Source organism: Strix aluco, chromosome 3 (assembly GCF_031877795.1).
Source record: "Strix aluco isolate bStrAlu1 chromosome 3, bStrAlu1.hap1, whole genome shotgun sequence".
In the NCBI taxonomy this organism is placed as follows: Eukaryota; Metazoa; Chordata; class Aves; order Strigiformes; family Strigidae; genus Strix; species Strix aluco.
In genome coordinates this window covers 50,603,823-50,734,883 of record NC_133933.1, presented here as the reverse complement: position 1 = coordinate 50,734,883, position 131,061 = coordinate 50,603,823, and the positions used below count along the sequence as shown (strand labels likewise).

Below are 131,061 nucleotides of genomic sequence, written 5' to 3'. Positions count from 1 at the left end.
AGGAAGGAGGGAGGCAGGAGGGGAGACAGGGAAGAAGGAAGCTTCCTCTCTCTCTTGCTTGAGTTGCCATGCCCAAACAAATCATAGCATAAAGGAGCCACATAACTTATGACATCCTGCCTCAGTGACCCAAATAATAACTAAGAAAACCTGTGGGTTTCCACCTCCTCCTCCTGACATGCTCATGATGACAGTGAGGAAATCTCTCAAAATGGGACTCAATTATTCTGAGTTCATCTCAAAATTTCTTCTGTGTTGTTGACTTGTTAGCTGGCTAATTGGAGTTCAGTGATATCCCAGGCAGCACAAAAGTAGCAAAACTGAAACTGAGATAACTGCCTGTATCTGATTCATCAGACTCTTACCCCAAATTCAGGGACTATCAACTTATTTCCATCAGGAGGGGAAACAGATGGTAGAATTGTTTATTTCTTTGGTAATGTGCTTATTATGACAAAGTACAAAAGCTTACCTTTTTTAAGACAAGAGGATTCAAACAACAGCATGATGTATTGTTTTATGGATTGAAATCTCCTTTAGCCAGTGGTCTGCCCAAAAGTGCCTGTTAAGCTTTTCATCAGGATTACATTACTCACAAGGAGGGCCATGAAAATGGTCATAGGGCTGGAACACCTCTCTCATGAAGAAAGGCTGAGGGAGTTGGGGTTTTTCAGCCTGGAGAAGAGAAAGCTCCAGGATACCTTATTTCAGCCTTTCAATATATAAAGGGGACTTATAAGGAAGATTGAGAGAGACCTTTTACCAAGGTCTGTAGTGACAAACAAGGAACAATGGTTTTAAACTGAAAGAGGGTTGATTTAGATTGGATATAAAGAATAAAATTTTTACAATGAGAGTGATGAGATACAGGAACACGTTGCCCAAGTTGTGGATGCCCCACCATTGGAAATGTTCAAGGTCAGGTTGGACAGGGCTTTGAGCAACTTGATCTAGAGAAGGATGTCCCTGCTCATGGCAGGAGGGTTGGAACTAGATGATCTTTAAAGGTCCCTTCTGACCCAAATCATTCTTTAGTTCTGTGGTTCTATGATGCTATGACTGTCCAGAAGATCACTGGTGTTGCTTTTTTTCATTCTGTATTGTTTCTTCAGCTTGTCTCACTCTGTAGGGCACATACCTCCCTGGAAGACTACCTAGTGAAACCCTTATGTGTTTATATTTCTCAGTGGTTTCACGTGTTTGTTTTCCATTGTGATCTGTATCTGTGTTTTGCTTGGAGATGGCATGGTTTCAGCCTCTTGGTTTCTTAAGGGAGCTCTATAGTTTCTTACAGTTATCCCAAAGAAAAGGTAACAGTTGTATGTTGCAAGTTCACTGAGGTTTAATCAAATCCACTATAAGAATGTGCTGTGAAAGAGCCAGGAAACACAAATTTTTCACCTTTCTCCTTTTTCTAATAGCTATCTGTTAGAGAAAGAGATGTCAGTTTAGGTGTCCCTTCACAGTAGGGATTATTCATTTTTAGCATTTGCATTGGTAGCCACTGGATGTCACTAATGGTTCACAGAAACATAGAAATCTGTGCACTTTTTCCAAACGGTAAAAAAAATGACTTAAAGAGCACAAGGTTTGAAGGAGAAGGATTTCTATGTGAAATTGGAGCAAATATCATCAGTGTGCAGTAAGCAGAGATCTGGTTGGGAATGCCAAGTTGTGTTGAACTTCATGGCTTTTTAGGTAGCAAACAGATCATCTGTTGTAAGACTCTGGGGAACAAAGCCTGCAAAGTTTCTTGCACAGCTCAGTTAGAGGCATGAGCATAACCAAGCTGGAAGAGAAACTCCGCATGGGAAAAATGTGAGTTGTGGCATATGTATAATGGATATTGCACATAAGTGTACACTCACACAGAATCCACCTAGTAACACCACAAGAGAGGAAATCATGAAAAAGGCTCAGATGTGACATTCTTGTATAAACCAGTTAAGAGGAAAAATACACATCTGAGGATTTTAATAAATGTATTTGAAGATGGCAAAGCATCTTCAGGCCAACACCACCATTTATGTGCCACTACTGTTGTGCCTTTTGCGCTGCAAGTCTCAAGAAGGCAGCATACCAAATGACTTAATGCTGCCATGATTTTTGCATTAAATTAGCAACCACTAGAATACCTGCTACAGATGTGTGTAGGACTTCCAGATTTCTGTTCAAGAAATCCTAGAGAGAGATTTCTATTTATGCAGTACATATGCCAGATATCAGACATAGCCCTGCTGCTTTGGATTTGCTCTGAATGTACAGATCAACTGTGCAGCCGCCATGCAAGGGACGGCTGTCTACTGCAGTGCAGGCAGATGTTTTGCTCAGGTCCACTGGCCTCAGACACATTCCCGTTGCCTGGAATGCCATGAATTTCCTGACATACCCAGTCGATCTGCTCGTGCACCACCAGCCATCTGCCATGGGCTGCCTGATTTCTAGAAATGCCAGAAAAATAGCCAGACTCTGCTCTTTCTTCTAGGATATAAACTGCAGGAAGGAAAAGAGGGCACGCCAGTCAAAAAATGAATCTATAAGCAAGCATACAGAGAGTGGAAGTAAAGGTACACTATAAATACAGTATAACCATTGCCATCTGGGGACTGGCCCACATGTTAAGGCAAGTTGCCCTTACACATGAACACATACTTGATCAAATTATCATTTTCTTCTTTGTTCTTTTGCTATCTCTGTTTTGAATACTGTTATTTTTTGCTTTGTCCACCATCAGTTCCTTCCATTTGCATTTTGAAGTTTCATCCTTGTTTCTAAGTTGTAGTCATGTTAATGTTTGTGTGTTCATTAAAGCCCAGACACAACTGAAGTGATAGTGGCAGTGGTATATGCAAGGTGTAAATTTTACGGTATGGGATACAAAAAAACCCCAGGCAGACTATAATGAGGTTCAGTGTACTAATCACCTTGGTATAACTCTTATGACTTCAGATGGATTATACTGATAGAACAAAAATTTAGTTTCTTAATATGTACAAAAAGACATGCTGAGCCATGAGGCAACATTGGTCAACGGGAGTCACATGTAAGAGAGACATCTGTGGTTTTAAGGGACTGATCATTCGTAGACAGCATACCTATAGCTCTCTTTTATCAGTGCTTGGGCCAAGGACAGATGCTTACAAGATGTGCTACCAGTTCCTTCATGGAACTGCATCCATTTCAACCTTGGAGAGCTGAAATTTAATCTCAGCTTTGACATTAAGTTCCTTCTTGATCGGCGACAATGTGCTTAGCCTTTACTTGACTCCATTCCTGTACATTTTTAAAAATGACTCTGCACAGCTAGAAACTTAGAGTGATATTTTTTTAAAAAATCCTAAACTCTATTTAAGTTAAGCTTACCCAAAGGTTCAGAAAAACCTGTCTTTTATGAGAAAGCTATATTTGATTGGAATTCATTTTGCCCCTTCCTACCAGGATGCTGTCAGGCTGCATCATTTTCTTCTGAGAAGAATTCTTAATCCTCATGCAGATGGGAAGTAACAATAAACACCATCTGCTGCAAATTAGGTTACTCTCTTAGCAACGAGTGAGATCAGGCTCCATCTCAGCCTCCCATTTTCTGTGCTGAAGTAACACTGACACTTCAGCCTGTAGCAGAGCAAGTGATCAGAAACAAAGTGGAAATGAGAAATGAAAAATCTTTCTTACTCCCTTCCTGGTGAGATCCTTCCCATCTCTGCCAAACCCACAATTTTATTCCTGCACTCCAAAGAGGCCAAGCTCTGCTCCTCACCCCATCTTCCTTCAGCTCCCAGCACCTCCTCGGGGAGTGGGAGCAGCATCATGAAACGCTGGCAACCTCTCATGGCTGCTAGGTGCTGGGAGCCAGCCCAAAAGTAAACAGGATCAGCAGGGGAGGACTATGTACCAGTTGAGAGGTGATTTAAAGCTGTCTGCTGCTGGCAGAGCTCACAAGGAAGAGAGCCAGCAAGGCACTCCATTGCTACCTGGCCTTCCCTGTCAGGCCCTGGCCCACGTCTGCCCCATGGGTGCTGTTTGCCTCCCCAGCCAGCCATCAGCCTTCTCCTCCCTGGCTCCACCCCAGGACTGCTCAATGATTAGAATCATAGAATCATAGAATCATAGACTGGTTTGGGTTGGAAGGGACCTTAAAGATCATCTAGTTCCAACCCCCCTGCCATGGGCAGGGACACCTTCCACTAGACCAGGTTGCTCAAAGCCCCATCCAACCTGGCCTGAACACTTCCAGGGAGGGGGCAGCCACAACTTCTCTGGGCAACCTGGTCCAGTGCCTCACCACCCTCACAGTAAAGAATTTCTTCCTTATATCTAATCTAAATTTACCCTCTTTCCATTTAAAACCATTACTCCTTGTCCTATCACTACACTCCCTGATAAAGAGTCCCTCCCCATCTTTCCTGTAGGGCCCCTTTAGGTACTGGAAGGTTGCTATAAAGTCTCCCTGGAGCCTGCTCTTCTCCAGGCTGAACAACCCCAACTCTCTCAGCCTGTCCTCAAAAGGGAGGTGCTCCAGCCCCCTGATCGTCTTCATGACCTCTTCTGGACCTGCTCGAGCAGGTCCATGTCCTTCGTATGCTGGGGGCTGCAGAGCTGGACACAGCACTGCAGGTGGGGCTCATGAGAGCAGAGTAGAGGGGCAGACTCATCTCCCTTGACCTGCTGGCCACACTTCTCTTGATGCAGCTCAGGATACATTTGGCTTTCTGGGCTGCGAGCACACATTGCTGGCTCATAGTCAGTTTTCCATCCACTACTGCTTCCAAGACATTCTCTGCAGGACTGCTCTCAATCCACTCTTTGCCCAGCCTGTATTTGTGCATGGGATCACCTCAACCCACATCCCAGACCTTGCACTTGGCTTTGTTAAACTTCATGAGGTTTGCACAGCCCCACCTCTCAAGCCTCTCCAGGTCCCTCTGGATGGATCCCTTCCCTCCAGCCTGTCGACCTCACCACACAGCTTGGTGTCATCGGCAAACTTGCTGAACATGCACTCCATCCCACTGTCCGTGTCACCAACAAAGATGTTAAACCCTGCTGGTCCCAGTAATGACCCCTGAGGAATGCCACTCGTCACTGCTCTCCACTCGGACATCGAGCCATTGACTGCAACTCTTTGAGAATGACTGTCCAGCCAGTTCCTTATTCACTGAATGGTCCATCCATCAAACCCATGTCTCCCCAATTTAGAGACAAGAGTGTTGCATGGGACAGTGTCAAATGCTTTGCACAAGTCCAGGTAGATGAGTCAATTGCTCTTCCTGTATCCACCAATGCTGTAATCCCTTCATAGAAGGCCCAAATTGGTCAGGCACAATTTCACAGAATCACAGAATCATCAAGGTTGGAAAAGACCTTGAAGATCATCTAGTCCAACCATTAACCTAACACTGACAGTTCCCAACTATACCACATCCCTAAGCAATATGTCAATGCGACTCTTAAACACCCCAGGGATGGGGACTCGACCACTTCCCTGGGCAGCCCATTCTAATGCCTAACAACCTGTTCTGTAAAGAAATGCTTCCTAATATCCAGTCTAAACCTTCCCTGGTGCAACTTGAGGCCATTCCCTCTTGTCCTATCGCTTGTTACTTGGTTAAAGAGACTCATCCCCAGCTCTCTGCAACCTCCCTTCAGGTAGTTGTAGAGGGCGATGAGGTCTCCCCTCAGCCTCCTCTTCTCCAGACTAAACAACCCCAGTTCCCTCAGCCGCTCCTCGTACGACATGTGCTCCAGACCCTTCACCAGCTTCGTTGCCCTTCTTGGGACACGTTCGAGTAATTCAATGTCCTTTTTGTAGTGAGGGGCCCAAAACTGAACACAGTAATCGAGGTGCGGCCTCACCAGTGCTGAGTACAGGGGTAAGATCACTTCCCTGTCCCTGCTGGCCACGCTATTTCTGATGCAAGCCAGGATGCCATTGACCTTCTTGGCCACCTGAGCACACTGCTGGCTCATGTTCAGCCAGCTGTCAATCAACACCCCCAGGTCCCTCTCTGACTGGCAGCTCTCCAGCCACTCCTCCCCAAGCCTGTAGCGCTGCTGGGGGTTGTTGTGGCCCAAGTGCAGCACCCGGCATTTGGCCTTATTGAAACTCCTACAGTTGGCCTCAGCCCATCGCTCCAGCCTGTCCAGGTCTCTCTGCAGAGCCTCCCTACCCTCGAGTAGATCAACACTCCCACCCAACTTGGTGTCATCTGCAAACTTACTGAGGGTGCACTCGATCCCCTCGTCTAGATCATCTATAAAGATGTTAAACAGGAGTGGCCCCAAAACCAAGCCCTGTGGGGCACCACTCATGACCAGCTAGCAACCAGATTTAACTCCATTCACCACCACTCTTTAGGCTTGGCCATCCAACCAGTTTTTTACCCAGCGAAACGCGTGCGATCATCTAAGCCTCGAGCAGCCAGTTTTGCCAGGAGAATGCTGTGGGAAACAGTGTCAAAGGCCTTACTAAAGTCAAGGTAGACAACATCCACAGCCTTTCCCTCATCCAATAAGCGGGTCGCCCTGTCGTAGAAGGAGATCAGGTTTGTCAAGCAGGACCTGCCTTTCATAAACCCTTGCTGACTGGGCCTGATCATCTGGTTGTCCTGCACATGTTGTATGATGGTACTTAGGATGGTCTGCTCCATGAGTTTTCCTGGGCACCGAAGGGCTTTGACCTTAGTGAAGCCATGTTGGCTGTCACCAATCACCTCCTTATTTTCCATGTGCCTTAGCATAGTTTCCAGGAGGATCCGCTCCATGACCTTGCAGGGCACAGAGGTGAGACTGACTGGCCTGTAGTTCCCCAGGTCTTCCTTTTTTCCACTTTTTAAAAAATGGGGGTTATTTTTTCCCCTTTTCCAGTCAGTGGGAACTTCACTGGACTGCCACAAATTCTCAAATATGATGGATAGTGGCTTGGCCACTTTATCTGCCGGTTCCCTCAGGACCCGTGGATGCATCTTATCAGGTCTGATGGACTTGGACACCTTCAGGTTCCTTACATGGTCTTAAACCTGATCTTCTCCTACAGTGGGCGGTTCTTCATTCCCCCAGTCTCTGCCTTTGTCTTTTGCGTCTTGAGCAGTGTGGCTGGAGCACTTGCCGGTGAAGACTGAAGCAAAAAAATTGTTGAGTACCTCAGACTTCTCCATATCCTGGGTAACCAAGTCTCCCATTTCCTTATGGAGAGGACCCACATTTTCCCTAGTCTTCCTTTTATCACCGGCGTACCTATAGAAGCTTTTCTTGTTGCCCTTGATGTCCCTGGCCAGATTTAATTCTATCAGGGCTTTGGCCTTCCTAACCTGATCCCTGGCTGCTTGGACAATTTCTCTGTATTCTTCCCAGGCTGTCTGTCCTTGCTTCCACCCTCTGTAGGCTTCCTTTTTGTGTTACAACATGTCAAGTTGTTTAGGACAGCAGTGTCTGAGCAGACACTTGTCATTAACTTAACATGGCATCTTTCCATGCAAAGCTCTCGGGTGCTGCGACAAGGTGATTTTAAAAGAGAATGGTCTGTTTTTTCCATTATTTTATATGGTGCCTGATTGGCACTTTCTGTTGCTAATGCCCACAAGGTCTTGACCTGGTTCAGGCAGCTGTTAATTCAAGTGCTGTGCAGATCACAGATTCATATGCACAGATGATAGAAATTCACAGTCTTCAGAAGTCATTTAAAACGTCTTTCTGATGCAGCTATATAGGGAGATGTTATCTTTGCCCTGAAATCACCAAAAATACACTTGCAGATAAAGGACTTTAATTTGACTCACTGCCAGGAGAAAGATCTCTCTACTCTTTATTCAAATATTTGTGAAAAAATGTGCACATGTTGACAGTTTCAAGAACTCCTCATAGAAATACTGTATGTGTCATTCCTTTTTTGTATTTGTCACACTACGGTTTCCAGTTAACATGCCAGTAGGTGAGCGTTGGCATGGTTAGTCACCGAGAACCAACCTTTTTAATCTGCTCATAGAATTTTACTGGCTTTGTATTGGATTTGTTAAATTAACACATGTGACGCTCCATAAGTTGTGAGAGTCAGCTAATTGCAATGAGCCGTATAGAGTATTCAATACTTCTAGGATATGCTGCATGCTACTGAGTGTGTACACATGTGCTAATCAGCTGATGCTTCCAAGAAGTGTAGGATTTATGGACACATGCGCTAAACCATCCACACGTTCATGTGTTGGTCCTGCAGGTCAAGCACTGTACATCTGATCTATTGATGCTCTGAGGAAATATCGCAGCTTTCCAGACATACAATAGCTTGGTTGGTGTTAGTGAGAAATGATGCCAGCTGCCCAGAAATCATAGGTGAATGTGAAAGATCCTCTCATTCTGCTCAGGCAGAATTTTAAATGGAAAGAGACCATAGCTGAGACATATGGTAACCCAAACTACACATAAAATGCAGGCTGTGAGTCACTGTCATTGTCTAATGCTGTACAGTTAGAGCTAGGAAAAAAACAAGGCTATAATCTGCAATCTTCATTCTGTCCTTAGGCTGGCTCTTTCAGATTATCACTTAGGCTACTAATTAACTTACACATGGCAATAAATGATCAGACATGAGCTCATATTTTCTGTTGATTCCACCATTTTCTGCTTGTCCTTTGCTGTCTAAACTTAATGAATGGCTCTTGTCAGGACACTTGTGCAGCCAAGTGCCTTTGTTAAAAAAAGTTCCCCCTGACCTCATCTACAGTATAGAAAGATATTGTAATTGTGGATGAAATTTTCAATCAACTAGTTTTATGGTGCTTTTGGTTTAGATAGTTTATAAGACTTCAAAGGGGCCTCATATTTGAAAGCCATGCTTGAAGCTTCTTAGGAATGGATCACATTAAACATCTGAAAAGCAAGGCAGGCAAAATCATGAGTCACTTATTAAAAAAGTAAAACATATCTGTACTTTACCAGTGATACAATTATGTGCATTATGTTAAGAAAGCTCTTTTTATTAAAAAGAATTTTTAGCATGCACCCTCCTGAGATATAAGCAAAGAAATTAGCAATAGAAATTACCTGTTTAGTCATTAAGTCCATCCCTTCACAGCAGGATAATTGCTGTGCAATAAAGAACACAAATAGCTCAAATAAGCTTAAATTTCTCATGGAGAAGGCTGAAGGCAAGATATGACTTCTTTATATAGATTAAAAGGACTTGCCTTGATGAAGTGGTCAGCGTTCGTTATAAAAAGAAAGAATCATTGTGCCAAGAAGACAGTGCCCAGCCTGACCCAGTTTCTGAAAAGCAAAAACTGTGGTTTCATCTCTTCTGCTCTCTTTGAGTATATGGTTCCTGTGAGATATGAGAAAGATGTGCTATTGGAGACTGATTAGAAACAGGCGTGCTAAATACCATTTGCTGTGAAGAACTTCTCCCACTTCTCCCTTACTGATCAGAGTTATTTGCCATTCTTCACTTTCTGAGCAAATGTGTTGTCCTATTCTGTAAATCTTGCATGAGTGCCATTGGATATGTGGTGTACTCTGCCGGCATTCCCCACACCCATGTTAAATGTAAAGGTGGAGGGCAGGGTGCAGGGTTTCACACACATTACCCATGGCCCTCTCTGCTAAACCAGTGGAGCCGGCTACCTCTGAGTCACCCCACTGTGGGGGAACCACCAGTGTGGGGGAGACATTTGTATCAGATGCTGATAGTGCTCCCACACATGCTGCTTGCTGGTAATTTTTATTGTAAGTCTCACAATACATCACTTGTTTCCTTGAGTTCCTATTTCACTTTTCTTCGCCATAGCCAAATGGCAGAATGGACAACAGTTGTTTTTCAGTCTTGAATGAATCCTTGGGAGCATGTAAGGGGGAACCAGGTATACACATTTGATGGACAATTGTAGAAGTTAGGAACACTTCTCAGCTGAGACCAGAGCTTCACACCTCCCAGATATGGGGTACAGCCCAGAGTTGGGCTGACAGGTGTTTTTGAGAGTGCTCTCTGGTTTGCTCTCTTTAAAAGGTTGTGGCACTGAGGAAGCCCTGGAGCATACTGAGCACTACTTTACATTTTAGCGTATTTGCATCTCAGCTAAGGAGATCAAAAGAGCAAAAACAGAGGAAGAAAGATAATGAAGGAGCCAGAGTGGTCTGAACTTACCCAGTAAACCTATATACAGGTGCTGCTAAGATGCCCAAGAGTGCTGTGTGAAGCATTTGAAGTAAAGAAACCACAGGAAATGAACCTGGAAGAGTTACAGGACATCTGGAAATGCTGAAGAAAGAGGATTGAACTCAAGGAAAGGGATAGCTCCTGTCTGAATCACAGGAGAGGCTCATGAGGAAAACAATAAGGCTGTAATACTCTTAAGCCTTTCTGAAGCCCACCTTCTAAGTTGTTGCCTTCAAAATTCTTGGCAGTGCTGAGTCACCTTGTACTCTGCGATGACTATTTCACTTGCTGTTCACAGCTTGATTACACTTGACCAGGTACCTCTAGATCTATCTCCATTGCCTGATTGGTTTTGTATCCATCTGAAGTTTCATAAGCTACATTTTGCATCACTATAGTAAGTCATTCCCAACTGGGTATGCTGCCATCCACAACAACAACATTGTTTGAAAAAGAGAGAAAAGATCCTGTGAGAATTTTCAAGGCTGAGGTGCATTTTGAGTAGATATAAATAGACTAAAGCAATCATCACACCTGCTTCTCTTTTCTAACAGTCCCACAGATCACAGGCTCTAAGTGTCACACTCAACAAGGACAGGAGAATACAGAAGAAAGAAAGGAGTACTGCTGGCAGTGTAAAAAATACAAAGTTCAAATTTATTTCTGGCTCACAGGCCCTAAACCATGACTATTTTGTGCAAGTTGTGAGTTCAACCGTGAAAGCACTTTGGGTCACCTTGCTACCAATATAACTCACTGCTGTTTTCTCTCATTGTCTCATAAAGTATGGCAGGTGACGTTTCAGTTCTGCTTTACTGTTCCAGCTCTCTGCCATTCTGCAACATCCCTTTCCTAAAATGTTTTCTCCAGTCCCCTCTGTAAATGAAAAATGTTTCCAATTCAGCTTTTGGGTTTTTTTTTAAAGATGATAGCAGTTGCTACAGAAAGTCAGACTGACAGCTTAGCTGGCCCCACATTCTGTCTTTGATGGTGTCTAAAAAACCAAGGATATTTATTGAATCCCCGAAAGATACTCTACTGAAATCTCTCCCTAGCTAATACTTAAAAGGACTCAGATGCCTCAAAGCAAATTAACAACCTGAGATGTCAAAAACATCTCTTCTTATCCCAAACAGTGATTGCAATGTCCCCATTAATGAAAAAAAAGACCAAGATTTAGGCTTACAGTTAGATTCAGCTTCAGGCATAAATACTCCAGTGACTGCCTTGTAACCATGTGCTTATAATGACCTTGCCATGTACCACCCTGCCCAATCCTGCATCGTATCAAGCCACACCTCTGCAGCAACTGCTGATGTGGAGGCTTTAATTCAAGATAATTGAAGGCCTCTTTAAAGACAGCTTGATGTGCACTGTGGTACAAGAAAGTAGTGATGCTGGAGCAACAGATGTGTTCTTGTGGAAGGTGGTGTGTTTGCAGCTCCCAGATCTCTTCTACAGCACCCTGTGCAAAGGCTAAGCCAGTGTTAGGACCAGCACTGCCCTGTAAAAGCACTGGTGAGGCTTGGGAAGCAGGGTACTGTATGGGGTGAGGCACTGGAGGTGAGCAGAGAGAACATGTGAGAGGTGGAAAGGAAGAAGACAGCCATGGGATGGGCTCACACTACATCAGGGAATGTAGAAGTGCTTAATTTAGAACTTAGATCCCTGAAGCTGAGTTTGGCGAGTGGCCCAGTCTTTTTTTCAAGCCAGTCATTACAGCACACATTCACTCCTCACCAGAGAAGGAGGAGAATTTTCTTCACAACATCTGAGCTGACAGGACCAGCTGGAAGCAGAGTGGAAAAGGGAAGGGGGACTTTGAACTAGTCTTCAACTGGCCTGGTTGATGGCAATAATTTAATTTGTTCCTTCAGCTCAGAGGCTCTGCAGAGAGCAGTGTCTCATCAGCATCCCAATTTGTGTTTATGACCCTAGGGCAGAAATCTGTGCTGTATTTTTTGCATTGACCTCTTAGATTTAATTTTTTGTAAAACTTTTTTTTTTTTTTTTAAGAGAGGGCAGAGGAAATTCCATGTGCTCTAACAACATTTGCTGTTTGTTATCCTCCATCTCATTCAGATTACGGCTTGCAGCTTCTGCGCACTGGGGAAGTCTGCATAATAGTTTCAGTTCACTAGTTAACAGTAATTATTTTTTCCAGACTCTCTTTTGATGTAAGTTGAATAGCTTGGCCTCTAAGAGATGTAATTAGTGATTCCTGCAGTTTGCTATGGAGTGGGGCAATTGCATCATTAAATTCAAGATAAGTCTTAACTTGGTGTTTCAGGCACTCATATAATATGTTATGCAACAAGGGAATAAAAGCTGCGCGATCCTGCTCATAAGAACTTTGCCCCAGTTATTTCTGCCTCTCCATAGCTTTAATACAGAGAAAGAAAACACCTATTTAACACTGCAGATGAAGGGATATCAGCTGCCCAGATAGCATCAGCTGGCATATCCTTGGCTTGTGTGACATGGGATGAAGCGCTGCAGCTTCCTCTGCTTCCTTCACCCTTTTGGCTGTGTAGCTAACAGAGTCTGGATATACTATATGGAGCAGCAAAGACGAGAAGCGATACTAACTCAAGAGAAACAAAAAAACCAGTCCCAACGTATTTGGAAGGAATTGTGTCTGGGGAAGTCAGGTCAATCATTCAAGAGCATTATCATTTACTGTTTTCTCTCAGTTTGTTTGTTCTCTTCTGTGGAAACCCAGTTACTGTACTTGAATTTTTTTTAGCATTTACTGCCAGTGGATCTGAAAACTCCTAATATTATTTAAGCCTCATCTCACTCCTGTAAAGTAATCATGATGTTATTAGTAGGAATATCTATTCCTTACCTCATAGGGAAACCAAGGCACAGAAATTGTAATGTTATGTGTGAATGGCTGTACATAGAATAAGTGGTGGAGTGAAGAACTGATTCCTAGTATCATACAGCTTTGTCACTTCCTTACCTTCCAATTTTACCCCAGTAACAAAATAATTCAGAAAAAAAAAATCACAGGGAAAAAAATAGAATTTTATTTAGTAATACTGAAATCTACTGTTTGAAATATTATTTACTATTTTCATTTTATTCAGCCCCCTTCTTTGCAGATAACTCAGGTTGATTTTAAGGTAACGATTCCTGAAGTTTACATATAATCTCCTCAAAAACATCCCTGCTTTGAGACTGTCCTTTCCTCAAAGTCATTTGGCAACCCTGTGACGAGGCAGTATTGTACCTTCATACAGAAATCCTAACACTGCTGCGATGATTGATAGGACACTGCCACATAGGAGACAGGAGCACGGTTTTAACAAATTGCAGTCCTGTCTTAGGATCAGAACTGCATGACACTCAAAAGAGGTGGCAACTACACCAAAACTCAGCACTTTTATTTCTGTCTCCCCTGCCCCGAAAGCTAATACATAGCTGGATGGGTATCTCCAGTATTTCTTATCAAACCATCAGTTGTTCAAACCACACAAAACACATGGAGTCATTCTTTGACTATTCTCTGAGGTGCACCAACATACATACCTCAATTCTACAGCTGTAAGACAGTTTTGCTAGGGTTAATGCCTTGTTCCTCTGGCATTATCAGAAAGCAGAGAGAGAGGTGAATAGAAATGTTCTCTTCTTTCATTATGTTGCCTTTCCCCACTTATTTTTGTGTAGTGTATCTCTTGCCTAAATACATATTCTGAAATTCCCCAATTGTTTCTTTTTCCCCCCTCTCTTTATCTGTTTTCCAACAGTTTTCGTTCCCTTTTCTCTCCACTCTCCCATTCCAATTCTTCACTTTAAGACTCCTAGAAGAATATCCCAGATATCCCAATGGATCCTGTGAATAATTGGCCAGATTTAAAATCCATTTTAACTAAGGGTAATCTCTCCATTTCAGCTATAGACAAAAATAGCATAACAAGAACTGGAGTTTGGCATATCTGGTGTCTTCTTCCAAAGTACAGATCACACATTGGAATTTGGCAGCTCTGTCCCATATGTTGTTTTTTAACTTTGCAGAGATACAGTCCATTAGTAGGCCTTGTGCATGTTTCCCCATTTCTGAATTAGCCAGAGCTCTTCTAATTTTAACACCCAGATTCTCTCATAAACATGTCTTATTACAGCAGTATCAGTATGTCCTTGAAGATAATATCCATTGCATTTTTGGCTTTCTTGGACAAGCTATGTCTTGCCTAAAACCTGGAATCAATTTTTGAAGATATGCTTTTACACTCAATTAATTTGTTTATCATATCTCATGTATCAGGCATTTAATTCCTCCTTCTTGCTGTGGCCAAGAGCAAGAGAAACATATCATTCGTCTAAAACTTGCTACCACAGGGATCAAGCCCAACTTCTTAGGATGATTTATGGGATATGCATGGCTGCACTCAGGTGACTGATCCTGTTTCTTTTCCCCACCACTGCCTTTCTCATTGATGGATGCACATTCTTGGGATCTGTGATGTGAGAAGGACTGGTCATTATATCTCTTCCCAACTTTGGTTCACATGATCCTTCTCATCTCTGGATGAAAATCTCTGATTAAGCTGAGAGCTGAAGCTGTCCTAGTGACATATGTGAAGAGCAGCTCCCTTGCATTCCCAGGAAGCTCGGCTACCAATAAATGTTAATTAGTTCATTAGCATCCTCATTAGTGTCTGACAGCATGTGATTAAGTTGCATAGCACACAATGGGGAAGCCAGTCAACAAGCTAGGAGGAACTAAAGTCACTCTGAAGAAGGCTGCCAGCAACACAGATTTGGAGGATACTGCTCTACAGTGTCCACACAAGTCACAATGACTTCTGCGGGAGTGAAAGGGAACGTAGGTCCCACCATATGTGAGGGAACATGAGATGAGTGCAGCATTGCTTGCTTTGGAAAGGTTGACTGGGTTGCTCTCTTCTTTCTCAATCTCTTCTTTCACAACATCCCTTAAAAACACAGACCTCTTATTGATTCCCAACATGAGGCAGTTCCATGGAGAGCACTGTCCATCTGTGGATGATAAAGGCCATAGCCCACCTCTGACCTTTGCCTTTCTCCTCTCCTTAAGCTAAGGCTTAAGGACTTGCAGCTCTGAGCAGAGTAGTGAGGCACGGATGCAGATAGGTGTTCAGCAGAGCTGGCCCACAGCAGAGTTGGCACAAGAAGAGTGTCACAGACAATGGAAGCGTGACTGCTCTGCTGTTTTGGTGTTTTCGGCCCCGTGGCTGTTGTAAGCTGTCATACTACCCTAGGATCACCCAGCACAGGTTTCTATGTTCTTATAAAGGCTTCTTTCTGTAAAATAACTGGATATAAAGTTTTCTGAAAGCACAGCTGTGGGGATTATTCATCCATTCATTGCTAATGCAGCACTTTCTTACACCTGTATCTTTCATTGCATTAGCATAATTTTGTTACTACAAGAAGTCACTACCTAGCACTATTTCTTCTATTTTTTGTTCTTTTTAATGTGATGAACTGTATTGCTGATGGAAAAACTGTGTCTCGTTATCTATGGTACAGATTCTGTGCATTAGCTATCAGCCATTACAGGTGGATCCTTGACCACCAGACTAGAAAAGAGTCTGAACTTCTTTCTTTTTCACAGAGAGGGAAAGGTGTATGATTGTTTGTCTTATAGCTCCTCTGTTTCCTAGTACCCACAAGGCTCCTCTCCTTGGATGGGAAGTGGGCAGGAGCATCACTTTTGTGTGTGCAGGCGGTTCTGCCTTAAACAGATGCTCCATACCCAGGACTCAGCAGTGAAGATATGCAGAGGTTGCAGGTAACATTAGCACTGGCTGGACAGAGCTTGCTTGCACAGGCACTTACACCAGCCATGCTCTGCCCTGCCTAGTTGATTAATCCCTCACAAATCCACCAGGAAAAAGAGCTCAATAAATACCTGAACCCCCATTCTGGTTGTCACCATCTCCCACTTCTTCTCAAAGCCAGAGGGCATCACATTCCAGGTCAATGCACATGTAGGCCCAAATCCAAAGGGTGGCATGCCCAAATCCAGAGCTGCAGTTCTTTGGTGTCCCTTTAGGACAATACAGCTGTTAAAAACACCTCCTCCACAATAGCTACAGATTGTTTTGTAGAAGTTATTTTACAATCACCTAGGGAAATAATTTCTCCATTCATTGACTATTGCAATGACTTTGCAGTTTGTGAGAAGCCTGGGCCTTACTGATTTGAATGATTCGTTAAAGTATCCTCAGCTCTTAATTTTTAATAAAGTGGCTTAAGAAAGTTCTAGTAACTATGTTATAGACATTTTTTTTCCCAGTGTGGCTGTCCTGGTTCAGCTAGGATAGGATTAAGTTTCCCCAGCAGTGGGGGGAAGCTCTAGCTGGGTTATTCAATACCATGCTGATGTCACCTCCGGGCGCCCAAGCGCGGGACAGTCGGTGAACGTGTGTGTTGTGCGATCTCTCTGCTCTCGCTGCTGTATCGGTAGATATCTTGCTGTTCATTGTTATTACTGTTATTGTTATTGTTGTTGTTTGCTGTGTTGCTGTTGCACTGTTGTATTAAACCTCTCCTTATCTCAGATCGGGGCTTTGTATTTCACTCCCTTTGTGGGGGAGGGGCAGCGGCCGCGTGGTCTCAGACCCCGGCAGGGACTAAACCGCCACAGTGGCTTAGGCACTATTTTTCCTGCAGTTTTCTTACTCTGATGAGGAGCATAGATCATCAGTTGTATAGTACTGTACTAGGGATACATCCTTCAAAAATGTGAGAAATAAGCCAATTACTGTAGCAATTATTTTGGATAGCCAAAGAAAGCTGCCTTCACATGCCAAGCTTAGCTATCTTGACAAGTCATTAATATTATGTTGGCAAAACCCTTCTTCTTCTTTTTAATCTCTTTTTTTTAATTCAGCGTCCCCACTGATTTTACAGAAGACTAATACTGGACTAATACAACCAGTTACACAGAGGAAACAATAAAAAGGAGAAGAAACATGAAAGAGCATATTGTGGCAGGGACTGAGTTCCTATCACTGCCTGTAAGTAAGGCTGCCTGACACTTCCCAGATAAGACTGCTTTCTGCTGACTATAATTATATAACTCTTTAGCTGTTCAGGATGAAACTTGCCTTGCTGGGTGCCTGCCGAAGAGAGATTTTTTTTTTTTTTTTTTTTTTTAATGCCAACTAAATACTCAGTGACAGAAGAGAAACCCTGGGGAAGCTTTCCCTGATGTTCACCATCTGGGACAGTAAATTCCTCAATGGCATCCTATGAATCAGGACTGTCCGGAAAAGCCTCTTTAACGGTTTATGATATATGTGGCTATTGGCATAAGCAAATAGAAAAGCTTCCTGCTTCTCTAACCTAAGTAGCAATGCCCTGCCTTGGAAACCTCAGCCTCATTCAGTGACCTACCCATTTTTAAGAGAGCACTCTTTCTGTGATGGGATGCAATAACTCTGTTTTGCAAGGTAGTGCAGTATATCAGATCTATTTTTCTGAAACTAAGAAAAGCAAAGGTGAGAAGCTTTGCCACTAATGAGGAGAGACTAAACCTCAATATGTATTTTCACCCTTGCAAGAGACAGCTGTGGTCAATGTTGGGAGCTGCAAGTGTGGTAGCATGTCTTTTCATGTTAGCTTTGCAAGGTGACTGTTCCTTTGTGCTTCAAGACCAGTGCTCCAAAAGTGCTTTCTGACTTCACCTGTTGATGGCTCAGATCCCATCTCTCCTATGTAGAAGGATGAATTGTGTAAAAACTGTCACTCTACCCTGAACCTCTCCATCCCTTTCTTCAGCCATCACCCCCATGTATACTCCCATTCATTGAGGTTCATGTTCATCCTTAAGTTCATCCATACCCACTTTTGGTTCATTGTGAAGGATGGATCCTTCCTGTTGCTGTAAACACTGCCCACACCCCTTAGCTTCAGGTCCCTCTGCGGAAAGCAAACAACAACAATACTTGCCCCAGGGATCTATGATTTGTGACCTGCTTTGGCAGGGTTACTTCAGCTCTGCAACATATGACAGACCCAGACCTCATTTCTAGTGAATGGAGAGTGGCCAATGGACCAGTCTGAGGCATGCAACACAGAGATCAGCCACAGTGCCCCTAGGGACTGGTCATTACTTCTCTGAAGTGTTTATGGGTTATGTTATATAAGTGTATAAAGAACACACTGCCTTTGGAAGAGACACTCACATCTCAATTTTATTAAAAACTAAGGAAATTAGTCATGACACAAACGAACTCACTAAAGCACTGCTTTTTCTAAGCATGACTTCTGAAGCTAAAGAGAAGCTGCGCTTCTTTTTTTCATTCTCAAGGAATTCTTCTGCAACAATTGGAATTAAAAAACATCAGGTTTGTCCTTGTATGATGTAGAAAACATTTCCTTTTTGGGTTCTGATATCCTGGTCAAAATCATATTTTTAATATGACATACAGTGGTGAAACTTGGCTTGTATGCATACTATTGCCAGTTCTACCAAATCAGCTAAGTAAAGCTAAAAATCAGTGAGTCATAGCTGGATTCAGAATGCTGGTCTATAAATACACCCTGAGCTGAAATTTCTGTTACTGATAGGAATGGTAAGAGTTGCCAGATTTTTAATGATTTTGTAGTTTTTGCCTTCAAATCTTGATTTAATACTGAACTTTGAGACATAAAACCTTTGAAATAGATGGCTTAAAAATACTCATCTGTTCCTTTGATTATCTGAATTTGCACGTCACCTACTTTTGCATTTTCTTAGAATATTTTTTATTATTGGGTGCTTAGAAACCTCATCAATTTCCAAGCTTCTGGTAGCATTCCTTCCAGAAAAAAAGTTGTGGCTTCTTAACTCTTTGGGTGAATGGAAGTGAATTGAATGTTGTTTTTATAAGAGGGTAGTTGACAAAATGTCCAGATTTTGCAGTACTTTAGAGAGATTGTTCATAGTGTTTCAGTAGCAAAGGGGAAGATTAACTTTTCCATCTGACTTGACGTACCCCACCATTCAAAGTCTCATTTCATGATATTTCACTGTACCCTTTCAAAACATGCTGTACCAGATAGATAGCTTTGGAAAGTAGAGTCAATACCTTCACACAGACAGTTCCTCTCATCGGATTAAAGACTTGAATGCCTGATGCTGTGACTAACACTTCCCACTTTATGTCCTGAAATGCAGCATCCTGTTTGGATCATTTCTTGCTTCCTTTTTCTTCCCCTCGTAGTTATGTAAACAGCTTTTGGCCTGTATCTTATGGTGGTTTTGGCTTGTTACATTCAGAGCATGTCCGTGGCAATAAATACATGTAGTTCATATTTCCTTCTGTTGCAGTCTGCTTTCTACACCTGACACAAAGCCTGACCTATGAGCAAAATCATCATTGTGTGTGCTCTATTTTTCCTCCACAAGAAGTTGTTATTGTTCCTCATAATAACTAATCTCAATCACATCCATCATGTGACTTGTTTATTTAATGTCCTTCAGTTTATTTATAGGTCATTTGAAATCATCATCAGCTTTTCCCTCATGCAGCAGAATATTCAATCATGGAAGCTGGTTCACAAAATTGCCCTGAGCAGGATGGCTTGAACAGGTGCTTATGTTAACCCTGTGTCCAAATATCTGGGCAACACAAGATTTTCCTTGGATGGTTCTGCACTGGAAATGCACTTTCTACACTTTCAAACATTATGCTTTCTTTGGTGGCTGTCTTGATTGCACATTGGAAGTACCTGAGCTGGACATTTTGTTTACTTCATTCAATGTATAAAGGCACTTTTGGTCAACACTTTCTGTGTAGCCTTTTCTCCTTAATTGCAAGAGGATGCCCATACTGAGTCAGAACAAAGACTCCTCTAACTCAGGATTGTGTCTCCAATACTGGCCAATACAGATACATAGAAGAAATTAAGAGAAAGGGCAAATATAAAACAATGTTTATTCTATTTCTTGATGCCTCAGCTGTTGAGGCATCAACAGCTGGAGGTTTTTGGACCAGGAGGTTTTCTTCACCTCAAAGACTTAACTGGAGAATGTTTGAAATGATCCTTGGTTGACTTCTGCATTAGGGAATATGTCTAGCAGGTTTTTTAACCCATTCATGCTTTAGTCTCCTCAACACCTGTGCCAAAGTGTTCCATGGTTTAACTACCTGCTGTGTGAAAAAGCACTTTTTTTAAAAATTTATATTTGCTGCCGGCTATTTTGTTTCAGTGCTCTTTCATTCTTTCAATATGAGAAGCAGTGAAGATCTGTTGTCCTTTTCCAAACCATTATCATTTCATAAACCTTAATCATATTTTTCCCCAGTCATCTCTTTTCCAAGTTAAAAGGCTCTAAGCTATTTCCATAGCTTTGAACAGACTTATTTCCTTTGTCCATATCTTTTCTGAAAAAAAAAAGAAAATTTTTTTCTCTGAAAAACTGTGGACACACATGGTATTTATCTAATCAATGATGGTTTCTATTTGTGATTCCCATTCTTTTTTTTCCGATGTCAATAGCTAAATTAGAGCCCGTTTACTTTTATGTACACTTAGAAATGTTTTTCCTGTATGTGATACAATGATTTTAACCTTATGTTTCATCTGCCATTTTATCTTGCAGCTATTCAGCATTGTGAAATCACTTGGTCACTTTTTGCAGTCAGCTTTAGAACTGATTTTACTAAACCACTTTTTATCATCACAAAAACTTTGTCACCTATGCATGCACCTCCTTTTCCATGCATCTGTAACTGTTTCACAAGTCCCAGCACATAACCTTTGGGATTCTTGGTGGTAACTTCCCTTCATTATGAAAAGTGACAGTTTGTTCCTATCCTCTTTCCCCTATGTCATAAGCACATTTTGATGACAAGAGCTCCTTCTTTTCCATGTCATGATAACTATATTCCTTTAAGAGCTTCCTGTGAGAGCTTACTGAAAGCTTAGAAAGGAGCCCTGGAGCAGGGGTGACCTCTGAGAGCTGGGGATTCAGATTACAGCACCAAAGCATCTGGGTCAGCCAGAGGGAGCTAAAGCTGCTGAAGGTCATGACAAAACAGCTGGAGAAAATATTAAGGAGACTTAAAATTAGGTCTGACTGGAAGAAAACAGGTTGGAGATGCTAAATGATGAGCCCATATCAGGTCTTGCTCAGAAAGCTAATTCAGATTAAGCCATGCATGTGAATGCAAACAATTATATTAAAACCATGTCACAGGAAAAGGATTAGATGACTTCAGGGAGAGCCTGTATGTCTTATTCTTATTTGACTGTCAGTTTAAATCCAGATCAGGGCTGTGTTGCTCCAGACTTATTAGCATCTTGTGGCTCACCCGAGTACAGTATGAATCTCTATTTGCAAGTGCTGGTCATTCAAATGAGGACAGCACAGAATTTCCTCTGGATGTCTGCTCCGTCCCTGGGCCAGTTCTCACGACCAAGCCTGTTAGTGTGTACAGATGGCACTTTGTCCTAAAATACCATATTAGAAACTGTTCCTCTTTGGGTGGCAATTATTTCAGAGGGGGAATAGCTCTTCAGAGAGATAGTGGAGGTGGGTATCTTAGTTTGTCCCACAATAAGTATTGAGGAGTCAGAACCCAAAGCTGATTTTCTCATCAGTCTGTTAGTGATGAAGGGTGCCAGCAAAGAAACCAAAGACTGACTGGGTAGGAGGAAAAACCTCATTCCCAGACCACCAGCAAATCCATTTCCAATGGGCTTGTACTGATGACTGAAGACACACAATTTTTGGTTGGTGAGATTTTTCACTCAGGCTCTTCTGTTTTCTCTTTATGCCACTGCTTACCTCTGACCCAGCTGATTTATACATGTTACGTCACTTTGAGAGAGAGGCTCAAAACTGGTTTTGGAAAATATTTGGAGTTGCCTCTTCATTCCCCAGCCCTGGCTTTTTGGATGTGCTGCATACCCAATCCATCTTTGTAAGGGTACATGGAGCCTGCTGCCATCAAATTGTCCTTCTCAGTAATAAAATTGTGGTATTTAATCAAATGTAGTTATTCCCCAGACTTCCATTAACTCAAACTGCTCCTTCTGCAGTGTTAATATATATTTTAAAAAGGCAAGGAAACAAAAATACCACATGATCTATTTGAAGCAAAGTAATGTCTGACAAGGAACTTGAGTTATAAAAAAATACATGTTTTAGCTGACTGAGACAGGGCTTTAACCACATATCAGAAAATTCCTTTAATGTGTGTTGTTATGTGACCAACAGAATTATAGGGAAAAGACCTAGCATTTCTTTGTATAGTCGTCTCATGTTTCATCACAGAAATGCATCTGGTTCATCACTGAAGGGATGTTTTTGCTGCATGAAAAGATAGAGTTCATTATGATATGTTGCTGTGCTGTGCTCTGCTAGCGGTGACTTTTGTTATGCCATGCACACAGCCAAAAACTCTTTCAGTTTAGATTACTTTAAATTTCAGATAACAAAGAAAAAAGAAAATTTCCATGTCAGAGATAGTACAGTGTGTGTATGTGTCTTTTCTTCTCAGAGTATTATGAACTCCCAGAGGATTATTAGCTTGAAAAGTTAGACACATAGAGCCATGAATCTCAGAAGTTGTCTTCACTGCCTGTGTCTAAATTAACATTTCAATTTGAACAAGTAGTGATGTTTTTAAGAGAATTCTGTGATTGTCTCCACTTATGACCTGTTGCTTTGGTTCACCAAGTGGCATCCATGCACAGGAACTGGATTTGCTTGAGAGAAAATGAAGCAGGAAGCTCTGCTACAGTTGTGCGCAAAATGCCCTCACATTCTTACTGGGAAACATAAAAGTCTGGAACAGTTATTGGTCCTTGGGACAGCTTTGAACCACAGGCACATAGGACCATTGAGTCCAAGAGTCCATTGAGTAACGGTAGTTCAAAGTAAACCTTCTGACTTGGGTATATTGTAGACAGAGGAGCCTCATCTGCTCTGCTCCAATCAGCCCAACTTAGTTGCTCATGCAGACAGCTGCTGCGTACCCCAGTCCACAGTCAGCAGTACTGCAGAATGGGCAAAACCAGACCTCTTCCAAAGATAAATTACCTCTGTCTAACTAAGACTTCATGGCGTGGATGGGAGGAGCAGCCCATGGATGCCTCACTGTGTGGCAGGGCACTGCCTTGCTTACTGACTGGAGATCAAATAGATCATCCTCAAAGTTCAGGGAACAAGTTGTGCTCTGGTCCATATACCTGCTTCCCATGTGGAGTCAGGTTGGTTAAAAACTGAGTTTCCAGTGAAAAAAGATTTTCGGTAATAAGACATACTTTCAGCTGAAGGTGCTCTATTTCCAAGCAAAACATTTGTCTAGAACATTTTTGTCCCCAAATTTCCAGTCTCTTAAAAAGACCTTCAAAAACCTCCTTGCCATCTTCTCTGCCTTTAACCCAATGCATTTGCTGATCAGTTTTCATTGGGAACTTGATGGCTGAAGCTGAAGACACCCATTTTGGGAATACCCTTCCACTCCCACCCATTGCCCCTTCACTCACCCTTTCCAGGTAAAAAAGAAAAAAATAATAGCTTTGTGTTTGGGTGGGTGTGGGTGGGTGTGAGTTAGTGGAGTAGGTGGAAGGTGAGAGAGGCAAACTGACAAGAGTTTGGATGTTTGAAACAGTGGGTAACCAAGGGAATATTTAAAGGGGAAAAAATAAACGTGAGTTGAAATGTTTGAAAAAAAGGGCAGAGAAAAGCAAAAAATGCTAGAACTGAGAGAGAAAAGGGGCAAAGGAAAATCAATGTTCAGACAGAAGGAAAGAATAAAACTGTAGGGAAAAATAACAAAAGGGGTGAAAGCCTAGAAGAACAGTGTTAAAAAACCGTCAGTATTTTCATGACGAGAAAGCAATTTGGTTTTACGCATTAATGAATGAAGTTGGCTGTGGTGCCAATTAGTTTCTGAGGGCTTACAACTTGTCCTCATTTTTCACTGCACTTTTCCTCTTGTCTCAGCTGCAGTTTCATTTCATGAGCACAGCTGTAATTCTCTTTTCTCTTACTGGAGTTCTGGGAGCCATGACCTGCCATGTCACCAGCATCTCACTGAACATGCATGGAAAGCTGCGGGGGCTGTCGAAAGCAGGACAGATGGCAGCTGTCTTTAGACAGGGCTTCTTCAGCAACCATGCACGTTCCTCAGCATAAAAACCAAACTGGTCAGGGTCCAGCTTCATCTTTGCAACTGCTGACAGGTTCTCAAATGGCATTATTGCAATTCGAGGCTTCAGAAATTATTAATTTGGGGGATTGTTTGTTCTTGCTGTCTAGCCCTTTAAGGCGGAGACGTACTGTTTTTCAGAGGAGTTGATGTGCTTTCGGTAGCATTTTAAAATTCTGGGAAAGGCATAATTTTGCACTGAAAGTTACGGACTTTTTAAGATGAATTTCAACTGAACTCGATTCAGACACTTGAGCACTCTGTATTTCCTAGAGGTCGCTCAGAGGAGAGGTCTTCCTAAAGCCACAGGATGCTGTGCAGAAGGACAACAGGAGCAGCAGTTCTGAAATAATTTTTTGGCATAAGGAATAAAAATAAAGTTTCAACCACGGAAAGGAGAAACCTCTCACATTTCCAGCTGCATGGAGCATAACAGCCCATTTCCAGAGCTCCCTGAAAGAAAGTGGTGAGATTTATTTTTATTCTGCATGTGCCACAGTGCTGTCTCTCAGCCCTCCTTTTAATCTAAAAGCAAGGTACCCTATGACTAATTTGTTTAGCATCAAAATACTCCTTAATTCCTATTGCATTCATCAAAATTTGTGGTGGAAGAGCAGCACAAAACGTTTCATTAAAATAAAATAATAATTGAATAAAAATAAGTTTCCTTGTGCATGAATACTCCAGTAAGAAACTTTATGGAGAGCATTTTCATTAACAACAACAATAATAAGAGTAATAGTAATAATAATAATAATGATGGCAAAAGAAAGAAGAAATACATTTTGCATTTATACAAAGGAATAATTTCTCTAGAAATTTGCTTCCAAAAGTGATATTCTTCCAGTCCAGAGATGTGCATTTACCATGTTACATACATATCTAATTAAATCTAGGCAGCAATACTCTAATTTCAGATATCTTCTATTTTTAATAAACTGTACAAGAATAATATCCATCTGACAATAGCATGAAGATCTTTCAGGGGCAGGCTTTATTAATCTTTTTTCCTGCCAATGAGCACTTAGTTACATGGGGATTCCTGCCTAAATGAATGTGAGAATATTGTGGAACTTCTGCATCTCCATAGATACAACTTTTAGATATAGTGCTTAACTTTGGGAAGAAATCTTATCAATGCTGTCTAACCGAAGGGGATGGCTGACCAAGACATTTGTAAGTCACATATCCAGATTTGTAAACAATGTCTGAAATGGAGATTTTAAAGTCACCTGCTATTGGTTTTCATCCAATTTTGGGGTGTGCATGGTAAACATGTCTGTTAATCTAGCCCTTGTATTGACTCCAGCAACCAACATAGAATGCATTCTGCTTATCAATAATGAAATGCTTTCCCTTGCATTACTGGAAAACTGCCATGTAGTATCAGATTTGGATGGTATAATCATGAGTCTATATTTTCCCTCTGACTTTGAGCCCCTCAGAGTTCCTTTAATGACTCAAGCGGTTGATATATGTTACAGGTTCTGTGCTCCTTAATTTAAATTTTTATTATTATTATATTATTACCTACTGTTCTTCCTTCTTCAGTGTGTTCCCTCATTGGCAAGAGGAATGAATGGATGTGGCAGGTTTAACAGAAAACTTCTGAAGTCCATGCTTATAGAATTATTTACATCTCTGTTCACTCCCTATTATCCTTGGATTTTTTAGATTCAGGGAAGGTAAAAGATTAACCATTATGTTGATTGCTAAAAAGAACAATAACATCAAAATCCTTTGATTATTTTTATCGTGTAGTAAATTCTTATATTTTGATCATTTTTCAGTGTAAGTCAAATTCTGCTCAAAACTAACTGCCAATTTCTTTTTAGATTGTAACTGTGCAGGTATTACACTGGGTTTTTTTTTTTGATTCTGGAGAAGTTTAGATACCTGCCTTTACCTTCATTGATTTGCCTCTGGCATTTCTGTTACTTATCTCAGCAGAATTATTGACTTAAACTAAGTCAACCACAACAAACATATGCAAAGCTACACCCACACACCCACAATTTCTGCCTGGCATCATGCATGAATGACAAATGCTCTTTTGCCTATTTATGCCAATCACCTATATTCTTCTTCAATTTGAAGGCTGTCATCATTTGTCCTTTAATCAGGTAACTCTAACACCTCTACATTGCTGCAGCAACAATTTAAACAAGCACATTTGCCCATCAGTGTTCATACTCACTTTGAGTGGGCACTTGTGCTCAGGTGGAGATGTGAGTGGGTATAAGTCTCAGAGGATTTTTCTGGTAGCAGTTCTTCTATGTGAGTCAGATTCTACATAGGCCTTGAGAACATAGATTGAAAGCCCCTCCTCTAACTCAATTCTATACATTTTCTCTACATTTCCAGCCTACAGCTGTAGGCAGGCATCAGCAGCGTCTGCAGAGGATGTCATGACTCCAAATGATGCAAAGGAAAGGGCATTTGAAAGTCAGCAAACTATCTCTCAAGAGAGGACTCAAATTTTTTGGCATCCACTCATCAGGACCTACAAAGGACCTGCAAATGAATATTAGATATTAATTTTAAAAACTAGCTCAAAATTTGCCCCAAATATCTGTTCCTTAACCATGCTTGCATGCTTTCTTTTGAAACATGCCTGGTGAGCAAAAGGAAATCTAATGAAAATAATGATTTTGCCTTTTCATTTGACTAGCCCATTACCTGTGTTCAAGACTGGGGACTGTTCACCACCTGAATTTTGTTGCTTGAAGCCATCTTGATTTTGTGTTCAAAAAGCATTTTCAGATGTAGTGAAGAAGCACTTTTCCTGCAATGAACACTCTTCTCTCTGTGCTACTTTCTTGTTTTCTTCGCAGTGATTTTTCCTTTTTTTCAGGGACAAACAGCATTTAGTGCTGAGCATTACCATAATGTTTTCTAAAAGCACTTTCCATGATTGAAGACACCGCTGCTGGATTCCTCACAGACCCGCTTGGTAGCCTTGCAACAAGCTAAAAAAATAAAAAGTAGGGTAATGAGAGAAATCTGCAAACTGACATAATTCCCCACGTTAATAAATATTTCAAGTCATCCCACTAATGCTACGATTTTCTAAGAATACCCAGAACCTTTCATTAATGACCTCTGCTAATGCCTTTTCCTGGCTAGAGTCGTTCCTCTCAGTCACACTAATAGCAACATGACAGACAGGCCAGTAATGGCATCCTGGGGGCCGCAGCCACCACAGCCCAGATGAGGCCTTATGCCGGGGAAAGCGAGCTGGGGGAAGCCATGCCATTCCCCTTATGATGGCCAAGGAGTTGCCGTCAGCGGGGGATGCCTCTGCCGGGATCAGTTGGCAAAGAAGGGGTGCCCATGGGAGAACTGGGATGATGCAAAGAAAGGGAGAGGTAGCGCAGCCCATGAGCTGCTTTGAATTATGTGGGGGGATGAGGTTGCCCATAGCTGCTTCAGCAACAGAGAAACTTTGTCCCCACATTAGTTGCTGCACCCAGGAATGTCACAGAACATTTTTACCATAGTATTTACTTTTGATGTTAATATTTCTGAAGCAATATCTCCTACAAGTGCAAGGAACTAGGAGCAACTGTTATTTGTGTAACAAAGGTAAAAAAGAATCTGGATTTTGGTAATTATCACTCATTCATGATTTCAGTCTCTATATACAAAAAAGTGAATTCTGAACTCTTCCCATGGAACATTTCTGATGCATTTTTCTAGTATCTGTTGAAAATGTAGGTATGCTTCTACCCCCATGGAGGCCACTGAGGAGTAGAAACTGTCATCACCTGACACTCATCTGGAGGAAAACGCTGCTGCTCTGTCGGACATGCTGGGACATGTTCATGTGGACCAGAGGGGAAGGAAAAGGCTGAGGGTTGAAACAGCACCCTGAAAGGTCTGTGCCGGTCACTGAGGCTGGCAGAGGACCCTGTGGGAGGGCCTTTAACTCTTTAGGAGCTCACTCTGCCACCAGCACAGAACTCACTGCCGGACCCAGCCTCTTCTGTGCACCCCGGAACACAACTCACCAGCGTTTCTTTTGGAAGTTCCTTGCCCAATTTTCAATAGCAAACTTGCCAGGGGAGACTTTGGGGTCACCACTGACATCGGGATTAACAGCTCTGCCAACAAACACTCATTACGTCAGCCATTCCCCAAACTACTGTTCCCCCAAGAGGGGCTCTTGTGCACTGTATTGCCCACATGTGGCCATTACAGGAGGGTTCTGGTTCTTTACTGCGCTTGAGCTGATCCCAAGCATAAGTTGTACTAGGTGAGGAGACTGATGGGAAGAAACAGCGATCTCTGAATCCTTGCTTGCAGCAGAAATGTCTAAACTGCCTGTGTATGCAGAAGACAAACATGACACTGCTCCTAACATTTTCCAGCACTATCTCTGTCATGCAGGAAATTATTGACAAACAGCTCCAGGTTATGCAAAACAAATGCACCTGGTGTGCACCTTGTGCTGTAATGCCTTTCATCTTCACCATATCAGTATCTTTTCAGACAGATGCCAAACAGTTGTTGCAGGGGTGTTTTTTCAAAGAGGCTTCTGGTGTGAACATCTTTTCTTGGTTCTCCAAATGAAAAAACACAGATCTATAACTCAGCATGATCAGTTTCCTTCCCCAACTTACAGTCCTCAAAATAGCTCAGAAGCAAAGAATTTATAAAATCTAGTAGACTGAGTTTTTCCTCCATGTTCTCCTTAAACATGCGGAGTTAAGGAAGAAACTGAAGGAGCAAAGTTTAATCAAAAGTAATGCAATACAACAGCTGCTTTTGACAGAGATGTCAGATATGCCTAACATCAAGCCAAGGTGAAACCAGCTTTGCCTCTGTGTTGCATCTTGAAGGGAGGAAGATATTTCTAATCTTAAACTGATTGAAGGACATCTTTTTATTCTGATTCTATGCTGAATGGTGCTTTAACACGTATTTTGGGTATAGACAGAACAATGGCCAACTACAGCAAACAATAAGGAACATTAAGGGTGAGCAATCAGAAACGCAGAGCTCACAAAATAGTGGGCCACATCTGCAGCTGATAAAATTAATTTAATTGTAACCCAAGGACAACACTGGTCCATTTGCTTACAGGATATGTCCAACACTCTTTCCCACACATTCTCGAGCAAGGCACTAGAGAGTATCACAGACTACCACTTCCATTGTGGCTTTGACTTAATACTTAATAGTATGCAACATGTGTACCTCTCAGGGACATCAACAAAGAAGTCAATACAGGAAAAGTTCTGGTGAGTGAGTTTCATATGTTCCACTTTCAGATATATAATCTGACAAAAATGCTCCTGTAAAACCCACTGAAGTGCTAAATGAAAGTAATTTTCTTCTTGATTTTGAGATCAAAAATATTAATTGTTTTTCTTTAAATACTGCCCTTGATGAAGATTATGTTACCCTGAAGCAGCCTTAATCTGGAGATTTTATAAAACATTGAGCTATTGCAGTCCCTCCACTGGGTGAACTCTAAATGTTTCATAAATGTTCATAAACTAACCTCAGCACTTACCCAAGGAATAGAAAAATCATGTTGCTTTTCTGGTTTTACAAACAAGGATGTGCCAGAGCCAGTGGGAGGGACCAACTCTGGTTGTGATTCCTGACTGCCGCCATCTCCTCCAGAGGCCGGTTTCCTTACTGGAACTTACATGTCTTCCTTCATGCTGCCGTGAACACAGGGGCATTTTGCACAAAAAAGGGAATCACCTTCACATCTAGCATTTCACAGAGCAGTGTGCATGATCAGTCCAAATTTGGATCAACCTAAAACCATAAACAAACAGCTCTTCACAAATAGGAATGTTTCCACTGAAAAATACATGTATTTTCAAAAAGCTGATCTAATTCTCCTCCAAGTAGATTTAATGTTTTATCTCTTATAAGACATATTTGGACTCACCAAGTAGAAAAAAGCAAGTTCTTTTCTATCCGCTGCTGAGTAATTAATACATCTAATTTCTAAATTGATATCTCTTAAATTACATATAGCTGAAAGACTCAGATGGCCAAAGAAATTCTGTTTAAGCTTAAAAAAAAGTCAAATTGGGCTGAGACTGAGAAATCAGATTTCAAAACCCCCCAAAATTAGCTGATCAAAATTGTGTTTGCTTGCATTAAATAAGAAAAATACTTTTCTAACATATAACAGAGTTCCTTAGAGAGTTTTTTATCACTCAAAATTTATGCATTTAGGAAAAGAACTACATGGAAGTAAACCCTCCTAAAGAGTTCTCAGGCCAAATTTACTCTTGGTCAAAGATGATACAACTCTTTTGAATCAATGAGTTACAGTGGATGAAACCTGTGATGCATTTGGCCCTTTGAATGAAGCTTTGGACCATCAAGGTAGTTTTCAGCAAGCTGGTTTCCTATGGAATGATGCTGATTCATTCAAGCTGAAACGGCCTGCAGGAAAGTGCCAGTTCTGGTAATTTTTTTACCATCAAAATTTTTCAAAAGTGATTAAAAGAAGTTTCAACATAACTAATTTTCTAATTTCAGCATATTTCCATTGTGTTTAGAGGGTTTCCCTATGTTGAAACACAAGCCATGGTTTGAATAAGATAATTGTGGGTGGAAATGTTTCAAAGTTTTTGAAACAAAAAAAAATGACACAAATTAAGTTTCTTTCTTAATTTAGTCAGAAAAAAAGCCAAAATACCAGGATTTCACCTCTTGGTCTATAGAAAAATGGAAATTTTTATTTGCTTTGTTTTTCCTAAGAAAAGTTTGGGTGAATACATCTAGTACATGAGTTAACCAGAAACAACAGTTTCAAAACACTGACTAATATATTCATTTGTACTTTTTTTTTTCCCAAAAGAACCTGATTAAGTTGTGAAAGAAACCAATGTGTTACAGTTCAGTACCATAAGGAAACTACAGATGGTGAATCAAGCCCATGAGAGACTCTTTAACAGAAAGGAATGGTCCTGTAGCTTATAAAGACACAATAAAGGTCTAAGAATTCCAGTGTGAATTCTATAGGCTGTTCTCAATCCTCCAGCAAAAATTAGCACCTTGGAAATTTCTGCAGTTGAAAGCTTCAAGACCAGTCTCACGTTCTACTACCAAATATTAGCATCTGTGGTTGTACTGTATAGTACCTCCAACAGACCTCTCACTGACTAAACATGACCCATTAATAACAAGTTATTTTTTAAGTTGACATGCATACTCATATTGGCAATTAGAAGATCAGTTTGTGTTATTCAACTGTCTTCTGTTCCAAGGTAGCATCAGGTCACTTCCACCCCCTCACACGCATTGGCATGTTAAACCCCCCAAGAACTGGTTATCATAGTTTGCATCTGTCTTCTAGAAGCAAAGGGTGGCCTGCAGTGTGTTTTTCCATCATTGTTTGTTGGTTTATCATCTCTTGGTCCTGAGAACACTGGCTTGAAAATACAGACAGATATATGCCAGGCATATATGACAGTCACATATATGTTTCTGCTATGGCCCACAAGGCTGTATTCTCTTGGTTTAAAAATTAATTTTAGTCACAACTGAGCAACCCCACTAGCATTGCAGAGGTAAGAAAGGCATAACCAAGACTAAGTTTGTCTCCATTTGTAACTGCCCCTCTCACCCTGGTACCTTATGCTACTGTATTTTATATATTTGTTTATTTGTATTCTCAGCATCTTTAACAAACAATGCCTGCATTCAACTGTTTGTCTTGTTAGAAACAGCAAGATGGCAAACAGACATAACATGAGGCCAAGCCTGCAAGTGAAAAGGCCTTGCCTCTTCCTGAAGGACCTCGATCCAGCCCCAGTATCCTGTTAAGCCTACTGATCCGTGATCTCCTACCTGGGTTACAATATGAACCTTCCACGGTGGCCTTATGCCAAGGCTTGATTTGGTTTCCTGAGAGTACAGGTATTTCCCCACCTCCCTGGACTGTCCTCAGCTAGATGATAATCATTGCTTGTGCACTGACAACGCAGTGACAAAATGGCCTCTTGACTCCCTCCCTTTCCTTTCTATAATTTGTTACTGTCCTTGTCTGTTTAGCGATGCGTTTTATCATGGAAGCTGATTCATTCGAGCTTAATAATGCAGCCAAGCGGCTTTCTGGCATTATCCCAGAATAATCACTATAATTCCTTCTGTTTCCAATATAGGTCAGGTTATGCCTGATTCAATAAAATATCATTTTTAAGTAAGCATCATTCATCTTAGGGTGTATTAGTCTGTTTCATTTTGGTAATTGGTCTCTATCATTTTTGTTTGCTTTTTCAGATTTTCCTTGCTCTTTAACTCTCTAATCACACGATGGATTATTAAAAAGTTGAATCCCTGTTAAATAAGGTGACCGTATACAGCAATTTCTTCACAGTTCAATTTCCATTCTTTCAGGCTTCAGTATTCATGCTGTCTTTGAGTTGAGCAAAGAAATGAGGAGTTCTAATTTTCAATTACAGGCATAGAAAAGAAGAGGAAAGAAAGGGTCTAGTTGCAGTCAAATCTGAAGCTGAATAGGAGTGGAAGTAATTTTAAAAATAACTGGACTAACTGAGAAGGTTTAGGGAGTCCAGGGACTGGAAAACTGGTATTTTCTTGTTCAGCATAGGATAACTTTTAGAATGTGAAAAACATCACTGATATTGAAGAGGGAGAGAGATAACTGTAGGTGTATGGGATTATACTTCTCTTTATTATTAGATGTGTCTGAGCTCAGACTCCAAAATGACAGACGTGCAAGTCAAAGAGATCAGTAATCAACAAATTAAGAAGAAATACTAATAGCTTTTGTGATTATAAGTGGTTTCAGCCTAAAAGGGTCCTCTCTGCCACATGCAGAGACACCTCAGCAGATGAGGGTCCTAAATGTAAAGATTTACATTCAGAAGAAGCAGTTTTTCAGAAAATTCCCAACATCCATGGAAAGGATACATGATAAGAGTTAACCAGAACTTCATTTTCTTTTGGTATGTAGTACAAAGTTGTAAAAAGAGGTTGTATTTTGTATCAAAATGAAATTTAATTTAAAAAATAAAAACTTAAATTCAGAATTTAGGTTAATTTAAATGTTAAATACTTTATTCTGATTCTACTGAAACACATCAATAGTGTTAAAACATTGTAAAATATAAATATATTTAGTACACGTTCTGATAAATATAACATTCTATGTAGCATAATATTAATATTTTAATATGAGTTAAAATTCAGTATATGAAAACAATGCAATCTGAACGGAATTATCAATACAAGACAAAACCAAGCTATTTATGGCTGTTGCCTATTGAACATGTGAAAGAAATTGGCATATTTCTGTGACATTTTTAGAGGGAAATCACATTTTTAGGGAAAATGGGTATATAGATGTCTTTTCAACTAACTGTGTTTCCGGCAAGCATTTTTAAGTAACACTGCTCACTGATGACAGTTGAGAGTTTAGCTTATACCATGAAAACAAATTAATACTGAAAGTAATTGCCAGCAATTATTATATATTATTTATTCTTACTTGTATGCCTGGTGCTCTTGCAGCTCCATAGACCCAGCAGAAGGGGTGGTGCCTTCCCAGGAGAGCAGCTGGAAGATTTTGATCTACGACAACCTTCCTACTCCTTCAAATAAAGTAAATGTAGAGCAGAGGTCTCCCTCCTTCTTGCGTTATGCAGAGAAACAGCGGCGCACCCTGCCTGTTTTAAAAGTCTCAAACCAAATTACCATTAAGAGGTGTGTGAAAAAAGAAGAAAAATGAACACATCATGTGCACTTTGCAGCTAAACCTTTGTGCTGTTGAGAGGGCTGGATGCACTGCAGCTGCGGGACCAAGGCCATCTGAGTGGCACCAAACCCACCACAAACACAGAGGGAGAACTTAGGTCAGGCAGTTTTTTATATATGTATATGCATATGCACATATAGGACATTGATATTTGTGCTTGGGGAAACAAGCTGATAGTAGTTGGAAGAATAGTCTCAGCAGGCCAGTCACTCCATAATTATATCTTGTACCTGCCTCTCATCCTGGGCACCATCTCTGGTTAGGTGGATTCCCAATGAGGAGGGAGTGTGTGCACATGAGGAGCTCAGCCCAGCAAGCAGAGGGAAAGCCAAAGGTGGGATGGTGAAAGGAACACCCAATCTTGTGGCTGTACACCGCTCTGCTGCCATAATTATGCCCACTGAGAGCAGGGTGGCTGCTCAGTACAGAGGCATTTTAGCCAAGTTCTGGTTGGCTCTCAGCATCTCTTCTTCAGATCAACAGAAGGGACAGGACTCATCTGGGTGATCTGGGGCTCTCCAAGGCACTGCTGTGCCCCAGAACCATGTGCTTGGCTGAGGGAGCGCAGTTTGGTGGGACTGATTTCTGGGGAGCAGTGAAACCCTACAGATGTATAGAACGAAGTGTACAAGAGGAGTGTATGCTACCCTGGCTGGGGGGGAGCAAGCAGGAGCTGGCATCTCATGTCCCCTTCCCTCTGTCCCCTTCCTCCTCTCTTTACAAGCCAAGGCTGTTTACCGACATCTTACATGAGAGGAGCAGAGTCCTTCTCATGAGCCCTAGGAATATCTAGGGCATTAGAAAGGGTGGTCAAACACAATCACTCTCCTGAGCCACCACTTTTTGCCTGTGTGTCTCTGTATCTGAAAAATAACTCAGCTTGTCTGCACGGCTAGCAAGCCTGAGGATCAGAGCTCTTCCTCCCTTCCCATGCTCCTCATGCAGCTCCTGCCTGCCTGCTCTGCACTTCTATCAACAGCTAAAGAGGGAGGGCATGGGGTGGCAGTGAGGGGCTCAAGAAAGAGTGCGGACAGAGCAAAGAAGTCATACAAAAAAATAGGGGTGGATATTTCTGAGCATTAATGATCTGATCCAGCTCTTGCACAGGAGTCTCCCCATGGTTTTCTGTTCTTATTTACAGGTATTTCTGACAGGAAAGGAAACAAAGGGTAGATGATGATATAAGACAAGTGAAGAGCTTTAAACTCTTACACTTCTTCACAAAGAGCAGAGAGAATGCACTTTTTCCTTAGGACAGGATGTGTAAAATCACTGGGAGTGGTTGTTTCGGACTGAAGACAATGTAGCAAATGCAGGCTGTCTCAGCTCAGCCACCTGTTTGAGTCGCTCCTGCTCTAAGACAGCTTTTGCCTTTTTTTCAGGTAAGATTTATCAGGCTAAGAAGGGGCCATCTGTTTCTAGAGTGGATCACCTCTTCCTTTTCGGGTACGGCAAGGAGACTAAGGTAGGACAAGTCTCGCGTTATGCAGCTGTCTCTGTGCTTGATCCTGTCCCTCTGAGCACATGGACACCTGGACAAAGTGTCTGTAGCTTTTCCTTCAAGTTGCAAACCTTGCCCTTTTGGCTTTGCTGTTGGGCAGCAGGCTGCCAGCATCACCGAGCTGGTGCAGAATATGGAGGCTGCCTGGGAGCCTTTGGCATCTGTTCTTCAGGACTTGCACCAGATGAGAAACCTTAAGTAGTATTTGTAATCCCAGGGACCTATCAGTTAGCAATTGTAATCCTAGGGCAGACTGCTTCTCTAACTCTGCCCTCAAATACCCAGATTATAATTCTCACCATTCTATTTAGCCAAATAAACCTAATAAGACTGTGGGTTCAGAGGCCAGAAACTTTTGTGTTCATTTCTACACTATAAATGTGGAATCACTGCTCAAAGTTTCTCCAGACTTCATCCCGTCCCCTAACATCCAAAAAGGCTGTCCACAGTACATTGATCATTGCAACAAAATGGATAAGAAAAATATTTTAAATTAATGAATTGTTAGACTGTCACAGATTATTCACCCTGGTTTAATTCCATTTCCTTCAGTGACTAACATCAGTAATCATTTGGCCCATACCTTTTGGATCTGTGAGTTAAATAGCTATTAAATTCCATACATGAAGTCAGACCTGTCAGTGTGCCTAATAAAATTAATACAACTCTTGTCTGATTTGACATTTTTTCCTGGGCTGGTCTAGAAGACACTTTTACCACACTGAAGAGCAATTGAAGATGATGTGATCTCTTACACTGATTAAGTCTTTGACATGACTTCTTGAGAGATCTACTCTTTTGAAGATAATAACTGTTTTATTTAAGAGTGCCGTGATTTCCAAGTGCATCTGTGTGGGAAAAAAAAAAAAGGGAAATTCATCTCTGTCAGGTACGGCAGCTAGGGTTGTGAGTTCCTGAACCAGCAGTCACTAGCTTTTAGTTACCTTAGAGGATGACTGAAATCAGAATATGAGAAGAGGTTGCTGTGCAAGAGGTGATTTTAAAAGTAGTCAAAGCATGATTCAAATAACAAGTGAAGTGGAAACAGCTGTCTTAAGGAAAAGAAAACCTTGAACTTCAGACTTTCCCTAGCATTTTATTTTATGCACTCCAATTCATGGAGGCCCAAGAGACTTCATAATTTTTCCAGGGTTTTTGCTCGTGTAGTGGAGCTTCAGTAAGTGGCAACAGCTTCTTATTCTGGACACAGTCTGACCCCAGGCACTGGAGGAGATGGAGGCAGATTTTCTTCTGCTGTTTCACTGCCATTTATAATAGTGCATGTGACTAGTGCTCCAAGGAATCAAAAAGTTTGTCTGCGACATCAGTTAAACATGGCTAGCCTGGTTTCCAGATCAGACTTATCCAGCACTGATTGGCCTGAAGGTGTCCCCTCTGGCAGGGTGACAGGGCATTCCAAACGGGAAGCAGAAATACCCAGGCTTGCTGGATGCTTTAGCCTGTACCCAACATCTCTTTTGAGTGGACTGGCTGGTCTCAGCACTGCCAGAGCTGAGCACATGCCAGCCCAGTCCACCCATCCTGAGTGGAATTCTGCTGAAGCCTGAGGAGAAGCTCCCAACCATGGCCAGCCGTGGCCAGCCACATGGACTGCTACACTGGTGCAGTGCTAGTGTTTCTCAGCGCTTAGGGACAAGAAGATCCACCAAATTGTCTTTGTTGTTCTCACCAGAGGAAGAGAGAAAATTGCAGCAAGGCACAATAGGTTTTTCTCTTCTAAGATTTTCTGTCTCTGGTGCCTGGGGGACACCACCAGAGGACTATAAGGGCCATTCATTATCTCTGTGCTAGACCTCTAGTGAAGTAATGGGACAAGTCAGATACTCTCCAAGCCCTGGGGAAACCTGCTATAATTCTGCATCATTTCTGGATAACAGCATGGTGTTTGCTTGTGTTTGGAAGAAGCTGCCTTTTTCCACTCTGACCTTTTTATATAAAGGGACAGAATAAACCAGTTTCCAAAGATGCTATTGCTATCTGGATTTCTTCAATGCTGGCTTCTTTCCCCCATCTAAGTCTACTTTAATATGCTTTTTAAATCTGTTAATGAGTACATTCATCACAATTCTCAAATATTTTTTTTTGTAATTCACTGACTTGTCTATTCTGGAAATCACCATGTTACACTAAACAATTCTTTCAAAGCAAAGATTTTAATTTTAAAACAAAGATTTTACAGCAAAGTCCATTTTTCTTCAGGCTTTCCAGATTTATTTTTTTTCCTTAGACTTCAAAGTAACCAAGAGTTATTAACTGAAGCCAAATCAATTAGTCAGATAAAAATAATAAATGAGGAAAAATCAGATTTATAACTAAATAGGGAGAAACTGTCTGGTCTCTATCCTGTTCCTAGTCTAGTAACACTTTTTACTAGAGTAATCGGGAGAAAAACAGGTTAATTTAGCCATTTAGACATTCATGGGGTCAACAGAGAAGTATAAAAATCAGTTTGATTGATTGTCATCTCCTTGCAAGGGACTGAAACGATTAAGCTATTCAGATAGTATAAAGCCAACATATGTGCACCATAACCCCCTAGGTGCAATAAAGAGTAATACTGCTTGGAGCACATGAATTTTCACATGAAATATTCTAAGACAGAACTGCTGGAAGCCACTTAAAGCAATAATGGGTGTAAATTCATATGTAATTCATTAACAGAGGCAATATATTACATGTGAAGAACCTTACTGTCACTAAATGTGTGGAAAATTTTAATCAAAATAATTATTTTCATTTATTCATTTCATCTTTTCACAATTTAAAAAATATCAGGAAGGGAACTTGGAACTAGTCTTCTAGTTTTTATTGTTAGTGGTACTGTGTGCTTAGTACAGGCAACAATGCAATAATCGAAATGAGGCTGTTTACCCTACCAGCTGCTGACATTCAACCCTTGCTTCCCCTGTCGACTTAAACTGCACCTGGGCTCCTCTGACAAGTGCTCCCTGGTGCAGTTGTGTGCTGAATAGCCACATCATTTCTCCTCTCATCTTTCCATCTCCTCCTTCAGACGCCACTGAAATGCCATCATTTTCACAATTGCGGCATCTTTGATTATTTTCTGTCCTCACCAGGAATTACACTAAATGCTGTTATTCCTCATTGATAATGTCTACTTCATTCAAATATGAAAGGAGAGGTTGTATGGTCCAGATCTTGGTCATCTCTTACCTCTCACGCTGCAAATTGCTTCTCTGTAGCTTCCTCTCATCAAGCTACCTGTTCTTTCTGAAGATGGGCCGAGGAAAAAAAAGTCTGTATCATTTATCTTCATATGAATTTTTGTATCCTTGTTTCCTTTTCCACACTTTTGTCTCTATTTTTGCATTAGATTAAAGCACCTCAGTTCTGAAGGTCTGCATCTCATTATGTTCTAATCAGCAACTATTATTCATGAAATAAAAATTGGATTTTTTTCTGGATAATTCTTGAAAGCATCAGTTCAATATTCAGCATCCATGAAAAAGGAAAATAGAAGGCTAAAAACTAGTAAGAAAGGAGTGGAAAATAGAATAGAAAACATCAATAGGTCATTGCCAAAGTTTGCAATGCATTCACACCTTGAAAACTTCATGCAGTTTTGATTAATCAATCTTTAAAAGGATACAGTAAAACTTGAAAATGTACAAAAAATATAAAGTCATATAAAAATAAAATATAAATAATATATATATATAAAAATGAACACCACAGAGAAAATTAATGAAGAATAGTTATTGACTGTTTCTCACAATGCAAGAACTGAGGGACATCAAATGAAATGATCAGGTGGAAGGTTAAAAACAAAGGAAATACTTCACAAGCTGTTCTTAAATTGTGGGGTTCATTGCCACAACATGCTGCAAAGGGTGTTGAGAAAGTTGCAAGTACAAGTCTGCTCAAAAAGCAATTAGAAAAATGATTGGAAATAGAGCCTACCAAGGCCATTAGACAGAGAGACGTAGTTACATCCATCTCTGAAGGTTCCTAAGCAGATGAGAGCTCAAGGCTGGAGGTTAACCATGGCAGCATGACAGCTCTGTCTCGTTAGGCTTTTCCTCTAAGCTTCTGGTACTGGTGCTTGACAGAGAGAGCATGTAGGCAAAAGAGACCATTGATTTGCCCCAGCATTATCATTCTTATTTTCTTTCCTTTGCTCTTGCTGGGACCCTTTGTCTTTTGGTCTTCACCTCCGGCAGGTCACCTTTCCTACTGTAAACCTCCCATATCCTCCACCTCTTTCACAGGATTGTGAAATTCCTGGTTATTGAGTCATCCTGAAAACACATCATGATTTGTCTTATACCTTTAGTGTATATGTCATAACCTGAACTGAAACATCAACTGATTTTGGAAGGTGTCATCCTTTTTAACATTTGCAGATTGCTGAGAATGCCTTCAGGGATGAAGAAATGTCACTGTATCTTCCAGATTCATAATATCATGCCCAAATGTCACAGACTTTCTCGTGGTAGCAGAGATCAATAGGAAAACAGAAATAGGAGAAAGAAAGAAGAGATGGATGGGTGCACTCTGCATTCAGCATTGATCAAGGGAATGAGTTTTGCTTCTGACTTAATGCAGAAAAAGTTAAGGAGGTGCTGGAGACATCTGAAATCCTGCCCAGCAGAGTCTTCATGGAAAGGAGGCTCCATGACAGAGGGTTGCTTCCGATGGAGGACCCAATGTCGCCCATCTCCTGTCTTGTGACAGGATGTTCATGTGGCATCTGGGCATGGCATCTGGCACTCTCCATCAAGCAATCTGACACATACCCATCACCCAGTGACAGCACTGATCTCTTAATTAACATGATGGGCATACATCCAGTCACTCAGAGCTGGCTGTCACTGCTGGAACAACTCATCGAGCAGCCAGCTATCCGCTGTGTCTGAAGAGGCTTTTTGAAAGAACATGGCAGAGCCTTTGTGAAGTAAAAAGTGGCACAGGTAAGGTAGACCTTGTCAGTGTCTCACAGGATCCAGGCTGTGAGCCCAGTGAGCCTACATTTCTGTGTTGTTCCCCATGCCATGCACAAGGTGGAGGAGGGGAAAAACTGCAAACGCAAGCACTGACAAATAGGAGCTTCCTCAACATGATCAGCATATATCTTATGGCCAGATAAGGCTAAGAGGGCCAAATATTATTGAATCAGACAGTTACAGCCCCAAATCATCTGGCCTGACTTATTGATTGATCTCACTTAGTACTTGCCGCAAACACATATCCTCATGAACAAGCAATCATTCATTGACATGGCAAATGATAAATATAGGATATTTATGTGATGAAGGAGTAGCCAGAATTTCTGTAAAACATGAGTACATTTTTGGCAATTATATAAATTCAGGTATACACCCTTGTTCCTGAAGAAGTGCACATATATGGTCAGCTATTTTGTCAGTAGCCTTTAGTTATTATTTTCTCTCAGCGGACTCAATGTCTCTTTACTTAAACCAGCAGACAAAAGGTGCCCAGTACTGAACAGATCTATTTAACAAGCTTTGCAAGATAAATCTTGCAGAATATATATTTGGAAATACATTTCCAAGACAGCTAAATGCTCAGGTTTTTCTTTTAGCTTTCAGTGTGCCTTTGTGTATTTCAATATCAAGGAGATTTATGGGATTTGAGCTCACTGAACTAGGAGAAAGGGACAGCGTTACAACCAACAGCTGATGATTTGACCTCTGCTCATCTTTGTAGAGTCTCTGCTTGGAAAAAGGAGTTGAAATTAAACAAAGCTGACTTAAAAGTATAAATCCAGCTGCATTCATCATACAGTACATTAAGGCTGTGAAATGACTGAACATTCAAAAATAACTCTAATAAGTGTCCTTGGAAAATAATTGTATCAAATTATTAATCTACACTAAATAAATTGGTTTGGCTTGTACTGCAGCTGCCTGCAGCAAATGTCTATTCTACTAAGAAGTTCAAGACTCCAGAGAAATGCAATTTACATACCAATCTTTAAGTACTGCTAAGACTAATTGTCTTTGGGAGGGGGGTATAATTCTGGCAGTATGCTCCTGAGGTACCACCTTGCTAGTAGGTGTTGAAGATGTTGAAGATGTCCAGGATGCAAAAGCTGCTGAGTAGTTTTCCTGGAGAAGACAGAGGTCAGAGAAGACATCTAGTAGCAGTAACTGAGGATGGGAAGAAATCATGAACTAGATTTTGCCTTCTCTCTGGAAGGCAATGACATGGGTTATGCAGGAAAACATGAGAAAACAGAAGCCCAGGAAGGGCACATGCAAATTTACCCAAGGATGGAGAAAGGAGAAAAGCTAAAGGGACTTTAGGTTAACAGCATATCCATGACATTTTTTTGGTGGCCCAGTGGCTATTCAGTCCATACTTGTGAGAAAGCTGTGGAAGTTATTACACAGTACGGCTTGTGAAGGAAGGCTGTCTACAGAGCATCATGATTGCCCCTCTTTAATGGGTAAGGAATTGTAGTCAGAAGAGAATGTTTACTCTGTAGTTGTAGCAGTCACTAATAAGGATGACCAGGGTCAAAATCAAGCCACACAACCTGTTTTTAAGAGTAATGACTACAAATCAAAAAAAAAACAAACCACAAGATGTTTTTATGTCAGTTAAGTCAGTTAAACATAATGTACTGATTCCTCATTGCTCCCCAAATAGATACCAGGCAGTGATATTAATTTGTACTTTCTTTTCTGTATTTTGAGCATGGAGGGGAAGAGAATTTGGAAAAAAAACCAGTGAGCCACTGTGAGAAAAGACTCCTAAAGGCAAAAATGAAACCAGGGGAACCTTACAAGGAAGATGAAGTCCATGAACCTATGCTCAGTTAAATCAGTGACAAAAACCCTTACTGGTCCTGATGAGATCAGGGAGACCGATTCAGGGCTGTGTGTAGGGGGAAATGCAGGGAACCAGTGTGTCCTCAGCCTACAGACTGCAAAGGAAGCTCTCATCTGTGGCAGCAGGCTTCCCAGAGGAACACACAACAGTTGTATAAAGTGGGGAAGATGAAGAAAGATGCAGATGTTGTGTAAATCAGGAGAGTAAAGTCATATTTCTATGTGTAATTTGTGTAATCTCCAGGGATTAATTTTACCCAGAAAGAGCTTTGAAAAGGCAGGTGACCCAAGTGAGGAAAAGTAAGTGGGCACTGCAGTGAACAAATGAACGGTCTGACAGCAAGCAGATAGAATATTTTGTGTAATATCTGTTTTAAGCTTCAATAACTAAACTGGCATTCAGAAGGGTTTATCTTCTTTCTTTTTTACTAGACTCTCTGTGTTACAGAGTAACTTTGAAGGACTAATAGTTAAGTATCTGACAAATATCAATGTCACTCCAGAATTTAGTGGAGACCCAGTGCCTTTACCCACGGTTTCTCATTTACTTCATGAAATTAAGCAGACTAGGACATGACACATGAAGCACTGTCATGTTTACAGTGGTAGCTGAATTTCCATGAACATTCTGCTGCTTTCAGCATACATAGCTTTGCCAAAAAAAAATCTCAGCAAAGCAGTGCTCACCTAGCAGGAATTTTTTTTAAAAAAGAACAAACATGAAAATGTTGTGTTTTCTTTGTCCCTTTTTTGAGAAAGCAGACAACAGAGAAGGCTGATAGCCTGATGTCAGTGAAGGTGCTTGCTCAAATCCAGGCCTGATCTTTGTAGAGTTCTGGTAGCTAGTTGATGTTCTGACTGAAACACAGTGGTGATACTCCAGACAAACTACAACTCGAGTGGCTGACCAGTGACAGAATGAGTACAAAGACTGAAGTAGATCCCTACAAGCAGTCTCTGCCAGTTTACGAAGAGTAATCCCCAAGCAAAGACACTATGAAATATTCCAACGTCTGAGGACAGGACTAGTCTGCCACGAAATCCCAGTGAGCGGCAAGTAGCTCCATACCATGAGACAATGCACTGCAATAAACTGAGATACAACAAGAAACGGTGGCTTTATATTTCATATTTTGGATTTAATCCGTAGGTTGGTACTGTCAGAAAGAAGACACTGTGTCACAAACTGTTCATAAACAAGAAACTGTTTGTAAGGAGGATGTCTCAAACAACTCGAGTGGGATGCCCTGTGGGGGAGAAGTGAAGCGAGCTCTGCAGAGGTGGGGCAGTGGGCTGTTTCTCTCCCCCTCCCTCCTGTTGTTGCCCAGAGACAGAACTTGCCTAACTGCGCAGGTACAAGCCAGAGAAAATGAGAACCTTCTGGAACAACCTACTGCACATGCATAAGAAAGACAATAAAGGCAATAACACCACGTGTGTCTTTGTTGACGCACCACCTACGGACCGAGCTGGCTACTCTGCGACGATGTGGGATCCAAGGGTGGTGATCTCCCCTTTTCCTCTCCCCTCCTCCTCTCTTTTCTCTTTCCTCTTTCTGCTCTCTCTTACATATATTCATGTGTATAAGTTTTGTAGGAGTTGAATTGCGATGGGTTGACATTGACAGGTCTTATTACCAAAGTGCAATAAGATTCGTTCTCTGGACGGTTATCAGTTGATTGTTGCCAAATTGCCTCCATTCATTCACTAAAGTGGTCAGTTAATAAAATCACCAGCACAAATGTTCCTCTGAGTCGTTGTGGTGACTTGGCCTGCCCTGCCGCTCTGCTAAGCAGAGACTAGCTCTTCACAGAATCACAGAGTCTTCTAGGTTGGGAAAGACCTTGAAGATCATCCAGTCCAACCATTGACCTAACACTGACAGTTCCCAACTACACCATATCCCTCAGCGCTAAGTCAACTCTACTCTTAAACACCTCCAGGGATGGGGACTCCACCACTTCCCTGGGCAGCCCATTCCAACGCCTAACAACCCGTTCTGTAAAGAAATGCTTCCTAATATCCAGTCTAAACCTTTCCTGGCGCAACTTGAGGCCATTACCTCTTGTCCTGTCACTTGTCACTTGGTTAAAGAGACTCATCCCCAGCTCTCTGCAACCTCCCTTCAGGTAGTTGTAGAGGGCGATGAGGTCTCCCCTCAGCCTCCTCTCCTCCAGACTAAACAACCCCAGTTCCCTCAGCCGCTCCTCTTACGACATGTGCTCCAGACCCTTCACCAGCTTCGTTGCCCTTCTTTGGACACGCTCGAGTAATTCAATGTCCTTTTTGTAGTGAGGGGCCCAAAACTGAACACAGTAATCGAGGTGCGGCCTCACCAGTGCCGAGTACAGGGGTAAGATCACTTCCCTGTCCCTGCTGGCCACGCTATTTCTGATGCAAGCCAGGATGCCATTGGCCTTCTTGGCCACCTGGGCACACTGCTGGCTCATGTTCAGCCAGCTGTCAATCAACACCCCCAGGTCCCTCTCTGACTGGCAGCTCTCCAGCCACTCCTCCCCAAGCCTGTAGCGCTGCTGGGGGTTGTTGTGGCCCAAGTGCAGCACCCGGCATTTGGCCTTATTGAAACTCCTACAGTTGGCCTTAGCCCATCGCTCCAGCCTGTCCAGGTCTCTCTGCAGAGCCTCCCTACCCTCGAGCAGATCAACTCTCCCACCCAACTTGGTGTCATCTGCAAACTTACCGAGGGTGCACTCAATCTCCTCGTCTAGATCATCAATAAAGATGTTAAACAAGAGTGTCCCCAAAACTGAGCCCTGGGGGACACCACTCGTGACCGGCCGCCAACCAGATTTAACTCCATTCACCACAACTCTTTGGGCCCGGCCATCCAGCCAGTTTTTTACCCAGCCAAGCGTGTGCCCATCCAAGCCGCGAGTAGTCAGTTTCGTCAGGAGAATGTTGTGGGAAACGGTGTCAAAGGCCTTACTGAAGTCAAGGTAAACAACATCCACAGCCTTTCCCCTCATCCAGCAGCACACAGGCTCTCGGGGAATTCAAAAGATTCACCCCCCTCATAACACCACGTGGGACCAGACACGCTGCAATAGCTGGGGCATTGCCAGCAGCTCTTTGCAATGGTGATTCATTCAGTGATCCACCCTGTAGCAATGATACGGCATACATGGAAAAGCGGTGTTCTGGCTTTAGTTAGCTGCAGCTGGTCACCAGCATTGCTTTAATGCCTCTCAGACTACATCATCTCCCTGCAAAATAGGATCAGAGTAGGATTCCATCACATAAGAATGTTTTCACGTTTTCTTAAGATAGTCGGATCAGGCTTTTTAAAGAAAATGTTAAGCTTCTCTTGAAATGTAATCAACCCAACACACAACAAGGTCACCAAACTGTGAAAAAGAAAGAGAGTTTGTTAGGGCATACCCATGTGAATGAAAGTAACAGGAATTAACCAAATTATCTAAGCTATACAAAAGCAAACAAACAAAGGGAAAACATAAATCTGACGTAAAAAATTATTTGTATTATTTTTTCATTGTAAAATCATTTTCAGCATCATATAGAGGGAACTTCTAAAAATGCACTTCAGTTAATAGTTTTCTCCATCTCGCATACCAAGAAGTCTGATTTTTATCTTGACAATGCTCTTTGGAAATGTTCCTCTTTTGACTACTGACTGCATGCAAAAACTGGCATGCAAATAAACCATTTCTGACAGAGGATCACAAACATTTTTTCCAGATGTCTTTTAAATATCCTATTTCTAACAACATTACCAGCTATTTAGAGACTACAGCTTCTGGAATTGGTAGCTTCCAGTGGTGCATCTCAGAATAGAAATTCAGAGTGTGCCAAGCCAGCAGTCACTGATGTGCCCTGAAAGGACTGTTTGATGGGCCAAATCCTGAGAGCTGGGAAGTGTTTCTGTGTTTCATTCACTGCTGCAGATGTCCAATTACCCTCAAGAGCAAAGCCCACTTATTTTGTGATGGTTGAACTTTCAGCCTTTGCTTGGAAAAATAAATTATCTCCTATAGGGTAACAGATGTCAAACAGAAGGTATTTTTGAGATTAACAATTTTTTAAAAATGAAAATAGTCTCTCTCACTTTCTTCTTCCCTGTCTCCTCACACACTTTCAATATTACTCCCTTTTATGATCACATTTTGACTTCTGAAAGACTTCTTTTGCAGGAGCTAATTGGGAACTGGATTCTCTCGTGACTGTACTGATGGAACAGAGTGGGTAAACTCTCTGAATTTAATGGTGACTAACAGCCATCTGCCATATTTTGTGACTAACATTATTCCATTTTTGTGGGAAGATGTGATTCCATTTCAGATCCTTAAGCAATTCAAATCACCCTATACAGAAGATATTTTGCCTTTTCAGCCTCCTTTTTTTTCTCTGGAGAGAAGCTACACCCCCTAAAAAATGTGATCAAGGAGGCTGCTTTTGACCAAAACGTAAATGAATTTGTTTGGTGTCTGATGAAATGCAACCGAGTGTCAGTCTGAACTTACTCTGCTAACCTGTACTGCTTTGTAAGGACTACCCATTTCAATACGATTATAATTGTCTGACAAGTTACTAGCACAAAAAAAAAGAGGTAATCTCTTATGAGAAGGTTTGGCATAGGTTGTTGATGGCTTAGAGCCTATTTTGATAACACTAATCAATGCATTTGGCAACTGCCAGATGGGATACTGCATTTCCTGGTGGCTTCAAAAGGCGTTTTAGAAAAAGATGCTAAAAACCAGAATGCATTTCAGTATAGAAAAGGAAAGTGGTGTTAGATGGCAAGGATAAACAACTTGAGGAACTGGTCTGGGGCATTGTGGCTTTTCTACCCACTTACGGGCTATGTTTTTTGTCTCCAAGAAAAGGTTAGTGTATCTTTAGGGTCACTTTTCAATTGTATCTTATATTTTTATTATTACTCTAAAGTTTAATGTTTTATTACTGATATTGGTAAAGTAATTATTAACTAATCATTAATTATTAAATATTTATAATATTATAAATATTAATGTTTGTACTTCTGTGTTAGAAAGGTAAATTTTCAAGCCCATACACAAAAAGAATAAGCAAGTTCTGCAGATGAAGAACCCTGCAGTTTGAGCTGCAATGGGAAGAATAGATGCTGGTGTAGTCTGTAGAGCAAATAGCCAGAATATGACTGTACCCATGCACTCAGGCGGGCAGGCAGGCACCTGACTCGGCAGCTGAAGCATGCCTCTAGGAAGGTCTCAAGAATGTGAACTTGGAAATACGCAGACTGGTGGTGATAAAGCAAGGACAGCCATGGCAAAGCAAATGCTATGCAAGACAGAAAACAAGGAGCCAACCTGGATGGGATCCTGTTCTCTAGTCACCTACCTCCTTCATGTGTAGCCACAACATAGCTTTCTCTGAAAAAGGTTTTATATTTGACAGAGATAACAAACAAACAGGATAAGACCTGAAATTATAATTTACAGCAAATGGGGTTATAGATGGTAGAAATACAGGTATGTTTGAATGTGTTATTTGCATAGTAAAGAGTGAACGTGTTATCACAGACCTGACTGTGAGTTGCAGGTCCTGAGGAGCAAAGTTCCTATCACTAGTTTTGGGCATCATGCCCTGCAAACATAATGATCCTGTAGTGTGTTTTAATAGAACTAACTAGCTAAACAAAGAGCCTCCAGATGCTACCACACTTCCAGTCCCAGGGACTTTCTAGGCTTCAGTCCCTTGTTGATCAAAAGCTGAACATGATTTATACTGTGGGGGACACAGGCTGTTGTAGAGCATTGGCTTAATGACTGCAGCCTTTAACAGCGCTCCCATGAGGCTCTGCCTTACTGGATCAGGTCTTACTGTGAAGTGTGTGCATGGGATCAGCCCTTCAAAAAGTGCATTACAAAACTACATGATTTTCAATGGAAAAATAAGTGCAGCATTAGAGCACTCTGATTTTTAAGAGACAGCATAGCTCTCTGCTTCTGACCTACTGATATAGCTTCTGCTCCATGCACACATCAGAGAGCAAGACAGGGCTTTTGCAGACTGTTGCAGCATACTCTACACACCCTCCATAAATTATTGATGAAACAGCTAATCTTCTATGCATGCATGAGCAACACACCTTATCTTTCTCTTTGGAGCTTAGGTGACACTTGTTCATAATATAGCTTTTGCTAAAAATGTACCGTGCGTGCACAAAACATGGTTTTCAAAAGCCCTTAAGCCAAGTAAATCAAGCGTTCATCACTGAAACACTCAAATTTCTCTGCTAAATTTTAAATTTCAGCCCACACCTGTTTCAGCATGAGAAGTGTCAAAAATCACCTCTCCCTTTTATATTATGAGAAAAACATATTTGTTCCCTTTCTCTCACTTGAGAACAGCAACTTACTTTTTTCCTTGAGCTTTGAGTTAACCTCATATCTGGGCAATCTGAAATATCAATCCAAGAAATAGAGGGTTCAAACACTACGAAGAAGCTGAAAACCAGAAAGCAAAAGGGAATATCTACATAAGTGTTTTATTGTTGCTATCATTCCATATGTTGCACATACCTGATGAGTTTAAAAGAAAAAAGCCCCACCTGTCATCAATGTTACTTCCAACAGGAGAATTGTAGGGAGGAGGAGAAAGAGCTTCACAATTCCCTGCATGGAGCAAGTACATTACGCAGAGCACTACAGTGGCAAATCAAGCCTTACAGAGCTGCTTTTCCCCATGCCATGCAGCCAGGCATGTAACAGAAGCCTTACTGCAGAGCATGGAGACCAATGTAACATGACTGGCTGTGGTTGTGTAAGTTTCTTCCCTGCGAAGTAAGGACATCGCATGGTGATGTGCTGAGAAACAGCCTGATCTATGATCTCTCCCAGGGCTGGGGCAGCTCCTCTCTGCCTCTTAGGGGCTTGGGAGGAAACCATACACTGGCTCCAGGTCAGGGCTGTTTTCAGTCCTGATGAAGCCTTTTTGCCAAGTTTTTCTGTTCACCTGAGGCAGGGCAATAATGGAAGAGGGAACTGGAGCCTATTGACCTCACGCTGGATGAACAAATCGACTCTGACTCTACAGACTCCTTTTAGGAGGGCATTAAGATGTAAGACAGTTTGAAATTCAGTTTCTGGGCTGCACTTGCAGAACAGGGGATTAGAAAAGAATAATTTTGTAACCTGATTAAATATTATTCCATCTCGATGTATTTGTGCTGTGAAAGGACCAGGCACACACCAGGGCTTAGGTCTACAAACTCTGTGAAATCAATAGGAAGTGAGGAACCTTAGGTAGGAGGTAGAAATGTCAATATTCTGTTGGATCTAGGCCAAAGTTTGACAGTGTAAAGTACTGTGCAAAGATGGCACAAGACCCTTCCTCAAAGAGCTTGATGTCTAACTATGAAGAGTAAGTTACTGAGAAGTGAGAAATACAGGACTTCCCACTACAGGCACAAGGCCTCACTTTTCTTAACCTACCAAGTTTAAACCCCACCATATTACATGTAGGTTTAGCAGACCTGCTCGAACTAGCCTATAATCCTTTTCTTGTAGCACGTGTCTCCAGCGAGAGATTGCCACCTCCTGAAATACATGGGAGAGCAGTACATGAAAAAACTTGACACATTTCTAGCTATCTTTAAACACTGTAAAGGGAAGTGGTTAGAGGAGGAGAGTTATAAACCTGTGATTTGCCATCTTCCAGTGGTTCAGTTTCTCAGCCAGAGTCCTTCAGACAGCCCGCAGTCAAGTTATGGGAGCTACAGAGCCACCGAAGCAGGCAAATGTGGAACTGAAGTGGCCTTCCTCAGCAACCTAACTGAGAAACGAAACAAGGGCCCAATCCCACTCCCAGAAGAGACCACGCTGATCCAGGCATTGGAATTATGATACCTTTGGCTGCAATGGAAGCAGAATGAGGTTTGAAACTGTGCAAAGTGAATACAAATTACTATCTGACCACTAGTGCTGACACTGCCCAGTGTGCTTGGCTATGCATGATGTGATCTAACACGCATCTTCCTCAAAATATTTTATCACTTGGTTGAAAGATAATTTAAGGAATCAGCCACTGGCAGTTGGCCATCAGGTCTGCAAGGGAAATGTTATAGCCTTTAATGACCTCTTGCACAGGATAAGAGGCTCAGGCCTAACATAGTCAACCTTGAAGGTTGTCAGGGTCAGAAGTAGCATACAGAAGGCACCACTGCTGTTGCAATAAAACCAGAAAACTTCAAAGAAAAAAAACCCAAACATTTTCTCTGTAGGCAAATTAAAAGTGAATCCACAGGTTGCCATAGATACAAAAGTCTGTTTACTCTAGTAGTGTTTTCTAGCAGCTAAACACAAGTGATTAAGGAGAAAACACAGCTATGTTTATAATGTTCCATTAGGTTTACATAATTAGCTCTTTCAACTGCAAACCACCACAGGTAACCTTTTTCTCAACTGCTCATAAAAACCCAGCGGGCTGATGAGACCATTTTTAGAACCACCTGTCCTATCTCTGCCTCTCCACAATCACTTGGGTTCAAATGACTACTAGCATGGCATACACAGCAATTTTCACAATCAAGAACCTTCATTTTGGGTTACGGTAATCCAACTGTCAGTTTGTATGGCTGATCTGAGAGGAACACATGAACAGCTACATCTTAGACCATAAGGCAAGCCAAAACCCTAAGCACACAGCCCTCTGTGGGAGTCTGTATAGCCCTGTCTCAGAAAAGTGATCTTCTCTTCCCATGCATGCATGAGAGACTAAAGCAGTCTTTCTGCTTGTGGGACAGACAGAAGAGTGACTTGTCTTTGTATAGACTGGGCTGAAAGAGGGGAAATTTCCACCAACAAAAGGTATGTATGGCAGGAGACTCCATCATTAAAACGTCATGTTGAATTGGTAAGTGCAAGTGTCAGTCCTGCCTCTCTCCATTGGTGCAGTGGTCTCCTCTCAGAGCTCTTGTGTTCAGTATTCTCTTCAAAAAAGGAAAGCTGAAGTCTTGACATCTGGCATGCCATTAGCAGGGAAGGTCCTGGCAGTGTGCCTCAGCCAGCTCTGTGATGGCAGCCTGTTTTTGGAGTGAAGCGTGCAAGAGTTGGAAGAAATTGTCTTTCTTCCCACTTTCTGCCCAGCTAGAGAAGGCTGGGTTTCTTCAGTCTCTGGACTGTTCCCATTAATACTTTTACTGGGAGCCCATTCTGATAAACCTTCTTTTTCTGTCCTGGTCTTCAGAGCAGTCCTTCCTGCTGCTGTTTTTTACTGAAAAATAGCAAATTTAAAGACATTTGAGTGTCCATGGACATTTTCAAAGAACTGAGGTGAATTCTACATCACATGGATCGAGCCACAAATTAAAAGTTTATTTTGATGTCTCTAGTACAAAGAACCTGTCAGCATCTTTAAAGTGGTTTTTTTCAGTCTTAAAAATCATTATGTGAGAAGGTCATCACAGGGCATCACTATTTTTTGTTTCATGGGAACTGCATATAAAACAGACATTTGTAAAGAAAAATCTGTTGTTTTCTACATGCCAACCCAGCAAACTGGATTCATGAGGTTCAAGCTGGTCGCTCATTATTACCAACAAGAAAAAATCTGCAAGTCCAGTTATGCCTTCCTGTCAGAGTATTCCGGGTATTCAGAGTGGCATGGATGCAATTAAAAGGATAGCTTGGCATATAGAGCTATGATTTCTGGTGACCAGTGAGATGAAATGAACTCAGTGTGATGCTCAAGTTACAGGCTAAGTTGGCAGTAAAAAAATTTTAAAAATCCATTTGTATATAAACGTACTAATTTTTTAATATAATCAATAAGACACTTATGAGATTTTTTCAAGGTAGAAATACAGCTTAAATCTCACCCCTCAAATAACACTGGGCTTTTCTGTTAGCTGAAGGACGCACAGGAGATGGATTCTTTTCTCTGGATTTGGCTGTATGCACTACACAGAACTTTAAAGTTTTAATGAAGTCATTGCAATTTAAAAATATCTGAATAGAACATAAGATTGGTCTTTTAAATACCTACACAGTCCAGCTTTTATCATATTCCAGGTTGTGCCAGAGTCCTTTAGAATCATCAGAAGGACATTAATCTTTGTTTTTTAAAGACAGAAACATTTGGTATTATAACATTTGCAAAATTTGTAGCACTAACAGATCTTCAGATTAACCTACACTGAAAGTTTGCATCAAAAAATGCAAATAATATGCCCCACCAGTTGCATACAATCAATCCACAGAATCCGATTACTGTTTATTTTGAAAGCAGTGCTGTGAAAGGGTAGGCTCCATAGCTGCTATCGCTGTCGGCGAGAAGGGAGGCAGTGACTGTCTTCTTAATGAGTGTTTGTACAGTAAGCAGCACAGTAGGATGCCAATAGTAATAATAATAAACCTTGATCAGAGATTTCAAACATTCCTGTAACATCAGAGAGACTGTTCTGACTGCTGCACAACCAGGGGCTTCAGCTGCTGTATGAAATCCTTAGGTTACTACAGGGATATTTCTGAATCATGTTTAACTAACCCAGTCAGGGCATGGGTATTTTCACTTTCATTGTTTTTCTTGTGCCACCACATTGCTTTTAAATCAGTGTCAATGTTGGAAGAGTGGTTACTTCACACCATACTCACCCAAGAAGCCAAACCACACACCACAGATGCTCAGCCCCCCAACCTGCAGCGTGCTCAGTGCTGGATCCAGCGATGGGCAGGAGCACGCATGTCACCCCACACTCGTGCAAAGCCCCCCCAGAGCCTGAGCCCGTGGTGCCCAGGTGCCTGGTGCCCCGCAGCCCTGTGCGCCAGCAACCTTCCCTGCTTTGCTTCAAGGGCCGCCCCAGCGCTGGAGCTCTGTGCCCTGTTTTGGGGCAGCGACACCAGGGCCCCGACCGCCATGTATGTCCCTGCTCACACTCCCCGGCCTGCGCGAAGCCACAATGTGCTGGTGCGGCCCCGGCCACACCGTCGAGGCCCTGACCCACCGGGGACCTACCCAGCGCCTTTCTCCTCCCTGGGGAGGCCGCGGCTGCGGGAGGCCCTGCAGCCAGACCCCGCCGGTGGCTTCGTGCCCGCGGGAGCCCTTCACACCCCTCCCCGCACACCGGGCGCTCCTGCCAGGCCTGCAGGCAGCGAGGCCGGCGCTCCTGCCTCTGCCCTGCCTGGCTCCAGCACCGCGGGCGGGCGGACAGCTCCGCTGGGGCCGGGGCCGGGGCCGGGGCCGGGGCCGGGGCCGGGGCCGGGGCCGGGGCCGGGGCCGGGGCCGGGGCCGGGGCCGGGCGCGGCGCAGGGACCCCCCTTCCGGCGGCGGCGCGCAGCGGCGGCCCCGGCACAGCCGGCGCTGTGGTTTTAAATGGGCGGAGCGGCGGGCGGCGGCGGGGCGGGCGGGGGGCGGGCGGCGGCGGCCCGCGGCGCCCATATAACCCCACCTCCCGGGCGCGGACTGCCGCGGTAATTGGCTGGATGTGGTACTTGGAGATGTTGAGCTGGCTCCTTCCCCCCATGTCCCTGCACACACACAGGGGCGGGTGGTGCGGGCGGGAGCGGGAGGCAGGGCTCAGCCCCGGCGGTGGCGGCGGGGCTCCCCCCACTCCCTGCCTGCCCGCCGCCGTGCCCGAGCCGCTCCTGCTGCTGGGCTGCTGTCTGCGGCCGCAGGACCCGGCCGAGCCGGGCCGAGGGGAGCGCGGGCGGCTGCTGGCGGCGGCCGAGATGATGGCGGAGGGCGGCGGCGGGCCGGCGCGGAGGAAGGCGCTGTCGCTGCTGGAGGCGGCCCGCTCCCGCTACGAGAGCCTGCAGATCTCCGACGACGTCTTCGGGGAGTCGGGCCAGGACAGCAGCGGGAACCCCTTCTACAGCACCTCGGCCGACTCCCGCTCCGCCGCCTCTTCCCAGGACGAGGAGGACGACGAGGACGATGAGGGGCGCCCGGAGGGGCTGGGCCCGCGGGGCAGGGCGGCCCGGCGCCGCACCCCCAGGGCGGCGGCCACCCCGGCGGAGCGGCGGCGGCAGCGGCAGGGCGGCGGCGATGCCGTCCCGGGCGGCCCCGGCCCCATGGAGGAGGAGGAGGAGGAGGAAGCGGAGAAGGGGGGCTGGACCCGGTCGCTGCGAGACGTCCCACCCCCTCACTTCAAGGATGGCAGCGGTACGCGGGGGGCGGGCTGCCGGGGCAGGGGGCGGTGGGGCTGGGCGGCCCCTGGGAGCGGGGGTGCCCGCGGGGGGTGCCCAGCCCGTGCCCGGCCCCTGGCCTCGGGGAGGGGCTCAGGTGCCTTCTTCCCGGGAGCGGCCCTGCTGTCAGGCCGCGGGTGCCCAGCGCCGGGCGCGCTGGTGCGGGGAGCGCCCGGCCGAGGGGAGGCCGCGGGTGCTTAGTCACAGGCATCGCCTGCCCGGCGCTGCAGCCGTGCCCCGGGCGCCAGCAGCCCCGGGGATCCCCGCGGGAAGCCGAGGGGCTCTCCCCGGCGCGGGGTGCGCTGCGCGGGCCGCTGTTGGGCTGCGCTCTGGTGTGGCGGGGGGTTCCCCTCCCCGGTGGGGGAAGCCGCTGGTCCGGCGGTGCGGGCGCCCTGCCCAGCGCTCCCCTGCGCGGTGCACAAGGGCTCTGGGGCCGGGATTCCCTCTGGCTGCAAGGCTTCTGTGCAGCCGTCCCTGGCCTTTACCCTTCTTGCACGGCTCCCGGCCGCAGTGAATGCCAGGAGGGTGGTGACATGACATGACGTGACCTCCAGCAGCAGTGCACAGCACTGAGATCTCAGTGGACTGGCCTGTGTAGCCAGTTGCACCACTGGTTTGCCTAGGGAGCCATTATAACATATCTGCAGGCCTCAGCAACCGAGCTGTGTAGCAGCAAGGCTTTGCAAAAAAAGATTAATGGTTATGAAGAGCTAGGATGTGAAATAAAACATTTGCATCTCAGGACAGGATGTGATGATTGCTGTCAGCCTCAACCAAGCTGACAGTTTGCCTGTCTTAAGGTTGCTTGTCTTCGCTGTTTATTTTTGTAGTGTTTAATTCCTTCGTTTTGCTGTTAAAAGATAAATGCAGAAGAGTGCTGCTACACTTGGTGTAGTGTGCTGAAATTTGTGCAATGGGACAGACAGGAACCTCGGAGGAGGCAGCTTGGGATGGGGGAGTAAGGTGGAGCAAGCACTGGAGCCCAGAGAAAGTTCTGTCATGCTTCTGACAGGTGTGCAAAGAGAAGTTGCATCTACCTCTAGAAATAGCTAGACTCTGTAAAATGTTTAAAGATCAAGCTGATGTGCCTCTTTAAAGAAATCTGTAAGCTTTACTGATGATTCTTACTCAGACTACTATGAATACTCCCCCTGCTCTGCTCTTGTGAGACCCCATCTGCAGTGCTGTGTCCAGCTCTGGAGCCCCCAGCATAAGAAGGACATGGACCTGCTCGAGGGGGTCCAGGGGAGGCCACAAAGATGATCAGGGGGCTGGAGCACCCCCCTTTTGAGGACAGGCTGAGAGAGTTGGGGTTGTTCAGCCTGGGGAAGAAATGGCTGTAGGGAGACCTTATAGCGGCCTCCCAGTACCTCAAGTGGGCTACAGGAAATAAGTGGAGGGACTCTTCATCAGGGAGTGTAGTGATGGGGTGAGGGGTAACAGTTTTAAACGGAAAGAGGGTAAATTTAGATTAGATATAAGGAAGAAATTCTTTACTGTGAGGGCAAAGTGAGGCACTGGAACAGGTTGCCCAGAGAAGTTGTGGCTGCCCCCTCCCTGGCAGTGTTCAAGGCCAGGCTGGACGGGGCTTTGAGCAGCCTGGTCTAGTGGAAGGTGTCCCTGCCCATGGCAGGGGGGTTGGAACTAGATGATCTTTAAGGTCCCTTCCAACCCAAACCATTCTGTGATAAGCATATGTAAGATCAGGTTCTGGACCATAGGCTTCATGGTATGATGCTATTTCAGCATCAGTTATCACTTAATTTCTCTGCCTTTGCTGGCTTATTTCTTCATATCATTACTTTATAGTAATATCACTTTTAACATAGACAGACCTGGGATTAGTGTTTTAATGCTGATTTGCGAAAGAACTAAGTCGATGACCTATTAATTCACAGATTCAGATTCCCTTTGAAATAAAGGAGTCTGATTTAAGGTTGTCAGAATTAGATGCAGACGTCTCTTGGGGAAGCTGTATGGGTATTGCTGTGAATATTTCCTCCCAGTAATAGATAGAGGAGAGGTTGCTGCTGCCCTTTCATTCTGTTGATCATGATGATGATGATAGATGCTGCATAGCATGGTGATTTGGTTTGGCCGAAGTTCAGTTAGTGTCTTGATTTGATATGTGTGAAACATGTACCCTCTGTGATATTTTTATTTTGACTACTTAAATTCCAAGCTGTGGAAACTACTGCATTGTATATAACTAAGCTCTTACAGTTCTAGTTTGTAGATTGACTAGTTTTAGACCATGCATATATCATAATTGGAGTCGTGCTAAGCATACTTGTACTGGCACCATTGTCACTTCACTGGACACTGTTCTGACCCAAGAGTTCAGATCCATACCTACTGAGGAGAAGGTCTCCGCCGAGGTCAAGACAGCTGTCCGTTGCAGTGACAGCACATCTTTCAGTCACTAGTGGAGTACAAGCATGAAATGCAGGATCAGACACAGAGCACTAACAAAATTGTATTCTCAGTTCTGATGTGTTGGATGTAAGAATCCTTCTTCTTACAGGTTCTGAGCTTAAAAGGAAAAGATTTTCATGAGACTGAGATAAGTTTTACCTTTGGTTAGCACCAAAACTTCCAAGTGTGGACTTCTGGTCAGAATCTCAAGAGAAGAATCCTAGTGGCATGTACTTGACATCATCTGATGCCAGAAGACAAATGTCCTTGTGGACTGAAGTCTCATGAGCCTTCAGCTACGTCAATGCTGGAAATAAATCCTTGAATCAGACTAGGATCAAACCTAGTGTCAAGCTGTTCAGTTTGGGAGACTGCCTCTTCATGAAAGGGAATTGCAGAGGAGGAAAAGGTTTAAGTTACTTAATGAGAATGAGCTAAAGCTCCCAAGAAAAAAAAAAAGAGCCACTTATAAAACTCTCATGGTCTTTTTAACTACAAATAGAAGATAATACCACTTCCTTTTTTCCTTTTTGTCTTTTTGGTTTTTTGAGTAAATTACTTAATATTGCCTTTCCCTCCCCAGCCTCAATATTAAACTCAAGTCTTAAAGTATTGTATCCATCCCTAGAATTAGTTCTGAGCACAAACAGGCTAACTGATACTTCATCTCAAAAATACACTAGAGGCCCAAATGTGCTGGGGGCTGCTGGCAGTGTTAGATGGTTCAGAGTGTCCTCAATCTGGAGTCAATCACTGCATGTGTTCGTGGTGATGCTTGCCTTCCCGTGCGGCAGGGTCTGACAAGCTGGGAGAGGTCTGTATTGGCTTCTGTATCAGGAGAGAAGTGACCGGACGGCATCGCTACACAAGACTGTGCTGTTTGTGTCCCTGACTTTTGTTTTCTGCCCCTTCTTCAGGGATCTCCACTTACTGTTGTTCCTGTTCCATTTAATAAATATAGTGGGTGCTTCAACTCCTTGGGGGAAAAAAAAAAAAAACAAACATTAACAGATTTAGCTGACTTCCTTTGTGGAAATCCAAAATAGCTGTTAACTTTAACACAGAGGTTAGAACAGATGGCTTGCTGGCACTTTCTGTTATTTCCAGTTAAGCTATTCTGCAAAATCATTCTCTTTAGTTGCTGAGAAAAATCCCAACTGTATTGTGACGGCATCCATGATCAAATGTTAGTTTCAGGCATGTTTTGGCATCTCCATTCTCATTCTCTCCAAACCTTGCTGTGAAGGGGAAGCAGAATTGATTTGTTGGGAAGTAAACCTACAAACAGATATCCTTCTAGTAAAGGAGGTCTGACCTCTGCCCAAACTGTACTTAAATTCTGAATGGACAGATAGCTGGGGCTCCTCTGGCTTCCCTTCCTCTGAAGGCAGGACAGAGCTAGTTGTGGAAGTGCAGAAAGAGTAAGAGAACAAATTGCTGTGAGTATAGGGTAAGCATAATTGAAATGGAGAGACCGAGCAAGCAACTATTACTTCGCAACGCAACCCTTCATTTCTGGTCGCTCCTGCCTCAGACTTAATTGGTGTGTTCTTCCTTCCTTCAGGAGTGGGGTGGCTCTGGGTGGTGCTTTCCCTTGTTAGGTCAGTAATCTGGCCAGGAAATGTTCTGCAATAGGTAGAGGGACTATTGGTTCTGGTCTTTCTTCATGGAGGGCCTTAGAAGGTGCAAATATCCTGATGTTGCTGCAGCTTGCTGCTCCTGAATTGGGGTAGCTGGCGTTCTCTTCCTAGGGTCCAGTGCTTCCTATATCCATATAGTTCAGCAGCCAGAAAATTGGACCTCAGCTGTAAGAGCACTTCCTGTTCTTAGGGATGGTATTTTAGGGTGACAGTAATAGCAGGAAAGTCTGAGCAAAAGTTAATGCTGAAGTCCTTGAAGTTACAGCCGGTTGGTGCTACTGTTTTCTTAATTTTCTATTCCCTCCAAACCCTATTCTTAAGCCTAGACCCAAGGACAAAATGTTTAGAATGTTCATTGCTGAAAGAGTATAGCAGCTCATCTTCAAGCTGCATTTAGAGAGTGTAACTAGCTTTTTTTTGGATTTCCAGAGTATTTATCTGAAACACTAAATGTGCTGTAAGTTACCATCTTTGAAGAACACACTCCAGAAGAACAGCATGCTCTTAGGGAGAAGTTGCATAGACCGCATCTGGCAATCAGGCTCTCCTTGTCACCTTGAAGAGGTTTAAATGAGTATTTAAAGTAGTTTTAAATATTTTTTTTTTTTTTTAAATGAGACTGTTCTTTTCCAGAAACAGCAGGTTAAGGGAAACCGTCTTTGATACCATCATGGTTGCCACGTGCGAGATGGCCTTCTGCTCAAGGGAGGGTATGTTACCTGAGAGATGAAATGAGCCTGCATGTTCCGGTAAAGTCAAGGAAGCAAGGCACTGCTTTAAATTCCAGGTTGTGTCCACCCTCACAGTAAAAAAGGCTTTTCTTGTGTTTAATTACAAGTGTCTGTTTGCATGTCAGCTGATAAAACTTCACTCTTGGATTTTTTTTCAGAAGTGTTACTATTTTATGAATGTTAAATAAGGAAAATTAATTTAGTTCTTTCAAGTTAGTCTCCAGTGAATCATACAATACAATATATATTGATATAGCATGGAGTGGTTCATTTGACCTGTGTTCTAAATAGTTTTAGCAGAGCTAAACAATTCAGTTAAATAATCAAAGGAGAGGGAAGTGATACAAGTAAAGGGAGAAAGGCTTTTAGCTGTTATTTGAATGGATATAATGGTAACTGAACAGAGCTGTGGAAAGTCTTTGCAGGATGTAGGGGAAGATCCAATGCACATACTCTTCCCAAGAGTGTGGGCAGGCAAATGGGAAGGCAGCACTCCAGCAGCAGGCAACCTGGAGGAAGAGCTCTTGGGTCAGGCTGGGCCATAAAAGGCAGCTGTATACATGCCATCATCTAACAGTGGTGGTGATCTTGGTTCAAGTCCTGAATAGAATCTGAAAGCTTTAGTCTTATTAGATTGAGGTCAATACTTAAATATTCCAGAGGTGGAAGAAAAGCTATGAAAGCTACTTAGTCGCTTATGGCAGATTCTGCTTCAGAAATACCCAGGCCGAATTCTCTGACTGTAAGTGGATAAAGTGCCGCTGATGTGACTTGTTCCTGCTTATTTATGTCATCGGATAATTTAGCTGCTTTTGACTTGCATAACCATGGAAAATACTGGAAAAAAAATGCATATCTGTATAAACTGTTTTTGCATTCTAAGTAGAAATTACTTAAAATGATAGCATCACAACACTTCTAGGAAGATATGATAAATACGTCACAAAGGTATACACTACTACTTTGCAGAGCCTTTATAGGATGACTTAAAGGCTTTAAGTTTTGCTAAATAAGTGAATTATGCAAAGTCTTAATATCTCGTATGTCTTACAAAATCTAAATGTGCTTTTCAGATGGTTTTACTGGGTTTAGAGCACATTTTCTTGCTTCCATTGTCACTGAAGTGGAACAAGTGCACAACGTGACAGCCTTATTGATTCTAAAATTTAGTGCAACTTAGCTGTGTTCCCTTCCTTCTTTTGCCCATACCTCTGCTATTAAACATGCACTTCGGGAATAGCATAGTGTTGATAAACTACATGGAAAAAACTGTTCTCTGCTTTTATACAGAGTACCAGTTTTGGTTGGTACTTGAGACATGAAAGTCTATAAGCACTGCAGATCAAGGTCTTCTCCATAGACACTGTCTAACCTTTTACAGAGAAAAAGCATATTTACTCCTAGATCTGTTACTGTGTGAGTCTTTTCCCCTTGCAGCTATTGATGGGGTCATTTAAAAGAAGTAGATTAGTTCCTACAGCTACTCATGTCCTTTTGTCAACATCACAGGAACAGTACAGCAAATAACTTCCTTGTCTGAATACCTTTAAGTCAACCTGGAGAGGAAATCAGCCTCTCTGCTGAGTTTTATGAGGATGCTAATAGTGGAGTTGACTTGCTAATTCTGTATAGACTGCTAGGTCACAGGAAGCTGTCCTGGATGCCATAGACTTAAAAGAAGCTGGATATTTGTCTTAGGTGTGCTTGTTCATGTGTTTATGCTCAAGCTTCCAAAATTTTGAAGTAGATGGATTTAGCATTTTGGAAATAAAAGAGGTCAGTGGAATATAATCTCTCAAATACTTCAACCTTCCAAATACTGCCAAAAATTCGGCATGTTTTAGAAAACAGAACAGATGGACTCAAAAGGAATGTATGGCTAAGACAAATGCCTGAGAATACTAGCATTTGACATCTTGCTTCCTTGTGGCAAGACATCCTTTCTAGGAGCTTATCCAAGCTCCCACTTTATACTCCTTAAAGAACAGGATGTTAATCAGTCACTGGCTCTATCTGAAAATGAACGGACGCATAACTGAGTGGGTCTTTTGAAAACTAAGCGAGAGCTCCCTGATTGAGGGACTGCAGGGAAATAGGCTTGGAAGGCTCCTTAGCTTATTTTGGCTCTGTATAAATTATTCCTGGATTATCTCTTGATTTTCTGTGAAGACAACTGGTATTAGTGGCACATGATAGAAAGCATGCTTTCAGTTCTGCTTTCTTGGACAGCACGAGGGATTCACATGACCTGTATTGACAAACTATATTTGCCTTGAAGAAGGACAAAGAACAAAACCAAGCAACTTCTATTCAGCAAGCAACACAAAGCTGTAGCTGTGCAGTTGAAAACTGGGCAAACTGAAGTAGTCAAGGAGGCATACTGTAAGGATGCAAAAATCATATCAGACAGGGATACACAGGAGACAGAAGCAAAAAATATTGTGTATGTCTGTATGGATGGGGGGAATTAGCTGTGCGTTGGACAGGAAGACTGTTGGACTGAGATAAAAGATACAGCAAGCCCATCAGTGAGCACAAGTGGAAGTGTTATTTCTAGTGAAGAAAAAGCAGAAAAAAGACTTAAAGCAGCTGCTGTTATAACTGTGATTCATTTCTGATTACATATGGCAGAGAGGTGGGTGTGTATGAAAGATTAAATTGGAGCAAAAAATGAGAATATCTTTCTTTTTTTAAGTTACTTACGAAATTCACTGTTGTGGAAAGTCTGACTATTCAGTGCGTATAGTCATCTCTGCTTTTTCTGAAAGGTAGATGCTGGCTAACTTCCCGGTGGGTAGCACTTGTAGGTGTGCAGCGTGTAGCTGTGGGTGTGTGGCTATTCCCATTGATGTCACTGTGCTGTCTGCTGCTGGAGGGATGCACCCTGCTGATACAGGGCTTGGGCACTGGTAATCTTGTCAGTTCATGCCCAGGAAAACTACTTTGAAGAGGTTATATGTATCGAAACTCATACATGTATGCTCTTACGCATATGGCTTATGGCATTTGGGATGGGAATCTAGTTTTACTTGTTCTTCTCCGGTAAACGGAAAACAGTTCAACTGGACTGCAAGGCAGGAGGTGGCCAGCCTTCCCCAGAGGGCAGGGTGGTGGTTCGTAAACCTTCACTTGCTGCAGTGGCCTAGCAAAAGTGAACCAGCTTTGGTTTGGGGCAAGGGATTCCCAAAATGATCTTGAAAAATATTAAGATGCTCTTACATCTGTCATGCTGAATATGTTGCATTATGGATATAAATACATATGTGGATATAAATTCTTATTTAGCCTTTCAAAGGGCTTCTAGCTTGTTGGACTATATTTCTGAACAGGATCACTAAATGAGAAGACCTCCTTAAACTGAAGACTTTTCCTCATTTCTTGTCTGTCATGGTTATTCCTTACTTACAAACTGGTCCTGTTATGTAGTTATTGGTTGGTTTGAGATGAAATAAAATACAATGTCTGAAGGTTTATACTTGTGAGATCTGTGTTAATTCCCTCTTGTGATTGGCTTTGAGATTAAAAGAAATTAAGTGCTAAGATTTGGCGTGCCTTTGAGTGATCTGTAGCTGTATGTATAGTGCTAACTAACATTGCTGCAAGTAGTCTCAGCCCTTTCTTTTAAGGGTAAGGAGAGGAGGTGGCTTTAAGCATATCACGAATCTCCCCCATTGGGAAAAGAGTGATGGGTTTTGGAGTAAAAGGCATCCTGCTCTTTCCACCTGACGGGGTTGTGCTTGATAAATAAGGAATGACCCTCTCAAAAAGGGCCTTCATCTGCTTCTGTAGTACTGGGTAATGACTCACACTTAAACTGACATCAGAGATGGTCTAAAACAGCTTGTCAGACCTGTACAGCAGCCCCATGTCATTGTGCCCCGTGGGGTCTGCGGGCTCCCTGTGGGCTGGGTGCTATGGGGGCCTCCCCATGGGGGTCTGTCAGAGCAGGGCCTGTCAGCCAGAGCCCGTCCTACTGCCCCAGCCAGGGCAATTGCAGCCAAGGACACCGAGGCAGCCCTGGGGATGGACTGAGGCTGGTTCAGGATGTGGGCCCCTGGCTGGGCAGGGCTGTGGTGAGCCAGAGCCTGGCCCTGCTGGGGCAGGGGCTGACAGCCCTGGGGGCTGATGTACAGCCCTGGGCCAGGGGGCAGGGCAGGGACAGTCAGCCATGGTGGTGCCCCTGGGGCACTGGCAGCAGCTCCTTGAACAAACTCTTTGGCAAAAGCCATGACTTTCTGTAATGTCTTTTCCACAAAAAAAGGTGTTGAGCAGGAATTTGGCAGTGCTCGATTGGGCCGCTCTTCCAGCCCACTTTGCAATGGCTCTGGGCTCTCCTTACCCTGTCCCTACAGCTCAGGCTGTTGGTAGCCAGCCCTCCCGTCAGCCACAGAAAGCCTGGCTACTGCCACAGAGCAGCTGGGAGATAGCACTGTCTTCTCGTTACCTTTCTATTTCATAGGTGCCCCACAAGTTCTTTTTGGTTCAAATTACCTTTGGTGTTTATTTCTTATGTATGAAACAAGTTACCAGCTCGTGGTGGTTTTGGTGCCTGGAGCAGTTGTGCATAGTTAGGATCTATCTGAGCCTTGTGGAGGCCCACCACTATTGCTGTGTTCCCCGTCAGACTTGCCTCCCTGTTTTCTATACTGAATTGGAAGCAAATTCTTGAGGCAGAAACCACCTCTGCATTACTAGCTCAGAGTTTCACATTGTGCTTTGTGTTATGCTATATCTGTTGCAACAAACCTTGCAGAGATTAAAATGTATAGGGGGAGAAGCAGGCAGATGCAGAGACATTTGACTGAATAAATACCATCTAGTCCCTGTCAGGTATTCTCACTAAAATCGTCCTTACTGCAAATGTCTGTTTCTGTCTCCATTTGAATTCAATAAGGTCTGGCCCAGAATCTCCAAAAATGTGTTGCATAAAGATCTGGCAAAAGCTTAAATGTTCTGATGGAAGGATTTTTATTTTTTTTAATTTAATGAGAATTTGAAACCGCCTTCCTGACTGGAGGTGGACTACTGAATTTGTTTATTAAGCTTTTGGATAACATGAAGTTGGGAGTGACTCCACGTACACTGGAGGACAGGCTGAGAATCTGCAAGGTTCTTGACAGCCTGAAATAGTCTGGGGGGGAAAATGGCATGGTGCAAGAGAGAAATTCTTAGTGTGAAGGCAGCAGTGACTAACAGCAGAAGTGGAAAATGGAGGGGAAGGGGAAGAAGTGTTTAGGTGGAAAAGGAACTGGAGGTTGAAGCTGAACACCAGACAAATGTGACTCAGTGTCATGTTGTTATTAAAAGGCAAACATCCTCCCCAGATATTTAAACAGAGCGTACAAGACTTGCGATGAGACTGGCTTGCCATTTAGGAGAGTGAGTCTCAGTCACCAACCCAGGTGAGAAGCAAATAGTCAAATGAGAAGAGAAGGGACTGAGAAGCAGAAAATCTATTAACTGGACCCACTTTCTGTATTCTGTTTTTAAGCTAAGTGGCCATATGGATAAGTAAGGGCTATTATAGGAAAGGGAATTATCTGCTTTATTTGCTCTGAAAACTGAATGTAAGGACTAACAGATATAAGTTGAATTGATGGATAGTTAAATCAGACGTGATAGAAATTCTCAGAAGTGCAGTGCTGCAGAAGACATGAGGTGTGTCACTGGAAACCTAAGAACAAGTGGTGCTAACCCAGTATGTGTGCTGAACGAGGATAGAGGCCTGGACTTAAAGGACTTCCTGAGGTCCCTTTTAGCGCGCTTCTCCTTTTGGTTAAGATTGATTTAGATTGCTTAAGATAAATGCAAACACTCAGAAAGCTGCTTAGTGGCAAGTTGTATGTTGGAGTGCTATGCAGAAGGCTTGCTACTTGCATCTCCAGCATCAGCTTTGGGAGCAGGGAAAAAGCTGTACAGCTTGTGGGAAGGAGCTGTGTGCTCACAGAAGGTCTCCTGATCTGTTAAGATGAAACTTCCCTTTGCCCCAGTAAAGTGGTCCAGGCACACTTGACAGTTAGGGTATTGTTCTCATGCTCAATTCTATGATAATGTGTTGTGTGTCCATGAATCTTTTATCTCTGCTCAAATGACATTCTGAGCCACCTCCTGCGTGTTAAAAACACTAATCTGATGCCAGGGATCCCTGATAAAACACTGCCCAAATACTTGTGAGATTAGCAATGCTAATGGAGGCACTTAGTTACTGCACCATCCAGCGGTGCCTAGGTTTGTACTTGCCTTCTTTCATGACTCTCTTTGAGGTATGAAGAGCCTCCTTGCAGCTGAATCCCAACACAAATCTCTGTAGACCATGAGAATGGATGTGTGGAGGAAAATAAGCACAGGTCTGGAATAGGCCCAACTAAGTCACAGTCCAGATGCCTGCAATAACTGATGACCATGTAACAGATGTCCTGACAAGAAAGGACAACAGAATTCTACTTCATGTTTCTCCAGTTCATGGACTGGGTATCAGAAGGGTGTTTCTTCACTTCTTTGTGAGCATTGCAAAATTGTTTCATCTTGCAAAGAGGCACTTAGGTCTTCTCTTCCTGATATTTACATCAAGTATATTTTAAGAGATTTGCTGCCTTTTTCCCCCCCCCTAGGCTAAAAATGAGACAGTAACAGGTTTCTTCACAATCTTCCCTTGCAAGAATAAACCCCTACTTCTAGTAGTAGTAGTCTTTCACAGTTTAGGATCAACTCTTTGTTGGGAAATTGAACACGGTTCCAAGTAAGGTCTTATAGTTCCTTATTCAAAGGTACTAATATGTCACTATATTCACTACAGATAACTAAAAACCTGCCTAATGCTACCTAGAAAACCACTGGTTTAGAAGTCAGTTGTGCATCACTTTGTGCAAAATAAGAGATTGTCTTGGAGCAGATAATTAGAGAAAAAACTTTCATTACTGGTTTGCAAGATTTATTTTGGCCAACAAATCCAGCTACTATCTAGTAGGATGATCAGCCCAGCATTGCCCGTTAGTGTCTTGATCATACACTAGGTTCTAGTTCCATGTTATAGTAAAAAATGGAACAATCTCTTTCCCAAAGTCACCTGCCTTCATCCAGACAACTCCTCTCTCAGTCAAGGATCTGGGTAAAGAGGAGACATTCTTTTGCTTATCTCCATTGTTGCCAATAAACAAGTACCTAGCTAGAAACAGAACAGATAAATTCAGCTATCCTGTAAGTAATACCTTCGAAGCTTACCCGCTAAAAATGATTCTGAGGTGACCTGTCTATGATACAAATGCTTTGCATTTGTCTTGATGTCCTTGATTAGTCTTTCCTCCAAAATTTATTCAGTCTTTGAGGAGTATTGAGATCAGAGTAACAAGTTTAAAGTCACCAAGTCTTCTTATTTCTCTTTGAAAGTCTTTCTCAGTTTAACGTGTTACCTTGAACTTGGATTCACTCAGGTTCTTGTTATGGGGCTCCTAGTATTTGATGATTAGAAACAAAAAATATACTAAACTGCAAGATTTGGATTTTTTTATGCCTTTGACTCTGCCACAGGTATTGCAGCTTCTGGTGTCCTGTCCTCAGACTCATAAAACCTACTCTCCTATGAACTTCATGAGTTGCCTTGAAAATGAAGGCAAAATCTTTGCCCTGACAGCTGAAGTGCACCTAGTTTATAATGAATCTCTGTGTCCTGAGAATTACATTGGCCTCAATTCCTTCTTCTTCCCATTTTATTTGGTTAAAGAGCATTTTGGATCTTTCTGTACAAGGCACGGCTGTTTCTGGGTAAGAGGGGTGGGAGTATAGCCAGAAGTACCTAATCCTACAGTCCCACTAGACTGGGGTAAATACAAACCACGTTAAGCTTTGTTAAGTGCATATTATTGCACAAGCACCTACTTGCTTTTGGGTACAGGTGGTGGGTGTAAAATATTCAGTTCTGGATATTTTTGAATTGGTACTGTCAAAGTGGGTACGGAATTTGAAATGGACTTGACACTGTTAATGCTGCTGTTGAGATTGTACCAGTCTTTAACTCTTTTCTTTTTGGCTGTTGACTATCACTCCCTGAATTCAATGAAAAGAAAGTGAGAATTAGTTTCTTTCTAAAAGCAGCCATTTGTATTGTATGCTGAAGCAGAAACATTTGATAGCATGTTATGGGCAGATATTGCAGTTGAGTGAGTGAAATGTTAAAATACAAACCATGCCTTTTCTTCAGGTCTTTTGCTGGAAGGTTGACTCAAAAGGGGTCTGAGGGATTGACCTGGAGCAGCTTGACATCGAGCAGTGCACTACCAATTGTTCTAATGTCAGCTTTCTTCCTAAGATAAAAGGGAGATGGGATTCTTTCTTTTTAAGCTGAAATGGGCACCTAAAGGGAGAATGCTTCAGCACAGTACTTTAATCAGAAAAGGAGCAAGAAACAAGTATAACAAAAGCTGTTCAAAACTTTACTTTGAAGATTTCCATTTCTATTGAATCCTTTTAATCTGTACCGTAACCTTTTCCTAACCTGCTCTTCTTTGCTACAGCATTTAGTTTCTCTAATTGTATTTTGTTTCCTAGAATACTTTGCTGTTATAAAAATGAACGTTTCTCTTGTGTCTTAATATAGATCCTACCGATACTTCACATTTTAACATCATGTTCTTAGTCATTATGCGACATCTTTTTTTTTATTCTACTGGGCTCTGCTGGACACCATGTCTCCACTGTTTCTGTTAAAATTGCTGGTAGTCTGGGGCAGGGATTCATTGTTCAAATTTTGCTGCTTAGTAAGCCAGGCTTTTTGCAATTTTGCTCTGCCCCATGTGCCCAGGTCCATTGCAGTGGGAGGAGAAGGTAAAGGTCTTCCAGGTATTGAGTTCTCACCTACCTTATGCAAAAATAGCTGATGGGGGTGACAGCCTTTTGAATTGCCCTTGCTGAAAGATGCCTTGCCTGAGTTCAATCCTTATTAGACAGCATGTTTGTAGTGAGAAGAGCCTGTAGGCTCTAACAGCATCTCCTGTGATGAAAAAGCTAGTTGATGTTGAGAGGCAAAGCCGTGTGAAACCAGACTCTGCCTGTTCTTGGGTTCATAGTGTCATATAAGATGACAGCTGGTACTTCTAACATACCAAAGCAATGGCCAGATGCCCCTGACCACGCTGCTCACCCACATCCGCTACAGCGGATGATCCAGATCTGCTTGTGTGGGAGATGCAATATGTGAACAACTGTCACACCCACTACAACATCAAACTTAGCATTAAAAAGCTGGAAGGACTGCAGCGTGCAGCTCAACAAAATATGAGTTTCAGATCTAATAGGAGTGGTGCTTATCTATGGGTTTGGTTATCCCATGATTAATCAACCTTCTGTTTGGATGAAGGTTGCACCTCGGGGGTGTCAGCTGCCCCTGCACAGAGCTTTCTGTGAGCATTTTATTGGGACTGAGGTGTCAATGCATCTGTGCTCCTGCTGCCTAGTAGAAGAGACTAGTGGAAGTTTAGAGGCTAATGCACTGAGTAATGAGCCCAGTTCTTTGCAGCAAGCATTTAAGGAATATTCTCCCTTCTCCCTCGACTCTATTGGTGGGGATGAGGATTGGGTCTCCTATGTCTGGTTCTCCCCTCGTTTGCACAGTGTACTCTGGAGCCCCCTATCCCTCAGACACTGGTTCTAGAGGCAGGAGGATGTGGTGAACCAAGTGACAATTTCTATAAAGAAAACAAAATGTTATGTTTAAATTGTTTTGGTGTGGCCGATGCTTTTCTCTTCCTCTTTAAGACTAGCTGAACTCACTGTTCTGCATACTGGTAGAGCTTGAATGCTTCCTAAAGAAAGGAGACACAGATACATTTTATGTTTTGCTTTCTGTGACCACCGCTGACCACTGTGACAGCCATTGTTAATTGCCTTGTCTGTAATTTAGATGAGGGAGGAGAAAGTAGGCAAGCTTTTAAACTCAAGTAAAAATATTTTTTTTCCTAACCAGAGTCTTTAAGCGCCTCTTTTGCTGTATCTTCAAGGACTCTGTACTTTACTTCTCACTACTCATTCTTTTGTAGCTGTTCCTGGTTTTTTTTTAGATAGCATCACTTCATATTATAATACTTATACCAGTAAATCATTTGTTTGGAGCAATCCTGGGCTATAAGAAACATGTGTAATCTCACTTCAAAAACATGCACTTCACTGTAGTGTTGCACTGGTGCCTAAGAGTAATTTGATCACTGTGGTTTAAGGTTAAGTATCTGCCTCAAATGCTCTCTGCTGGACTGGAGCCTAAGAGACCCTAGAAGAAAGATTACTGTTGTCAGTTAACTTCCGAACTGTAGCCTCAAAAATTTCTTAAAAGAGATCGCTTTTGATGTTTACTGAAAGCACAACCTGTTTGCTTTGACTATACGATGAACTTAAATGCCCAACATTGTTACATACCTAAAATTCAATGGCAAGTTGTATGACTGGATTGCTCCCTAAACATAGCATTTAATTAGGTTTTAATAAGCATTTTATATACTTACAACAGTGTAGTACGTTTGGTATCAGATCTGAGTATAAGTGGTAGAAACTAACATTAAGACGCACAATGAAAAGGAAAAAGCCATGTTCATTGAAGAACACATCAGTTGCAATTTGATTGCCAAGGTTTGAGAAGAGTGACCAGAATCTATTGAGTGGTAGACCTAAGGCCCTGAAGGAAGGACAACAGGGGCTGCAGAGAGACTACAGAGCATTTTTATAGTAAAAAGACATTTCCCTCCTTTCCTACCACTATTGCAACCTCAGTCTTTCTTACAGGATTAATAATTTGCATGGCTGACTGCACAATGAGTGTGTGCTCTGGAAGCTTATTTCCACTAGAGAAAAACACAAGGCTGTTAAACATCCTTTTGATTTGTGAGTGATGCAAATTAAAACTCAAAGGTAAGTGTTGAGGGATGTTAATATAGTACATTATCCTTTGAATCGAGAGAAGCATATAAGTACATGCTTAAATAAATGCATATGTGGTACTACTTTAATGATACAGTACAGAATCATGCTAAAAGCAGAGTGACATGAAAACTGTTATACCAATGCAGAAGTACCTCTGACTGATACCACCACTCCCCTGTTCTTACAAAAAGAACAGTTTTCTAGGGGGACAAAGGGAAATTACTCCTTTTCAAAGCAAGCTGATTATCCTGGTATAAAACCTACAGGCAGATCAGCTGAAGCTTAGAGAATTGAGCACGCACTCAGTTCTCTGCTAAAGTGAGGGTGAACCGTGGCTGCTAGGCTGCTTTAGTCCTGAATGCAATTACTGAAGAACTCTAGGGCAGTTATTCCTCAAACATTTTTGATCATGCACCCTTATCAGTAGAAGTTTTTTGAGCAGGTACCCCCAGTCTGCATATATTTATTTATAAATTATATACATGCACTACTGTACTAATATACTATGTACATTATAAAATGTATGCAAAAATAGCAAAAAATGAGATAAAGATGAAATAAACATTATTTAAACTTTTTATCTTGTATTTGTTAACAGTACAAAAACTACTTTCTTCCAGCGCCCTCATGGATTGTCTTGTGCACTCCCTGGCAGTCCACACTGGAAACCATTGTGCTAGGGCCTGTGAAAGGATCATGATATGAAGTTCATATATGGCAAGCAGACAGTGCCTGGCAAGCAGGACTGTGGTCATCTGTGTCCAGCTCTGCCAGACTGCTTCAATCCAGGCCCAGAAAGAATTTCTGTAAAGTGGCTCGGTGCTCTCTGCCAGGAGTACTACCAGAGCCAGATCAAATATTTAGCTATGATGAAAAGCAGTATGTTTGCCTGCTTTCTCTGTCTTCTCTCTCCTCCCCAGATAAATAACATTCTAGCTTGCCTAGCAGGTTTGAAGTTTTGATCACACGAGGTTATAAAAACTTCAGGGACAGCCTTGCTAATAATCTGAAGGTTTTGTTTTTTTCCACTAAAACATGGATGGGGATTATAGCACTTAGGACCTAGTAGAATCTGGCCCTAAGGGAGGAATGTAATCAATTCTTGATGTGGAAGGGAAAATGCTACCTATTCAGGGCCGTTTACAGTTAGTGAGGAGGAAAGGAGCCGCATCACAGATGATGGGAGAAGCTGATGGGGTTGAATGCAACACAGCAGGTCTCTCTTAATTTTATTTTGAGGCAGTCAACATAAATAAAGAATGAATGGAGAGAAATGTTGCTCAAATGAGAGACCTTTGTGAACATAGCAAAAAGCAGCTGAGGAAGTGGAAGGACAATGCAAAGGAGCAAATCTGTCCATAATATAAAACCAGCTTTAGCAGTTAAGTCTGGAAGGCTTAGGAAGCAGGAGGCTCCCTGTGGAGATAGATATTCTTCTTCTGTGTTTGCCTTGCTATTCCTGCACACAGAGCCAAGAGAGCGGGGAGAGACTTAGCAATCAAAACTGGATTGGATACTCCTTTTCCTGGGGGATTCCATATTTAAAGAGCGCTTAAAAACCAAATCAGAAAATGAAAGGTTTGGAAACATGAGCATTCTTGACGCCAGAGCTTCAATGCTGTGATCCTGACTGGAGCAGCAGCATAGGCTGATCTCTCCCAGGGAGCAAGTTGACACTGGTGTTTCTGATAAATGAACACTGACTGAGGCAGCGTCTCAGTGAAGGCAGGAAGGGAGGTCTCAGCTTTCTAGATATAACACAGTGGTAAAGAGGCAGAGATGCCTCGATGTCAGTAGCGATAAAAGGAAGAAGAGTTTTGCCATGTGAGAGCAGTGACTTGCTTAAATAACCTTCAATTGTTTGTTGTTTAAGTGGAGTCTGAGAGGCATCTAGAGAATTGAGTTTTCCTTGTAGAAAATGTTGTGGTGCTAGATAAACACTGATGTGCTCTGTACAGATGCTGGGCACTTCCTTGCCAGCAGGGACAGGCCAAGGCAAGAAAGGGGCTTGCAACAGCAGCTCTGTGTGAGTTGTTTCATATCTGCTATGAAATTAAATTGATTTTGGTTGGCTGGCTAGCTGGGTTATACAGAAGAGTATATTTCTGCCTTTGCTCTTTTGCGGAAATGTGTACGTCACCTTTTTGGTGTTTTGTTTTTAAGCCCACAAAATTTGAATCCACACTTTTAAGATTCTGAATGCTTCTTCCATTCTGTTGAGCATGATTGAAGAGGGTGTAGATGCGGCATGCTCATGCCTGTGCATTGTAGGAAAAGAGGCAGGGAATAGAACTTTCAACACTTTCACATAACATTACACTGTCTTCAGAATGAAAGAAAAGTCTTCAGCAGCCGACCTTCTTCACTGGTAGTTATAACATTTTATCTGCATTTACCTGCTAATTGGTTATTCCTTGCCAAAAAGGATTTAATGGAAAAGTGATGTGTGAAAGTATGACTGTAGACATCAGTACTGTGTGAATTCACATGGGCTGGTGCTTGGGAGCAAGGGCAAGAAGTGGAACAGGAACCAGAGGGGGTTGGGACATCTAATTTTTCTTTTTGAGCAGCCACAGGCTGGCCAGGCACAGGTGCAGATCTTTATTCTGTAACTTACAACTGAATAACACACAGTTGGACGCACTCCTAACCAGTGCTGATCCAGCTGACCACCTGTTGTATCTGACAGCTAATCCTTGTCTCCAAACATGTATCCTCAGAAACCGCAGTTGTAGACTTGAAGAACTCATACTAACATAAGCCTCATCTCATCACTTAAGTGAAATGCCAAGAGGACAAGAAACACTGAGGTATGGCAGTATCTCAAAAACGCAGGCGGAAGGGTAGGGAAAGCGACAGAGAAGTGGAGCCTGGGGAAGTTCGGGGTCAGATAGCAGCAAGCAGCTGGGGAAGGCTGGGAATGTGCAGAACGGAGCAAAGGAAAAGAGGGCACAGGTCCCAGTGCCAACTTGAGACATGGATAAGCCAGGAGCACAGATGATATAATTAGCCTAAGGTAGCAGAGCATGTCAGGCACAGAGTAAAACATTCAGGGAGGCTGACTCTCAGTTCCTGAGCTCAGGAAGTATTTGCTCTGGCTTGGTGGGCAGGCAGTTTGGAAGGGAAGCACAGCTTCTGTCTTTGAGCAGCAGTCAAAATTCACAGCCTTTATTTAAATGGGAACTTTTTCAGTTACTTGTCACCGAGTAAAATACGCTTGTTCATTGTATCATGAAATCATAAGCCAGCCTGATATGAAAACAGCAGATGACATCTTTCCATTTTAAGAAAATCAATCTGTAAGTAGATAAGAGCATGCAGGACAGAACATGGGGCCAGGGTTTACACGGCAAAAAACATACTCAGAAACTTCCTTATTACTATCTTAGTAAAATATTACCTTAAGCATGCCACTGACGCTACCTATGGGTCTAATCAGGCACAGGCTTTTCTTCCAGACAGATTTTTTTCCAAATTGTGGAGGATTTAGCTCTGTTATAGTAATCCAAAGGTCTGTTCTGACCTACTGTGAAGTCTGTGAGCTTCTTCTGTAAGAGGAAGAATATAGCTAGGAAATGTGAAGTTCCAGTCACTGAGGTCTCAAGCTATAAATGTCCTAATGTGTGGTTACAGAATGGGAAGCTGTTATTTCTGTTGTGATAATGCCCAGAAGCCTCTGTAGGAATCCTTAATGTGAAGTGCTTGGCACTTTGCAAACAGAAGGACATGCTTTGCAGTGGTTGTTCCCATGTTACTGATTTAAATTTACATTCCAGGTGCATCCTGTATAATTATACCTGCAGATTCAATAAATTAATGTTTGGGCCAGGTTTTTGTAGAGCAGAAAGATTTATTGGCTTTATCTTCCACTCCACTACTTAATATGACCCAGATTTCATCACCAACAACCTCTTTTTTGTGAGCACACCATGAAGTTCTTTGAAAACCTGCTGTGTGAAATCTCTGTTGCTGCTAGGTCCAAAATGAGAAATACAAGCTGCTTCCTCCTTTTATAAGCTGAGGTATGTTCTTACAGTGATTAAATCCTATGAGGTCTTTCAGCTTTTATTGGTTTATATGTTGGCAGCCTCCAAGAAGCGTGGAGAAGATGACCTCCAAGCATAGCTGTGATCTGGTGTGATGGATGGCTACCAGTAAGCAGTGTCTGTCTGGTGACCTCAAATCTTTCCCCTGCCTGATTTCAGAGTACAGCATACTAAGACTGTGTTTGGGGACGTGGACTTTGGCTCCAAAGTAAAAAGCATCTCTCCTGAAAGGCTGTGGGGGAAGATGCATGATGCTCTTCTTTGCAAACCTAGTTCTGTGGCCTAGTTGCTGTTCTGCTTGCACCCTGGCAGCAGTGCAGCATGGCACAGGCTGTGGGGGGAGCTGGGTGCTGAGCAGTTACCCTGGCTGCACACAGTAGCTGGGCAGAGGTTGTGGGAGAGGTGCTGTGTTGCTGAGGGACTGCTGTTGGTGAGGATGAGCAGTGCTGTTCTGCTGAAGATCATGCTCTGACTTCACGCACTGTTTAGCTCCGAGTTGTGCTTCTGGCTCTTTCTCTGCAGATACAGCTCCCTGAAAGCCTTCCCTGGGGGTATAAGTGGTTTGTAAACATGTCTGTATCACCCTGGAGTTAACACAGACAGTACAAGTAATAAATCCGCCTTTTTGCACAGATGACTGCCTTTTTTTTTTTTTTTACATTTCATTGTTGAAGAAATGCTTTGGTTTCTTAAAACTGAGAAGTTGTGGGTTTTGAAGAGTTATTAGGAAGCCTAAGCAATTGGAGTGCTGTGGCGTGCGTCATGTATCCTGCAAGTGGTAAGAGGATTAGGGATGTTGATGTGCGTGGTATATAAAAGTCATTTATTGAACTTTCCAGCTGCTTGGCTATTTTGAGTTCAGATGTTCAGACAGCCTGTGGCACCAGTCACTTCTAAGGGCAGGCAGAACAAGGATGGGAAAATGCAGTCTAACAAGAGGGGCAGGAGTAAACGAGCAAAAAAAAAAAACCAGAAAGCACACAAAGTGGTACTGTGCCAGTGTAAAGAAGCCCTGGCCTTAGCAAGGACTGCAAATACATGACCTCCACTTACATCTTTGGTGTCCTAAGAAAATATTTATACTTTCATCTGCCCCTAAGCCTAATGCACCAGCAAGGAACATGTGGCTTGTAACTGCTTGTCCCAAGGTATTTGAGGGTTCTGGGAAGGAACATGGAGAATATAAAGTGGAGAAATAAGTTTAAAAGCAGCTGTGTAAATGCAGATGTATTATGATCTCAGATAGAGGTGGTGCAGCCTTCAAATGAGGGTGCCTGTGATTGAAGTGTTGATTTATTTTATTATTATGATCTCTGAAGTGATGAGAGCTCATTTGCCTCCTAGTCTGGGCTGATCACAACAGAGAAACCTTGTTTTACTGCGCAGTTTGTGAAGCTCACCTAGAAATGCATGTGCATACTTTCCTACAGAGAGCAGTAAAATCCGAGGAAGGCTGCTACAACCTAAAGGAAGCAGGTTTGGAAAAAGAGCCTGAATATCATCCCTATGCAGCATCTGGCACCAACCTCCTTGGGCAGATTCTGATTTTTGAGCTCTTCTAGCTGGGCTGCAGCAAGAGCACCCTGCTTATCGCCCTCTCCCAAGTGGGTGCAGCAGTAAGTGCTTAGTTCTGTTCATGGGAAGTAGCATCGAACACTTTGCGGACTCACGTGCTTACCCTAACAACTATTCTCTGTCTTTTGCAGGAAGAAGCTGTAGTTGCCAGGAAGCAATTGCAGAGACCAGTACTGTAGCTACCTTAGCTCCTTTGGGATGGGGACAGATCATTAGGAGGTTCTGTACTGAAATGAATGTTCTTGCATGAAAAGGTTGTCTCTAATGCTCTACTATATTCTTTCTTTTTTTTTTTTTTAAATAATTTTTGAACAAAGCTGAAAACCATTTTCTTATGAGACTTGCTCAAAACTTAAGAGGTTCATTTTTCAGTGTTGTATGTGTGTGTTGCATGTAAGTGCAGGAGTTGACGTGAAGGATTTCAGCATCTCATTAGCTGGGTCACTTGCTTATTGACTTTTATTTACAAAAGATAAATTAACTGTCCCAATGATTTGCCTGCAAAATTTACTAGGCTATTTTCCCTTCTTTAAACACAAAATCCCTCCCTTTGGATACAGGGTCCTGACATCCAATATTGCTAATGCTTATACAGGTAGATTTTTATTTTAAATTGCTGGAAAGGAGGAAGTTGCATGTAGGTAATGGTATTTGTGAACAGCGTGCACTAGAACAGACCAGGAGCCTGTGAAAGATGTGATAGTGGATTGCATCTGCAAGAGTTCCCAGTGCAGGGGTCCCCCCTGGGGACCATCCCAAAGCAGCCTTCTGGAATTTGGTTATGAGGGTCACCTTGCTGGAACGGAAGTTGTGCTGACATAAAACTATCCATGCTGCTTTGTAGAGTTATTTCCTAAATGTGCACAGCCGTGCTTACAGCCAGATGTGTAACTGCTCTGTGATCTACCAAAAGCTGTATTACAGACGATGTATGAAGTCGACATGTTGATGGTTGTCTCTAACCTGCTAGATATGCTCAGTGTCAGCTGGACTGCCAGGAGAAGCCAATCTGCTCTGATGGTTGAGTGCAGTAAAATGTTAATAGAAAATTGCAGTGGCAAAAGAAAGTGCAATGGACTATTGCCATGGAAGCTGCTGCAGCAGAAATTCCCCTGACGAGGGACAAGCATGTTCAGTCCCACAGCCAAATGATTAATGTGCAAAGGATTATGTAAGCTGATGCGATATGATACTGTTTCTGCACTGACTGCTGCTTTAAGGTGTTTGGCTTTTTAAAATTATTGTAACTATAAGACCTTTTTAAAAGCTTTTAAAATGTATTGTAACCATGTTGATAATAGTGTTTGGTAGGTTGTAAGATCTCATCACAGAAATGAAGTATATAATTAAAGGTGTCAACATTACATGCAGCAGGCTTTTTATTATTTCTGCTTCACTTGTTGCATCTTGAAGGCTTTGTAGCCTTAAAGCATGATCGTAAACACACAGAAATACTCTCTTAATTAAATATTTTTTGACTGTAGCTTAAATCTACACAAGCCACACTTCCATGGAACTGCCACAGCATCTCTCATGTGTTCTCATTCTCAGACAAATGCTGTTGGTGGCACAGCATACATTTGGTCGATGGGAAGGGTGTTAAGACTTGCCTTCTTGGTCCCCTGAAAATGCCTAGAAGTTTAACTGTTTTCATAGTGTCTTATCGCACATGGTAATCTGCTGAGTGGCAGCCAAAATTCTTTACCCTTGGCATTACAGTGTTGTTCTTGGTGCCCCACTGAAGTTCTTCATCTTTGCTGAGCTGAACTGCCAACTAGCGCACAGCAGCGTGGGGCAGAAGGAATGGGCAGGGCACCTTGGTCATCACCCCGGGCCTTGGTTGGCCACCGTCACATCGAGGGGGAAGACTGTCTTGTGTTGGGTGGGAACAGGTACATTACTTGTCCCTGACCTATGCCAGGTTGACATACTAGACTTGACTCTCAAGAGTTTTGCTGTAACGCTGAAGAAAGTTAGATGGGAATCTGGATCCAGTACACAGCAGGGAAACAAGATGAATTGCAGGAAGTTCTTTAGTTTACTAAATACTTGGCTAAATTTTACCATTTAGTTTAACTTCTACTCTTTGGTTTACTAAATAAGTTCTTTATTTAACTTGTCATAACTCAGACCTGTATGGTGTGGAGGCCAGGGACTGTTTTGACCAGAGTCAGCACGGAACACCTGTGCACTGGTTTTCAGTCCTTCTTCATTTATCCTTGGATTGCTTTTAGACCCAGCTCTTAATTCTCTGTGTGGATAGGAGTCAGACTGCAGTGTGTGGATCACTTTATTGCTGATGCTGTGAGGAAAAAATCCTTTTTAATGCTGGGGAGGGAAGAGAAAGTGCCCTTTCATGGAAGCTGTTTGGAACAATTTTTGTGACTACGGTTATTATGTGCAGGCATGGAGGCATTGTCAAAGGCTTACTTATAGAGGTTGGAAAAGTGCAGTCAGATCACACTTTGCCAAATAGTGTGAAACAAACTTAACTGAAATCAAATGTAGAGCAAAAGTGTGTGCTACTGATTCCCCAGGTAAGGGTGCAAAGTAAGTTTTTCAGGGAAGATGACCTAGTAAAAACTTACCCAGAAACATGGGCAGCTGAGAGAGCCCTTATGGTCTAAGAGAACCATCTTTGGAAGGACTATGTCCAGTTTCTTCTTTCTCACGTATAAAAGCCAATATAGTGTCTGTTTGGGAGTTGTTTGGTTTCTTTTAATTTCCTCCTCGTAGGCTGGCTCTGAGCTCCCAGCAACTCCACGGTACAGCTCATGTTTTGATCATTTATATAGCATTCTTGTGCTAGGCAGTCCTAAAGAAAACTAAGATTCTCTACCAATATAACAAATACAAACATCTGCTTGCCCTAAAATACTGGTCAGAATCACAGCTGGTATAAATTAGGATGACTCCTTTGACTTAACAAAGTGGAATTGTCACTGAAGCTTTGGTTGCTTTTTTTAAATGAAGATAAATGAAATACACGCAGCATAATAACCTACATTAAAGTCCTGGATACTTGCTGCCCAGTTCCTACAGGAGAGCAGTATCTGAAATAAACTGGAATAAACCGCAGAAGAGAACTGTTACATGCACTTACTTCAAGCTGTCTTGACAGGCTTGTCATAAGGCCATCAAACTGGCTGTGGCTTGAAAATTGTCTGATGTGCATTTCTTCCAGGCCATTAAGAATAGAGCTGATATGAAAACTGATTTTCTGGCAAGCTGGATAAGCTCCAGTGCTTCCAAAGCTTACGTGAGGGAACTTAGTGTGAAACCAAAATTCTGAAAAATCACACTTGGGAAATATTAAAACATTGTTTTTGATTTTGTTGCTATTTTTTCATCTCTTTGTATTGGTCTTTACTCATTGAGAAAGATGAAAAATTGTTTAAACTGCCTGTCATATTTCATCAATTGACATTTTCCATGAAAACATCATGATTTTTTTGATGAATGTGTATATTGTCTGACAGAAATCTTCCATCAGCATTTTTTGATGATCTCTAAATAAGACTCAAAAATCATGTTGTGTACTTTTGGAGAGGTAACTTCTCAGGAATATGAAACAATCTCTAATTGCTTGGACTTCGGAAGAAAGAATTAATTGGCTTTTCAGACTGGTTTTTGAAAGCTGTGCCATATGTCAGAGAAGCAAATACTTCCCAATTGCCAAAAAGCATCAGGTTCTGGATAGATTATTCTTAGGTATGTATCTGTATATAATACACCTAAATGTGCTATCCTCATGCATGACTGTGAATTGTTAGATTTTTGTGCAAAGTGGACAATAAAATGACTTCTGAATTCTTAAACTGATGCTTCTACCACTCCTATGCCTGATTCAGAAGTATTCCAGTCTGCCCAGTTGCTAATGAAGTTAAATTAATTTCAAAGTCAACCCTGGATTAGCTCTGTACAAGTTTGGTTTTCAAACCATGCAACTTGGATTAGCATACATATGGTAATATGTGGGTCTGTCAATGTGACGGGATATTTTATCATGAACCTCGGTTACATGTTGAATGAGAGCACTTAAGTCTTTTGCACAGCAGAGTAAAAGGAGAATTTTCTTCCACTGTGTTTTTTTCTTACACATCTGATTTATCCTGTCCAAAATGACAATGCTTTTGACCTCCTTAAGATTTGTATGTTACATTGTAAGCACTGATAGATTACAATAGGGTTTGAAACTTCCCATCTTTTATTCTGAGTCTGTGAAGTCTGAGCTGCTAAATAACAGGTTGATAATCAGAACAGGAAAAATGGAAAAGGTTATATTAACCTATTAAAAATGTGCTCAAATTACTTAGTCCTGCAAACCAGTTAAGTAAGTAAAAAGCAGTTAATTCACTTGGCGTTCTTATTTTTTTCCTAATTTGCTGCTCAGTAAGGAAGGCTACAAACCCTGGTGGGATTGGAGGCGGGGGAAGAATGTGAATGTGACCCATCCATGAGAGAAGACCAGAGATTGTAGGAGGACGTGCAGGGGCTGCCTGAAGGATGGTCACACAGAAGTTTCATGTGAACTTTTTCTTAAAACTTTCTGTTTTTTCTGCAATGTGTATGTTTTCTGGGAAGTTGAGCATGCAGCCTGCTCTCTCGCTAGGCATTGGACCCAGCAAGGCTGCTGCAGTTTGCCTTGAGCTGAGGTGAGCCAAAATGGGCTCTGCAATGTGCGCAGTCTGAGGGCGAGGTGCCAGCCTCTGCTCCACAATCGTATCTCCGGTATGGAAACACAAATGTCTTTCCATGCTTAGATTCTTCATTTATTTTGAGTCTATTCTTACAACTTAAATAGCTAGTGCTCTGGGGAAGACATTCCTTTGGAGTGCAAAACAGAAAATGGAACCAACCTGGTCAAAATAGGATCTAGTAGCAATAATGACTTGCAAGGTGACTGCTGCTGATTGCACATGCAAGTTTTTGCTGGTAGACAGAGTGAGAAACAAGAAGGAGAGTTTGCCTGTGCACGTTGTATTGTAACAGAGGAAGATTGTTATTTTCCATGTTCTGCAAAGTCATTTAAAGCAAGCCCAAACTGCTAGTGCTGGCGTGTGTGCTGCCCAGCCAGAGGTTACTCAGTAGAGCTCTGTCACTGCCCTGGGTGTGCACAGACCACTGGGTCTAGCTGCAGGTTTGGAAACTCCAAGAGTTCTTTTGTGCTCTGACTCTATACTTATACAGGAAATCCTGATTGTTTTTTAAAGCAAAAAACCCTGTGTAAATAAATACTTTCTCCATGCGCACACTTTAGGGCAGAGGAAAGAGAAAAATCTGAATTTTACATACATTCGTGATTGTATATTCATTCTGAGAATGGAAGACTAGGCAATGCCACTATTTTGTTTGACTGAGTAAAGCTTTGAAAGATAAACAGTGCATGTGTGGAACACTGAACTCTTTTCATACCAGTATTTTCTGGGTAAGTGCCATTTAAGTCAATGTAAAAATCCTTAAAAAGTACAAATTCACTATTTAAGTTTCTTATGCAATTGGCTTTATAGATGGGATATATTTGTGTACTTAGATAGAAAGTCATATTTAAATAATTTATTTTAGGCTAGTCATTAACTATGCAAAACCCAATTCATGTTAAAAATTCAGTTCTCTTCCTACAGAAATTCAATGTCACTCTTGTTTTATTGCATCTCAGTAAATTATGAATCAGTTGTGCTCACTTTGCCAATAAAGGCTGTTTTTTAAGACAATGAGATTATACAGGGGCTTTCAGAATTATATTTAGTCAACAATTAGGTTGATGTTTGAGTCAGAAAGTGATTCAGCTCACTTTTTTAGACCTGTGTGGGTTCTGCGTGGCCAGTGGGATACAAGTCTTGCATATTTATTTCAAGAAGGAGAGCAGATAGGAGACTCTGTGGCTGGAGCAGGACTGCTGGGTAAGAAAGGTAATCCAGTATACCTGGCAGTTTTCTATAATCACTTTTCAAGGTAAAGTTGTGCAGCTACTGAAAATTTAATTACATCAAAGTACCTTTTTGTGCTTCTGACTGCTCTTGACTTCTTAAAGATGGAGTCCATCACATACCTATTGTCCAAGTCCACCTGTCTCAAGACCAACATATTTCACTTCATAAGACTTAATGCTTTATAAATGCATCTTGTTTGCTGTAGGCAAGGTTTAAAATGTTACCCCCACTCCCAGCTTCTGCTTCTAAAGGCAAGAATTTTAAAACTAACTCTGTGCTCTACCTGGACGGTTTCCTGGGCACTGGAGTTGAATTCAATAGCTACTCAAGACTTCATGTATAACTAGGAATACACTCTGTGCAGTGTGTTATTAGAAAGCTGTATGTACTGTAGAATGCCAAAACTTGATTAAGTTGTGGGGAAGGAGGAAGTGATGTACTGTAAGTCATTCATACAGGATCATTTGTAGAGCATTTTGTCAGCTATAACAGTCTAGCAGGTGCTAGCAGAATATAAATCTCCTGATCAAAACAAGAGAACTCTTTGTCAAGAGTCTTTATTATTGCAATAGCAGTTAAGGTTAAGTAAGCGTATCTATTCTAGTCCCATAGTTTTCACTTGATGGTGAGAACCTTTTATAATTTAAGCTGAAAGTTTTTGCTTCATCCTTACCAGAACGTGGTTTGTATGGAGCTCTTTACTCTGGTCTTGCTATATAGAGGAGTGTGCTTTCAACGGAACTGTTTCACTTCCAATTTCTCAATCTCACAAATTGAAATTAGAAAGTCATCTTTAAATATGTGTTTTGTTCCTCACTGCACTTGGGGGGGGGGGGGGGGGGGGGGGCGGGGCAGGGGGGAATCCACTTGAATTGTTTTCTTTGGCATTCTTTGCAATCTGAAGGTTCACTGTTTCAGTGTCTTGGTGCTATTTTTGCTGTCCTTCTAATAGCTTGAGTTCACCAGAGTGCACCCAAACATTAAGGCTTAAGAGCAAGTCCAACCACAGTATTTCTGTAGTTCCTTGTAGTACTGTTTCATGCAAAATTTCTGCAAGCTATAGTTGTTGCTGCAACTAAGGATGTGAGCTAAGATACAGGGGTACTGGAGAATGGGGCCTGACCAACACGGTAGTGGATCTTTGCGGAGCCAGATTGTAGAATGGCAAATCTTGTGTTCTGATTCAGCTGGGAGAGCCAATACTGAAATCCAAGCAACCACATAGTGTAAGGAAGACTCACTCTTATTAGGCAGAACTACAGATGAGAAGCTGTGTGCCTCCAGCTTTTGATCAGGAAGAGTGTTGTTCAGACAGTCCCAAGACTGAAGGCTGTTAAACTAAGGCGCAGTAGTTATTGGATCCAACTCTTAGTTTGGGTTATAATCATGACACTACCTTTTGCACAGGGATGTTGAACTGCTCTTGAGAGTTTGTTGATGCTGCCACTCTCATGTGTATTGATTTTCACTGCTTCTGTGAGAGAATAGAGAATGTCCCTGTCTCCACAGTCCTTACCTGATGACTAAAAGCACTGGCATGGATGGGAGCATGAAAAACATTACTTTTAAAATTGAGCTTAATTATCTTATGGAAGGGATTAGAGGAGAGAGGATTAGTATCTACGTCCCTGGTATTGCAGGCTTGATGTCCCTAGTTCGGCTTAATGTGATCTGGTGTCTGACTGGATAACCTTGTTACACTGATACAGTGCTGCCAACCCGTAGAGCCTCCTTTTTTTTTTTCTTTTTTTTTTCCTCCCCTCTTCATATGGAATAGTTGAAACTGTCAGAGAAGGTGCAAGATGAGCGAAAAGCTAGAGTAATGACAGCATGGGACTGCAAGGCTTATTATGTTATGGGAGGAAGAGGACCAGCGTATGCATTGTAATGCTAAAAATATTCCCTGTGACATGGGACAGCAACACTAACCACATGGTGTCTTTGGCTTGTTCCAGTAACACGCTCTCTTGGGGATGTCAGAATGCAGGATAAGGCTTCAATGTGGTGGCAGAGACACAGACCTGAAAAGTGCATAGACATGATCTGCATGGCTCAGTGTGTGGAGCAGCAGCAGATTTGAAAGTCACACTATTAATGATAATGAACTGAGCAGGAATTGGAGGTGCAAAAGAAAAGGTGGGGTCAGGTTCTAGTGCCCAGGTATATCAGCTGGGTTGGGGGCAGCATGCTCTCTTTGGAGGGCTGGACACCATCCTTCTGGGCTGTTTTGAGGAAGGCACTGCTTTAACATGCATATGGACAAATAAAAGACTATCCAGAAAAAGGCCAAAACAGTTGCTGATGGTAAAAGGTACAGATAGTGTATAAGTGGAAAAATTAAATGCATGTTGCCTCACAGACCTGCATGCTACAAACTGAGTGTGCAGAGCAGAGGAAGAAACTATTTGGAGTGTGTTGTATTTGTATCATGTAGGAGGAAGACACAGAATACAGGGGGGAAGTTTTCTGACAAGATCTGTCAGACAGTGAGTATACTCTCAGAGGAATTAGCTGACATGCCATCACTTTGGCCTTGTTTTCCTGCTTTAGATTGTTGGTGTTGGACATGCCTGGTGCTGATCAGGAGTGAGTTTATCTTCCCTTCTTGCTTTTGTTCTAGGACCAACACGAAAAATGCCGCTGACTGCCAGTGCCATGGACTTTTTTCAACTCTTTGTCCCTGACAACGTACTAAAGAATATGGTTGTCCAGACCAACATGTATGCCAAGAAATACCAGGAGAGGTTTGGTAGTGATGATGCCTGGATTGACGTCACCCTGACGGAAATGAAGGCCTTCTTAGGCTACATGATATCAACCAGCATCCACCACTGTGAGTCTGTTCTCAGCATCTGGAGCAGCGGCTTCTACAGCAACAAGAGCATTGCACTTATCATGACACAGTCACGGTTTGAGAAGATCCTGAAGTACTTCCACATTGTGGCCTTCCGCTCGAGCCAGACGACGCATGGCCTCTACAAAATCCAGCCTTTTCTGGACTCTCTGCAGAACGGCTTTGACTCTGCTTTTAGACCTTCACAAGCCCAGGTGAGAGTTAACCCCTTGGCAGGGAACATCTAACCTACATGCTGTAGGCCAGGTCATCTCTCTATGACTGAAAGTGCAGAGCACAGCTGCCTGAAGAAAGAGCTGGGGCTTCACAGTGTGAAGCCATGCTGCAGTGTCTCCACAAAACATGAGAGAAAGCAGCACTTTCCTATGCAAGTGCTCAGCAGTGTCTGACATCTCTGCAGTGCAGGTACCTAGCATATTTCAATAGGAATGATGCTGTCTGAGCTGGGACCATTTGCTTTAATGCTCTAAACAAGCCTGGAGGCTTCTCCGTGAGGTTGGCACCACTATCCGGAGGATGGGAGGTTGCAGGCTGCTCCTGTGAGGGAGAGTGGAAAGGGCAGAGCTGGTGCAGCTGGGCTGGAGAGAAAACCTGTAGCTGCTCCTGCTACAGGCTGAGGGTTGGATGCAGGAGCTGAATTTGCTAGGAATGACCAGCCCTGACCCTAGCAGTAGGCGTTTGCCGTACGGTCCAGCAGCACAGCTACCTCCCCCTGACTGGGCAAAGGGAAAATAAGCAGGGGGACAGGTGCTTTTGCTCACTGTGGTTGTCAGCTGCCGTCAGCAGCACTGCCTGTGCCTTGTGCCAGTCCTGGTTTTTAATGATGAGTGATGCTTCTATGGAAAAATTTATTGATGTGTGGATTTGCAACCAAAGTGCCATTGAACTAGAAATACTTCTAGACTACCAGGAATAAAAGTAAACAGGACTCCAATGAATTTTCATTTCCAGATACAACTAGGGGTACAGCAGAATGCAATTCTGTAGGGAGACTGCTCCACAGACTGAGTAGATGGTGTAAGGAACTAAATATAGAAACTTATGTAGCTGGTGGTTGTCTGACTACAGCTGTACAGTTGAACAATTTTAATTTTTTTTAAAAGTGCAAAGAAATATTTTCTTAATATTTATCATACACTTTTTAAGCTTTGTTCCACTATAAATGATCTCCTTTTGGAGCTGTTGCTACTGGTCACGTTCAGAAGTGTGGAAAGAAAGAAAAATAAGCTTGAAATATGTTACTGCTTGAAATAACTTTTCAATCAACTCTGTGTTTTCAGAATACAAGATTTCACCTAGACATTTGGAAAGGGTGTTGTGTCTATCTTCCTCTTTTTCTTCCTCTTTCGCCTCTGAAACATTGCATTTTTGCCTACTACACAAAGTTAATGAAGACATAGATGCATCACATCCATTGAAGTGTGCCTAAAATAAATTGGGAGTGATTACTGGCTTTTTCTATTTTATAGACAATAAAAATCATACCTGTATAATTTAGGACAACACAGCTGTTTAAAAACCTGTTACAGTAGAGATGGGAGAAGGGAGGAGAGAGGAGTGTTCCCACTGAGCCATGCTAGCAAGGTGTGTTTCCATCAAGACAAAACAGACAGTGAGAGACATGGTATTGTTGGGACCGAGCTCTTATTAAGATATGAAATCTAATCCTTATGGCCACTGACTTCAATGGGCAGAAGATAAAGGCTTCAGAAATGTGATCACTGTGTCTAATGTAAATGCTTATAATGGTGTGCTGTGGGACATGCTGTGAGTACAAATCCATTAAAGGATAAAATCTGATTTGCATGTATACCCCTTCTCCCTTCCCCCTCTTGAGCAAGGTTTGAGAACTGAACTGACGAAATCATAGCATCCTATTTGCCGTGGCAAAACATCTAAATCTCCACAAGCAAAATGTATACTTGTGCTGAGCTTGGTAAGGAGATGCTGCTTTAAAAAAAAAAAAAGGAGGAAAGAAGTGACAGCCCAATTCTGTTGCTTCCCCCTCTACTTCTCTGTTCCCTTGTCAGTGTTTACGTCAGTGATGTCTATACAGCATATTTCAGTGGTATTGAGTGAAACAAAAAACACTAAAATACAGCTTCAAAAATAACTGTGAGAGAGAAAAAGGATTTGATCTGTTGTTAAAAATACTCTAGTGTAGCGCCAGTAGCCTAATGGGGGATGTTCCAGACCTCCTCCCGAAAGGACCCTTGTGCTTAACGTCCTCCTGGGTGCCATCAGGCAGGGCTGCACACTACCTGTCTCAAGAGACATGGACCCATCTGCTCAAAGCAACAGGAAAGACCTCTCCCTGGAAATTGCCTTGAGTGCAGATTAGCAGACTGCAGTAAACATCAGACCCAGAATGTCAGGCCCAGTGAGAAATAATAGAAATAATTAAAAATAATAGCCAAGTTGCACAGAAACAGAAGGAAAAGACAGAGGTAAAGACCCATTTAGATGGGGTTTTGGATATGCTGCCTCTGAAATTGTTTTGGGGAGAGGGGCCCGGGTTTCTGTAATCAGTGATACCTGGAATCCCAAGCTCAAAACGGATTTGTTGTTTAAGGTACACCTGTATCTTAAACATAAGACTTACAGTATCAGGATGGTTTGTGCCTGAGCCACGATCTATGCTCAGGCCTTAGGCTAACATCTTGTATGTGGCATGAAGCAGAGGAATGACTTGGGCTCCTTGCTGCTGAATGCAGCAAGGCTGTTTGGGCTGTAGGTAGACATTGCTGACTTTCTTCCTCTGGCAGTGTGGACTCACAGAATACAGGTTAGTGAGATGCCGTGTTTAACTCACCCCTATGGACAGAGCAGGCAGTCTGTGTCAGGTAGGCAGTGCAACATCTGCCTTGACAGTTACTTCTACAGATCTTATATTTTTATTTAGGAGAGATAGAAGAGATTCGTTAAGTGGAATTTCTGTCTCAGAGAATATTTAGGGTTTTTTTCTCATGTGTAACCCCCCCAGAAAATGTGCATGCAAAAATGATGCCAGAGTTCCTATGAAAGGAAACAGAGGGAGAGAGAGAACTATGCCAATATACCAAAACAAAGAAAACAGTCTAGTGAATTATAATTATTTTGCTAAATGTACTGAGCAAACAAAAGGAAATAATTACTCTCCAGTTTATGAAGGTACTGAAAGCCCAGAACATTATAATTGTGGATCAGCAGTGCTAGCTTCAATTTCTGAAGTAAAAAAAATGGTATTCTGACCTAGATTGGATAAGAATGACAGGAATATTCTCTGCATCCTATCCCTCCCCAGAATATTCTGTATAAATAACTGCAGCCTCTACCTGAGCAACGAGAGGTGGAGGTTTGGGTCAGTTCTTGCCATCAGTGTCGTCTCTTTGCTGCTGGGGTCCATATTGCTTTGTAGCTGTGCTACTGTTGATAAGTGGAAGCCTGAAGACAGGGAAGATGCCCAGTCTGAGCTCAGGAGGTATACTGCAACAAATTCAAGGGTACTCACCTGCAAAGGATATACACTGAACTCCAGAAAGCAGAGGAGCTCAGGAAAATAACATCACTGCTCACATATCCTTCTGTGCCTGCTGAGTATTAATATGCTTGTCAGTGGGATGTGACTAGACAGGATTGCTGCCTCTGTCTGCCCCTTACTGGTGTAGGAGAGGTCAGGAGCACAACTCTGGGCACTCTCCTCTTCCCTCTAGCTGCAAAGTGCTTTCTCGTTGGCATCTTGGAACCAAACATTTCTGCATCTGCCCAGTGAAATGTCAGCTGGGAACAGCCAGCTTAAGTCCTTATCTCAGGCAGCAATGATAAGAATATTGAGTAGCAAGGTAAATTTCTGATGTCCTGTAGCTCTTAGCTGGTTGATCCTCTGGTGAAGCCAGATTTTAGGGAGAGTTTGACAGCAGAAAATGAAACTTTATGGCTATTTTAATGGCAATGGAGTGCTGTAAGAACTGATTAATTTTTTTTCTTTAGAGAGAGTCGATTGAAGACTGAACAAATGGGCAGAGGAGCATGAAATAATGGCTCCACTGAAGGTGGGAGTTAACCTTTGAATGATAGCAGAGAGGATCAGTAAAATGTGGATAGGCCAAACAAGACTTTGAAAGTGAAGAGAGAGAATCTGTCTGATTTATTGGAGAAGAAGAGCTATCAGAACGAAATAAAGAAAAGTGCTGTGGCCAGTGTGATGGACTAGGAGAACAGCTTTCCAGCAGCAGTCTGTAAGGCAGGATTGCCTTATGTTGAGGCCAAAAGGAAAACCATTGCAGGATGACAGTGGGTTTGGATGAAAACTTGACTGGGTGGGTGGGTTGTTACTCTAAAATGAGTAACATTTTAGAGCTGTTATTCAGAAAGCATGGAAAATGCAGGCACTGCCTGGCTCAGAAGACCTTGCAAGGAGTTGTAGGTAAAGACTGACATTCAGATTCACTGGCCAGTGAGATCTGCAGCATGAGGAGAGGGATGTCTGCAATAACCAAAAAAAGGAGATAGTAAGGGGTTATCTTGATGGGAGGGAGATGCTTTCAAATGTAGCATAATAAAATCAGATCTGACAGCTAGATATGCAAGCAGAAATGTCAGATACTAGCAAAGAGTTTAGTTTAGACAGGAGGAGCTTTGGAGCAAAGAAGCAGAAACACAAGCTACTATTGCAGGAGCAATGGCTGGATCTGTGCATACAGATGCAGTTACCCAGGGGTCTCTGCAACTGGAGGGTGCCCACCAAAATCCAGAGACAAGGCAAACTGAGGCAGTTTCTCCAGGAGACAGGCTGGAAAGACAGCTGGTGGGGTGGCCATGGAGCTAAGAGAATATGAGCTGTCTCAAGGACATGTTTGTTCATTATCTAAGGCAATGGAGTCCAGGAAGCCCAAGTACAAAAGAGTTAGTAGCTCTGGGCTTTGCCTACAAGCCTATTTTGGGTGTTGTGAGAGCAGGAGGGATGGAACTGTGAAGTGGAAAGAGCTTTGGAGATGATCTAAAATGGAGAAGAAAGGCAGGCACTCCTGACAGTGGCTAGCTGTTCTGTTCAGTGAATGAAAGATGTGAGATGGAGCAATTGCTGGAGAGGCAAGACTCCAAGGTGGGACTCCAACACTTGAAATGCATGTACATATTGCAGGGGAAGCAAAGAGTGAAAGCTTGGCAAGAAGATTGAGCAGCGATGAGGATGGCTATGAAGAAGAGGGGGGGGAAAAAAAAGGCAATGGGATAGCTGTGGGGGAGTGAAGCAATTAGATGAGGAGCTTCTTAGACCTGAACAAAATTGGGGATTTGAGAGAAGAAAATGGAGACAATGAAGAAGTCCACATGATACCTTGCATCAAAGGAAGTCAGAATAGAAAGACGGGAGGGCTTGGGAAGTGAGTCAAAGATGGTAAAGAGGCGGCCAGGAATATGTGTAGGAGTCAATTAAGCCTGAAAGTAGATTTTTATCTAGGAAGATGAGAAGCAGGAAAGAATATGCCATGGGGACAGTAAGCTTACTACTGGAAAACTGGGTATTGCAGTGACAGCAAGAATGGAGAATGAGGAAGGAGCAAATACCACTTTTCTTGAGGATCTGGCAAAGAGATGAAGTTGAAATTACAGGAGGAGCAAGGAGACTGAGAATGGAGGAGGGTGAACAAACTAATAGGACTGGCCAGTGGCAATAGGGCTAACTTTTGTCATAAGAAAACCATGTCAGTGCAGAAACAACAGATTTGAAAACAAGATGGGGATCAGCTGTTCCAGAAGCAGGCACAGCCCATACAGTGCCTTGCTTGCAAAGGCCTTTACAGCTGTTGAAGCAGTGGTTGCATATGGCGAGGTGACAACACTTGTCTCCCCACCCTCTGGAGGAAGAAAGAAGAGCAAGCTCCAGGGTTTTCATTTCAGTTTCCCTGTCCACATTCCCTCGTTGCAGCAACAGCAAATCTTGCCCTACTCTTTTTCCATTTTCGTTCCCTCTTCCCAGCAGTTGGAACTGAAAGTAGGGACTTTGGTGGAGCATTAGTTGTCTTATGGAGAAATGGGAATGACTTAAACATTTGGGATGGGGGAAATGAGGGGAAGCCCTGGGCCCTAGAGGAAGGCAGGTCTGAGTGTGGACAGGGTGAAGGGGAAGATGGGGAGAGGTTTTCATTCAGATTTGCTTTCTAAATGTAAGGCTGACAGGCCTTACTGTGTCATAGAAGGCAGAAAGAGTGTGAAGGGTAAGCAGGATGCAGTAGAGTTGCTTTGAGGAGAGCTGATGCTGTGGTGCAGAGGAGAGAGCTGAGCTAATGACAGAGGGTAAAAAATGTCCTCAAGTGATGCTTATACAGCCTTTCTGCTGCTCTCCATCCTACGGTGAGGGAGATTATAACAGTTGAACCACACCACTCAGTGGAATCTGGCAGGTAAGAGGGCCTTTCCAGTAGCTCAGGAGTTCTTAACGGTGTATCCAACCCCATCCGAAGGGATATGGTCTTCCCTCTGCACAGAAGAGGCAGAAAGGCAAAAACAAATGGGGGCATGTTTAATATTTGCAAAATGCTGTCAGAATTTCCTGAGGTGGAAGTGTGAAATGCCCCAGGTGGCCTTCAGAAAGGAAGAGCAGTGTTTTGTGTGGACCTTGAGAGAGAAAGAGGCTTTTGTTTCAGTGGGGAAATGGGGCAGCTGCAGCTTTAAGAACAAATAGCTTTGTGTGCAGCTCTCCTTGCTCGCATCTGCATTTTGGTGTATAATTTGAACATTTCACAAGAGTGCTTTCAGATGGTCCTGTGAATGTTTTATGAGCCGTTAAGAAGTGGAGTGTGTATAAATGAAAGTGTGCAGCCACCACTGCCTGGGGAGGGCACGGGTGCCTATTTTGGGCTGACAGAGTGATGTTCAACAACCGTCTTGTATTCAGGAGACCAGCAGCTGCTCATCACTGATGTTTAACTGCTTACCCACCACATCTCTCCTATGAGCATCGCTCCCCGGTTTAATGCAGCTTTGTTCTTGTTTCTGCCACTGGCTGCATGCAGATGTGCACAAAAGTAGCACCCATGCAGATGTGGAAAGGTTTGGTGTGAGGGTGAGAGCCTCTGCATTGTGGATACCTGTATCTGAGTCTGTCTCCTGGAGTGGTAGTCACTGGAAAAGAATGGGCTCCTTTAGATCATAACTTTAGATCTGACTTATTTTACACGTCTTTAAAAGGGTGTGAATTACAGCCTGCTGGGTTTGCTTTCCCCTTGTGTACTAGGAGGGGAGCCGACAGTGACTTGCTCTGATTTAGATGTAGATGTCTGATTTTGGTTAGCATTCATCAGCTGAGACCTTTCAACAGAGACTTGCTAGACAACTCGCACACCATGCAGTCAGGGATGTGTATGTTCTGCACAGCTACCTGAGCTGCAAGGAGGTAGTAGTACTTTTCCGTAGGTGGGTTCTATAGTGTAAAACTTAATGACTTTGCCACAGAATTAATGGAAAGAAGTATAACAAAACAGCTATAAGGAACAGGGAACCACTTACGTCATCTGGATGCAGAATGCAGAAATTTCTTTGCTTTCACAGATTTTCATTACTTGTTCCAGTCTGCCTTGTCTTTTTCTATTTCTGCCTCTGGCCCTTTATCTTTCTGTCTCCTTTTGTCAAATTTTTCAGCTCCTGAGACAGGAGAGGCTTCCCTGAAGCTGCTGCCACTAGGAAAAATGTTTTCTGTCTCTTCACCACCTCCTTAAATGGAAGCAGAAAATATCTTTTTCTCTCTTAACTTCTCTCCCTCTTTGGTGTGTGTTTTCCTTTGCTGTAACCAAGGAATGTACCTTACAACATATTGTAGGGGATGTTTGGGTGGAAGACATTCTGCCAAACAAGATGAAGCTTGGAGAAGGAAGCTGTTAACAATCCCTCCTGCGCCCATTCCCCACCTCGTTTTGGAGGGATGTTAAACTCTAGCTGATAGTGAGAGTTAGAGGCTGCATTTTGGAGGAATGTTAAACTGTAGCTGATAGTGAGAAGTGAGAGCCATGCCTTGCAGTGTTTGAAAACCACTTGTAGAGCAGCCATCCACAATGGAGTATGCTTGGCCAGGCCTTGTTTTTTGTTGGATGGTAGCATTGAACAAAAGTGGGTTTGCTCCTTTATGAGGTGATGTGCACAAGCACAATGCAAGGATTGTTTTCCTTGGAAGAACCTAAAACACCATTTTCTTTCAGCAATCACGTACTTATCTGTTTCTTTCCCCTCTGCCTCTTTTCTTGCCAATTACAGGTACTACATGAGCCCCTGATTGACGAGGATCCTGTTTTCATTGCCACATGCACAGAGAGGGAACTGCGCAAGAGGAAAAAGAGGAAATTCAGTCTCTGGGTTCGGCAGTGCTCATCCACTGGTTTCATCTGCCAGGTGGGTTTTACCTTTTTTAGATGTCTTGATTCAGTTCCAGCAGGCCCTTGAATGTATTGCAGGACTAAAGATAACAGTCACTTCTTTTCATTGCCTTGCTGGGGGCTACAATCTGAATACAGCAGGCCTCTGACTCCTGCAGATACTAGATCTGATGGCCAGTGGCGACAAGTTCCTGATGCTCTGGTTGCTGTATGGTTTAACTGAGGGTGCCTGTCTCTAATACTGTCCATCTGGCTGCTGGCCCTAAGCTAATTAAATTGAAATAGAGTTAAAAGGTTTGTCTGCTTGTACATCCTAAGTTTATCTAGATGTCTAGGTACTGTGAATTCTGTCATTTTTAATGAGTCAGCTTCTCTCTCTAACACTGCATCTGTGAGAGCCAGCGGTGTCCAATAGTCTAAATCAGTATGGTATCAAGATGTCCATTTTTCTGTGAGAAACATATTAGCACAGTTTCCTATTACATCTCTTCACACCTCTACTTCTCTAACAAAGAAATAAAATCTGATGTGACTTCAAGGTGAGAAATGAACTTGAGTGAAAGATGTGTTAAAGCGTTTGGTTTTAGCGTTGTAAAGCATTGGGGACAACTTTTTAAATTCTCAGATTCCCCCATTGCTGATGAATTTTGAGAGCTCTTGAAAAATCCAGCTGTCTATTTTGATACCTAAAGATGAGGGGACGGATATTTTCTGATATTTCTTTTTCCCAAGAACTTCTGTGAAAATGGTGCCCTGCATGTTCCAGAGCAACAATTCGGGGGTGCAGGTAGGATGTGCATGCTGCCTGCTCAGGCTGAATGCATGTCAGAACTTCAGGGCCTGTGAAGTTGCTGCAGTTGAACATTCGTTCACAGTAAAATTTGATCCGTGAATCACCACGACTGTTTGAGTAGCTATGCAAGAGAAGAGGCTCGCTGGGAACAGGGGTTTGCATTTTCAGCAGCACTATTCACTCTATGGAGAAAATTAGGATCATACATCTTCCATCCAGGTTTTAAAGCAGTTGTTTTGTCCAATACAAAACAGATTCACCTTGTGAAGCATCCTTGGAAGATTCCGCTCTCAAGGCATTTAGAAAGCCATATGCTACACAGAGGCAGTGTCCTTCATCTCCAAGGTCAACTCCACCAGTCCCACACGCAGCTTATTACTGAAGCATAATGGGTACAGTGAGCACGAAGTTTGCTGATCTCTCTTGTGGTGCTCCCCCCAGCCAACTGCCGCCAAACTAATAAGTCTTCAGACATGCCAGAGGTTTCAGATTCTGAGCTGTAATTACGTTGCACCTCCCGTCCTGTCCATTGAGAGAGTAAACTAATGGAATGTCAAATTAAACAATAGGTGCTCAGCACCACCCTAATCCTCCTGCTCCCTTAATGAATTAGATACGCTTGACTTGCATCTGTATGACGTCCAGGATCATCTTACCAGCCGCCTTCTATTTTCATTCCATGACTTGGCTGAAATTATCATCATGCTGAAATGACTGGGTGAGAGGGACTTTAGGGAAGGGTGGAAAAAAAATATACAGGAACATGAACATTCATGCTAAAACGGAAAAACCTAGTCTGGAGAGGATGGGGATCTTCAACTATGGCATGCTTGAAATGGTGCATTCAGTTATGTGTCACACTTGCAAGGGATCTTGCAGAATCCAAAGCACTTATTTGGTGGTTGGTTGGTTTGTTTACTGTATTAAAACAGAGGTGTTTTTTTTCCTGTGTTTAACATATGGAGAGAATTGATCTAAACAAGAAGGAAATCCAATGTTTTCCCCTTTCATGTGCACACCTTCCCCTCCATCTCTTGTGAAACTGCTATCATGAAGGAAAGACTTGTTGCCTGATAGTTAAGGACTATCACCTGTCTGCTGCCAGAAAAACCTTACGCACCCACTTGGAAATATGCAGAAATTCTGTAATACTGTCTGGATGAATTCCCTCCCTCCCTCCCTCATTGTTTCCACATTATGACATCGAGGTCGATTTATTCGGGATAAAATATGACTGTAAACACTTCATAAATCAGGCTAATTCAGTTTCAAAAGTCTGAATAATATGTATCTATAAAAAGGGGAGGCAGCCCAGGCAGAAGAGGGAAGTGAGCTACATATGACTGACTGGCTTTCAGGAATGGAAGGAACCTCAAGAGGTCTGTGATGCTCCTGGACAAAAGCAAGGACCTCTAAACCTGAATCATGAGCTTGATGTTAAAAAATCTCCATTTGAGGACATCCCAGTTTTCCCAGTGATCTGCTTTTGCTACAGTGAAAAGGGTTGGTTGATTTGTTTTCGTAATGTAAAACTGATACCAGTGTTTTGAAGCCACGTGCTGAGCTACTCTGTGGACAGCTCCTGGTTGGCAGCTCACAGGGCAGTTGCTAATGTTAGGAGTTTTAGCTGTTTGACTCCCCGGATTCCTCTGCTTGTTCTCATGAACAAAAACTGAATAATTTTTTGAGGCGTGAGTAAATAGTTCTGTTTGATGGCTCATCATTTGCTTTTTTAAGCAAATGGTGTTTGGTTAAAAAAACAGCCCAATAAGCCATTCGTGGAACAGAAGTGGGATAAAAACTAAATATTGTTTGTGGATATAAGGAGGTGCATAGGCTTATATATGCATAATATAAACAATGTATATATAGTAGACTACTGTTCTGCCTTCTGTAATACAGATAACCTGACTCTGCCCTGACAGTTAAGTCTCTCTCTTAAGATGGATGCACAATTTTAGATCATATCTCTGCTTCGGAATTTCTCAAGCAAAGCATCTTGTTGCAGTGAATAGCTTTCTTGCTGAGTATCTTTTCACGGTCAGCTGGCCAAGTGGGAACATGCAGGAAGGACACATCATTCAAACAAAGTAAATATATGTCTGCAGCAGCTGGGAATGAACAAAACCTTTCAGAGGGTTAGAAGGGCCCCAGGAGAGCTGACTCTGGCAAAGTAAGCAGCAAAACTGCACTGATACTGTTGCCTTTTTCACCCATCCTTGATGCTGGACATCAAGGTGGCAGCAGCTGCTGCTGCAAGAGAGGGCTTGGGCCTTGTTGTTTCTTTCTTTCTAATTCAATGAGAACAGCAAACTTGGTTTGCAGGATCTCAGGTGTCCCTCTCTGCTCTGTCTTCTCTTTGCTTTTCTCATTTCTCTCCAATATATTTCCCTACGTACATGTTACCACTAAGACACTTTTCAAACCAATATTTTAATATCTTGATTGCAGTTTAAATGATCACAGTAGCTTAAAAGTGTTTCTTTCTTAAGAGTATTTTCTGAGTAAGTCTTCCTATTTAAATCAAAACTCTATGTCAGGTTTTATTTCTTTTTTTTCTCAAAAAGTCTGGAACACTTGCTTGTAAAAGATGTTCATAAGACTCTCTTTCATTTTAGATATAGCAACAGAGCTCATCAAAAACTGCTGAGTTCCCAAATATCTGATCAGGGCAAGTTATTTTGTCCTGGTAGGACACATAATGCTCTCTCTTTCCTTTTCTTGTGTGGCTCATAAGAAATGAGCGTGGTCCTGAGTAACTGTTACTAAGTGATGCCTAGTCCTTCTGTAGCTCCTCCTCTACAAGAAGGTTTTCTGGTCATTTTGCAGAAGGAGAAGGAAGCACAAGAAGCTGGACCCATGCACTGAACCCCACGGGGAGTCAGACAGAACAAGTTATTCCCATGGTGCTTTGTCCTGAACCACAGGCCCATGGCCCAAACATAACCCTAAAGACAGTCCCTGACCCAAAGAGCCATCAATCAACAAAATGGAAGGCAGTATGTAGATGGTTGAGAGCACTACAAAGGGACGGTCAGGCAATATTAATCACTATGATAGGCGGTAATGGAATTAGCTCATCAACCTAATTATTTGCTTAAAAAAACCTGTGATATCATGGTAGACAACAGATGACTTTATGGATGTGTGTATCTTTTCCTATTCCTTGGGATGAAATTTGTTCTCTGAGGCTATTCTGGACACTCTTCCCTTCCCACACACCCTCCCCACCCCCAACTGTATGGGCTCTGCACTTGCTTTTATTTACTGGCAGAAAATTCTTGCAAGAATGCATTTCATTTTCACTAATATCCCTGTGAAACATGTCGCTTGCTTAGATTTATGAAGTGCTTTAGATTCTTGTACTGGGACTGAATTTGAGTTTCCACCTTCTACTGCTTACCCTGAAGAAGTGGTGTGTCAGACCAGATTAAGGAAAAGGTCTGTGTCTGCAGCTTGAGTCTTCCCACGTTACTGAATGATCAGCAACTTGCACTTATAGTGGTATTTAAAGAGTGCAACCTGGATCAGGATAGCCCCTGCATGAGAGGGTAAGAAATGTCTCTCTCCCTGAAGATCAGCAGTCTCAGTGAAGGGAGATGTCTGAGGTCCCTCCACAGATCAGTGGCAGAGCTCTCAGTTGCAGCAAAAACCCCCAAACAATGTAAACATCATGCTTTTATAGTAAATGCTGTAGTTCATTCTTGATTTCAAATGGGTTAAGTACAGTCAGCTCGAATACTTCCCATAACCCTGTTGATTTTACAGAGTAAGAGCTTAAAACTGAGATGGTGCCCCAAAGAATTTATAATTTCACAATACACCACATAAGTGCATTCAGTCACTGGAAAAGGGAAGGGTAAATAAGCCTGGAGTGAGTTTTGTTTTCAAGGTCAGTGTTGCAGGAGAGTTAGCCATCTGTGGATTTGTTTAATAAAGCTGTTCAGAAACGTTGGTGTTTCAGCCCGTTTAAATTCTGTTTAGAGATTAGTCTGAGCCCTTGGGTTTCTTTCAACAGGGCCCTGATAATTTCTCTGATGCTGGAACAGTTGCATCTGGAACACACAGATGTAGCAGCTGCTTTGAGGAGGTTCTCAAGGTCAGGCTTTGGCTAGGAGGGGATCCCAGGAAATCTGATCACCTTCATTTGTCAGTCACTGGTGGCTGGAAAATCCTATCTGCTTTCTTCCTCTGGCTCCACCAGGCTCTGGCTTTTTAATGCATGTGGTTCTGTATTGTCAGCATCTGAGAATCTCAGATCTCAATTAAAAGTCAATTATCCTCTTGCTCACCAGTATTAAGTGGGAAGGTAGTTTTGCAGATGTGTGATGGGCCAGCCCCATTCATTTCTGTGGAGTTTACAATCTTACCGTGTTTCTAGATGAATGGGAAAAACAAACATCCTAATGTGACCTAATAGAAACATCTCTCTCAGAGTTTACATGAAGTCCTAGTGTCTATTTTCAGGTGGGAATGAAGATTATTTTTTAGTTCCCGTCTGTGGTGCTTGGAGTTTCTGATGATAAAACCACTTGTGCAGTTGTCTCCTTCTTGTAGCTTTTCTCACTTAGCACAACTCTGCCTGGTGTAGGAGGCTAAAAGCACCAGAGCCTCCTCTCTTCCTCACTTAATAGTCTTGCCATAGGCGTGCTCCTCGCGGATCCATGATTTTATGATTCTATTCTGTGAAAGGTATTGAAAAGCAAAAGGAAAGAGCTTTGCAGAGGTTAGCAGTGATTTCCAACCAGGCAGGAGAAGGGCAGCATGGAAAGAAGCAAACGTGGCATTGTTTGGCATCAGGGGTTGGATGCCTGGTTTCTCAGGGCAAACGCGGACAGGAATCAGTATACTGAAAAGGTATAGGAAGAACTCAATAGGAAGGTCCAAACTGCAAAGGCCTGACTCCATTTTCCAGCCCCACTTCCATTTCGTGCTGCAAAGAAGAGGGAACTGGCAGAAGGCTGAGGTGGTTGAAGCAAAGGGTTAAGCAAGGGGTCTCTGTGGCAAAGCACTGTCTGGATGTCAAGATACATTTAAGCAAGGTGACAGTAAAGAAGGATGACTGCAGAAATTGGGAGGAGAGACAGGCAGTTCTTGGGTATTTGAAAGAATAGGAAATGCTTTATCGTGGAGGTGTTACAGATAATAAGTCTTCCTGATGTAGATGTGGCTGGCCTGGGAGAAGCTGCAGAGAGAAATCTCTGGTGATTCACAGGTTGCTGGTCCACCATACAGGTGTATGTAAGATGTTGTAATGTCCTCAGTGATAAAGAAATCACATGGAAGAGGGATATCACAGAAAGGAAAACAAAGAGCTTTATTTTTAAGCCATATTGGGCTTGCATTGTCAACTCTACCAGCATCTTTCTATCAGTCTTACAAAGATCTTGCTAGAAGATTTGAAGAATGTGCAAGAAAAACAGATTTTCAGTCCTCAGCATAAAGATGTTATCTGGATCTGTGTGTTAATGCAGGTTGAAGTGATTCAAAATAAGAAGCAGAAGGAGAATAGAGGGAGACCAAGGAAAGAGCTTTGTAGGGAACCCCAAGAGCTAGCTAGGAACAGAACGGGAAGGCTGCGTGTCCCTTGCATGCATTTTCAAAGTAGCATTTAGATGAGTAGGAAGAGAATTAAGAGAGGCTCAAATAAAAAGATCCGGTCTCAGTAAGAGCACCATCAGTGGTGCCAACAGCTGCTGAGGAAGAGCTAGACCTAAGAGCTGGCTGGGAAAATGGCATTAAAGAAGCGGGGAGTATGGGCTGCAGAAGGTTTGGGGTGAGACTGAAGGGGAGGGTGTCCCAACAATGGTGGTAATGATAACAGTTAGAGATGAGGTTTAGGATACGAGGAGAAGACAGTGAGGCAAGATCTAGAGTGGTGCTAGGAATGAACAGTTGAGTATTTGGCTGTGAAGTCTATAGAAAACGAAGTTATGTTTTTGATAGCTATTTAGCATCCAAAAACTATGACATGTTCTTTGTTCTCTTGCTTTTATAACAGTGTCATCTAAAAACTTGGCTTCTGTTGTTGTTTAGGGTCTGTCCTTGTGAGGTATTTTGCACAATGTAGTCCTCAAAATTTTCCTCCTGTTTATTAATATCCTGCCCTTTTTTTTCTTCCAAATGTCATCTATTTTATTTAAGAATTGTACCCTGGGATGCTTCAATTATGTATGAATATGGAGTATTTGGGATATGATATTCACAAGTGCTTTCAATTTTCTATCTGGGCTTTGAATATGAGCCCAGTCACCAATATTTTAGTTTCTAGGATGCTCTTAAATGTGCAGTTAAGATGCAGCTTTTGTTCCTAAGCGCTTGGGTTTTTACCTTGTTTCTAGCGAGACCTTAAAAATCTTCCACGTGAATTTTCCATAGAGTAAATTGCTAGCACAGAGCAAAGAAATTCCTGTTGGCTTGTAGCACAGATGCCTACTCTGAGATCTTCCTTCCTCTGATATCACTCTCTCTAGCAGTCTATGTAGCTGAACATACTTGGTTTGAGTTTCTGAATGGCAGGTGATTGACTTGCCTCTCATCTGTCAGCATGTGAAATCTCCTGCTCAGAAATGTGATGTCTTTTCTGATTGCCTCTGTGTAGGCAAACGGTCTTTCCAGAACAGTTTGCACTGTTTTTCTTGTTTTGGAAGAGCTCAGCACAGTCTTCACCTGTACCCTGTCACTCGGGCATTCAGGTGTATTGATTGATACCTACTTTTGTGTTTGTGATGGGAGGAGGCAGAAGCAGTTGTAGGTGGAAGGAAAGATGAGCCAGAGACTGTGAAGGTCTTTTCTTACTGTCAGGCTTTCAAAGGGAAGAGACTGTAGGCTGAAGAGAGGAGGGTTTGAGGGATGAGTTATACAGTGTGAGGAGAGCTGGTATTGTGCACACAGGATTAAAACATGTTGAATTGAAAGCATCTGCAGCAGTAGGGCTGCAGTAGATAGAGAGATGGCAGAATTGAACGTGTAGCTGTCTGATAAGAAATAAATAATAGAGGGATGACTAGAGAAAGCTCCATTTCGGTTCCAGCACTACCGGATAAAGAGCTTCAGCCTGTAGTTGTCTCCTAAGACAGATGATGTCACACATTATCTCATTTGGTGTTGTAGATCGAATGGATCAGTAGCCACTAGGAAAAAGATACTCAGTAAAAGTGATCTCTGCAGATATTCAAGAAGCATTGCTTTGACTGTCACCCACAGAAGCAGAGGATGTTGCTGCTGACATCTCCATCTATTGTCCCGCAGCAGTTGTTGAGCCTGTACTTCTGACAATCTTTTGCTGTTGAAGCATATGGAAAGGGCACAAAGTTCTAATGGTGTCACAGGACAAACCAGAAGCTCTGGTGAATGGTTTAACAAACATTTGGGGGGAGCAGCTTCTGACTGTGACTGTGAAGGTCTTGCAGCCAATTTCTGGCAATTCTGTGCTTTTTCTGCAGACTGCTGACTGTTAAATACCACTTCTAATGCATTACAGAATGGGGGGGAATGCTTCAGGCTTCAGTAGGCAGGATCTTAATGATTTGAGGTAGAATGCAATAAGCTAGATGAGAGGACAGGGAGAGAGAAAATAAAGGCCATATGGGATCGTAGGCACTTGCAAGGATATTTGAAGCTATGCCTTTGCCAGTTGTCTGTACCCAGCTGCTGTTTCACAGCAGCCTTAATGCCTTCCAACATTATGCTGCCATCACCCATCTTTCCAATAGAGCTGAGCATGATAAAGCTTTGAATGATGCTTCTCCAAAACAAGAAAAATCATGCCAAGAACAAAAGCTGTGCTTGGATGGGCAAGGAAATGCCCAAGGAGAAAAAAGAGAGATATATTTAACATTGGAGGAGGAGAGAAGGAAGGTTGAGCAGTGGGTATGGATGTTTGAGTAAGGGGTACTGGTGAGGTGAACAGAGCAAGAGGGAATGGGAATCACAAGGTGGCCATTACAAGGACCCTCGAGATAGAGGGAAGCACAGTGGGAGGATGCCAGGTGCACAGCGAACACTGCTAACACAACCTATGGAGTATGTAGCATCCTAGTAGGAAAATAGTGATATCTCAGTAGACGGTTGCATGGTGGGCATGCACTTTAAAGTAGCTGCTTGCAGACCCAAACCAGCCCATGGTGAGGGACCAACTGGCTCACCGGCAGACTGTCATATCTCTGGAGGGATACTCTACAGGGAACACGAAATGAACATGGAGCAGGAGAGACTCTTGGTTGGCTGAGTCTTACTGCAGTAGGGGAGGGGAAAGTGTAGGACACTCTCCTAGACTTAGAGACTCCTGCTTTGTTTTCAGCTCAACTGCTAATCCAAGGTCAAAACTAATCTGTCTGCGTCTTTTGTCTCCAATGCCTTGTCTGTAGATTCTAAGGGCTTGATGTGTGGTCTCTGTGCTGGCATGCTAGTAACCTAATCTTAATTTTGGTGTCAATAATCATGAAATACCTTTGCTGTAAATTTGGAACAATCTGCCCTTTGTATGCATTCCACTATTAAGCTGCTCTCTTGAGCCCTGATTAATAACCTAAATGACTTACTGTAATTAGCTAGTCCTCAGCCTTAGCATTGGGGAAAGCACAAATTTGACAGCTTCCGGAAGTGAGTGGAGCTTGGTCAGCGACTCTACAAACATTCCTGCCTTTGTCCTCATCTGGAAACAGTTTCAATCAAATAAGGGAATTTTTTTTTTTTTTTAAGATAAATAATGTATATTTAAGACTTCCTTTTAGTATGTGCTGCACTTGTTTTTAGAATTAGCATGCATTCGTCCTTGCACCAGCTTTGTTCTTTAGCACACCAATTACTTCAAAATACAGATTAAGTTTCATTTCTCAAAGATTTCATACCTAACACACTCCTTTGGGGTCTGTTCCACGATGCATGAATTACTAGGGAATATTGCATTAATATGTCTAGAATACCAGTGTTGGGAAATACACCAGCTAAAATAGGGAGAAGCTGTTTAATTGAATTTCATTCCCCTCTAAGATCATTGAGATATAAATTATTGGGAGCACTACTGCAACCATGCAAGCATTTTTGTTCTATGAGCATTATATTGAACTTTCCTTTATGAAGGAGTGTCTTGATAAGAGAAACAGATGCATATACAGGAAAGCAGTGCTGCATATTCTGGATGGTTGAGGTCTCAAACAAGTTTAACAAAAGCTCGTTGTGGATACATAAGGAAACAAGGCAAAATTCCTTTTCCTTGCCCCTGAATACTGAGCAAGTTTCTCTGATGGGTAAAATTTTCTGGAATTCCTAAAAGATTTGAGTATTTCAGAGCCAAAGTCACAAAGGCAGGCCTGGGCAAATTTTTCAGAAAATTTGCATTTGTGGGTTTTTTGGTTTTGTTTTTTTTTTTTTTAAATCTTTCCAAGTTCCATGGTGTTACAGTACTGATTGAGTGACTGAGCACAGTGTTTGCTGCTTCTCATTTCTCTTTCCAGCAAGTTATTTCTGCTGACTTTTAGAACAAGGTGAAGGTTGGATATCAAGCTGATTTTAATAGATGTTCAACTTTGGTGAAAGTTATACTTGTGAAATACTGTCAGTGAAGTAAAATCAAAGGCTTGTGTACAAAGGAAGAGTTATGTGTTTTCTCCCTCTGCATGACAATGCAGAAGACTCCTCTTCTAGGGGGAATGTCAGAATGAAGCAATAGCTTTACTTCAGGGCTCTTTCAGTTAGTGGGACTGCGTTCAGTTAATTTTAGTCACGTTACTAAGGGATAAATGTTCCTGCACTCTAACACAAACATATATGTCCACCTACCGGTGATGGTGACAGCTCTCTTCAAATGCATAGTGAAGTGGACTGCACTGTAGCAGGATACACACTAAAGCTACTGCAGCCTGCTACAAATGAGCCAGGCATTTCCCTATTAACAGCAGCATATTGCGCTGTACCCTGCTTCCTGGTCCAATCTGTTTCAGTGGGTTGTCTCCACATCATGATCTAAGTAAAGGATCTAAGAATTAGCGCTGTGCCTGGAGAGTTTGATGAGGGTGTTCTGGCTGGTTGGGTATGTATGTGTATTGCTGGCTCCTCTCATTTATGGGGGTGCACATGCACTTCTGTCGCAGCCTAACGGTTGCTGCCAACAGAAATAAATCTGAACATTACTGCAGTGAAGCTAATGGGCCATTTCCTTCTGGTCATCTTCTAGTGGCCTTTCTTGAAACTGAAGTTCCCATGCTCTCCTTTTGCTGGCAGCATTAAAGCCGATGCAGATTCAGTATAACACAATCTCAGTTATGACTTGAATCTTTTCCTGCCAAGCAAACAATCTTCAAACTACACAACAGTGACAAGAACCTCAGGAAGCCCTTAAGCTGAGGCAAAGGACGCTGTATTTATTGGTAGCTGTGCCAGCTAACCTGAGGTGGTTTTAAAGCAACAGCCGCTTGAAAGGGGCTTTATATATTAGTTTATTAAAAGTATCTGCTGCCTAGATTCTCAGCTTGTCTCCAGTTGAGTTGACTAGGTATGTTCGCATTGCATCTCCTCCCTCTGGATTCCTTATAACTTTCTGACTTTTCTCCCTATTTCTCATTTAAGATTTACGTCCATCTCAAGGAAGGGAGTGGTGCTGATGGGCTGGATGCTTTGAAGAACAAACCGCAGCTCCACAGTATGGTGGCCAAAAGCCTTTGTCAGAATGCATCTGGGAAGAACTACATCATCTTCACTGGCCCAAGCATTACCAGCCTGAATCTCTTTGAAGAATTTGAGAAGCAAGGTGTGTGTTGGGTGACTCACTGGGTTTTAATGATGACAGACCTGGGTGCCCTCCTGCCACTGAATTCAAAAAACTCCCCAAAAGCTTCACTGAGATTTCAATTCTTTGTATAAATACGTTGGTCATCTCTAAGAGAAGATCTCATTCATGAAAAGGTACTATGCAGAGGACTTTCTAAATTGCTCTTTAAATCTTCCTCTTTAAATATTTTTAAAGTTCAAAATGAGGATGTAAAACCATTTTTAATAAGGGTATTTAAAGCCCTTGCTCTTGTTCTTTGCTTTAGAAACGTGAGGTCTGTTCTCCTCTATGGCCTGGGGAACTTTTCAAGGGATTTCCTAGCTGCTTGTGATTTTTCTGTTCCCATTGTGAAAGACTAGGGATGGGATGAATCCTTAAAGGTGTGCCTTAGAAGTCCTTGCTGGTTTAATATCTGTTAAAGATATGACTTCTTTAGTCGGCATTTTATGTTATTGCAAAAGCCCTAGCATGGTTCACTTTTTTTAAGGTATAAGCATGCTTTGGTAGGTGATTTTTAGTTCTGAAAGCATAATAAACTCTATACTGGCAAAAGCACACTTGCCAGCAGAATATCTATCAATATGGCAGTGTGGCTCTCCCAGCCAGTTACTTGCTAGTGCAGAGAGTAATCCCAGGACATTGTCTCTGTCCCCTCATCTTGGGTGTGGAAAAGTCATGTGTCACCATGCTTTCAGAAATGCTGAGGACTTGTGACTTAAAATTACAGGTTTCTGCGCTCTTGACAGTTATTTGTAAGTCATCTCAATGTAACTGTTGGGTTGTTCTTCAGTCAGCACGGCCTTTCAGAGTCAGTATGGTACGTACAATAGATCCTTCATAACAGCAAAACTGGAGGTTGCCATTATGAGTCATGTAGGAGGAGCCTATAGGGCCATTTCCCTTTTCAACACACCACTGACGATAGAGTTTTGGTTTTGGCATGTTTTCCATTGCAGAAAATTTAACCCACCTGGGGCATGATAGTAATGAAACGTGGCCCAAAGCAGGGGGAAAGACTGGGAATTGAGACAGTATCTTGATTCTCATTTAAAATGAGAACATCAGTGAGCTGCACCAGTGCTGTAGTGGAGCACTTCAGACTGCGCTGGCACTGAGGGCTGTCTCTGTTGAGCTGCATGCAGGACCTAGCTCCTACATTATTTTAGGTAAGCTGGGAGGTCACAGAATGCAGTGGAATACTGCCATATTCTCACAAGAGTCACGTTTCCCAAATGCTGCAAACAGCCAAATTGAAAAGAAGTCAGTCATATATGTGATTATATATCACTGGAGTTTTTCCTCTGAGCAGAGACTGTTCTTTAGTAAATTACTGTTTTCACAGCTGATTATAAGCATTACGTTTTTAAGACTACCAAAGCAATGATGCAAAATGTGGGTTCAAAAAAACATAGACCATAACCCACGTACTCCTAGTACCTGAGATGTGTCAGGTTTAAATGTAAAGACTGACAGACAAAAACTTGACTGCTGAGTTGCACCCTTTATGCTTAGCTAGGGAAGGATAAAGACAATACGGCATGACCCAAATGGTCTGTAACCCTGGTGAAAAAGGTGCATGGCTCCTAAACCAGCTGAGTGTTTTATTACTTACAGATAGTTCAAATTGTTCACAGGGGTGAATTATTCATGGGCTTTACACTGAACAGATCATTCAAATTAACAGTTTCTAGCAGGTAGCAAATTCAGTAATGTCTTTTTAAAGCATGTAATTTTTACTTACTAACTGATCAAATATGCTAATGCTCTACTGAGATTTCAGTTTGGTTCATGATTTGTTATATGGCTTCATGAGACTTTTTATGATATTTGACAGCTGCTTCCAAAATTAAATTTCAGGTCTGGTACATGCTATCACCTTCCTAGGGGTGAAGATGTGGGGTGGGTGGGGGGCAGACACTAAGATAGCATGTTTATTGGCTTTGCAAAATAGTGTGGCACTCCTATAGAAAGAAGTTCATGGGGAGACCATGGAAGTGTTTCTGTTTAATAAGGCCATGGGATTGTCTGCATTTGCCATAAGTTACTAGGGCCTAGCTCAGAGGTTTTGCAGGGGAGTGTTGAACTGGAAGAACTATGAGACACTGGGAGAGGTGAGATGCTAGAAATGTCAGGCAGTGGAGAAGTCAGGAAGAGCCCTGAAGGAGACGGTGTTTACTGACTCTACTGCAAAGCAGCTAATGTATTGCCAGCACCTGCTGGGATCTTACTGCATTGACAGTACGTCTGGGGAGAGGCAGGCAGAGAAGCCTGGACTCAGCAGAGATCTCTCCTAATGTATCACACAGTCACCCTCAGCAACGACCTTAATGCTTGTTTTTGGTTTGTGGCTTAGCCAACTAAATCTGAACAGGACCACTCCATGACCAAGAAGTGTCATGAGAGCCTGTTGAAAGACATTTATGCTCAGGTGCTCATGACAATCCAAGGCCCATTCTTAAACTGACAAATTTAATTTTCTTGTTGAAGAAAATTTAGTTTATGGGCTAGAAGAAGGATCAGTGGTAGAAAGATCCCATTGAGAACTGAAAACGAAAACAAATCGGTATTTCTCTTAATTGCTTTATGTGGTTTGGGTTTGGGTTTTTTTTGTGACTATCAACAGAGAAATAGGGGAAGATTTAAATAAGCTAATGCTTAGAAACTGTAAACTTTTGGGGAACCTAAACTGACATTTAAGGGAACTAAAGGAAATTCTGGAAAATCTAGAGAGAGGCACCCACTAAAAATGTATTAGTTTCTCTCAAAATTCTTGATGAAACAGACCTGGGTTCTTGGTAGCCAGTGAGTTGAACGTGAGTCAGCAGTGTGCCCTGGCAGAAAAGATGGTCAGCACTACCCTGGGCTGTGTTAACAGGAGTATATCCTGTGGATTGAGGGAGGTGATTATTGCCTCCTACGCAGCACAGTTTTGGACAACACACTCTCCGGTACAAGAAAGGCATTGATAAACTGGAGTAAGTTCAGCAGAGGGCTGCCAGCCTGACCAGGGTCTGGACCACATGCTCTGCTATGGGGAGGGAACTGTGCTTGTTCAGCCTGAGTAGAGGAGACTTCAGGGGGACTCAGCAACAGCCTTCTGCTACCCTAAGGAGCTTATCAAGAGGATGGAGCTGGCTCTTATTGGTGGTGCATCATGGAAGAACGAAAAAAAATTGACGTAAGCTGAAACAAAAGAAGTAGTTCAAACTAGATGTAAGGTTTTTCCTGAGGGCAGTGGAGCAGGATGCCCAGACAGGTTCTGCAGTTGCTGTCCTTTATCTTGTCCTTTCATGACCAGACAAGATAAAGCCCTGAGCAGTGCTGTCTGACCTCAGAGTTGACCCTACTCTGAGCAGGGGATAGGACTGGAGTTATCTTCCAACCTGAATTATCCTTTAATCCATAGGATCCTGTGATCCTATGAAGACTTTTGTGGAACCTTAACTATCATTTGCTTTTCCTAACCCTAACCCACACGTGCATTTCTGCAAAACCCACAGTGTTCTTTATTGAAAGCCTGCTGTGTAGCACCTTCACTGTACCACAGTAGAGAATATGTGCCTAGTAATATAAAGGGATGTCAGTGAACATAATTCTAATATCTGTGAAGATACTGAGAGCTGAGAAAACTTCAGAAAATAAGACAGGGCACTTTGATCTTTTTCAAAATCAAAAACCTGAATAGACCTCATTTTTATTTTTCAGGAGACATACAAAGCATTTCTTTCTCTGGCTTCTGAATAGAACTGGAAACCTGCACTGAAATGACCCAGATTTTCTGTTCTGCGAGCAGACAGCAGTCATAGTTATTTGCTGTGACCCTCATTCATAGTGCACATTCCTTTTCCCCCGTCTAGGCATTAGTGTTGTCCATTGCAAAGTACAGCACCTCCTAAAGCCCGGTGTCCCATGCTTCCCTTAAACACATGAGCCCCAAAAGTCCCTTTTGCACTTTCTGAACCAGCAGGAGCATCTGGCTCTGCCCATGGAGTGACTGGGGTTGGCAGTGCTGCAGAAGTTGCCAGCCTGGGTGACCATGGTGCTCCCACAAGCTTTGCAGGATCCTGCAACTCCAGCATATGGACTAAAGCAAGCTGTCATCTCTTTCCCACAACAGCCCCCGCCAGTTGCCCTAGCTCTGACTTGACCCAGCATTGTACGCAGGATAAATGATTGCAGAATGTGTATTTTTGCCTGAACTAGCTTGAGCCTGGCTGCCTTTGCAAATGGTGCTGATGATGTGGTGAAACAGGCTTCAGCACAAGCTCTCTGGGGTCTGGAGACCCTGGGAATGAATCTTGGGTCACTACACCTCATTTCCTCATCTTTGTTAAGCTAGTTTGGCTGTATACATTTATATTGCAGTTACAATTTAAGAAGACCAGAGGAGGGCAAGCTGTCTCCGCTGACTCCTCTGTATGTTGCAAACACCTGTTGTGATTCTGATTTAATTACACACAAAAACTTCATTGAGCCAGATGGGCATAATTTTATTGCTTCTATTGCTATAGTAACTGGGTGGTTTTAAAAAACTACAGCTTAAGGGTGTCATCCATGGTGAGAGACGCTAGTAAATCTGCAGAAGTGCTGCACTTTTCTAGGTTATACAGCAGGAAGGTTACACAGTGTGTTCCTCAGAGAGGAATGGTTCCCATTATTCTGTATGAGGAGTGAAACATCTGCTGGAAGCTTTCTGCAGGCTTATTGCCTGAGCTAAAGGAAAGGCTACAATTAATTATTATGGCATCTCAGAGATGGCTGTTGCTATTTTGAAGCTCTAGCACAATAATGTAGTTATTAGTTTGGTTTTATACCATTGCAGTCTCCTGGAGAGAGTATCACCCATCAGTGAGTCATAAACTTCAGGCAGCTAAGGAAAATCTTCTCAGGCTTGCTTCTTATCAGACCAGGAAGATCTTAATATTGGCTAGAAGAAACCTTTCTAAAAGTTTGCTGCGTTAATGCCAAAGTTTGCAGGTATGTGACCTACACCGTTTGTGTACTTCTTAGCAAGACAAGAAATTAAAAAAAAAACGCAAAACCTTCCACTGGAGGTGCAGTTCCTCCTATATTTATTGTAAGCCTGTTGCCACCAGGTTTTTTTGTGTTGCCTTTTGTAAAAGGAACTTAAGGATTTCCAGGGACTGATTCATTTATTAGAAATAACTAATGGAGTGCAGATTTCCTCCTTCAGAATGAAGTTGGCCCGTTGCTGTGTTGGTTGACCTTCTTCTAACATGAGTGTCTTAAATTTCTGATGGAAGAGCTTTAGCTCCTTGTAGACCTGCCCACAGCAACTAGATCAATTCATGAGTATTAGCAATTATTATATTAGTATTCCTGCAGTATCTGTGAGCTGTTGAGGGGATGCTCAGCATGCCAGGCACTATATGAATCAAGGACAAAGGCTGCACCTGCACTCAAGAGCTTAGGTCATTCCAGAAAGACAGGCAGAAGAGCCACACAAATGGAAACCCACGAACAGAGGTGACATGCTCAGGGGAAGCCAGACACTGTGATCTGACTTAACGTTTCCCCTGTAAGGGTATCCAGTTATACAACGTGCAAAATTCAGCATGATGAAAAATTTGATCAAGCAGACTTAGCTGACAGATGAGCTGTTAACTACCACAAGCCTCTGCTGCCATATGAAAGATGTGCACAGATGTCACCTGCTTCCACGCCCGTGGCTTTTTTTCCATTGAGGTGGGTTAACACAAAACCTAGGGAGACTGAGGAAATTCCCATCCAAGATTTCCTTGAGTTCATTTAATTTGATCAAGACTATCCTGGCTTGCATCAGAAATAGCGTGGCCAGCAGGGACAGGGAAGTGATCTTACCCCTGTACTCGGCACTGGTGAGGCCGCACCTCGATTACTGTGTTCAGTTTTGGGCCCCTCACTACAAAAAAGGACGTTGAATTACTCGAGTGTGTCCAGAGAAGGGCAACGAAGCTGGTGAAGGGTCTGGAGCACATGTCGTACGAGGAGCGGCTGAGGGAACTGGGGTTTAGTCTGGAGAAGAGGAGGCTGAGGGGAGACCTCATCGCCCTCTACAACTACCTGAAGGGAGGTTGCAGAGAGCTGGGCATGAGTCTCTTTAACCAAGTAATGAGCGATAAGACAAGAGGGAATGGCCTCAAGTTGCACCAGGAAAGGTTTAGACTAGATATTAGGAAGCATTTCTTTACAGAATGGGTTGTTAGGCGTTGGAATGGGCTGCCCAGGGAGGTGGTGGAGTCCCCATCCCTGGAGGTGTTTTAGAGTCGGGTCGACATAGCACTGAGGGATATGGTGTAGTTGGAAACTGTCAGTGCTAGGTTAATGGTTGGACTAGATGATCTTCAAGGTCCCTTCCATCCTAGATGATTCTGTGATTCTGTGATCTACTTCTCTTGAACTAACAGAAACAGGCCATTATTATTTCACAGCCTAATGATAGATTCAAGCATTGTCATTATTAATGTTGTTTCCAAATCTTGTTTGTGCCCACCTGGCTGCATTGAGACATGTTTTATGGTGTTAGATTTTATTCATTGCCTCTTTCACATATGAAAAGGACAAGAAGCTGTGAGCAGCAGAATGTGTTGCCTGTGGAGCCTCTGATGTCTGTGCAGGGCAAGATGAGTGCTCACTCAACTAGGGCACTGTTTGATTTATCTCCTTTCCCTAAAATCCATTTTCATTGAACCTGTATTTCTATATTCTCCATCCTTCTGACACACGTGTTTTTTAATTCAGCCAGTGGTTTCAGTGGTTCTTAATTGCTGAAGCAGCACTTCCTTAACAAATCTGATGCAGGTGCAAGGAGTAGTGAGCTGAAAATGAAGAATTGGGCAGCACAGTGAAGCAGTAGATTAAACCAGAGTTTGTCAGCTATGTGTATTGTGATTAAAAGCATCATGGGAGTCATGTAGGAGAATTTATTTCAGTTAACATCTAAGATGCTGCTAAGATTCCCTGCCTCCCTGCTCCCTCCACAATTTATTCTCTTATTTAAACATCAAAGACTCTCTTGGATCATAAATTCTGATTTGTTCCATAGTGCATATCACCACTGGGGTTTTTTTAGTCCAATTTTAAACATGTTGTGAAGACTGTTACACAGAGAATAGATGTAATTGTTGGGAAGATACCCTGAATTCTTCTCCTTGTCACTTCATCATGACTGTGCAGGAGGTGTCAATACATTTCATCAAGAGAGCAGGCTTTCTGTGCTCATGTAGGACACAAATCTTTGGTATTGCAGGAGAAGGTCAGTTGGACTAGAAAGCTGCAGGACAAGCTCTTTCTCTAGTCTGATCATTCAGACTTGCTGCACTGCTCTTGCTTTTTTGGTCCATGCAATGACTTGCTGATAAGCATTGTTGTTTTTTCACATGCAGAGATTTACTGCTGTGGGTTGCTGAGCACCAGGAAGAGTGACTGCACAGGCCTACCTCCGTCCATGCTGAACAATCCTGAAACTCCCCAGTCCAGAGGACAGTACAGAATAAGAATGAAGGGAAACATGTCCTTGATCTGCTGGTACAATAAAGGGCACTTTCGTTTTCTGACCAATGCTTATTCACCGGTTCAACAAGGTAAGCAACATTACTACTGCTCATCTTGAAAGTGCACATGCTTTATGTGACAAGGCAAAATGAGTCACTGAGTTTGATAATAAGCCTGAACAAAGAGCTTGGTCATAATATCCTAGATAAACAGTAGCAGTAGTGATTACTTCCCTTTTGTGTCATCTTACAGCTATTCTTGTTTCCTATACAGAGGTTAAAAGCCTACTGCTAATGCAGCCTCCTTTGCCTGAGCTTGTGGCATCATGATGTGCTCAGAACTCTCAGCAGATCCTACAGTTAATTTATCCAGTAAAAACTTAGTCACAAACAAATGTCTTTTTGTCAGAAGTAAATATGATTAAGGCTTCCTGTTCTATGTTAATTTGATTTTAGCAATTGATGAAAAGAAACCAAAACAGATAACTTGGATAGTTGAAATAATCACAAGGAACTTCTTGACACTGAAATCTTTTCCTTTTCAAAAGTATACAGGTAGTTTTAAGAAGGTTTGGAAACTTCTGTAACGTGCAATATGATTAGGTAACTCTTTGAAACTCATCTTTCAGTGAAAATATTGTTTCAGTTTATTTTCATTTTTATTATTCAAATTTATGTATAACTGCCTGAGACAAATAAGAATAACCTAAACCTTTAAAAGTGAAGCCACCAATTCAAAGGCATCTTGTAAACTTATGTTCTGAATCCTGAGTGACTCTCGCATGTGTGTACAGGCTAGAGAAGCAAAGTTAAGGCTTTGAATTACTGTATGGTAAGCTGAGAAGTTGACTTAGTGTGTCATTCAGTGCCTTTCAAGGAGGCTCATTACCTTAGCAAAGCATGGCTGATCCTGAGAAATTCTGCTGGGCACTCCAGCAGAGCAAGGATTTGGTGACTCAGATGGACCAGTGTCTGAACACAAATGCTGAAAATATGTATGTGAAGGAAATATGACACTTTGGGAACCCTTCTGAAACCAGTCCCTGGAGAAGCATTGCTCCCCATGAGGGGTGTTCACCATCAGGATTTGTGCTGTTTCCCTTGTGCGTTTTGCTGGATTTAGATTATTCAGCTGCACTAACTGAACAAGGGTTATCACAACATGTCACCTGGGTTTTATAGGCTAGCCCAGAGCATTTGGTTATAATGAATAAATTTTACTATAAAAATACTCTGTAAACATCAGTGTTAACTGCCCCATTAAAAGAGGGAGCAAAAGCAGACTCTGCTCTGGCAACATCCTTTACAAGCAGCACACGGCAGTGTGAGCTGTTGTGCTTGTGATTGACCTTGGGTCAGTTTTGGCATAGATGGGATTGTAGGTTGCATGTGTGAGGTAGTTTAATGTCCACTGATTAGGACCCGTGTGTGTGATGGGCAAGACCTACCCAACACATCGTTCCCCAAATGCTGGCTGGGATAGTTGACATAGTTCACAATGAATCAGAGCAGAAAACAGAGACTGGCTTTTTAAAGAGTGGTGCTGGGGTGAAGAGAGTCTCTAGTGGAGAACTGGGAACAGATGGAAACTCAGTAGGAAGGCAGGAGACCAGATTGCCTGCCTCTAATTTGGCATCTCCAAAGTCAGTGCAGCAAAGCTAGTTTAAACCAACTTGAAGCTGGACTGCCAAAGTGTCCTCTAAGGCATGTAAACATAGAAGAGGAAGAGGAGGAATCTATGCTCCTTGTAGCACAGACCCGCTGAGCATCTGTGTTAGGTGGGAGAGGAGGTAGGGACAAAGGGGAATTAAACCCAGGCAGGGTAGTTGGACAGAGACTGGCGCCAGTGGGATTGCCTGACAACGCATGGTGCGTGTTTGCACTTGGTTGAGCGCAAATGTTGACAGGGGCGGAGGAGGCCGTGAAGAGAAAACCTTAAAAACAGAAGTCAAGAGATGATCAAAACAAAACTTAGGATGAGAATAAGAGGTGGATGTAGCTAATGATGAGCCATTTATTCCAATTTAAAGAAAAGTTGAGAAGGTAAATCTTGCCTGTACTCAGAGTGCAAATCCCACCCAAGCCAGAGGCACCAGGAGGGCAGTACACTTGTCAGAGCTGATCTATGAATACTATTCTTAGATGCAGCAGGTTATTTATTATGCATGTTTTGAACCAATGTGTCGTGATACATCATCTCAGATGTTAAAGGATGAGTCTTATTCCTTTAGTCTTGCAAAAATGACCTGCTTACTCTGATATTAATTATGAAGTTTCTGCCTAGAACAAAATTCAATGGGGTTTTTAATTTCCCTTAAGGTTTAACTTGAGTTTATTTTATTCCTTGTGCCTGTATTACAGAACTGAGAAAACAAAAGAGATTGGAACCCCCAGAGAGTAAAAAGTTACCCTTATTCTAAAGCAGGTGATGTATGTGCTGGCCCAAACCTCCCCATCTGTGGGACAAGGCTGCATTTTTGTTTTTCCACTCTAGATCTGGTTCCCAGTTTTGCAGCATCTCCATTACTATGTTCTAGAAATAACTACAATCTTCTCTATTTTTCATATGAAGCAGGATGGAGCAGGCAGCAACCTCACTTGCTGCACAACAGGATGACCAGAATGACATCTTTAGCAAAAACTCATTGAACCCAAGATCTTTTTAAGAAGTAGCTTCTTTCTGAGGAGAGTTTTAACAGCTGCTCTTCACCAACCAGCTCTACTTAAAATCTAAACAGACAACAGCTAAGGATAGAAAGAAGGCAAGGACTAAAGAGCTGCAAATGGCTTTTGACATCTCACAAGTGACTTGTGAGAAGATGGGAGATGTTGTGGAGGCATCACAATTGTGTGAAGCAGTTGTATAAGTCCTTGTGTGGTTCTTAGCCCAAGAGAAGCTGGAGTGAGGAATGTCTGATGACAGTCTAGTTTCCTGAAAATATCAGCTTGGGAGATTGGACCAGAACTGGAAAGTCTGGGGAAAGAAACATAATGTTAAAAAGTTTGTTTCAGGACAGGGATGCTTAGGGTTTTAACTTTAAATTTCCATGTATCCTTTGTGAGACTGCATTCAGGGGGTTGTGTCCAAGTATGGTAAGAGTGGGGATGGGGCCGGAGGACTCTTATGGGAAGACCTTGTACAATGCTGACTGTCTGCAATTCTGATTAAGAACTGTAACAAATCTAAGTCCTGATAAAAAGCTATATAGCACTTGGAACATGCAGCAGCCCCTCTCTTATATCACGTTAATGCAATCTCAGTGTTTGCCAAGGTGGATGCAACTGCCAGTATTACTGAGCCTCCATTTTTAAAAACGTGATTCTAGCTCCTAAAACCACAGATTGGCTTAGAATAAGTGTTTTGAGGAAACAAACATATGTGCATCTTCGTCTTTCTGCTTCTTTCATTTGGGGTGGTATTTCCCAAGCTTTGTTTGACAAAGCATAAAGCTTAAAAATATTTTTAAAAAAATAAAAAACCCAAACCTAAAAGCTGATGCCTGTCCACAGTGGTGGCATGGAGGCCGGCAGCCGGACCCACCGGCACTGTGTTCCCTGTAGTGCTGCCAGGGATGGGAGCACAGCGATGCTGGGGGAGGACCAGGAGGGGAAATAGCTCCTTGGACCTGCTGGTGAGTCAGCTGGCTTGGGACTGCTTGCCACAGAGACCGGCAGCTAGGAACGACCCAGCTCTGGCAGTTGTCTTCCCTGGAGAGGTGGCCTATGGCTACAAAACAAGCCTAGGAAAGGCTATAAAAATAATGTGCCTGTAAAGCTATTTATATTCTTAAAACAAAGGAATGTTACGTGGAAAATAATAGGAAGTGAGAGGGAGTATATGGTACCCACATAGCTGCTACTGAAATGCATTTTTTTAAGGATTGTGAATACAAAGCAAATTGTAAAGGGAACGTAAATCCTCCGAAGAGAAGAGAGGAGGAGGAAGAAGGGGATTTTTTTGTAAAAAGCTGGCACCAGGAACATATTTACCCTTTCCTGACCTGCCCAGGTGGGATGGCAAGTGATTTTGCAGCACTGATGCATCAGGCTGGTGATATATCAGCCCGTTTTAGCTCATGCTGACCAGATTTTTGTTGAACTCATTAAAAGGATCAAAAAATCACTATAATAAGTATGTGTATGTAATGAAAGATTTATTTATTTGACTGGGTTTTTTTACCTCTCTCCTTGGGCTACATTTACACCTAGCTTGGGGAAGCAGAGGTGAAAGGAGAATGTATTGAACAATTTAGAGGTAATATCATTTTGGACTCTTGAAAAATCAGACTTTAAAGGCCCCAAATAAATTGTTGCATGGCTCAGCTGTAACATGACATTTAGTATGTGTCATAAGTCTTGCTTCAAAATAGAACCTGTCAGCTAGGACAGCACAGGGGGCTTGACAGAGATAATGGATGGTATGAGACTTCCAGCTGAAGGAATAAAATGGTGAAGTCTGTAATGAAAACGTGAGGAGCATTTTAGGGATGATTGTAAAAGAGTTGGCAGAAGGAAGGCAATGAGAGTTTGAAGGCTTCAGAAATGAGAAAGCCCAGAATTGTGCCTGTGCTGAAATAATGCTGAGAAAGGATGCAACCAAGCCTGTGCTTCTCTAGACATGGAGAAAAATAATGTTGTGCCTGGGAGAGAGTAGGGATCCTCACTAGACGGTGTGCCATAGACATGGAGCAAGGGGTGATCCGTACCCTTGAGAGCTGACCATCAAACCCTGTGTGAATATAAAGTCAAAATTTAGGGAACAGACTCCTGTACTATAAGTTTGTTTAACTCATTCTTCCCTCCTACAAGGAGCTTCCCCTGGATGGGGAAAACATGGACAACAGGAGCAATAAATCAGAGAAGAGCTAGGGGAGTTTCTTGGGAGAGCGTTGGACTCATAAATATTGCTGTAGTGTTGGAGAAGGCCAGGTCAAATATGCACCATGTGAAGGAACAGGGCCCATTCTTGGAGTAACCTGCTCTAGGTACCACATCTTTGTCTATGCAGAGAGTGGTTGGTATGTAGTTGCAGGTGACTTGTTGCCTTGCCACAGATTTCTGCAGTAGGCAGGATAATCATCCCCTCTGATGAGCTGAATTATCTAGCCAGCTGACCAGGAAGGGCGGAAAACATCACTTGCAGTCAGAGAAATGTGTACTTGGCTCCACTGAGCAACCTAAGTGTACATCTGAGCTCTGGCTCCCCACAGCAGTGAATCAGGCTGCTTCTCATTTCAAAGATACTGTGATTGTGGCTCCTTCAACTCACCCGCCAGCATCACCTCTGTCTTGACTGGGTTTAGCCAGTTGGCTGCTTCTTGTATTTTCTTTTCTTTGTCAATTAGCACCCAGTGGAGTGGAGGTACTGTTGCTTTTGGCCCCCATGGGTGGAGATAAGCTGTTCAGTGCATGACTAATGGAAAAAAAAAACCACCCCACATTAGCATCTCTGTTACAGATAACTTCCCAGTTTTAGGTCAGAAACTGTCGATAAGGTTTATTTTATAACAAACCATATATAGAAACTGTATCTTTTTGCTAGACCTATGATGTGGATCTAAAACTGTTCTATTTCTAATTGATGCAGGAGTTATAATTAAGAGAAAAAGTGGAGAAATTCCATGCCCATTGGCGGTTGAAGCCTTTGCTGCTCACCTTAGCTATATCTGCAAATATGACGACAAATACAGCAAGTAAGTAAGAATGTGTGTGTGTGTATTTCTTTCTCTCATTCTTTGTTGCAGCAATGTTTGAGTTCTCCATGCTGAGCTGCAACTGAGGGCCCAATCCGGCTTTCACAGAATTTTTCTCTGAGAAAACTCCTGTTTCAGTCAAAGATCTGAAGCTGGCTCTGCACAAGGGCAAGAGCTACATTGCTGTCTACCCATCCACCAGTCAAAAAAAACTTGAGACTTACGTTCTTAGCATCTTGTAGATGACTTTTAAGAAGTGTTGGGGAGATGAGTCAGCAGGCTGATGTTCTTGTCCACATCAAATTGAAGGCTAAATAGGGAATTCAACAGAGATGTACCAGCCCCACAAGTCTCTCAGGCTAGCTCAGCTCTCCACTGCTATCAGCAGATGGTGTTTAGGTGGTTATCTGTCCCAGTGATACTCTGTCACCTGGAACCTGAAGAAAAGGACATTCAGTTGTGGATGTAAAGCTGGTCTAGGTGATCTGGGAAAGCAGAATATAGATCTTTTGGCTCCTGAATTCCAGTTGAGGTCCTCAGCATTAGCTCTTAATGTAGTAGGGAGAAACAGAAACAAGTGAGAATAGCAGTGGTGAAGATTGGCTGTGGGAATAGTGATGAAGTGCAGATTTCAAGAACTAAAAATTGAGGAGAGAGAAAAAGCAGCAGGGATTTTCCAAGCCAGTTCTGGGCAAGGCAGCAAGAATTCAGTAGAAGAGGTGAAAGAGGAGAAGGTGGTTACTGGAGACTGATGTTGGGATCTGGTCTGAGGAAATCAATATGAAAAAGAGGTGAGGTTTAAATGGTTACAAAAATAATGAAAGAAAAGTAGGAAAGTAGGAAATCTTATGACCGAAGAGCGAATATTCTGGTGGTACTAGAATTAGTCAGAACCTAAATATAAGGATGTCAGTCCTTTCTAATCCTGCCTCATGGAGAGGTGTTCCACATAACAGTACTGCACACTCTGGCTCTACCCCCACATCCTCCCACCTACAGTTGACAGCAGCAGAAATCATTTTTTTGCATGGAATAGGGATAAACAAGAGGAGAAGCATCAGCAGTCTTCCCTAAACTGTAACGTAATGTGCCTGAGGTTTTTTTTAGTTACAAATTGAAGGGATTCAGACCCATAGCTGTCATCACGTGCATGTTTGTCACAGGTGAGCTCAAGGAGTCTGTATTGGTACTCTTATGTGGTGTTGTACAGGTGTTGCTGAGGGTTTGCATCTGAGAGCAAGGAAGTCTGTTCTTTTAGACGCTACTAGAAATTTCAAAAATTGTGCAACTTAACTGTAAATGACTGTCAAATACATTGTACAATGTTTCTTAAGATGATACTTGCACTAGGTTTTAAGTCCTTGGCCTGCTTCCCCTTTGGGACTGCAGAATCTTTGTCTGGGATTATTTCTTGCATCCCAGCTGCAAGAGTTTGGCTGAACAGTGTTTTTCCCTCCCCTTCTCTCTTGGCTTTTTAGGTATTTCATTTCTCACAAACCAAACAAGACCTGGCAACAAGTATTCTGGTTTGCCATCAGCATCGCTATAAACAATGCCTACATCCTCTACAAAATGTCAGAGGCCTACCATGTGACAAGGTATAGCCGCGCACAGTTTGGTGAAAGACTTGTAAAGGAGCTTCTGGGCTTGGAAGACACCTCACCCTCCCATTGATGCATTGTTCTTGGTGGCATAGGCAGGAGGTGGAGGGTAAGCAGAAGATGATACCACACCTGGAACGGCAAAGCAAGGAACTTGTGACACCACCAGTGCTGTCCTTACCCAAAAATGCCAAGTGATGCCACTAGAGAGGTGGAAACTTTGTTCCTAGTAGCAGCTGGATGTAAACATGTCCTGCAGAAAGTGCCACTGGAAAAGCTGACACAAAATTGCATATGTGAATGCCCTGTGTGAATCTGTATACCAGAAACAGACTTAAATTAGTTGTCATCTCAATACTATTTGTTGAACAGGGTCATATTGTAAAATTCCTCTTGGGCTAAGAGCTTGTCATAAGCTGACATAGCTCAGCAGTCCTAGGCGGGCGTTAGAGAAAACTCTGTACCTTACTTGGAGTTACTCAATTCTGAGACACACAACGTAAGTCTGCACCATGGGCTGCAGTTGAGAGTGCCAGCCATCCTGTAAGGCATCACTGCTGTCCTCCCAGTGTGCTAAACGAAGCAGTTCAGGTGCACGAACAGTGAAGCGAGCGTATTGACAAACAAAACCTTCATAGGCAGGCAGCCAGGAACTGAGGACCAGTTAAGACTTTTCCTTATTTTTTTTTTTGTTTGTTTTTATTAATGTAATGTAAGGCAATTTGATCCTGGTTAGAACACAGCAGAATTAGGAGAAACCAAATGCATTAATGAATTTAAAATGGAAATACTTTACATTGATTTTCTTTTTTAGCCAGGATGAAACATTTTGTACACAAACAAACAGTGAGTAATACTGTAAGTATTAACAGTGAGTAAACCAGTAAGTAATACTGCCTCACATCTTAACTGCCACGGTTGGTGTACAGGTGAGAAATCAGAGTATAACAATTATATTTTTTCTTGATTTCAACTGTATCTTAAATGTTGCTTAAAAATCTAATGTAATGGACTGTTAAGTTTTTAGGAACAACAATTTCTTTCTTTTCCTTTTTTAACTGTCAAGACTTCTTTTGTCCATTTTAGAACTTCATTTGGCACACAGTTGGCAAGAAAAAAATAAGTCACTAATAGCAGTGTGTTTCCCATTATCACTGCGGGGGTGTTCTGTAGCAATTTGTCCTGTTAGAATTCAGGGCTTGTCACAGTAGTTGTAATTAAGCAGATTACATGTTTAGCAAAATAATATAGTATTGTCTTTTACAAAAAGAAAGAAGTCCAGTTGCAACCAGACCTTAAACCTCACTAAAACAGCAAACCCAAAGAATTCTCCTGTTCTGAGTAACACTGTAGAGGACAAGCGTTGTCATGAGCTGGTGCCCAAGGCTGAAACGTCACTTTTTGGTGCTGGTGGAATCTGAAGGCTGATGAAGTTTTGGAAAACAATGCTGAGAGAGAGAGAGAGGTATGATTGAAAGAGGGGAGAATTGATACTGAGGTGAAATACTACTCTGCCCTCTACACATTATTGATTTCAGTCCACAACTCAATCAGCAAAAAACTCTGTATTCTAAAGGTTATCAGAGATAGACACAAACAGCACTGCATTAACTTACAGGGCAGAAACCATGTTGCTTAGAAGACTAGCTGGTTTTATGTCCCCAACCCCGAAAAGTTTTACTGAAGAATGACTTGGGTTGATTCAAGAGGAATGGATTGATTGATTTCTTTATTACTGTAAACTTTACAAGGTTATATGTGTCTATCTGGCAAGAGACAATAGAGGGTAACTAACACAAATTTGAGAACTCCCCAGATTTCATCATTATGTGATGTGCAAATGCATAGCATGTAAATCATAACAGAGGAAGAATCCAGCAGGGGTTAGTAAATTACTGACTAGCCCAAAGAGCATCCTTCCACTGACATCTTTCTATTTCCACCAAAGTCTTTTTTTTTTTTTTTTTTTTTTTTTTGAGTAGACTTAGAGGCAGATCTCAGCTGGTTGCAGGGAGAGTGAGGGGACAGCCAACTCCACAGTGCCTGGAGACTGTCCCGCACGTCCTGCTCTGCCTGCTGCATGATGTACAGCAGTGGGTTTGCAGGTGGTTTGTACCACTCTAGTCCTTGGCAATGCCAAGCTGCATAGGAGCCCAAGGATGAGTTCAAAACTTCTTGGCCCTGCAGAGAACTGAGACCACCCCTCTTAAGACTGAGTGTGTGAGCTGGTTCTTGTCAGGCTTGTACGTATTCAAAGGCAGAAAGGAGCTTGTGTGAGGCATGAAAAACAAATGTTCAGCAATATAAACTGGAATTCCATAGAGGTACCTAAAGGCAAATGGTGTTCTTATTGCCTGAAGCTCCCTGCTTCAGGCAATGGCAGCCTATATTGCGACAGTAAGAGTGGCTACAAGTTCATTATGTCCTGTAAATTTATACAATTGTCAAAATTGGGGTAGTAAGAAAAGTGGCTGAACTTTGCTGATGGGACAGCTTGAATGAACAGTAGCTGCTGGGAGCCCAACTTCCTTGCATTCCCCTGCAATGCTGGAGCCTTTTCAGGGTGTACATGCCCCCCAGCAGAGAGGGGGAGGTTTGCAGGACCTCCTCGGAGCCACTTGGCACTTCTGAGGAATAAACACAGCACTCTCCAGCTATGTTGTAGCCTCCTGAGATAGATCTGGAGCCCTTGGCCAGTTGCAACATTACTGTGTATGCTTAAAGGCTTGGATCTAGGCCATCCCATACAGAAAATGCCTTTTCTTTTTCAGGTGACAGTAGGTCCAAAACCTTGGAGTGTTTAATTTTCCACTAATGTATGCTGTTAATTATGTGGATTACTTGAGCTAAAATCATGAGGTCCTAGCTTTTGCCTCAGGGACTGGGTCCTGAGTAGTTTTCCCTAGAATTGGTGTTGATGGGGGATTACACAGTGGCTGACTATTACAGGGAAGATGCTTTAGTCTCCTTCATAAAGGAGAAAAATTAAGACAAAATTATAGCTTTGCAATGAATTTCATTTTCTTAGCCTTAACCATCCCTCATCATTTTGAACTGGTGCCCTAAACATGCACAAACATTCCATAAGTAAATGAAAATATTTATATATATTTATATGTACAAAATGCCTGAAAGTTGGCTCTCGAAGCCAACAATCAAAAGCCACCAAAGCATAGTCTATATCCACAGATGACAATTCCACCTCATCTTTTCCATCTATTGACTGGGAGTGGGTTGGGGAAAGTTAAGATTTCTCCTTGTTGAAAAAGCATCTTGCACTTTCTCTATGTTACTACAAACAAGGCAAAGTAATTAAGGAAGAAATTGAATTGTTTTTAAAAGGCAAAATTTTGTTAACTGCAGCTCAGCTTCTGTAGCATTTCCTTTACTGCAAACTGGCTTGCTCAGATTTGGTTCCCCACCTGCTTGTAACATTAAAGCTTCTCCCTAGCTAAAGGGGAAAAAAAAAAGGGGGGGTTAGTCTCAAAGTAGTGCAAGGATGCTAGTTATAGTGTATGTGTGTGTGTTAATTGTGCAATGGCTTGTGAAATGATAGCAAGTTTGGGTTGTTTAAGGGCTTTTTTGTAGCCTTAAGACAATCTGGGTAAGAGATCTTAAAGCTCAGCAGTAGCTAAAATGCAGTGGAAATGCCAACCAGGTCACAGAGGAATGTCTCAAAATTTTTCTGGGAGGGAAAAAAAAAGTTTGAAGCTGAAGTAAACAAGGGAGCGGCAAGGCTTGCTTCTCTCCTGCTGAACTGAAATTTCATTCACACATACGTCTGAAAACTGAAAATTAATTATTTATGGTATGCAAACTTTGTTTCAGAGAACTGAGACCATCAGTAAGACATACTGACCACCTTCTATGCACAGTAGTTCTTTCAAGAAATGTCTGTTGTGCCACAATCCATTCTTGGAAACCATTTATTTTCCCAGTGTGCAATACAACACTCACTAGAGCTTAGAAGACACTGTGAAATGGTTTCCACTGCTGTTGCCTCAGCTGAAAAATGCTTCAAGGGCTTGCAGAAACTCTGCCACCTTTTACTTCAGTCCATTTGTGCACTTGACACTAGGGCACAAGGTAAAGAAATGTCATCTCCGTTTTTCATTTCAATTCTCTAGCCCAACCCTTCTACATTTACAAGGTAGTCCAAGAATCCAAATTTATAGAAGTCTCAGTGTTCCTAATGGGTACAACTTTGTTTTCTTCAGACAATTCCTAGACAAAAATGAGTTTAGCTGTTTCCAGACTGACATTAAGGACAGCAACTCAAAACAGCGTTCTCATTCTTTACCTCCAGCTACACTTCTGTGGCTTTTTTTTTTTTTTTTTTTGGCTGAAGAGGGTTTTTTTTTCTTCTAACATTTATTTAGTAGACTGTCTTGAGCTGGTGGGTAGAGAAAGAAGCCTCCAGTAGCTGTCTTACATGTCTTAGTCCCCTGGTCCGAGGGCTGATTTTGAGGCGGGGGTGGGGGGGGGAATTTTGCTGCACTGGTAATTCTGAGCATCTGTGCTACTTTCCATGCAAGGATTGCAAAGTGCTTTAACAACCTCAGCACTCATGAGACATCGTTAGCTCCTCAAATAGGAGCTTCCAATCCCATAATCAGAGACCGAGGCACAGCACAGGTAAGGGGGTGATGAAACTGTAGAGTTTGCACTCCTGCTGATTAAGTCTGCATTTTCAGTGACTTGGTTCTTGTTCAAATGCACTTTTCCAAACTAGAAATGAAAGCACGCTGAACATCATTCCACCCTGAAGTAAGGGCTGTGGGACTTGGTCAGCACAGGTTCCTTACTCCATATAGGCTGCTATGACTCAAAACCAAGTTACACTGAAGGTAAGAGAAAACTGGATAAAACATAGCAGCCCAACCTGTCTAAAGGAGCTTAGAGGAGATAAATGGAGAATCTGAAGTTCTGCTATAGCCCAGTAACCAATGTGAAATTCAGATGAGTAATTACTGACTTGGGAAAAGTCACTGAGGCTTAGATGTAATATGAAGTCTTCCATCCATCTCTGTTGTGGAGTTTGCCATGACACTTTCTTGTTGCTAGGACTGATGTGAGATGAGTTGTTTGTAAAACAAGAGCTCATCTCAATCTGGTTGAGAACACTGAAGTGTCAAAGGACTGTTAGCAAAGTTTCACAAAGGCAGGGAGCTTCTAAGCTCAAAACATGTGTATATTTGGCCTGTCATTAACTAGGATATTTTGCACAGACAGATCACACCTGCTCAAATGCAAGCCTATCACCAGTGCTACTTGATAGATACTCCTTCTTGAAAAAAACCTACCTTTGTTTCCAGAAGCAGCATGAACTGGAACTGGAAAAGCCCCTGTATCATCATTTCGCTGTTGGGGAACAGCTGAGAATATCTGTGCTTTGTACAAAAGGGCCTCTTCCTCTTCTTTTGAGAGATGGCTCTGTGTCTTCAGAAATCTAGTCCCAGAGAAGTTCCCTGTCTTATGTTTTCCTTTATTTCCCTCATTCCATGGATTTAGAGCACATCCAGATCATCTCACAGGTTCTCGGTCAGTCTGGAAGAGGTGACCACACAGAGAGTTGGCCTTTCAGTTTACTTTTATAGTATTACTTTGCTGATCCTTTCTGCTATTTCGCAAATCTCAGATGAAACAGGGTATTGTTTCTGAAGCCTATACTGATTGCAATCACTGTGAAGGTGTTGCCTGCTTTGCCCCATGAGTGCTGCCCGTCAGGTTCATATGGACCCAAAACAGGTATCGGCACCACCACACCCACTGCTCCCATTGGAATGGCTGTAACATTCCTCAGCTTTGGATCACTGTCAAAGAGGGGCCTTTGACATGGTCTGGGGAGTCTTTTGGTGTTTTGGGTTTTTTTAAGCCCTTCCACTCTGATGGGTCTGGTGAACAGCTGTTAGGTATCACGAAAAGGCCTTAAGTGGTAAATCCCTTTTGTATCACTCTTCTGAAGTAATAATTGCTTGTATTAGATGTCAAGGTGGTCCACACGATGTGTAGTGCAAAAATCTTATCCATGAGAACATCACCCTGCATCACCAGTGCTCATTTGGTGTAACTGCAACAACCCTTGAATGCATGGGAGACCTGGATGAAGAACCTAGTGGGAAAGGACAGTAATGCCAGCCAGTAAGGCCACGATGTGCAGGACCTGATTGGATAAACAAGGAGGGGAGAGATGAGTCAATTTGGGATCCATGCTTCTTGAACAGACTTCATACTCAAGCTGGTCGTGTAAGTTTTATTAGGGAAGGGAAGATGCCAGGCCCATACAGTTTGCTCCCAGCCCTGGCAATTCTGTTTCTAAAACAAAGAAGCTGGCAAATGCTTTCACTCTTCAAGTATTTACAGCATGTTCTGGACTTCAAACAGAGCGTTTGGTCCTGTTTTCACTAATTACCAAAAAAACCCTAGAAACCAAAAAGCAAAGCCCAGTACACTAGGTTCATCTGTCCAGAACCCCAACTCACTTGGTGTCAAAGTAACTTTGTGGTCTTGTTCTCCAATTAATCTGTGTCAAGGTGTATGCAAAATGTGACTGCTGAACAATTCACACTTCTCTATGAAATGGACTTACTCATTTGGTGAAAAGCAAATTGCAGGTCTCTTGGACTTACTTTTGCAACCTGGATTTTTCATCTAGTTGTAAGCCAAATCTTTGCCTGGTATTTCATTACTGAAATGAAAAATAACTTGATCCCATGGTCCGGGGTGAGATGAGAGACAGCAAAACTCAGATTTATGCCAGAGATTAATCTGATCCCGTGTAGGTGAGGCTAGTCAGCACAGTTTGATACAAGGAGGAGTTTAAGGGCAGCAGCTGCTTTGAGGAGGCAGAGGAAAGCTCAGAGTTTGGGCATGCAGAGGGAGAGGAGCCAGGTGATTCCTTCTAACTCTCATCCTTCCAGCATGTGTACTCCCCTCCCCTGTTGCCTTTGAATTAAAAAAGAAAAGGCTGCTGTTTAACACCACTAGTCTGCACAGCTGCTTTAGCAACATAAACCCTGCTTTAGCTGCATTGCTGGCCTCACTCCATGCCTTTCCTTATACTACTATACATGTTCAGTAGTCATCAACCTTAGAGTCAAAGCACTGCTGCATGTCAGCGCAGCGTGGAAGCAGCAGTCTGAGTAAGCGCCACCGTAGAAACAGGAACAGTGGGGATTCTGGAAAAGGAAGCTCCCCCTCTACGTTTTGTTTTCATTTTTTTTCAGTATGTGCAACTTACCTTCCATCAAATGCAGTGACCGTACCAAATGCAAAGATGGGCCTTACTGGCCAAGTGCTTTCAAGATGACTCCAGCGGGCTGTGCTCACAACATCAGTGACTGTAATTCTGTTGCAAAGTTCCATGTTCTTTATAAATCTAAAGATTTCCTTTGAAAGTGTAGATTCCAGAGGTAAAGCATACACTGCAGTTGCTTTTGTTTTTCTTTTTTTTTTTTTAAAAAAAAACCACAACACTTCTCGGAGCAATTTTGTAACAGCCAAGTCTTTCAGGAAATGCAGGTGTGTGACCTCTTCACAGTAAGAGATACACAACTGTGTTTCTGCATGGGACAGGGAACTACCCTTGTGACACCAGTTTTGTTCTACACAAAGGCACGCTTGCAATAAATTTTTACAAGTTTTGTACACCATGAGCTAAATTCTGAGTTCCAAAAATGTGAAGTGTGGCAACAATAACAAAATGGATTTATAGTATCACTCTGATATCTTGTCATGTGATTTTATTTCTTCAACAAAGTTTGTTTACAATCAACAACTTTGAAATACAGTCAGATATATTACTGGTTGCTTTTCTGTCTCGTTCTTTCCTGGAATAGGTGGGGAAGGTGTTTGATAGTCCTCTAGGTGTGTAGGTGAAAGAATATGGAGAAAATACCACTAGATAAATTACAGGTTCTCACTCTAAGACCATTATAGACAAAAGCCTGACATCTTTATCCAGCCATTGAGCACAAAGGCATTTTCTTTAGAAAGAACTGAGTTTAAAAAGCCTTTCAACATGGTCTGCACACAGGCATAGCAAGGAGGACTGCTGCCCTGCCATGCCCTCCCAACACCCACAAGTGGTGCTTCACAGCCACCTCAGGGCAGGGAGGGGGTAGACATAAAGACACGGGCAGCTGTCCCAGCTTTCAGAGATTTCTCTGCTGAGCTGTACCAGCCCTTTGTCCTCACTGTTCTGACTCTTCCTTGCAAGGTTTGTCTGTACCACCCTTGGTACCCACCGAAACCACGACCTGCATGCCAAGTAAGTGGCATCATCTGTTTCACAGCCCCACATCAACAAGTTACTACAATCTGGTTTAAACCTCAATCCACAAAGGGAGCAGAAACCTTGCAGGAGAACACGTAAGTGGGGTTACAGTGGGTCTTTACCAGCAACCACAATAAAGATGTCCCCCACGCCTTGGGCCTGCGGCCCTCATTCCCCCGTGGCCGCAGAGCCATCGACAGGGGACCAGGCTGCAGAGCATCCTCCAGGTATGTGCTAGTGTGGCTCAACACTGACCTCTTGCTGTGATCTGTCGGGTGTCTGCCGTGCCTCATTTGCACACGGTGCTTCTTCATAGTAACTTGCGTTTTCCACAGGAAGAAACTTAGTTTGAATCTAAGTTGTCCAAAGAAAAATTCAGATTTTAAGGGAGAATAAAACTTTAACAGAACCAACCAGCAGCGAGCCCCTTGACCTATTTAATATCTCTATGGACCCAGTCTTTAGGAAGTGACTATTTTTCTTAAGTTTCTTAGCTAGTATCAAAAAAAGGGGAGGGCAGGATATCTTGGCATGTTCAACACAGCCAAGCTCTCAGAAATCTTTCCAACATACAGGTATCTGAATTGACAACCCTTAATGTGCTGGTCTGAAGGGCAGTCTGGACCCTTCACACAATCAGCTCCTCCAAGAAACAGGTTCCTTTTCTCCTTTGCCTTGTATTTAGAGATTATTTATTTTACTATTTATTTAGAGATCTGGACAGGCTGGAGCGATGGGCTGAGGCCAACTGTAGGAGTTTCAATAAGGCCAAATGCCGGGTGCTGCACTTGGGCCACAACAACCCCCAGCAGCGCTACAGGCTTGGGGAGGAGTGGCTGGAGAGCTGCCAGTCAGAGAGGGACCTGGGGGTGTTGATTGACAGACGGCTGAACAGGAGCCAGCAGTGTGCCCAGGTGGCCAAGAAGGCCAATGGCATCCTGGCTTGTATCAGAAATAGCGTGGCCAGCAGGGACAGGGAAGGGATCTTACCCCTGTACTCGGCACTGGTGAGGCCGCACCTTGATTACTGTGTTCAGTTTTGGGCCCCTCACTACAAAAACGACATTGAATTCCTCGAGTGTGTCCAAAGAAGGGCAACGAAGCTGGTGAAGGGTCTGGAGCACATGTCGTGTGAGGAGCGGCTGAGGGAACTGGGGTTGTTTAGTCTGGAGAAGAGGAGGCTGAGGGGAGACCTCATCGCCCTCTACAACTACCTGAAGGGAGGTTGCAGAGAGCTGGGGATGAGTCTCTTTAACCAAGTAACAAGCAACAGGACAAGAGGTAATGGCCTCAAGTTGCACCAGGGAAGGTTTAGACTAGATATTAGGAAGCATTTCTTTACAGAACGGGTTGTTAGGCGTTGGAATGGGCTGCCCAGGGAGGTGGTGGAGTCCGCATCCCTGGAAGTGTTTAAGAGTCAGGTTGACATAGCGCTGAGGGATATGGTGTAGTTGGGAACTGTCGTGTTAGGTTAATGGTTGGACTAGATGACCTTCAAGGTCTTTTCCAACCTAGATGATTCTGTGATTCTGTGATTTTTTGCACCACGATGGTCACCACTTGAGTGGCTGGGGAGGAACCCACAGGCTTCTACTCTGAGACATGACATCTAAGATCAAGCAGTGATGAAACCACAGTGCTTGCCTGCAGCACACAGTGGAAAGTGTTGAGGCTGGAAACGTGCAGGTGCATCATCAGGGTGATGGACTGGCATGAACGCGCACGGACTAGTGTCCAGGCTCCCCGAGATGCAACCAGCCATGCATGGCACAGCACCGGCACCTGCATGGTGGCTCCGTACATTGTTCCGTAGGCACCCAGAGGCAGGAGGGACCTAAGGAGATGATTACAAGCCCCTGCAGCAAGACCAGCCGCACACCAGTCGAGATGTTCAGCTGTGTCACAAACCAAATGAGAATTTCTCTGAGCTCGCTATCATGGTTGGAGAGCCACCTGCAGCAGCACATTGCTTTGCTTCCTGGTCCCTGGATGTGCCGTGACCAGAGCTAATGCTGTGTGTAATCAGGCTACATGATCAGAGTTGCGAGAAGCACTGCGAATCATCTTTAACACACTAATTGAATAAAGCAAGGAATTTAATTTCTGAAATTATGCAATCCAGAATCTGATTAACACCGAGACGTGCGCACACACACACACACACACACACAACCTCAGCACTGTCATTTAAAACAACACCATCCATTCAGATCAGGCCAGGGCCTGCAGTAACTCAATCTCCCGTGAAATTATTCTCAAGAGAATTTGGAATTAATAATTCCAGTAATGTAGCCTTTCTTAATTAAGACAAACAATGTTCCATTTTGCAGTGTTTTCTAATATCCTGTTCCTCTTCCCCCTCCGCAGAGGAGCAGAAAAAAAGAAGTGCCAAGTCACAGACACTGCGGAGAAGGATACCCCCAGCCATCAATAGGTCAAAGCACAGGCACGCTTAAAGCACCTTCATCCCAGACTTGAAAAAGCACTTTACACGGGGTAATGAATGGCATCTCATCAGCCCCCTGGAAAGCAAAGCCATCTTGACTCTTCAGAGACCGTCTCCATGCTCCAGTTCCCTTAGATTATAGCACAGGTCAGATGATCAGCCAGCCACAGCTTTCTCTTTGGGAAGCAAAAGGTGATGAGAACTGAGGAGCCAGAGACCTTTCTCTCTCTCTCTTCTACTGTTCCCAGTTGCCCAGGTGAGGACCTGGACAGAATTCCCCAGGAACGCTGGCACTGACATCACTGGAGATACTGGCATGCGATTCAGGTGTTTTACCAGTCTTTATTCTGCTTTTCTTTGCCAAATTTTTTTTGTGTTATAGGTTTTGCCTAGGAACCCCAAATTGTTCCATCATCTAAGAAGCAAGAGCAGCAGCAAAGCAGGTTCTCAAGCTCATGGGGGATTCGTGATCCACAAACCTGGATGCAAATAACCTCCCCTGAGCAGAGAAGCTCACCCACCCCAGCACAGCCCTCGCCCCGACACAGAGGCAGCTGTTACCGATGGTGATGTGAACATGCCCAGGTGCAATAAGCCAAAATATGGTCCTTTTCATACTTCCATGACTTGGGGTTGGATTTTAACCTTAAAAGAAGGGTTAGATATTCCTTCTGCCAGATTCAGAGTCCCCAAGAACAGCAAGTCAGGATTTAAAATCACAACATTGTCTCGTACCCTTTGGAGAAACAGCAAATCAAACCACTTCAGTCTCTTCCAGACAGACCCAAAATTTTTAAAAATGGAGAATCTTGTCAAGCCTCCAGCAGCCAGGTACAATGATACCAAATAATAAACTACAAAAATGGAAAGTTGTGAGGAAAAGGGAAGGAGGGGAGAAACATTTCTTTAATTTGCTGTGAGTAAGATCAGCATCTGCAGCCAGCCACACCGGAATAAATTGCAAATCACTCTCAGGAATCAGAAAGGTTCATTTCCTACTAGTCTATCTGCATCCCAAAGCCTTTT

General features: G+C 42.7%; 1 protein-coding gene across 1 annotated transcript; it reads left to right on the top strand.

Annotated features, from left to right (window-relative positions):
- Positions 1 to 53,865: 53,865 nt before the first annotated feature.
- PGBD5 (piggyBac transposable element derived 5) lies at positions 53,866 to 127,116 on the top strand. Its single transcript, XM_074818510.1, has 7 exons — positions 53,866 to 54,493; positions 84,382 to 84,809; positions 92,845 to 92,979; positions 104,326 to 104,506; positions 111,913 to 112,110; positions 117,608 to 117,713; positions 119,192 to 127,116. Exons 1-7 carry the CDS (start codon positions 54,061 to 54,063, stop codon positions 119,385 to 119,387), a joined length of 1,677 nt encoding a protein of 558 aa, XP_074674611.1. The 5' UTR covers positions 53,866 to 54,060; the 3' UTR covers positions 119,388 to 127,116.
- Positions 127,117 to 131,061: the final 3,945 nt, after the last annotated feature.

What these genes read in the sequence shown, in the direction of transcription:
- PGBD5 (XM_074818510.1), top strand. Translation starts at nt 54,061, where the DNA reads ATGATGGCGGAGGGCGGCGGCGGGCCGGCGCGGAGGAAGGCGCTGTCG. An exon ending in TCACTTCAAGGATGGCAGCG is followed by an intron (nt 54,494 to 84,381) that starts GTACGCGGGGGG and finishes CTTTTGTTCTAG; the next exon opens with GACCAACACGAAAAATGCCG. An exon ending in TGAAGAATTTGAGAAGCAAG is followed by an intron (nt 104,507 to 111,912) that starts GTGTGTGTTGGG and finishes TTTCACATGCAG; the next exon opens with AGATTTACTGCTGTGGGTTG.